Consider the following 131,497-nt stretch of genomic DNA (forward strand, 5'->3'; position numbering starts at 1 on the left):
GCTGGGAGCTAACTGAAAACCTCCCCCAGGTGTCAGAAGAGGGGCAGTGGCCAGGGTCAAATGCTTATGTGGACAATAATATAGCGGCTGATGTAGAGAATATAAAGTGGCTGCTTTAAAAGAGGCATTCTTTTTGTTCTGTATTATCTTGATACTAAGGAAACTTTGGGGGCAAGAGAAGACCTGCTTTGGAAGCAGACAAGTTCAAACCCCTGCTTCCCATCTTAACCCACAGAGGCTGTATGTCTGAGTTACAGCAGTCGCACAGGAAATATGAACACAAGAGCCTAGAGAAAAGCCACACCTGTGTTAAAGATTCTGAAAGGTTGATTGATTGATTGATTGATTGATTGATTGATTGACTGACTGACTGACTGATTAGGAGTTTAGTGATTATTCAGAGTTGGAATGTTGCAGGTCTGGAGCCAAATTAACTTGGGCTGGCTTCAGCTCTTTTAATAGCCATCTATTGCCAGCTTTGTATTTGAGCTAACATCCTCATGACCATTAGGTAAATCTTTTTGTAATGTGCTAGCAGACAGCTTCTGCTAACCTGAAAACTGAGAATATCACCAGACAGTCAGCATCTGAGTCCTGTAGCAAAAACGTCCCCGTTTTGCTATAATGGGTATACGTGATAGTTCCACCAACATATTTTAAAAGTACCTCGATTCATGACTTTCTTCTTATTCTTGTACTATAAAACTTCATGAAACTTTTACCACTTGGAACATGGTGTTTAGCTAGCCTGAATCTGTGCTGCTAGATCATGGTGCTAGGAACAGAGGACCATGAGGGACAGTTTATGTTTAGACAACATGGTGCTAATATGGGCACGTTCCATATGACCTAGCACAAGATGGCTGCCACCAGATGTCCTGGGATGTACCAAGGCAAATAGGGATTTGATCTGTTACATAACTAGTTTTTTGGCTAAAAGTCGCTTTTGTGTGAGTCTATATAAATATGGCTATGAGGTCAAAGACCCAAGCCTTTGCCTGAGCCTTAGAGAGAGTCTGAGGCTTTTCCTGTCATTGGCCTGTGTGGGTTTGCCTGTAGGCCTTTGTGATGGCCCATGTGTGTCCATGTGTGCCTGGGTTCCTGCGAGGCAATGGACAGTGGCAGGAAACTTGGTAAGGTTGAACAGGTTTAAAGCCCCAGAACCTCTGAGAGAATGGTAGGAGCTTCACCTGCTTCCAACTAGGTCCCTGTCACATGATCTCACTCCCTACATAAGAACACAACCTCTGGTCACGTAGATCAGAACCAAGTGATTCATGGGCCATGAGAGCTTAGCCAATAAGCTTCCCGGACATTCCTTCTTGCAAAAGTTATCTTATCTCTAGTCCACTCTGAGGAGGTGGTAGACACCCATTTGTCATGATGAACAATCCACGAACAGTTTGGAACCAAGGAATGTCTCATCAAGAGCCACTGCAGTCCATCAAGCATGAAGGAAGCCTTCATCTACAGAGTTGCGAAGTTTCCTGCAGAAGGGCCCTCCATGATATTTAAGCTAAGGACAATTCATGATGAGGTAAGTTGGAGTTCTCTCCGCCCGCACCCCCACCTCCAGCCCCAGGCTCGTCATTCTCAGCCCACGGGCCCCCTTCTTTTTGGACTCCCATGTGGTTTCCAGCAGCGACTGGATGCCTGTGAGCTTGGGAACCCCAGCTTTGGACTCAGTCTGTGTCATTTCTCACTCAGGTTGAGTTCCCAGCGCCATCTGCATTCTCCCACCACCTGAGCTGTGCATTGATGCTTCCGGCTAGCCTATCACCTGATAGCAGGCAGAGGGTAAATGCAGTCTAGTGTCTCCCATTGCACCTGCCCGAGTGACTTTCCCACACCCCAGTGGGCAGAGTTCCTACAGAGAGGCAGAACATGGGAACACAGGTACCAGTTGGTATCTGTCAACCTAGTGCCTTTACTAAGAGTGAATTCGTGAGTCTTCTAAATCTCTTCAGCTTCCGGGCCTCCTGCACCCTGGTTTCCTGACACCGGAACATGGGCCTCATACGTGCTCACGCATATTTGGCTCCAGAATATATCATCCCTTCTTCTCTGTTAAGATGATAGCTGGATTTACATGTCAACAGGAACTGCTAAAGTTGTGAAGCACCTTGACCACGGTGTAGGACCTGTAGACAGACAAACACCCAGATCGCTGGAGAATTGGTTTTCATGGGCAAGCACCCATCTTCTAACACTGTCTGTTGGGAGCTCTCAATCCTGAGCAGCCTGAAGACCCAGCCCTGATTCCTGGAGGACCTCTGAGCAGCCATTGACAAGTCAGTCTCATTTTGCTGTCCCTTCCCAGAGCTCCATCAATCCATCTCCATCTCCCAGAGCTCAACCGGAGAAGGGGTAGGGTTCTTTCTGCCTGGGAAGGGTTTGTATTGTCTTCCGTTGATGTTTGCCCTGACCCAAACTATTCCGCAGCTCAGAACACATCTTCTCTAGGTCCTTCCTTACACCTGTTCTCTCTGCCTCCCCCTCTCCCTCCCTCCCTCCCTCCCTCCCTCCTCTCCCTCCCTCCCTCCTTTCCTCCCTGTTTCTTCACTCTTCTTCCTCCCTTCTTCCCTCTCTTTTCTTTGCTGTGCCCCTTCCCTATCCTTTTGAAAACAAAGTTTCACTATGGAGTTCAGGTTGACCTTGAATCAGTGTTCCTGCCCCAGCCTCCCAAATTCTGGGATCACAGGTGTGCACTACTACACCCAGCTAATAACCTATCTTTCAAACCAGCCACTCCTACCCATTGATACAAGTCTCAGGAAGATACCCCATGGGCTCAGATCCTTTCTATCCCTGTGCAGGTCTCTCCTTCCTACCTATGCTGTTTCTCATTCTTAAAATCCCTTTTTCTTCTAATTCATTTAAAAGGGGTGGGAATGGGGATGGAGCAGGAACATTTAACCCTAAAAGGGACCTGATACCCTTTTTGATTTGATGTCCAAGAGGTAGTAGGTGTGCATTGCTGGCTTGGGAAATTTGAACTAACACCATCAGATTCGTTTGCCTTCAAGTGGAAGTAGGTAGGATATATTCCCCTAAAATACAAGCTGACTTCTGACCAGAGGCAAATAATGTTCCCAGCCTGTGGTAGTTTGAATATGCTTGGCCCAGGGAGTGACACTATTAGGAATTGTGGCCTTGTTGGAGTAGGTATGTCACTGTGGGTGTAGGCTTTAAGACCCTCATTCTAGCTGCCTGGAAGTCAGTATTCTGCTAGCAGCATTCAGATGAAGATGTAGAACTCTCAGTTCCTCCTGCAGCATGCCTGTCTGGATGCTGCCATGCTCCCACCTTGAGGATATTGAACTGACCCTCTGAACCTATAAGCAAGCCCCAATTAAATGTGGTCCTTATAGGAGTTGCCTTGGTCATGGTGTCTATTCACTGCAATAAAACCCTAAGACACAGCCCTTTCTCATGAGCCATCATATCCCAGGCATGATGTGGCTTTGTTCAGCCACCTGTTCCCACCACCATGGCCTGTAGACTCTATCAGCTCAAAGCAGTGGGGCCAATATAGATCAAGGATCACCAGTTCTGAAACCGTAAGCTAAGGGAGCCTTGCAGCTTTGTGAGCTGATTATATTGGATTTGTTGTATTAGTGGAGGCTGGGTAGACGGTCAACGTGATAAGAAAACATGGAAACAAAAGCAATGGAAGCAAAACTAGGTAACGTCCATGAACCAGGAGTGGTGTCAACACATGTAAACACAGAACTCAGAAGGAGGAAGGAGGAGGAGCGCAAGTTCAAGAGCAATTTGGGTCATATAACAAGAGCCTCAAGACAAAGAAAAGGAAGCCCTCTTCAAACAGACACACAGATCTTCCCCCCACCCTCTATGTCTGTCCCTGTCTCTTCTTTTTCTCCCTCTCCCTCTCCCTCCCTCTCTCTTCCTCTCTCTCCCTCTCTCTCCCTCTCTCTCCCTCTCCCTCCCTCTTTCTCCCTCTCTCTCCCTCTCTCTCCTCTCTCTCCCTCTCTCTCCCTCTCTCTCCCTCTCTCTCCCTCTCCCTTTCTGTGTGCATTTATTTAGTGTATGCACCGGTGCATGTGTGTGTGCATATGCATATGAAGTGGTCAGAGGTCAACATCTAGTGTGTCTTGCTCTATCATTCTCTGCCTTATTTTCCAAGACAAGGTCCCCCTCTAAACCTAGAATTCACCAGTTCGGCTAATCTGGTTTGCTAATTCCCCACTGTGCCTGGCCCTAGCACTGGGGTTGCCTGTGCACGCTGCCATGCCTGGCTCTTTGTCTGGGTGCTGAGGATAAGTGCAGATCCTCAAGCTTGCACAGTGAGCCCTTTGCCTATTGAGCCATATCCCCAGCCCCTCCCACTGCAACCCTCCCCCCAACAAATGGATTCCTAATGGGCCACTCTGGAAGCTGTCTGGGAGTTACCTTGTATACATTTACATAAATTAACGTAAATTTACATGTATATAAATGCTTCCTGCTACTTATTTCCTTTGAGGGCAAGGATTTTCTCTCCTTTAGTTCTCAGTGGGCTTTACACCTGGTGGGTTCTCCATAAGTATCCACAGGCCCTCTGATGCCCTTGGTGCCTTTGCCATCCTAGGTCTAAAGTAGTTTCAAATCCCTTCATTCTTCCACAGAAAGCCTGACATACGTTTTTTTTTTTTTTTTAATGTCCAATCCGAGTCCAGGGAAGCAAATGAAATATTTCAGTTGTGACCTGACCAATCCAGACCCTGGACTATCAGGCTAAAAGTGTTTTATAAAGATTAATGCTACTCTATGGTCACTTAGCACTTATAAAGTTACCCAGTTTTCCTTGGCTTTACCCCTTATTTCTTTATTTTAAACACACAGATATAAGAGTTTTTGTTAGACACTTCTTGTCTGAGAGTTTCTGTCATGGGCTGGAGAGATAGATGGCTTAGTGGTTAAGAGCACTGGCTGTTCTTCTAGAGGACCTGGGTTCAATTCCCAGCTCCTACATGGTAGTGTACAACTACCTATAACTCTGGGGATGTAACACCTTCACAAAGACATACAAGAAAACAAAATACACACCAATGAACAAGAGAGAGAGAGAGAGAGAGAGAGAGAGAGAGAGAGAGAGAGAGAGAGAGAGAGAATGAGAGAGAGAGAGAGAGTTAGTTTTCAGTCTGGAAGTTTCTGTCAATTCTATTTCCTGAGCATAGAATGTGCTCTTTGATGAGTTAAAACTCTGCCTACATAGCTTTAGTGAGGTAGATGGAAGTTGGTTCTTTCCTTGAACAGAAGTTTAAGAGAAGTCTAAGTTTGTAGCTGGCATTGGCCCAAGAATTATAAAGGCACACACTTCTGTTGTTGATCAACACCCAAGAATTGGCCTCAGCTGCCAGGTTCCAAAGACTCATGGTTCCACTTCTCCAAGACAGCAATCGCTTCCTCTAAGAACAGGACTAAGAAGGGAAGTAGTTATGCCATTATCGAGATGCTCCAGGGCAAGGGTGTGCTTGGAAACACAGAACAGTGAGAATCCACTTGAGTTAGCAAGCTCTGTGCATACTTGTGGAAGGAGAAAGAAGTGCCCTAGACTGCTGTGGTAGCAAAGAGGTCAGCTCAGAGCTTTGGAATTTTCCAAAATTCCACTGGACTCCTCCGCTCCTGGAAGAGACAGGTAGAGAGCACGGAGACCAGAAGGGAGAGGCTGAGTAAGCCCCTACTTCCTCATTCCCTAAAGACCAATCAGTTTAAAGGGCGCACTGTTCCACCAAATCATATTGTGATATGCTGATGCTCTATTCCGCCCCTGGAAAACAAATAAAAACTCTCCAAACAGGCCTCTGGGGGTGGCAGCCTTTCCTTAGGGCCTGGGATAACCCCAGTGCACTAGAACAATAAATTCCTCTTGCTTTTTGCATCGATTCTGCATGGTTAATTCAGGGGGTCCCCGGTAAGCTTTACAGTAGTTTGAATGTGGTTGACTCAATGGAAGTGGCACTATTAGGAGGTGTGGCGTTATTGGAGTGGCTTTTGCGTAGTAAGTGTGTCACTGTGTGAGTGAGGGGTCTTTGAGATCTCTATGCTCAAGTTCTATCCAGTATGGAAAGAGAGGTTCCTCCTGGCTGTCTGTAGAAGAGAGTTTCCTTCTGGCTGCCTTTGCATCAAGATGTAGAACACTCAGCTCCTTCTCCAGCACCATGTCTGCCTGGACACTGCCATGCTTTCTGCCATAATGATAATGGACTGAACCTCTGAAGCTGTAAGCCAGCCCAATTAAAGGTTCTCCCCTATGAAAGTTGCCTTGCTCATGGTGTCTCTTCACAGCAATAAAGCCCAAACTAAGACAACTACCTACCTATGATGCTTTCAACAAACATGGTTCTTGGCTCCACAGTGCAATCAACCAATGAGCAGGTGTCCCTGCAGAGTGTAGAGGTTGCAGGTGCAAGTTTGTACCTCTGTCTAATCTTTGGGACTATTTCTTTCTTCTTCCATTCTTCCTTTCAGGATAGACACCGTGGTTTTATTTTTATCCTGACAGCTTTCAGAGCTCACATCCACCTCCAGAGCTTAGTCACATATGTCAAGTCTAGCTGCAAGTGAGGCTGAAAAATTCTTTTTTTTTTTTTTTATGGTGGACATAGTAGGACTCCACAAAGATGTTCATTATCTTGTCCCTGAAGGTCATGACAAAGATACTTTCCAGATGAGGTTAAATTAGGTATTTCAAGAGAAGGGATTTACCCTGCTTTATCTGGGGGGGGGGGGCAATGCATGTGTGAGGGTCCTTCAGAAAGGGATAAAGGAGAGAGGTGAGAGAATGGCTGAAGATGCTTTGTTACTGGTTTTGAAGATGGGGGAGAGGGTAGTAGCCAAAGAGGAAGGTGGCCTCTAGACAAAGCAAGAACACAGAGGGTCTCCTCTAGCCTCCAGAAGACCCTTGTTTATTTCCAGCTTCTCAAAGTATAAAGCAGTAAATTGTGTTGATTTAAGACACTAACTTTGTGTGGTTTGTCACAGCAGCAGCAGGTAACAAATGCATTTATTCTGATTTGTTATTGCTTTTGTTATTCTGCTGCTATGAAAAACTGAACACAATAGACATGAGGAGATAACTAGCATTCCCTATGTTTTAAAATTATTATTGCTGCTATTAATTATTAAATATGTATAGATGTTCTGCCTGAATATGTGTCTGTGTACCATGTCCATGCCTCGGGCCCACAGAGGCCAGAAGACAATGTGAGATGATTTCCCAGAGCTATAGATTGTTGTGAGTCACCATGTGAGTGCTGAGACTTGAACCCAGGTCCTCTGAAGGTGCAGCCAGTGCTTTTAACACCTGAGTCATTCTTCAGCATCTGACACATTTCATTAATTTACTTTGATAGTGGTTTTTATTAATACTTCTAAAGATCACCTCTGCTTTTTCAAATTGCCTGCAAACATTGAACTGAACCCACTGCCGTGGTCTATCTGAATTGAGTTCACCACCCAACTCGATACCTGTAATTATAAGTATCCCTTTCGTTTTTCGTTAAGGGCTTCTATGATTGTCCCTTATATATCAGATATAACAAGATAGCCTTCATCCGTCTGACCTGAGAATTCTTGCTGTGGTGGTTTGAATAAGAATGGCTCCTACAGGCTCATGTATTTGAACGCTTAGTCATCAGGAAGTGGCACTACTTGAGAAGGTTTAGGAGGTGTGGCCTTGTTGGAGGAAGTATGTTTCTAGGGTTGGCTTTTGAGGTTTCAAAACTCAAGCAAGGCCTAGTGTGTGTCTCTCTTCCTGTTTCCTGTCTCTCTCTTCCTGTTTTCCATCTCTCTCTTCCTGTTTCCTGTGGGTCCAGAAGTAAAATTTTCAACTGCATCTGCAGCACCATGTCTACCTGCATGCCTCCATGCTCCCCATCGTGACAACAATGGACTAAACTTCTGAAACTGTTAGCCAGCCTTCATTAAATGCTTTCTTTTGTAAGAGCTGCCATGGTCATGGTGTCTCTTTACAGTAATAGAACACTGACTAAGACGCTCGTGGTACCCAGGATTCGGCATATCACAGTCCCTTCACCTATCTTGGAATTGCTATAATCACCTATGCATGAACATTCACCCTGTTCAATGGGAAGCCCATTCTCCCTGAGCCAGAACTCTGAAACAACAGAGAGGCTGAGAAGTCCCATTTTCCTTAGGTCATACCCCTCAGCGGTAGTCTGTCAGCCTCCAGCAACAAAGCTCAAAGGCTCTGACTTAAGCTAACCTTGGTAATAATGATCACCTCCACCAGGGCTCACAGCTTCAAAAGCCATAGCTGTTCTCTTCAGAAAGCTTTGAGATTCCAGTTTCTCCACAGGCTTCATAGCAATGGCCTAATTGCCTTTCAGGAAAAATAAAATGCCCACATTTCTGAGCCTCCACCCCAAGGCCCCTAGGCCTTTGCTGTTCACTCCAGCAATGTTTGGGATTGCTAGTTACCAGATCTGATATATCTTCTCCAAGCTGTTTGCTTCCAGAGAAACAGCCCAAGGGACGACAGCCAGGGTAATGGGGAAATGAAACCATCCTAAAGCTTTCAAGTTTCCGAAAGATGAGCACATTTTCTTCTATGTTGTTCCCCTCACCTGCTCCTTGTCCTCACTGCCAACACTCCCTCTGGCCCAGATTTGTTGGCAGTCCAGGCAGGAGCCGACTGCCTACCAGGCATCCTCATTAAAATGCACTGTTCTTGCTAATTACGAGCCAAGATTCTCCCACGGTGGGCCTGGTCTGGGCACTGCCATTATCTTCATAAATAGGCTCTTTACTTTGCAAACGCTGCTGTCACAGTCAGGCATTCTCAACCTGGCAAGGGCTCTGTGCATTCTTGAGTGGTGGAGGGAATGTGTCAGCAAGAGAAGGCAGAGGTATTCATGCCAAAGCAAGGCTCTGTCCTGAGTTCACCCCACTCAGTCTGGGCAGCAGGCAGCCAACACAATGGTTGAATCCGAGACTCCAGCCATGGCGGGCAGCAGCATATGGACCAGATCTTCTGGAAAAATTTATTTCCCATCATTTTCATCTTTACAGCAAAGGCAACCTAGTCAATGTAAAAAAAAAAAAATGTTTTTGAGAGCTCTGTTTTTTTTTTTAAAAAGAATGTTCCCACCCTACCCTCCCCCCCAAATTCACAAACTGGATGGCGGTGTAGGGGTGTGTTTGTGTGTGTGTGTGTGTGTGTGTGTGTGTGTGTGTGTGTGTAGGGGGGACAGATGAGTGCTTGGTCTCCCAAATATGCCATATGCAAGCTTGTCTATGAGAATTTGTTTATGTATTTAACTTCCTTTGCCTACAAAGCTCTGTGTACAGTTTTCTGTTTAGTGCTCAGCCGCCTTTTCCAGTGCTAGCTCTGTCTGAATACAGTCTGCTCTGATCCCTTCACATATGCCACCCCTTTTCTGCACCATCAGGGTGGTTCTATGTCATTTCTTAAGTAGTGCCTACTGTATAATTCTGGCTTTGTCCCCATAGCACACCTGTCACATGTAGCACACCTATGGTCTCTAATCCTTAACAATGGACCTTCAATCTCATTTTGTAATGAGAACACTGAAGCTCAGGGATGCCCCTCCCCCATCCTTCTTCTTAGCCAGGAGCAAAGTGAGGCTTGAAACCTTTAGCTGGTTGTTCATGGTAAGCCTTCGACCCTTCGACCCTATACTAGGTTACAGAGTGCTGGGGGGAGATTCTGCTCTTAGGTGCTCAGTAGAAATGAGTCAAAGAACCAGCCCCACACCATAGCCTAATTAGCTCCCTAAGACATGCTGTCAAGAAGAGCTGTATGAGAAGATAGCTCAAAGTGTCAGGGCAGAGAACATGCCTTTTTGCAAATTCACAGCTCATGAAATTTACTATTAAAAGGGCCACAGGGCCGGGAAGGTTACCGGCCTTCCCTCTAACATTGGTGCAATAATGAAGCACTCCTCAGACTCTGAGGTGCAGAGGCACTGTGGCAGGATCCTGTTAAAGTGCAGGGGGGGTGTAATGCAGGGCTGGGGCTACTCTGAGCAGCCAGACAAGAAGAGACTGCTGACAGACCATGTAAGAGCACGTGGGATCCATAGAAGCAGGAGGCTGTGAGGGTGTGAAGCCAGGTAGGGCTGGGAGTGAGAGAAAAGAGGGAAAATGTCACTGTGTGTCTATCACTCGTTGACCTATGTCTCCCCTTATCTCAGACCCTTTGCCTGGAAACCCCTTCCAATTTCTTTGCCTCGGCCCCACCCCCAAACTTTCATTTGTCCTTGAAAACAACTTAGAGGTCATTTCTAGTAAGCTTTGCCACTCATTGAGACTCAGCTGAGTTTCTTCTCTCACCTCTGGATAATGGTTGGCTCACATCTTAGGTTCTGTCTGCCTCCACCCCCACCCCCAACCAGGACTGTGCATCCCTTGAGGTCAGAGACTACAAATTAATGAAGTGGTACGAAATGGGTGTTTTTGAATACGCGGAGCTTACCACAGGGACTGAAAGGGATCATGTAGAGGAAGCCAAGCTTTCCTCTCCCCACCCCTAGGGCTCAGAATTAACTTGAATAAAATGGATGCCCAGGAGAAAGGCATACAAATGTTATTAGCACAAGTCAGGCGTGACACAGAGTCTTCATAAAGAAAAGAAGACTCCCAAAGACCTGGGGTGGAAATCTTACAGACGGATGGGACAAGGAGGGGAAAAACCAACAACATAGCAACAGACAAGAAGAGGCATCAGTAGCAGCACTAGAGACAGGGCAGGAAGAGGGGACAGGGAAGAAGGGATGGACTGATACCCAGACTGGGAAAATGCCATTTCAGATATATCCATGAAGCACAGCATCAGAAAACAGCATGCATTGAGGTATGGAATAGATAGACATCTAGTCTCTCTCATACATCTGACCTTATGACAGGTCAAGTAAAACGGCTCGGTCAAATGTCTAGAGCATCAGGCCCTAATGGGTCAGCCCCGGCCCAAAGCAGGAGAGAGGGAGAGAGGGAGAGAGGGAGAGAGGGAGAGAGGGAGAGAGGGAGAGAGGGAGAGAGGGAGAGAGGGAGAGAGGGAGAGAGGGAGAGAGGGAGAATCACCATTATTCATCTGATTGGCTAGATCTAGTTCACAGTCCCACCCAGAGTCAAGAGGTGGAGAAACAGGTCTATGCCTTGGTGAGAGAAGGACCACAAGCCAAAGGAGAGAAGACAGTTACAAAGTGTGGCTACAGGGATCAGGGACTGTGAAATCAACTTCATCAACTTACATTGCAAGGGACTGTGGCAGGCACTAGGTTCCTCTCAGGATAGATCTGACTGGAGGGCTGTCATTCTCAGGAGGTGCCTGGGCTGCAAAGTGTGACCACTCCTCATTCTTGGCTCACCAGCCACCTCAGGCAGATGTCTCCCCAGACAGGCTTCCCAGCTGTTTGCTCCAGCTGTGCAACTGATGTGTGTCCTTGCAATTCAGACCATACCTAAAAATAGGGTGAGTGAGTTATGACCAGAGAGAGAAATCTGTTAATAAAAGATAACTAAACGAATAAAAAATAAGTTTGAGTTTAGCTTTGTTCAGACTACCAAGTTTTCCCTCAGTCTGTCTAAACCCTTGAGTTGTTCATGAATGTAATATTTTCTTTTTGTCTTCCTTCTTTTAACTTTTATTTTCTGAAATAGGGCCTTGTGCAGCCCAAGGTAATAACTCCTGCTCCCCCAGTCTATCACAGATGTGAGCCACTGCCCCCAGTTTGTATTTTCCATCTAATGGTTTGAATAGGTTATTCATTAAATTCAGCTTAAAAGACTATCTGTAAATCTTTCCTCTTCCCCAGTGAGTTAGTCCATCTCAGAGGCAAATGTTATTTTAAATCAGTCTTCCAAAAATGAAGAGAAGATTTGATATAAACAAATACATATGCTTTGTCATTGACAGTATATTTTGATTTTACTTTTTCAATTACCATTATTTCAATAAAACATTTTCCAAACTAAAGCATAAAAACTGTTCTCATTCTAGTTTAGGGCATCATGATTTTCCATTGTGTGAGTGCATGAAAGTGCCTGTGGTCACTCCCTGCTGGCAGCCATGGAGTGTATGTCCCTTCTCTTGGTGATATATATATATATATATATATATATATAAAATTAGATCCAACGAGATCTGCAGGAAGACACTTTCAGAATCCAAGTTTGGAATTGATGAATGGTTTGATGGCAGTGACTGCTCTATTTGTCTTCTGATTGGAGTCTTTGTCTTAGTTGTACTTGTGAAGCACACACACACACACACACACACACACACACACAAAAGATAGCCAATAAGACAGCTCAGAAAATAAAGGGACTTGCATCCAAGAATGATAGTCCTAGTTAAATTCCCAGGTCCCATGTGGTGGAAGAAGAGAATGGGCTCTGGAGTTTTGTTCTCAGACTTCTACAAGAGCACTGTGGTATGAATGCACACATACACAAACACACACACACAAAGTAAAAATGCAATTAAAAAAGAGAGAGAGAGAGAGAGACACCACAGAAAATTTCATGAGATACTTGGCATGTGCCTGGTATTTGGGAACTATATGTTTTAACCTGTAGAGGAAGCCATATGAGAGAGCAGGGTCCTGGGAGGAAACAGATGGCCAAGATTCAAAATAGAAGCCAGTCTGGGAATGCAGCCCAGGGCTGGAGTGTGTGTTTAGCATGCACAAGGCCTTCTCCACAAACCCCCAGCACCCACCCTGAGTTTACAAGGCTGGTGAGCACCATTTGGGCAAGCCAGCTCATTGTAGCGTCTCCTCATGCATGGCTGCGGTTCCACACTAGGTGCCTCTGCTCTGCTCTCTGCACTCTTCAGATCCAGAGGCTGAATTCAAGGCGCACAGAACTAGTCACTTGGAAAAATAGTGTCTTGGCCATGATCATTGGATTCATATGGATCTCAGGCCAACTCAGACAAGCCAAAATGACAGTCACCACTGAGAATTCAGGGAGGATGTTAACTTATCCACAGTCACATTGTACACTGATTGTTTCTGAATGGTAGCATATGTACCTGCTGCCTCAGAATTACTAAGAAACAGGTTAGGCCTCGCATATCAGACCCACAGAGCCAGTTTGTCTGGAGTCTATAATAAGCTCCCTTCAGGCCCCGTCATGTCTGGGAACTCTACCAAGACAACAGCATAAGTAAACATGACTGCGTTCAGAAACTAGGAAGCTCAGCCCTTCCAGAGTTTATATAAGGGACACACCAAATGTTCTGTGCTCTGGTGGCCTGATGCTAAGTCATGGGAGGACTGAGCTTTCTCTCTGACTTGAAAGGGCTCAGCTGCTGACAGGGGTCCCTGCATGGATGGGACTCTGAAGTGGTAATAATACAGAGAAGCATGTAGTAGGGCAATACTAGTCAGGAGACTGATCTACATCTCCTTCTGCCTACTCCACAAGTCCTTCCGGGTGTGCAGTAAATGATGCAGGTGGAATGTTTGGTTATGACATTGGGATAGGTTGAAGTGACAAGGAAGTTAGTCTGGGGGATGAGGGGCAGGGGGACTAGATCCCAGTGGGCACAGATGACTCCTAGGAGGTGCCTCTACAGTAGCACCAGCTGCTTTCTCTGGAAGGTGGATGGGTTTAGACTAGTGGATAAGCAGTAAGGAGCTGGGGGGAATATTGTTTAGATTTAAAGTCTAGAGTCAATGTGGAGAGCTCTGATTTCTCATTGGGGAACAAGGTATTCTCATTCAAGGTCCTGGTGATTGAGCTAGACCTGGGTTCTAACTGTAAAGGATCTGTTGGCCCTGGAGTTGGGTCATCAAGGACTGCCACTCTTAGGCTTAATCCAACCTTTGACAGTTTTCATATCCTCTGTAATTGCACTGCAGATTCAAGCTCTGAACTCCAACCAGGATTCCAGAGCTGTGGGCTATGACATTTTGCCATTCCAGGGTGTAGCTCAGCAAATCCACCCTTTTTTAGATACCATAGGCAGCTTCTCAAGGCCTTAACCACATCCTGCACAGAGTTGGCGTTCAATGAACGCCAATGTGTGGTGAGCCCAAGGCAGTAAGGCAGCGATTATCCTGAAAGGAAGTAGTGCCTAGAGATAGATGGCCTCTCCTACTGCATAGCGACGGTGATGGTCTTGTGTTTTCCAGAACTTGTACTGGTGCTCTGAGTCTGCTCTAGGGTGTCTATACTGAGTGGCATACAGTAACCCTCTGTGATCTAAAAGTATGCCATTCTCATGAATGACATCAATCAATCAATCACAGGTAGAGGTAGAAGGTGGAGTATCTTTCCTCCTTGTCATCAGGGTCATAATTGACACTCCAATAACCAAAGATGCATTAACGAGAAAGTGTAAGATGTTGACTAATGTTTTATGTGACATGGGAGATTTCAAAAGTGAAGATTCCGACTGGGGATGGAGCTCAGTGGATAGAGTACTTGCCTAGTATTTTAGCTTACTTAGACTTCCGACTTCACAGCTACAGTCATCTGAGAGAGAAACTGCCTACATGAGACTAACCTGTGGGCATGTCTACGGAGGAGTATCTTGGCTGTTCACGGTTGTAAGAGGGCCCTGCTGTGGGTAGAACTAGTTCCTGGTTAATTGGTCCTGAGCTGTATAAGACCGCTAGCTAGCACAGGTTTTTAAGTTAGCCAGCAAGCAGTATTTGCTCATGGTTCATGCTCTGCTTCCTCATCGGCGAATGAGCTCCAGAGGCAAGGCTCTGTGGGATAGCAAGCTTGCCTTGAATTCCTGCTTTCTTTCTTTCTTTTTTTCTTTCTTTTTTTTTTTTTCACTCAGTGATGGACTCTGAACTACAAGCTAAAATAAACTCTTTCCTCCCTGAAGTTGCTTTTGGTCAAGTTATTTGTCACAGCAACAAAATGAAACTAGAACACTTAGCAGGCAAAAGACCCTGGATTTGATCGCCAAAACTACATAATCAGGTGTGGTGGTGCAGATCTGAAATCCCAACACTAGGAAGAGAAGCAGGAGAAGCAGATGTTCAAGGTCATTTACAGCTCCTTAGCAAGTCTGAAGCTTATCTGGGAGGTGTGAGACTCAAAACAAGTAAAGACCCAGAGAAATGCCAACTTCATATATATTTACATACATATATACTTTAAAAAATTTTTTTGAGAACCTCATACATGCACACATGCTCTTTAATTCCTCCAAGATCTACCCCTCACCTCCACATTCTTCCAACTTTCTCTTTCTCTCTCTCTCTCTCTCTTTTTCTCTCCCTCTCTCTCTTTCTCTCTCTCCCCAATAATTAATTAATTCCAATTTGTGCTGCCCACGTAGTCATGTGCGTGTGGTCATCCATTAGAGTATAGTCTACCTACTAGGGTATATACATTACAATAAATGAAAACAATCCTCAATTTTTATGCTTAGGTTTGATAAAGAATAAGCAGTCATGTCAAAATGCCATTGTGTGGAAAAGGTATGGATTATGCTACAGTTCCTAGACTGTAGGAAGGGGAGCCCAGCAGGGCATGCCTGTCCAGTTCTTTCTGTTTCCTTTGCAGCATTCTCAAAAGCTCTGGCTAAGAAAGGACTCTTTCTAAAATCAAGGTTTCATAGTCTATAAGAAAGGTAAAACCACTTCTTTATGATCATCTCTTGCCCAGAAGGTGAAGGGAAGATTAGAATTATATTTCTAGGTTTGGGGCTTTGGGAAAGAGTGTGTGTGGGGGGGTCCAGTTTCTACAGTCTTGTTGTGGATAGCCTGAGGCTAATTATATCTGATGTTAATTCCGTTCTCCTGTGAGTGGCTGTGAACAAGTAATGAGTCAGTACTCAGGTGATTTCCTGTAAAACTGCTCCCCACCTTAATCTGTAAAATAGAGGAGAGCTGATGATTGGGCATATAAAAGAGAAGGTGGAGTGGAAGGTGAGGAGAGAGAAGAAGGAGAAAATGGAAGAGGGAGAGGACACAGAGGAGGAGGAAGAAGAAAAGAGGAGCAGAAGCACATGGCCTGGAAAAACTGCAAGTTCTAAGGGGTCTCATAGATGAAGTAGATGGTAGTGTAGCGGCAGATCTCCCCAATCTAGGCACACAGCATGTATTCATATTAATTGAGTTGTGTTTTCATTGCTGGGACATATTTGGGTTGGAGATTTACTGCAACACAGTCTCTGTGGCCTACTGGAAGGAAGAGGTGTTCTAGAGAGGATGGTTGCCTTGTGGAGGAAAAGGGAGCAGGAGGAAGATCAGAAAGAAGCTGATTTGAGGCCTTTCTTACACCTGCAGTTCAAAGCATTCAGCATGACAAAGGACTGTCCTTTAGGGAGCCACATTTCTCTGAGCTACAGAACCGTGTCCTCATAAAGTAATGACTTTTAGATGATTGCTTGAGTGAGATTTCCTCTCACACGAATCCTCTTGAAGTATCCACCCATGGTGACCCCAAGCTCCAAAGCCCAGCTCCATCCTAGGGCTTCTTTAGTTTGCATTGAGGAGGAAGTGAGGTGCCCAAGCAGGGTCTGGAAGGCCAGGGACAAGCTGTTGCATGAGTGAGAACTTGGAATGATCAGGATATATGGAGAAGAAGGAAGGAGAGAAGATAAAGGCAGGCCAGAGGGAACTGACACCTACATATAGGGAGAGGAAAAGAGGGACACACGGTGACTGTTTCTGCCAGGGTGGAAGGAAGAGGAGAAAACGGCAGTGGTAGAGGATGGGGACAGGGAGAGGGTTAGGGAGAGAGAGAAGGAGGGAGAGAGAGAGACAGAGACACAGAGAGAGACAGAGACACAGAAAGAGTTTGGACACTGTAATTGAACGTCTTGTACTTGTGATCACCCTGCGGTCACTTCCTTAGTGCCAGGATCACCGTGCTATAAAGTAAACCAGAACTATATAAACTTAGTTCTAGGGATCAAACCCAGAGCCTCCTGTCTGCTAGGCCAGCATCCTACCAAGCAATTTACATGCTCTGCTCAAAAGGGAGATTTTTTTTTTAAGGAAGTTTTCCCTGAATTTAATAATCTTCTCTGTCTCTGTTCTAAACCATAGGACTACCCTCTACCTTCCACCATGGCTACAGGGATGGGCCTGTGCTTTCCCCATGAGAACTGGAGAATTCCTCTGACAGAAGATCTCTAGATAAACACAGGAGAAGCAAAGACCAGCCTAAGAGTATGTAAGACTTCACAAAGGACACAAAAAAGGAAAAGTTTATTTCTTACGGGAAGTCAAACATGCTTCGTTTCTTCGCTCTTAAAAGATAAATAGAGGAGTTGGCTCAGAGAATTGAGGGCTCGAATGCAAGCATGAAGACTGGAGTTTGAATACCCACAATCCATGTAAACGCTAGTTGGGTTCAGCAGCAAGCCAGCATTCGAAGGTGGAAGGACACAATAAATCCCAGGAGCGAAGGGCTAGTTAGACTAGCCAGTTCAGCAAACTCTGGGTTCTAGTGAGCCTGGATGAATATTGTGGAAGTGTAATTGGGGAAGATTCCTGATGTCAACCTTGGGGCTCCACTTTTACAGGCAAGTGAAATCAAAGACAGAGGTCGTGTGCTCTGCATTAGGCATCACTACCTATTGAGAAAGCATCTGGGAAGCCTCCTGGAGCTTGGAGGGCAACATAAGATACCTGTCCTTAGAGCTATAGCTCTAGAAAACAAGGGTGTAGCCTGGTATGAGTGACTGTCCTCTGTGCCAACCAACTGCCATCTGAGGGAGTTTAGCTATGTCCCCTTTCAAGACGATGATCCGAACTGGGTCTGTTAACTTGCTTAGACCCCTTCATGGGAGGTGCGGTAGATCACGAGCCCCTCTCCTGAATAGCCATCTACGCCCTATCACCTGCTAAGCAACTCTGCTTTAATTGCAGGTGTCCTCAAGGAAGGACTAGAGTATATAGGCAGGGGAAGACTAGGGAGAGGCTCCTCTATGTGGCTAGTACCATGCTGGGTGCAGGCTTTCCAGATATTGTCAGTTGGGAAGGAGGAGCACCCACACGGCTGTAAGAAACCTCTTACTGATGCTCTATAAGGAAGCTCAATAAACTCCATTGTTCCTCTGGGTAAATGTAGGCCAAACTACCTGAGTTTGTAGTTGGGACCTTACTGCGAAGGGGTAGACATTGCTTACGTCTTTCCCTGGGAAGACACTTAGGAACATGGTCTCTCATACATACCTCAGACTTAACTGCAATTTACAGAAAGCCCCTAATGGTTCCTCTTTCATGAAGCTTGTCAAAAATGCATAGTGAGTTGCCAAGACCAGGGTGTTCTTCATCAAGGACTCCGGAGAAGATAACACTTAATTTGCTCTTCTGTCAGCCTTGTGATGCGGATGAATTCCAGGAAGCGATGTATGCTTTTTTTTTTTTTTTTTTTTTTTTTTTGTAAAGTCAGCAAGCCATTGTTGAGCAGAATTTCTGCAGATATTGTCAGAGGGAACATAATCTGGGTCAATGAATCATAAATTCTATTTTGGTAGTTTGCCGAAGACAACATTGAAGACAGAGCTGTCCTGAAGGGGAAAACTTGAAAAAGACACGAAACGAGGCAGCAATGCAGCAGGGGAGGAGAGAAGGAGATTCTGCCCAACAGATTGTAGGCTTCCCTTCCACTGTTTGCCTAGGCATCAAGCAGGTTGGTCTTTCTCTTTCTCTCTGGGTCCCGGGGGGGGGGGGGGACAGCATAGCATTGAATACAACAGACGGCACAATCACACGCAAACAGGAACAGGACACGGGCAAAAGTTCCCTGGGGTCTTCAAATGACTGCCACTGCTCAGTTTATCAACCTGTAAAGAATCACTTTGTCCCCGAGAACAATTCCACAGACATTAAATGGCAGCAGCTTGGCATGACTCCCATTGTCCTTGTTTGTATAGGTTACAGAAAACAGCAAGGTTATACGTGAACTTATCTCTCTTTCTGGTTAATGACATTCGGGTGCTGCTATTGTTGGTGGGGGCTGGGAGGGGAAGAAAGTGAGGATGTGTTCATTAGATGCAGGCTTCTCCCCCTATAACTTTATCTGACTTTATAAATAAAAAAACACGGAAGATAAACAGCGATGAACAAGCTATTCCTCATACAGCAATGACGTCTGAGCTCTTGAAATGAAATGTCCCTCTGGGTAGCTCACCACGACCCCGGAGGTAGAGAAATTACCTAGGGGTTTACTCACAACCGAGGTCCACAGTTTTGCCACTGATCCTCAGGGCTTCCCACAAGTGAGAACAACTCTCCTTTGTTTCTGATAAGGACACCAAGAAAAATGAAGCTTAGTAGCAACAGGGGCGATTTGGAAGAGATACAGAAAAGAGTCACTGTGCTCATAGTGTGGGACCCAGGAATGAGTTACAATGAATGAGTGGCAGAAAAGACAGGAGAATCAATCACAGACACCCACCCTGAAGTGGGCCATTTCAGTACTCATCCTTCTGGCTAATTCAGGGTTCTGCTGGTCCCCTCATGAGGTCTGTCAGCCATGACTGCTGAGGCAGATGGTGTTTGCCTCCACTGGAGAGTGTCTGCTCTCGTGAGACTCCAGTCCACAGGGATTCTCTGGTTGGAGTTGGGAAATGAGAGATAAATGACCTCTTTCAAAATGAGCAATTATCATTTCTCATGGAGGGAAAAGGGCTTTTTTCCTTCATCGGGATAGGACAGCAAAACATCTTGTAAAGGTTAGGAGGAGGTCTTCACAGCAGACCCACAAGGGTATCCTAAAGCTGGGTCCTTGGACCTCTTTGCCTGCTAGAATTACCAGGGATATTGAACCCCATAGTCCAATTAATCAGTTTGAATAATGCTGGCAGTTTTTAAACGGATTCCTAAGTGATTTATATGAAATAAATGTATGAAGCAGGCTGTGGATTAGGTCACAAATGTCCCTTAAAACTAAAGACTTGGTCCCTCAGGTAGTACCAACTGAGAGACAGTAGGATCTTTAGGGACTTAGGTCTAGCAGAAAGTGTTGGCATCGGGAACCAGCTTTATGGTTGCCAGTCACTTACAAATCCAGCAATGACGTCACCCCTAGGCCAGCCCTTACCTGCGAGCCCCCTGACCTTCGTTCTCTCTTTCCTTCTTCTTTCTCGCCCCCCTTCATTCTTTTCTCCCCCAGTAAACTTCTCCCGTGGAACTGTGCTGGCCTGGTGTGATCTGTCTGATGAGCCGCCATTCTACCTCAACAGAAAGCCTTTAGGCTGCTGTGAAACCCGGGCCCCTCTTCACTTTGTTTGCTCCCTGGCTCATGATGACATAAGAGATTTTGTTCTACCACGCCCTCTCTTGCCAGACATTCCCTCCTTTCTTCACATACTCCCTTGTCAAGGGCTCAAAAATGATGAAGCCACCCCACTAAGGCATTAAAAACTCCAAAAACATAAGCCAAAATAAATCTTTTCCCTTCCTAAGCTGATTGTCCTGAATACTTGCAATAGTAACGTGAAGTTGACTGTCTTAGTCATTGTCCTATTCCTGTGAAGAGATACCATGATCACAGCAACTCTTATAAAGGACATTTAATTGGGGTGGCTAACAGTTAAGAGGTTTGGCCCATCGTCATCATGCCAGGAAGTATCCCAGCATGCCTGCAGATGTGTGCTGAAGTAGAAGCTGAGAGTTCTACATCTGGATAGGCAGGCAGCAAGAAGTTAAGTGCTTTGAGCTTCTGAGACCCCAAAACTGAGCCCCTAGTAACACATTCCCTCCGACAAAGCCACACCTCCTCCGACAAGGCCAGACCTCCTCTAACAAGGCCACACCTCTTCCAACAAGGCCACACCTCCTCCGACAAGGCCACACCTCCTCCGACAAGGCCACACCTCCTCCGACAAGGCCACACCTCCTCCGACAAGGCCACACCTCCTAATAGGGCCACTCCCTTTTGGCCTATGGGGGCCATTATTTATTCAAACCACCACACTAACTTTCATGGGAGTACACTGGTTGGGCTAAGCTCTGTAGGAGGCCCAACAGATTGAATCAAGCAGGCGCTACACTGGAGCTGAAATGCAGGCTGCTGAAGCGAAACCAGTTTGTTTATCTGACCTTCTGACTAATCAGGTGGGGCTGGGCTGATATTCAAATACCCAAATAAGCAAGTGAAGGGCTAATAAGCAGGCCTCCTCTGCTTCATTCTTACAAAGAAGAGCCCAGCCCGATGTCCGCCAATCAGCTTTCCCGTTCTATCCCAGCTCCTAAATGCTTCCTTATTAACCCTCGGCCTTTCTGTTGTCCGAAGGGCGCACACAGCCAATTTTGCAGCATAGAGGATTCCTTAAGTCACAAATCACAGATAAAAGACAACTAGATCTATAACTAAATTTGCTGTCATTTTGTCTTTTGACCTTCAAGAGGGCACTCGGGAACTGAGGGCACAGCCGTGGAAGCAGGACCCATGGGGGAATGCGGTTTGCAGCTCTCTCACCAGAAAGCTTAGTTAGCTTTCTTATCCAGCCCAGGACCTAATGGCTCGGGAAACTGGCCCGCCCACCATGGGCTGGGCCCTCCTAAATTAATAAAGAAAACCAGGGCAACCTTTCACGGAGATCAACTTGATAAAGGAATTCATCACTTGAAATTCTGCTTCAAGTGGCTCTAGGATGTGCCAAGTTAATGGGTCAAGGCTAACTAGGACAGATGGAAAGACTGAGCTGAGGGGCATCCAAAGGTGCTCATTCTGTCTTTACCAGAATGATTACACTGGGTATCAAGGAAGTATGGTGGGGGTGGAGATGTCCAGAGCACCAGAGCACCGGCTGGAACTCACAGGTTTCTTTCAAAGTCAAAGATGCCTATTGGCTGGTCTTCCTGGCCCCAGCTCTTGGTAGAGAAAGGCTTCCCAAGGCTGCCTAACCTTTAACTGTTATTGGTTCACTTCTCCTCCGCCCCCTTGGCGGGATGCCAAGGACTTTTTTTTTTTTCTTCCTCCAGGAGTTCTCCAGATGATCTAGCTGCCAAGCAGGTTTGGCAACTATGGCACATCAGGCCAAGATAATTAAAGGGGGTCATGCAAAGGTCTCCACCTGAGCCTGCTCACTCACTCTGCCTTCCACCTCCCGGGTGTCCCCAAGCCAGTGATTCCATGAGCAGACTTTTTGTGTGGCTTCCCGAGAATCCTCATTTAAAAGGTTCCCAGCTGTGAACTCACGGAGTCTTCACACTTAAACTTAAGCCCAATAAGCATACAGAGTTGAGGGAGAAGAGGGCAAGGGATGACCAGGGGACAGGGATTGAGGTGGAAACCGTGGACTAGGTAGCATCTGAGGGACCTTTTAGCAGTGTGACAGGCAGAGGAGTCCACCAGGTGATAGGAGAAAGGCCCGGAATGAAAGAAGCAAAAATTCCAAGGACAAAATACCATTATAGCTAGGCACAGCCCTTAAACTGATGTCCAGAAATGCCCTCCAGAATGACAGACGTCTTGCCAAATATTTCACCACCAATCTGATTTCCCTAGCAGAACCACACAATGGTCCCTTGATTCCTGTCTTATAGAGGAAGGACTCCTATTACCTTGTTCAATGAGGCAGACAGGTGGTACAGTATCCCCAAGTCCTACTGAGCAGAGGTGAGCAGGGCAGGAGGTTATAAAGATGGTCCAGTGCTTAGAGCGTTTAACATAAGAGTGAGAATGAGAGTCTGGATCCTAGACCCTGCATAAACCTGCTGGGTGTATTGGCCCGTTTGAGTCCACATCCCCAAAGCCAGAGATAGGATTTCCAACCTAGGTAGCTAGACTAATCTGGTTTCACTGGAGAGATTCTATCTCAGTAAATAAGGTAGAGAATTATCAAGAAAGAACCCCAGTGCTAACCTTGGGCCTCTACGTGCACACATATATACCATCCACAAACATGTGAGCACATGTATAATGTATGCACACACAGAGCCACATGCATACATCATACACACATACAAATGCCAAAAAAAAAAAAAAGGAGAAAGAAAACGAAAAACTTCAATCATGTTTGGAAGGAGCTCTGGCTGGTCATGCTGGTTGGTGATAGACTCTCCTGTCATCTTTAGTACCTAATTTTTCCAGACTCATCCAACAGCAAGCAGGTTCAACCCTCCTATGTCTCAGTACATGGTGGAGGCGAGAATTGCCCCTGATGCACTGCCCTCTCCTAAGTCTGGCAGCTAACTACCTCTTGCAATCCTAGCTCTGAGGCTGCAGACAGCAAGAACAAGTGGAGGGCGCATAGAACACGCTCAATGGATGCTTTCTACACTGAACTGAGAGTTACCAGTGGGCCAGCCTTGGCTGTCTGCTGACAGTCGCTGTCCTAGCATTCTTCTCTGAGGCTTTGGTGCCTGGATTAGCTGGGGCTATGTCTGTGCTGCTGGAGCCTGGGAAGGCAGCAATATTCAAGACTCTCCCACAGGAAAGAATACCCCTGAGCATCTTTATGTCTGTTACTCAACGTCTTCTCTGGACATGGTGGAGAATCTTGACGCTAAAACCTTCTGTATTTCCTGCCTCATCAGAAAGAACTTTGTGGGTCATTGGTTTCCATGGTTCTATTTCACAGAAATGGAACTTACCATCTAATTTGTTTTTTCTCCAAGAAAGGAAGGTCTGGGGTTTCAAATAATCAGTTTCCTGTGAGGTTCTTGGATCTAACTTGTGTCTAAGAAAATCTGGGCAAAGGCTGTGTTAGGCCCATCAGTCTGCTCCATGCTACCACTTCAATAAAGGACCAGAGGAAATTCCAGCTGCTCTTACCAGCTTTTGCCAGGTTCCAGCATGAAGACTCACCCTGTAACTTGTGGGCTTCTGTAGGCATTAGGATACTCTCAGCACACTGCTTCCCACACACCGCACCCCCTGCACCCCCCCCCCCCAGCCCGCCATCCCTTCCTGAGAGATGGTGCTCAGCAGGGGGAGTGAAGCCACTCAGATTCTCAGTCTGACTCCTACAACAGCCTCCCTTCCTACAACAGCCTCCCCTCCTATAACAGCCTCTCTTCCTACACAGCCTCCCTTCCTACAACAGCCTCCCCTCCTACAACAGCCTCCCCCTCCTATAACAGCCTCCCCCTCCTATAACAGTCTCCCCTCCTACAACAGCCTCCCCTCCTACAACAGCCTCCCCCTCCTATAACAGCCTCCCCCTCCTATAACAGTCTCCCCTCCTACAACAGCCTCCCCTCCTACAACAGCCTCCCCCTCCTATAACAGCCTCCCCCTCCTATAACAGTCTCCCCTCCTACAACAGCCTCCCCTCCTACAACAGCCTCCCCCTCCTATAACAGCCTCCCCCTCCTACAACAGCCTACCCCTCCTACAACAGCCTACCCCTCCTACAACAGTCTCCCCTCCTACAACAGCCTCCCCCTCCTATAACAGCCTCTCTTCCTAAAACAGCCTCCCTTCCTACAACAGCCTCCCCTCCTACAACAGTCTCCCCCCTACAACAGCCTACCCCTCCTATAACAGCCTACCCCTCCTACAACAGCCTACCCTCCTACAACAGCCTCCCCCTCCTATAACAGCCTACCCTCCTACAACAGCCTCTCCCTCCTAAAACGGCCTCCCCCTCCTACAATGGCCTCCCCCTCCTACAATGGCCTCCCCCTCCTACAACGGCCTCCCCCTCCTACAACAGCCTCCCCTCCTACAACAGCCTCTCTTCCTACAACAGCCTCCCTTTATACAACAGCCTCCCCTCCTACAACAGCCTCCCCCTCCTACAACAGCCTCCCCCTCCTACAACAGCCTACCCTCCTACAACAGCCTACCCTCCTACAACAGCCTACCCTCCTACAACAGCCTACCCTCCTACAACAGCCTACCCTCCTACAACAGCCTACCCCCTACAACAGCCTACCCTCCTACAACAGCCTCCCCCTCCTATAACAGCCTACCCTCCTACAACAGCCTCTCCCTCCTAAAACGGCCTCCCCCTCCTACAATGGCCTCCCCCTCCTACAATGGCCTCCCCCTCCTACAACGGCCTCCCCCTCCTACAACAGCCTCCCCTCCTACAACAGCCTCTCTTCCTACAACAGCCTCCCCCTCCTACAACAGCCTCCCTTCCTACAACAGCCTCCCCCTCCTACAACAGCCTCTCTTCCTACAACAGCCTCCCTTCCTACAACAGCCTCCCCCTCCTACAACGGCCTCCCCTCCTACAACAGCCTCCCCTCCTACAACAGCTTCTCTTCCTACAACAGCCTCCCCTCCTACAACAGCCTCCCCCTCTGTGATTCTCCAGCCTAGGAACCCACGTTCCAGGCGAACACATACTGACCCTTCTACAGTCACAGCTGAAATCCACACCCTCCTAGCCTCCTTTTTTCATGTTTAACTTTTAGATACACATAAAAAGAAAAAGAAAAGAAAAAAACAACTCAATTTACTTCTGTTAGAACTCCAGCACTTATCAATCTTTCTGAATGAAGTATATTATCCTTACTTTAAGGACAGAGAAGGCAGTCCTTCAACATTACTGTTATTTTTTAAAGATGTATTTTATTTATTTTTATTTTATGTATACAACTGTTTTATAGTCATGCATGTGTGTATACTGCATGCATGCTTAGTGTCTATAGCAGACAGGAGGGCACTGGTCTCCCTGGAATCAGAGTTAAGGATGGTTGTAAGCTGCCATGTATGTACTGGCAACTAGACTCAGGGCCTCTGTAATGAGGAGCCATCTCTCCAGCCCCAAACTTCCTGTTCTTAACTATCATGTTACTCTGTATTTCTTAAGGACAATCTCTGCAGTATGGCAGAAATAAAAAGGACTTGAGATTAGGAATACCCTGCCTTGACTGGTGTAACTTACGTGAATGTGAGCGGGTCATGTTGCTTCCCTCAGCCTCAGTTCTGCTAACTCTAAGAAGGGTGATTTCTACCACAGGGGAATGAGTGAGTAGACGTCTCCTTGACTCATGAGTCACAGACACTTGGCCCTAAGTAACTTGTCTCTATCTTTTTATTCTGCACCTTCCCTATGCCTCTCCACACCCCAAAGGACTCTCAGTCTTCAAAAGTCATGATTTCAAGTTCCCAAGAGCTTCCGCAGGGCAGCTGGGGCTTCGGGACATCTGCCAAAGTGCCCATGCTGGTCTGCATCCCCTAAGAAGAAGGGCCAACATGTGTCAGGACTTCATGAAGGAAACTGCAGGAAGGACAGCATGCTGGTCAGACTCGGACATGAGTCTGACCAGAGGAAGGAAGTTGGAGAACATGGTAGAGATCTATGGGAGCTGCAGAAAGCTTGCAAAGGCCGTCGGGGAGTCCTTGAGCTAACATTGCCAGAGGACTGCCTGCATCTCCCAGGAGAAGATCTCTCTTATTATCCACGCTCTGCTTAATGTTAGCTGGAAGCAGCTCATGGGAGGCACTGACGGGCTTTAGAAAAAACCAGTTACAGCATTGCTCAGCCATGCTCGCAGTCCCCACCATAGTCGAGCAAAGAGGTGACATAAGAAATGAAAGATATGATATATCTCTTAATTCCACAGCTCATAGCCAGTAAACCTTCTTAATATCAAACAGTGTGACTTCTTTGGCTTTATGTTTGAGCAAACCTATCTCTAGTCTTAGTGACATGGTAATGTAAAGGTGATTCGGTGGTAGGATTATGGCTCAGCTGGCTTCACCCTTTCTGGGAATGAAGAGATGGGGATATGATTTCATCAGATCTAGTCCAATCTGGTTTGGTCTGGTCCATTCTGATCTGGCCTTAAGTTCTGGACAGTGACTTTGATTCTCCTCTTACCTGAGACAACTGTGTCCTTCCCTCTGAGGAGCTGGAGAAATGGCTTAGGTTCTGGTCTCACATGGGGTTCTGCATCTGCCTCTCTAAGGGACTGGTTACCACCGCCATATCTGTTGTCTGTATGGTTATCAGCCAGTCCCCACCTAGCAGAGCTGCACCAGCGAGCCATCAAGGAGAGAGACTTGTCATGATGCAGCCTCTCAGACCTGTTGAATTGGCATCCATGAAAGTAGGACCCATTCTGCACTTTCAGAAATATCTTCAAATAATTGTTATGATCAACCAAGCATGGAAGCCAAAACTTTTGCTAAGAAACCACATAGCTGAGAGAAAAGAACTTACCATTGTCCATGGATCCCAAACAATATTCTGTACCTACCCTGTGAACTGCCTATATCTTGGTAACTATTCCTCGTGTACCTCTCCCTCTATCCCATGTGCCTTTCTCACCTCAGATTTACTTGTACGCAATATTTCCCTGAACATAGTTAAGGGTTTGCATGGGTCTTCTGCACAGGCCTTGGTGTCCTCAGAAAGATCCAATCTGTATATATCTCTTGTATGCTTTCTGGGGAATTTCCCTAAAGGTCTATGTTCCCTGAAGGTTTGTCAATCTCCCTTAACAGATGAACAAGAGATTGGTTGATATGACAGTAGAATGTAAAACCCAAACAGGAGAACACAGTAGAATATCACACACACACACACACACACACACACAAGCATGAAAGCATGAATGCAAATACACATTTACGAAGCACAATCAGCAACCTCTGCAAGGTGCCACCCTGTGCTTACACTTCGGTGACTTGTGTGTGACAACCGAATCCAGCCTTCTGAGAGCTGTTCTTTGTGTCAGATGCCTAACTGTGCCCACTGAGAGTGCTTCCCATGGGAGGGTGTGGCCAACTGTCCAAGTTCCTGGCAATGGCATCTGGAAAATCTTCATCAAGGATCATGGAACAAAGAAGAAGGGCTTCTTGTTCTTGGCTATGGCTGCTGCTAATGTATCGAGGCTGCTCGGAGCCAATACTAATTTGCTCTTGCAAATAAAGGAAATAGTGATATTAAAAATTTACTGCCAGGCCTGCCTGGTACAAAGTGCTTTTCATGAATCATCTAACTTAATCCTCCCAACAGCTGTAGGAGGAAGACATTTAATGGACAAAGAAATCCAAGGTTAGAGAGATGATGGCCTTGCTAAACCTGAAAGCTCTGCATGGAAGAGTTTATACTTAAGCATCAAGACTAGGCGGCTTCAGGCTCTTCCTGGTCTCCCTCTTTACTTCTGAGATGCTGGTTTAATCTGGATAAACCCACTCCCCATGAAGTTCTCCAGACCTGTCTCCTTGCCTGAACTATTTTATTTGCTGGCTCTTTGCCCTGGTCTCCCCTAACTTTGTACAAAGTCCTTCAAGACCACCAGAGTCATCAAATAATATATAATTATTGTTCATCTTAAAACCAACTCTCCCGCTCATCTCCTTGGAGTCCTCCCCTGACTCCGGCACTCTCGACACTCTCTTCTTCTGATTAAGCATAGAGGTTCTCTCTATTCCTTGAGCATGTCAGGTGGGTTTAAACACAGGTTTTTATCTTATGCCGATCCTTAGTTGCTCTCAACTGTAACGATAAAGAGCACCAGTGCCCACACAAAGACTGATTTGCAGGACTGTCGCTCCTAAAGCCGAAGTCAGGACTGGGTCATGAACTGAACTGTGTAGGACAATGTAAATGCTGTGCCAAGAGGAATCAATAGCTGTCAACAGACATAGAGAACAACAGTATGCGTCCGGACAGGTTTAGATGGCTTGTTAGTGTCATCAAGATGTGGATATTCGGTCTTGTGCTGCCTTTGACATGTGATAATTCAGTCACTTAGACAGGTAGTCAGTGTCTAGTGGATGTCTTGTGTCTGCCTTGGGGGACAGCATCATGGAGCAGAGGCACAGAGTCCTGGTCTTCAGAGAGCCAAGAATCCATGGATATAGACAGCATCTGTGCGACCCTTCCTTCTAGATAATGTTGCTAGATGATAAAAAGCACAAAGAGGGATTGTTCTAAGTGTTCTGGATATCTGAGGATGAGCTTTCATCCAGAATTTCTGGTTATTTCTGCCCAGCACTCTCTCCAGGTTGAGACAGCGCAGTAACAAGATGGAGAGAGGAGTGTGAGGAAAGGGATGAACAGATAGATAGAAAGTAGAGCCTGCTTATCCTAGACACGTTCAATGGTGATTGTTGCTATAGACCCCTTATATTACATGCATCAACTTTTGCTTTTAGTCATTCATACATTCAGTTATTCAATTATCAAACATTTTTTCCTGTGTCTATTATCTGGCCAGCGTTGTGCTAAGTGCTACAAGCTCCATGTCAGTTAAGACATGCATCTAAATCCCCGCCATGGAAATAAGCAATTGCAGAGACTGAATTACAGGGCAGAGCAGAGTGGGAAACAAAAGAGGGATTGGCTGGCTTTGCCAGAAGATGTAACGTGTCTTGACTGGTTGTGAAACATAGGTATGGCTTCCAAGGCAGACAAGAAGGAAGCACAGGGAAGAGTAGAGCGAACGACCAGGCAAGATAAAATGAGTATTGGTATGACACTGAAGTGCTTTGGTGTAGAGTGGTGATGTTTTGCTGTGGCCATTAAAACTAATAATAGGGAAACTGTAATCAGATTATATGAGATTGGGACAGAATCCTGGCCATCTACTGACTCACTGATGGTTCTTAGACAAAGAATGAGTAACTATATTTGCATTGTTAAGCTGTGATCTATTCTCTGCGGTTCACTCCTTGAGTGTCAAGGAGATCTGACTGAAGGAAGTAAGAGAAAGGCAACAAGAAAACTGTATTCCATAAAATAGCAGAGGGAAAGTCCAGCATGGTGCACTCGGCTTTAATCACAGTACTCTGGAGGCAGAGGCAGGAGCATCTCTGTGAGTTCCAGACCAGCCTAGGCTACATAGTCAGACCTTGTCTCAAGAAAGAAAGAGAGAAAGGAAGAGAGAAAGGAGGAAAGAGAGAGGGAGGGAGGGAGGAAGGGAGAGGGAGGGAGGGAGAGAGGGAGGGAGAAAGAAAGAGAGAAAGAGAGAAAGGAGGAGAGAAAGAAAGAAGAAAGAAAGAAAGAAAGAAAGAAAGAAAGAAAGAAAGAAAGAAAGAAAGAAAGGAAGGAAGGAAGGAAGGAAGGAGGAAGGAAGGAAGGAAGGAAGGAAGGAAGGAAGGGAGAAAGAGAGGGAGGGAGATTGTGTGAGAAAGGAAGAAAGGAAGAAAGAAGGAAGGAAGAAAGAAAGAAAGAAAGAAAGAAAGAAAGAAAGAAAGAAAGAAAGAAAGAAAGAAAGAAAGAAAGAAAGAAAGGAAGGAAGGAAGGAAGGAAGGGAGAAAGGAAGGAAGGAAGGAAGAAAAGAAAGAGAGAAAGAGAGGAAAGAAAGGGAGGAAAGAAAGGGAGGAAAGAAAGGGAGGAAAGGAGGGAGGGAGGGCCAAAAGGCAGAGGTAGTGGGGGGGGAAAGAGAGGTAGCTGGGAAAGGAGGGGATGTGGAGACGGGGAGAAAAAGACAGAGGAAGCTAGGGACACTTGAGGCACATCTGGCTCTTCATGGAAAATACTGTCCTGAACACAGAGAGTTTTGCACAGGACTTACACACCCTCCTGCAGGATTCTGATAACCTCCTGACCACCCTTAGTCCCTAGAATAAAGTAGATACCATGGAAGTCAGTGTTCTGCTATAGTGCAGAGGAGGGCTGGCACGTGCTACGTATAGTTACACAGACAGTCAGGAAGATATGCACTGAAATAATGTTAGCAAAGATCTTCTCTGTGTTATGAAATTTTGTGTATGTGTGTGTGGGTGTGTGTGACCTTTGGTTTGTTTTCTTTATTCTTGCTTCCTAATCTTTTTTTGATGAATATCTATTACTTATATGATGATAGAAATACTAAAAATAAAGATAGCAGAAACTCAAATTATCTCCCCATCCTATGCCCTTTGCAGCAGTCAACACAGGCCTGAGGGAAATGAACAAACCTGAGCGGTTTCCCTGGTCTCTCGGTCTCGCCCTTGGTCATTCTGTTGTGTGCAGCTTGTCTAACAGGATGGAATCCAAAAGTGTCTGCATCTCAAAGAGACTGTTCTTTAAGTCTGCCCCTGTAAGAGATACCAAAGTATGACTCCCCAAAGTTCAACTGAAAGAGACCAATGAGTTCAGTTGAGCTTTCTTACAAAGCGTATGTGAGGGATTACGTGCAGGAGTAGGTGTAGAACTTGAGAATTCTACTGGTGCAGAAGTTGAGAAACATGACAGTTTTTTTTATGCATGCATGTTTGCATGTGAGTCCCCATGCTCATGTGTACATATGTGTTCGGAGTCTAGTGTTTGACACTAAGTATCTTCTTCACTCTCCATTTTATTTATTGGAGCAGGATCCCTCCTTGAACCTCACAAACTTGGTCAGCTACCTAGCCAGCTTTCCCCAGGATACTCTGCCTTCCCCTCCTAAGAACCGGGATTGCAGGTAGGCTGCTATGCCCAGTTCAGGGGATCCAAACTGTGCTGTTTAAACCTGCAAGGTAAGCACTTTATTCAATGAGCTTTCTCCCTAGGCCCTTAAGAAAAATGTTTGCTGGCTATGTGTTGTATGGTACCTTTTCCCAAGGACCATAATGCTATCTTGGGCTTTGCCCCTGGTAGCTATGAAAACAGATCAATATAACACTAGCCAGGTCTGTGGTAATGGCCATGGAGCTATAGACGCTTGCTATGTGGTGGAAGGGAGGGTTTGGGACCATCACCGGAGAGCCCTCCTTCTCCAGCTGCTACTGAGCCTGGGAGATGCTAACATATATATATACATACACACACACATATATACATATATATATATACACACACATATGGTTAACTGCAATGGATTGGAACTCGGTGGTCCTGAAGGTGTTCTGGTGTCACCATGCTCCTGTAACCCCTCACATGGCTCTATAAGAAAGCTCATTGGTCTCACTCAGTTGGCCTTGGGTAAGTCACACTTTGATTTATTGCTCACATCCATCTATGGTGACTGGACATTCATTGTGCCTTCCCAGGAAAACGTAACACAAAACCACACTGGCTAACTGGGATTTTTTTATATTGTGTTATCTGCAAACAACTCGCATTAGAGCAGATTCTTCTACTCAAATGACGCAAGGCTTTTTTCCACTTGTTTTTCTTTCTAATTTGGACAGATCTCTGCTGTATTCCCTGTCCACCCCCTTAACCCCCACTGCAGGATCATAAACCCCAGCCCAAACTTGAGTCCTTGAGGTTTTTGGAGTCTGTCACATTGGAAGTGTGAGATACAGCCATCTGGCAGGCTACAAGGCAAGAGGTTTTGAAATATTTATGTTTGTGAAGCATGAGCCATGATTTTTAACTGTGTGTTAGAAGCTGAGCAGGCACACACTTGGGGCCTAGGCAATGCAGCCAGCAGCTCTCAGCTGACTTCTCCCTGTAGGAGGAAGCAGGCATGAAGCCTGCTCCATAAAGAAAGAGAACACAGAGTGGCTCTCTTTCCCCTTGCTTGGCCTTCGGTGTGCTTTCTAAAGGAGTATTGGTTGAGAGAGAATGAGCTGATGCTGAGATTAATAACTGAGGATGCTCTCGGAGGCCCTATAAGCTTTAAAAATGCTTTACAGAGCTGGGCACTGAAGAGTAGACGAGAAGAGCCCATCTTAATCAGCAGTGTGAGTTTAAATTTGGGGCTCTCTGGCAAAGTATCTGCAAGGGCCATTAGCTTTCATTAATTATACCATAAACAGAATTCTAGTGGAAAGAGCCACTGGTTACAGGAGGCAGGATTGGGAAGGTGGCTCAGGGGTCTTCGGGTGACAGTGGCACCCTGGATCTGAGTACACAGCTTTCCTCTGAGTACAGAACAGCCACACGGACCAGCTGCATTTCCAGGGATGGAGAAGGACCCACAGTCCACATCCCAGGAGATCATCATCTGCGATTTCATCAACTCTGTTGTCAAGCACAAGGGAAAGAATAAAGACCCGTTTCTGTTCTTTCTTTTTCTCTTTTACAATTTCAGCTGAACTGGTGGGTATCTGCTCACTCTTGTGGATGGTGGTCTCGGGACACTTTCAGGTTATTTTTAAAAAGGTGGGCACTCACTGAAAATGAGCAGTCTGCTTTTGTATTAATTTTGAAGACCATCTGTGATTGATTTACTAGAATGCTAATAATATTTTGCTTTCCTATATTTTCCTTCAAGAGCCTCCTAAATGTCTTCCCTAGCCTTATGCAATATGTATATGTATGTATATATGTATGTATATGTTTATGTGTATATGTGTGTATGTATGTATATATGTGTATATGTGTGTATATGCATGTGTGTTTATGTGTGTATGTATATACATATGTGTGTATGTTTATGTGTATATATGTGTCTGTATAGGTGTGTATATGTGCATGTGCATCTATATGTATATATGGCTATATTTGGATATGTAACTGTATATGCATATGTATGTGTGTATGTGTATATATGTTTATGTGTATATGTGTATATACATGTATATGTGGCTATATGTTTATATGTAACTGTATGTGTATGTGTGTGTATATGTTTATGTGCATATATGTGCATATGTATATATATGTCTCCATAGCTTGTCTGTAGAGGTCATTGTCACAGGTGGTACATGATGATAGGACTTCATGGTGGCTCCAGTTACAGGGAGCCAACCTTAGAAGCAAATGTTCTTCTTAAACCTAGTGTTGATGTGAGGGGTATCTTCTTCTAAACACGACTGTGCGTCAGCTTTGGGGATTTGTGTTCTGGGGTACCCTCTCTACCTCAGAAAGTAGAGTCAGAGAAGAAATGAATGACTGGGCTTCAGGGAAGCCATTAGGCAGCTACCGGTGAGTGTGGAGCCAGACACTGTGCTGAGGTCTCATTTTCTCCATGTCAGTGACTGTTGCACTGCTGTGACTGTGATACTGGACAGAAACTGCCCAAGGAAGGCAAGGTTTGCTTGAGCTCAGGATTCCTGAGAGTTTTAGCGCCCCACAGTGGGGAAGCCAAGGAAGAAACGCTCAGTCTGTGTCGGTGGGAGCATGTGGTGGGGCTCTCCACATCCGGGAGGATTAGAAGGCAGAACTCATGGTAGAACAAGCCAGGCCTAACCTTCAAAGGCCCACTCCAAGTGACTCACTTCCTGAAGTTTGGCTCCACCCTCTAAGGTTCCACAGTCTTCCACAATAGTTCTGCTGCTTAGAGAAGTGGGCCTGGGGAAGACATTGCACATGCGAATCATAGCATACTACATAGCAGTTCTGTGGGGAGGTGAGCATTAGAGCCCATCACAGATAAGAAAGCTATGGGTTAGAAAGGTAAACAACCTCTCGTTAGTATGAGGCCAGGATCTGAATGCAGATCATTTTATATAATAAATTGAATGCTTATACTAGGTACTGTAGTTTCTAGAAAGACATAGTTAGGAAGCATTTGGAAATTAATCTACCCCTGGAAGCAATCATCTTTTGAGTCAGAAGAACCATTTCCTGTCTCTAACCCACCTTCAGCTCCAGTCATAGGGCCCAGTTAGGGGCTCTTCTTGACACATTTTCAGTGAGCACTGAGGCTGAGAGGTTTTGTTGACTTAACTAGATCTAGAATCACCATGGAAACACACTTCTAGGTGTGTCGGGGGAGGGGGGGATTGTAATAGATTAGGTTGAGGTAGCAAGTTTCCCCGTAGATGCAGGCAGTTCCATTTCCTGGAGTCCTATAGAAGTGGGGAGCTAGCTAGCTGCTCATCAGCGTTCACCTGTCTCTGCTTCCACACTGGATCTACAATCTGGTCACCATGACCACCAGGTTCCTCCAGCATGATAGACAGCGTGATAGACCTGCCTGAAACTGTTATTCAGAAGAAACCCTTCACCTTGCTTTTTCGGTAACTTTGTTGCAGCAACAAGAAAACTTACCAATATGGTAGCTCTTGGTGTTAGCAGGAGCCTAACTGCTTAAAAGACTGAGAGGTTTGCCCAAATAAAGAACTTATCCCAAGGGCCTGAGCAGCCAGGAGGGTGATTCTAAGTAAACAGGTCTCTTAGCTCTGGGACTTTGTCATCTCACCGAACGAGAACATGGAATGAGTCACTTTGTGGTATCTTTCCACTCCTCTCTTGGCACCCCTGTCACATCCATGTGGTTCATTCAAGCAGCTTGTGAAAGTACCATTCTAGAACCATAGTTGAATGAACCACATACTTGGCGCTGTTTGTTTGGCTGGCCCACTTTCCCTTACACTACCACTTACAGCCATATCTCTGCATGGCCACCCACTACTGGCCTCCCTTCACCCTCCTATACCTACTGCCGAAGAGCAAGATGGGATCAGAGTCCCTTCTCAGGGAACAGAGCCTGACGGCTGGACCACTAACGTGTGAATTTGTGAGCCAGTTACAGATCAGGTCTTCAGATAGAAAAGAGGCGAGTTACAAAGATAGACACAGAGATGAGTCAGAAGCAGACTCTCTCCTTCTGCTTCTACTCTCCTGCCTCCGGCCCTTGTTTCCAGACGCATCCTGTTTGCCACTTTATAATGAAATTCTTTTGTTTTTCTGTAGACCTGCCTCTGGTTTCTGCACTAGCAACAGAGGATTTGGACTTTGTCTGAGCTTTGTGAGTTAGTGGCCTACCTTAACTTGTTCTTTGAAGTCCTGGTGTTAGGTCCATTTTCCCTGTAGGCAAATTAATTTTGCTCAGTCCAGAAGCAACAGTTTATCTCTGTATCTATTTTCACAAGGTGAGAGAGAGGCATGGATCAGCAGTGCTGGGAGATAAACAGCCGAAAAGCAAATGTACTGTAGAGAGCGAGCATCCATTATCCTGGATAGTGATCGATGGCTTGTTAGCTGACTGGTTTGGTTTTTTTTTTTTCTTTCTTTCTTTCTGCTTCCTGTCTGTGCAGCCTATAAACCTGAAGATGGGAGGAGAACAAATCTTGTACATAGAAGTAGTTGCTTTTCTTTATGTCTCCAGAAAGATGTTAGCTAAGAAGACAGAAAGTCTCTGCTGGTGTCAAATCAAATGGGAAGGAGAGTGAGCTGGAGTGAGAGAGAGCAGCTCAGAAGTGGGGGTGGGGGTGGGGGGTGAGATAACGTAGCTGCAGGCTCTTGGGGCCTGCATGCTGTATCAATATTTCAGAGCACAGTAGGGCTGTGGTCCCCAGCCTCCTCCTTTGGATTTCCTAAATGTAATGCACGGCAGGGAAGCAGCCATGTGGCACATGTATGCCTTTCCTAGGCAGCTATAACAAAACACCACCAGCTAGGTGGTGGCTTTGTTTTTAACATTTATTATTTTATGAATGGGAGTACACTGTCTTTCAGACACACCAGAGAGGGCATCAGACCCCCCATGACAGATGGTTGTGAGCCACCGTGTGGTTGCTGGGAATTGAACTCAGGGCCTCTGGAAGAGTAGTCAGTGCTCTTAACCATTGTCTCACTGTCTGCCTTCACATCCTCCCCACTGTTTATCTGGCTCGTGTCCACCTCTCCCCCTTCTTGGAGTAACATCAGTTTTACTGGATGAAGGACTTGCTGTGCTGGCCTATGACTTCACCTTAACTAATTATACCTGTACTGAGCATATCTCCAAATGAGGTCACATTTTGAGATACTGTAGATTTGGTTTAGGAATCCAACACATCTTCTGGGGCTGGGGAGTTATAATCATTTGAGCTTAACTCGAAGTAATGTGGGTATCGCAAGGAGTTCAGGCGAATGCAGTGGCGCTGATGACCTTCAGAGAAACACTTGTTTTCAAGACAGGATTTCCCACAACAGACTGAGCTGGCCTGGAATTAACGTGTAGGCCCGAATGACCTCACCCATGTCCCTCTAGCCTCACAGCCTACCAAGGTCTGGGATGACAGGCATTTGATTTTGCTTTCTGTTGCTGTGATGAAACATTCTCACCAAAAGCCCATCACGGACGAAAGTCAAGGCAGGAACTCAACATAGGAACCTAAAGTAAAAACCACGGAGAATGTTGCACTAGCTTGATTCCCCCAGGCTCATGATTAGTTAGGTTTCGTATACAGCCCAAGACCATTCCGTGCAAGTGTAGCACGACCTATAGAGTAGGCTGGGACCTACATCAATTATCAACCAAAGAAAAGCCGTAGAGGATCCCAGCAACCATGTGGGGTCTTGTGAGGAGCTTCGGCCTGTGGCATCTACTACAGGTGGGTGGCCAGGGATGTTTGGCAGGAGCTAGATGGGACTAGTTACTGAAGTTTAGGGAAGATGGGAGGTATGGAGCAAAGAGTACTGATAAGGGCATGCTTTTCCAGGCGAGAGATAGTAGCACCCAGCAACTGTGCCAAGAAGGCAAGTTGAAAAGGAACAACTCTGTGTGTGTGTGTGTGTTTTATCTGTGGAGTTAACTTGACAATAAAAACTAACCTGTTTAACAGGTATGCACACCAGGCTTCCTTAGAAATTTTGGTAAATTGATTGAGTAGCTAGTAAAGACCATTCTGATGAGGAGCCACCGTTGAGAATCTCTCCCTAAGGAAAGAATAGCCAGAAATCAGCATGGGGGTGTGTGGAGGTCTAGAGAGGATAAGGGATGCTCTTAGCTCCATCTTATTATAGCCACGAGACTAGAATGGGAGTGGTTAGTAGGGCTTCAACAAAGGGACATGGGGCTGAAGGAGGTCTGCAATCCCAGGGCTGAGGCCAAAGAACCATTGAGAAATGGAGGAATCAGTCCCACTGAATGGCTTGAGTCTGTGTGGTTAGGGTTATGGCACAGTGGATATAAAAAAGAATAAAGAATCAGACCCTGAGTTTATAAATGCCACTCAATTGCTAGGATCCCGTTTGACTCTCTGGCTGAGGACGAGCTACAATCTTCCCATTTCTAGTTCTGTTGCAGAGCCCAGGTTTAAAATAAAGGACTCAACAAACAATGCCTGAGCAAGGGGACAAATGCCTACACCAATTAGTCAGGACTGGCTGCCCAGCAAACAGGACTGAGTGTGTATAATTAGATCCTACATGGGGCGAGGCAGAGGGACAGGGGCTGACATGTTCAATCGTAACATCTATGCTATCTGTGACTGACATGGAGTAAGGAGGAAAAAAACTCAAGATAGAGAGAAGGAGAGGGGAGTCTGGAGAGTGTTCTAACTACTGCTGAGCTAGCTTTTGCTAATTAAGTTTCATTTGTGGTTTATAATAAATCAATGGGTGTTCCATATTCAAATGTAAGAATGTATTATCTCCTCAATCAAAAGATGAACTTGAATTATCTTTGTCATTGTCCGTGCCCCCCCCCCCATTCTATAATTGGTTATATTGATTTCTTCTGTCTGGGAAGAATATCAGAACCAATGCATAATTACCACGAAGTTGTACTCCTGTTAAAGTAATAGAAATATTAGTGGGACAGTCAAGTATTAAGTATTTCTGGGTACTACAAGATACTACCACTCAGTTCAGTACCTGGACTCATATTGCTGCTTCAGTCCATTAACAGCAAACACAAAGAATTCAAGGAAAAAATTCTAACTTCTATTCATAAACCAGAAACAGTTTTAGAAGTCATACTAGAGAGGGTTTTTAAAAAAAAAATCATTATGATAATTCAAACTGGCTACCAACAAAGGATTCTCTATTGACTTTGCAGAAATCTGGTCACCCAGCCAGTACAAAAATGTTTCCAGGGATGAAGAGCTCATCTGTTTGCCAGGAAGTCAGTTTTGTTATTGGACAACAGCTGGAGAACACTGGGATGAGACCCAAGAACCTGTATTGTAGTATCAATGATGTTCTGTCATATTATCTGTCAAGTCAAATCAATGCCTAAATGTGTTTCAGAATCCCCGATTAGTGTTTTCCAAAGTTATTTCAGCAAAGTAGTCTATAGATGAGAATATGATCTTACACAGAAGCAGGACATTCAGGAGAGAATAGAGAGCTGAAAAGACATTAGGCTGAGACTCTGAATTCAAGGAGTTCTCAAAGTGGCCAGCTGCCCAGTGATCAGGGTGAGTCCTGATCATAACTGGTAACTATAATTGTAGCTTACCACCTCAAATGATCACCTCCAAAGACTAGGAGAGCAAGGGACTTTATCAGCTTTAAATGGTCCAGACCTGAGGCTATACATTCTGAGCTTAATAGAGAGAAGCAAGAAGTAACGGTGTGAGATGGATCTCCAAGACCTGCTCTCTGTCCTCCAGCCTTCTTATGTGCACAGTAGCAAAGCACTTCCTGGTGCAGGTGGTTTGCATACTAGAGAAATACTGATGTAGGGCCAGCAAGATGACCAGCAGGAAAGACACTTGGCTTCAAGCCTGATGACCAATAAAGAAAGACATGTGGGCATTGTAAGGACTCAAGAAATGTTGCTGATTGTATTTGCTTTGACTTATATAAAACCACAATAATTTGGGGGTGACAACTGCATCTAGTTTTGGAAGTATCCACATCCAGCTGTTTACTAAGCAATTCTGGAATTTTGATGGGGGATTTGTCTTTTCCTATTTTCAGTCACTATAACAAAATACTTGAGACTGTAATTTGTAAAGAATTGAGATTTATGTGGCTCCAATTTCTAGGAAACCCAAGAGTGTGCTGCTGTTATCTGCTTGTTGCCTGTCAAGGGCCTACTTGCCACATCATAATGTGACTGAAAGTATCACATGGCAAGATAGTACCAGGATACCAGATTGGCTTCTCTTCTTCTCAGCTACCGGTTTCATCATGTGATCTCCACCATTATGACTTCATCTACTCCTAACTGACTCCTAAGAGCCTCACCTTAGAACACCATTAACCTCTGGGCTTTGCAGGGGGGTCACATGTCCAATACACAAATGTTTATAGTTTCCATAGCAGGGCTGGGGTTCCTTTTTAGGGCATGGTTTCACAAAGCCATTCTTTTTTCCATTCTAGAAATTGGGACAGGATCTCTCAATGTCTTGTCTTCCTTTCCATGATTTTTCAAAAGTTTACCCAGGTTGATCCTGAGCCTAGGCCCAAGGGTTCCCACAGTGCTCGAGGGAGTCATCCAAATAGGCTAGAGACGCAGACAATGGGTACATTCTTTCTCCCACAGTGTCCATATCTTTACCTTCATTTCTCATTGGATGATATTTGTGTTATTCTTTTCACTTGGAAGATCTCACCTTGGCAAAGATGTACGGTAGCAACAGACTGGATCCTTATGCTGGCCAGAACCCTAATTTGAATACTCCAAAAATACAGCTCAACTGATTTAATAAGAAAAGAAGGAAGGAAGGAAGGAGAGAGAGAGAGAGAGAGAGAGAGAGAGAGAGAGAGAGGGAGAGAGAGAGAGAGAGAGAGAGAGAGAAAGAGAGAGAGAGGGAGAGAGAGAGAGAGAGAGAGAGAGAGAGAGAGAGAGAGAGGAAGGAAGGAAGGAAGGAAGGAAGGAAGGAAGGAAGGAAGGAAGGAAGGAAGGAAGGAAGGAAGAAAGGGGTGGCCCATATGACTTAGACAGTCACTGGTTGCAAGCAGAGAAAGTTCTGAGTTCTTACAGATGCTAAGAGGATTCTGTCTCTCTGACTTTGCTCAGTGTTGTAACTTGTTTTCACATTTCAAAGTCTCTCTGCCTTAGTCACACCATTTAATAAGAGGAGACATTTTTTTAATTTTAAATTTTAAATAAATTATATTTATTTATTGAATATGTGTGTGGGGTATTCATGTGCCACCATAAGTGTGTGAAGGTCAGAGGACAAGTTGCAAGAGTCTGTTCTCTCCTTCCAACATGTCAGACCTGGGTAGCATCATCAGACCATCGGGACTGAAACCATGGCACCCACTCTAAGATTCTCCTTGCTGAAGATATTAGCAAAGTCTTCTGGAATCGTTCTGTTGACCAGGCTCAGGGCACATCCTACTCTAAGTCAGTCCTTAGGAGATATGTGATTGTCATTGGTCAACTTGGAAGTTTGTGCCTCACTCAAGCCACCAGGCCTATGAATGTGTATAGTTGTTCCTCATAAGAGGATAATCCAGAGTTCTCTTAGGAGAAGAAGGAGATTGCATACTAATCATTATAACATACCTAGTGAACCCTGCTTTCTTGTTCTTAAGTGTCATTGTGTTAGCTGTGTTCTTCCCCTATTCTCTGCTTCCACTGCAGCTGTAGCTGAATATTATATTTGAATTTTGTCTGGGTTGTTTATAAGAGGCTTCCAAGTAGTCTCCCACACCCTGTTTTCTTTAACGCAATCCACAGGACATGACTTAGATGAAAGTCCATATTTAGCCAAGCTTGCATACAGGAGCATTCCTATAAACCCCAGCACCCAGGAGGCTAAGGCAAGAGGATCCTGAGTTTGAGGCCAGTCTAGGCATCCCCATCCCAAGTCTATATGAAGACTCGGAACAGTCCTGTGGACATGACTTTCTGCTCCTATCCCCGCAGGTGACTCCCCTAGAATAATCTAGCATGTTTTTTTCTAGTGTGCTGCCTTCTGTAGAGGCCATCAGAGCAGGAAGAGAATCAGAGGAACATCATTCAGAGGAGGCATAGAAGCACCCTGTTTAATGGGTGGGAACTAAATTAAGTAGAACAATGAGAAAAAATAACTAAGATGTGCTGAGTGTCCCATTTGGGGTTTCTATTGCTGTGAAGAGATGCCATGACCACAGAAACTCTCTATCTGTACAATTTTTAAAGTGATTTAAATTTCCTTTCTTTATCCTGACTAGCTCTCAAATAAATGAAGCAGAGACTATAAGATTTATTCAGTCAAGCTTTACAGCACAATAGCTGAGCAGTTATTGATCTATTCTAATCCTCTAAGCTAATCTGGCCACCTCCCAGACAAAATCTCTGAGATATTTGCATTTTAGTATTGATCTGGCCTCTCTCTGCTCCAGGTGTGTTCTCATGGATCCTTTTCTCATGGCCGCATCCTCTCTCCTATCTGATCCCTGGCTGGGATCAAAAGTCGAGCCCTATTCTCTCCTCTGCTCAGCCATTGGCTGATCAGCTTTTATTAACAAATCAGAGAACACATGGTGAGCAACGTTTACACAACACTGAGACTGAAGATCCTTAGTATAAGCACTACAAATACCATGTCTGGATTGCAACCAGATGTGGGAGTGGAGAAATCAGCATTTAAATAATACATGGGTAATCTTTACACAATGTCCAATAACATTATCCCTTCAACTCACATAAAGGACAACATTTATTTGGGGCTGGCTTACAATTTCAGAGGTTTAGTCCACTATCATCATGGCAAGCAGCATGGCACTATGCAGGTAGATATGGTGCTGGAGAAGGAGCTGAGAATTCTACAATTTGATCAGAAGGCTGCAGGAGACTGTGCTATGCTGGGTGTGGCTTAAAGCCCACCTCCAGTTACACATTTCCTCCAACAAGACCATGCCCACTCCATCTAGGTCACATCTCCTAATAGTGCCATTCCCTATGGGCCAAGAACTCAAACAGATGAGTCTATGGGGGCTATTCCTAGGCAAACCACCACACTGATGGGAGCAATACAAAGTGGTAGCAAAACAAGACCACAAACACAAGGAATTTGCAATATTAAAAGAGAGAGAACAATGCGTGTACCATTTATACTAGGATGTAGGAGCTATATCAGGGTGACCGTTCATCCATTTTATAGATAGCTTGTGGCTGGACCCCAGAATGATAGTAGCATGCTGGAGATATTTGATCTGGCTCTTGAAGGATGGGCGAGATGCCTCTGGCTAAGAGGAAACAGGGATATGGGTGGGTCTGGGAAAGTGAACAGCTCAGAGCCAAGGCTAGCAGGACAGGAGGCCAGAGAACAGTGAGTGATTTAGTAACCTCTATGTGCAGGATGGTTGGAAATAGACAACGATCTGAGTTTAGGCTGAATTCTGCGGTGGGGGTGTTGATCAGTGTGGGAAGCTGAAGATGGTGGCGATGATGTATTCATCTAAAAGAGAAGTGTAGCCTAAGGCCAACCAACCATTTTCTGTAGTCTGAAGGGTTTCTAGGAGAACAAAGTCTTCAGACTAACATGGCAAGCCTCCTCCCCATTCCTCACCCCCACCCGCTCAGAGCGAGGCTGGGCTTTTTGTTCTCAGTAACAGAGAGTAGACTGGCATTGTTGTAACTAGGACTTGTAATCCAGAACAGAGTTCAGCCCTTGGGTGTCAAAGAAATTTCGCGATTTCCTCCTACCTGGCCCCCAGCCACGCTGGATTCATCTGCTGTTTTCTTGTGCAACAGCAATAGCTCCAGGAGGCTGTGCACGGCCTTAGAGCAGTCAGTGGATGGATTGGCGGTGGAAGCATGGCCTGTCTGCGTGCCCTGTGTGTGGTGCGATTCCCCAGCTGGCCGGAAGGTCAGCCAAGGGAACATGTTTGTGGAACTGGACAGCAGCCTATGTCCTGATGACTGCTCCTTTTCTTTGTTCTTTCTCCCTCTTCAAAGCTGGGACTGGGAGTCCAGTTTTCCATCTGGCCAGGAGCTTTCTTTCCTTTTCAAGAGCCCGCCTCCCTTTCTACCCCTTTGAAAAGGAAGGAATGGGTTTCTTGGTTGTGTTTCTGATGGTTTCCGGAAGACCCTCGAGTCTCAGCAGGAAGCAGCAGCTTCAATGTTTTGTGCAACATGAGACAGTGTGGAGGACAGGACTTTGTTCTGAGGGGCCCTGGGAAACAAACACACCCTGCAGGCAGCAGTCCCAGCCATCCCAGGAGTCCCAGGTAAGGGGACATAACAGGTGATGGTGAGCCATGCTTGTGCAAGGTGGACAGTCTAGGAAGCATCCCATTTCCATGAGCCCTGTCTATTAGGGTGAGGTCACAGATGCCTTGCCCAGCTTCAGACTAGATTATAAGGTGCAGGATGATGAATAGAAGTTCTAGGGGGAGTACTCCATTTTGGAAGACTGTGTCCTATTGCTTGCCACTATATCGATCAAAGCCTGCCTCCTTGGTCCCTGTGTTCTGTTGCTAGTGGTACACAGTTAGGGCTGGAGTTTCATGGCTACTCCAAACTGCAGATGGCTCTAACTCAGCCACCAGAAGAGCTGATGCTAGTCTGTGAACATCAAAGCCTCTTGTGAAGGTGGTCCACCCCAACTCTTCAAGTATACTCTGAAAAGCAAGAGAGTACCTGTTAAAATCAGACAGCTCTAGATCAAAATTCCAGTGTTCTCCAGGACTAGCAAGCCTGTCATCAGAGCACCAGTGCCTGTCACTGTTACATAGGAGACACCCCATACTCATTTTGAAGTGATGTTTAGTGGACCAGACAAGGTGATGTCTGGGCTAGTTTAGCTCAGAGCTTAGTGCAAGCCACTCAATGGGATGCTATGAAGTTGGTGATGATGTTGCCATGACTGTCTGCCACTGACTAATCAGTTGTGGGAAATGGTCCCAAGGTGGAACCCTAAATGTTCCCTGCTGCAGTTGCTCCCACAAACACTCCAGGCAAGCTGTTAAATAACAGCATTTACACAGTGGCTAATTTAACACAGTATTAATTCTAGGGTGCAGCTGGGCCATCACCCCATCTGGGTGACTTTCCACTTTTAACTGGCACACTGGCCTGCAGAGGCAGCCTTCTCGGTGACTTCCAGATTGACCTCGGGAGGGCGGTTGCGGCTCAGCTATCAAAGGGTTGTTAATTTTACGCACATACCACATTAACACACGAGTTAACTGGTCTCATTAGCTTTTCTGCTGATAGCTAGCTTTAAAATTATCACTCTGTCTACAGATCCCCTGCAGACAGGAGCTCTCATTATTTGGGGTGGGTTGGGACGGGATAACAACCCCACTCACCCATTAATCTAGAACAGCTGCTATTTGGATGTTTGTTTGTGGTTCACTTGGCCAGTTAGATTGGACAAGTGGTATGTCAGAGCCCAGCACTTGCCTGAGCCAGCTGGGACGAGTGCAGAGCAGGAAGAAAATAAAAAGAAGAAACCTGGGTACGCGATTGAAAAGAACGGGGTGCTGTGCTCACAAGAAGGCAGCGATGCACTCAGTCCAAGGGACTGCTGCTGCTAAGTGTGGGGACATCTGTGCCTTACTCATCCAGCTGTGCTCCCCCCCCCCCCCGCAAAAGGAGGTTTCGACAGAAAAAGGGACTAGCACTGCTTATAAAAATGCCAAGGTCATATATTAAAGTCTAGCCTTGGGTATGGCTCAATCATAGCGCCAGAAGGTTGAGCTTTGTTGATGTTGTTGTTGTTGTTGTTGCTGCTGCTATTATTGCTGTTGTTGTTTGGCTTTCTTAATCTCTCTACAAGACTCAGAAGTTGAGTCTTTAGGAATATTTTTTGAAATAGAAATGACCTCCACTGTTTTGATGACTGATAGGGGTACTGATCGAGTTTCAAAGAGAACACAAAGAGAACACGGGCCCCAGGAGCTCTCCTGTTGCCTTTGCCAGCAGAGGTGATGAGCAGAGGGTTCTGCTTAGCACTGTCTCTCTGGTCCATACTGCTGTCTTCTCCAGGGACTGCGGCTGGGCTGCCTGAGTGTTCTTGTCCCTTTCCTTTTGGGCTGATGCTCTGTGAGAAGGGACCATCTCCTGCTGATAGGACAACTTTGCAGGGGACGGAGGACACAGATCGTTTGTCACAATCAGGCTTCCTGTCAGAAATCGAGGCGATAGAATATCATTGTGCAACATCCTTACAGTGTCCTTGACAGCCATCATCCATAAAAAGGAAACCCCTGGCTGATCATCAGGCCACCGTGTGAGTAGGTAACTGTGCGAACTGTGTGAGTCTCACCAGAAACCATGAACAGAAAGTCTCAGCAGGGAAGCCTCCAAGTGCCTCTCAGAGGGAAGCCTCCAAGTGCCTCAGGATTGCAGAGGATTGCAGTGTCCAACACAGGGTGTCATGCAGTGCACCCATCTCCCGCATTAGGCTGGGTTGTAGGCTCCATGTGTTCAGGTCTGCCCATCACTCGGGGGCAAGCTGAAGATACCATGGGTACCAGTGAGGGTTTGTCAATGAAAGAAGTGGTGGAGTTACACATGGCCGCAGGGAAGAGCTTTGATCTGAACCATCCTATTGTGTCTTTGTGCATAAGAATGAAAATCAATTTTTACGTATGACTAAACCATACAAATGAGCACTGGGGTATTATGTACTAAGGACACCATTTTTCAGAGAGAGAAAGAAGATGCTGAGTGAGACTCAGGAAAATGGAAAGACCCAAACACCAACCCCTAAGCAGATTGTCATCGGTTGGTTTTCCTTTTCGTATTTGTCTGTATTCTTAAAAAAAACCAACAACAACTTTATAACACACATAAATTAGAAACGATCTTTATTAAAGGCATCAACAGAGCTTAAATACTTTGAAACCCCCACATCGTTATTGCAACAGCTCAGCAAACAAATGTCACCTCCTTTGTAGATTCCCTTTCATCAACCACAGCCACCTTATTTACGTGACCTCCTTTCTTCTCTGGGGTATAATTTGTATTTCAGTTTGAAGAACCAGATGACAAAGGAGGAAGAAAAACTCAACAAAGCTCCCAGCTTTCTGGAGGCTGATTTGTCTCCCAGCAAGCGCTTCCTCGAGGGGAGGGGTTGAGAGGCTGTGCTGAATGGGTGGTTGGCTAAGGTCAGCATTAAATAAATGTGTCACTTTTCCCAGAGTCGCCACAAGGATCGAGCAATGTCCTCTACTGAGAAGATACCGTTCTGTGGCTAACCAAGTTTCCTCAAGGCTTCGACACTCCATCCATTACTGCCTTCTCTCCAGGGAGGAACCCCATGGCTGAGGGTGGGGATGCTGAGAACCAGGAAGAAGTAAACAAAGATGAGAGTGTGAGGAAAGGAGAGAAGAATATCCCAAGGAAGGCTGGTAGACATTTGTTTGATGTGTTCTCCTCAATTGCTTACCATTTTATTTTTGAGGTAAGGTCTCTCAGTGAACCTGGAGCTCACGGAATTGGCTACTCTGGATGTCTAGAAAGCCCCTGAGGACCCTTCTGTCTCTGCCTCTCTGCATTTGGAATGCACATATTTATTTATTTATTTATTTATTTATTTATTTATTTATTTATTTATTTTACACAGGTTCTGGGATATCAAACTTGGATCCCCATATTTGCATGGCAAACCCTTTGCCAAAATAAGCCACTTTCCCAGTAGTACTGGGTAGTTCAGTGTCAACTTGAGGCAAGCTAGCTAGAGTCATCTCCAAAGAGGGAACCTCAGTTAAGAAAATGCCTCCCTAAGATCAGACTGTAGACAGGCCTGTAGGGACATTTTCTTAATTAGCAATTGATATGGAAGGACCAAGTCAATGTGGGTAGTACATTCCTGGACTGACAGTATTGGGTTCTATAAGGAAGCAGGCTGAGCAAGCCATGAGGAACAAGCCAATGAGCAGCACTCCTCTATGGCCTCTGTCTCAGATCCTGCCTCCAGGTTGCTGCCTGTTTGAGTTCCTGCTCTGATTGCCTTCAATGGTGAAGAGTGATAGGGATAAGTAAGCAAAAGTATCCCCTTCCTCCTCAAGTGTCTTAGTTAGGGTCTTACTGCTGTGAACAGACACTATGTCCAAAGCAACTCTTATAAGGACAACATTTAATTGGGCTGCCTAACAGGTTCAAAGGTTCAGTCTATTATCATCAAGGAGGAATCATCTAGGCAGGCATGATGCAAGCAGAGCTGAGAGTTCTACATCTTCACCTGTAGGCTGCTAGAAAAATACTGGCTTCCAGGAAGCTAGGATGAAGGTAACATCTACTCTAATAAGGCCACATCTACTCTAACAAGTGCCACTCCCTGGGCCGAGTATATACCATCACACCAAGTATCACACCAACAATAACTCTAAAATATCAGTTCTCATGGATAATTATTTTACTGTTCAAAAACCCTCTCTCCACTGAAGCATCCAGCACAGGTACTACATGGGTCTATACCAGGTCCTCTCTGTATAGCTTTCAGGGTTTTTTATGGGACTCCTGAATATATGAATGAATGGGCCTCTAATTCTTATGCTTTTTCTTAGGGCTCTTTTTCTTTAATTGATTTATCTTGTCCAACTTCAGTGTGATAGTCCTTGTTTATCTTATTAGGCTTTATTTTCTTATATTTTGTTGTTATCTATTAGAAGCTTGTTCTCTTCTAATGAGAAATGAAAAGAGAGGATTTGAATGGGGGAGAAGCTGGGGAGGAACCAGGAGGAGTAGAGGGAGAGGAAACTGTAATCAAGATTTAGTGTATGAGAAAAGAATTCATTTTTAATAAAAGGGAACAATTAAAATAAAGAGAGAAAGGAAGGAAGAAAGGAAGAAAGAAAGGAAGGAAGAAGGAAGGAAGGGAAAAGGGAGGGAAGGAAATCCTCTCTTACCCCCAGAGATTGGGTAAATCTATAGCTATAGTACCAATCCTAGGAAAGACCTAGCTTGAAATCAGACAGACAAAGGTGACTAATGATGCTTCCTATGAGGCTTGCCAGCTCTCTAGCCCCAGATACTTCTTCACATGGTCTTGCTTGTTTGTCAATGGCTTATTTGGTCTTTCTCCTTGTTACTCTCCATTTGATTCTACTTTGGCAATGGTGGTCATATTCACCTCAATGCTCTCAGTTAAAGAATTTATTTAATTTTTAATTATGTGTATATATGTGTGTTGGTGGGTATGTGCACAGGAGTGTAGTGTCCACAGAGGCCAGAAAAGGACTTCAGATTTCCCAATGTTGGAGTTACACATGGTTGTGAGCTGCCTAATGTAGGTGCTGGGAACCATACTTGAGTATGTGCTCTGAATTGCTGAGTCATCACCCCCCCCCCAATTTAGTATTCTCTTGAGCAATCCAAACTTGTCTACTCAGTCATTTCTCATCTAGGGTAAGGTCAAGTCTAAGCTGCCATAACAAAAAAGTAGTCCTTTAATTACCCACATACATGCCCATTCCCAGTGTAGGCAAGGGCTCCGCCCTTCATGCTCCCTTGGGAAGCCATGTTCCTAAGTTTTGTTTCCCTCCTATATCATAGGCTGATGTCACTATTCCATTCATTGTGGCCTATGAGTGTGTCTATGAGAAAGCATAGCAGAAAATTTAGGATGCACTGCTATCCTTTATTAACATTAAGGGACTTTAACTTTTAGAGTATCTTTAGGTTTACAACATTCAGTGGTGTGGTGGTTTGAATACACTTGGCTCAGGGAATGGCACTATTAGGAGGTTTGGCCTTTTTAGAGTAGGTGTGATCTTGTTGGAGGAAGTGTGTCACTTTGGGGTTGGGTTCTGAGACCCTCCTCCCAGCTGCCTGGGGGATGTCGAGTCTTCTCCTGTCTGCCTTCAGAACAAGATGTAGAACTCTCAGCTCCTCCTGCATCATGCCTGCCTGGACACTGCCATGTTTCTGCCATGATGATAATGGACTGAACCTCTGAAACTGTAAGCCAGCCTCGATTAAATGTTGTCCTTTATAAGAGTTGCCTTACAGTCATGGGGTCTCTTCACAGCAATGGAAATCCTAACTAAGACACGTGGGAAGTCCAGAACGGTGTGAGCTGACCACATGCTGTCCTCTTCCACGTGCAAATGGCTACACTATTGATACCTCACACCACAGTGGGATGTCAACTGCAATCCATGATCCCTTATGGAGACATTGCCATCATTGGAAGTAGTTTCCTCTTGCCCTCCCTCTCAGTGTTATATGTTCTGTGGTTTTGACAAGAGTATGGCATGTATCGACCATCATAGCATTATACAAATGGCTTTATCATCCCCCAAATCTCTGTGCTCTACTCCTTTATGCCCCACCTCTCCCTTCCCCTCCCCACTAGCCCAGTTCACCTCTGATTTTTTAATTAGTTTATTTCTTCACTTTTCATCACAGTGTAAGTCCCCCTCACCTTCCAGTACTCCTTCACACAGATCCTCCCCCCATTCCTCCCTTCCCTTCTCGTCTGAGAAGGGGGAGCCCTACCCATGCCCCACACCACCAACTCCAGCACATCAAGTCACTGCAGGACTAGGCACAAACTCTACCACTGAGGCCAAACAAGGGAGTCCAGTTAGGGGAATGGGATTCTCAGGCAGATAGGCAATAGATTCAGGGACAGTCCCCACTCTTGATGTTGGAGGGCCTACATGAAGATCAAATACAGATTTGCTACTTGATTGCAGAAGGTCTAGGTCAGCCTGTGCTTGCTTTTTGGTTGATGTCTCAGTCCCTGGGAGCCCTCAAGGGTTCAGGTTAGTTGTCTCTGTTGGTCTTCGTGTGGAGTCCCTGGAACCCAGACCCATAAAGACATACATGGTATGTACTAACTTATAAGTGGACATTAGCCATATAGCACAGGATAACCAGGCTATAACCCACAAACCCAAAGAAGCCAAATAACAAGGAGGCCTCAAGGGAGGATGGTTGAATCTTTGTCAGAAGGGGAAATAAAATGGATATCAGAAATGGATGGAGGGAACTGGGTGGGAGAAGGGAAGGGAGGTGATGGGGTAGGGGTGGGATGGGGTGGGGAGAGCAGGGGAAAGAATGGAAATCTCAAGGTGGGTGGTGCAATCTCTGTGATACCCAAAGTAGTGGGATGGGTAGAGGCCCTAGGGTTTCTATGGGGACAACTATAGCTGAGACTCCTAGCAGTGGAAGATATGGATCCTGAAGTGGCCACTTCCTGTAGGTAGGCAAGACTCTCAGTAGAAGGATAAGGACAACAACCCACCCATGAAACCTTCCACCTAAAATGTGTCCTGCCTAAAAGATGTGCAGGGTCAAAGAAAGAGCAGAGACAGAGAGAATGGCCAACCAATGAATGGCCCAAACTGAGACCCATTACATGGGCAAGAGCCAATCCCTGACACTATCAATGATACACTGTTATGCTTGCAGACAGGAACCAAGTATAACTGTCCTCTGAGAGGCTGCACCCAGAAGCCACTGGAAAGAAATGTAGAGACCCACAGAGGTAGAGCCAAACATTAGATGGAGCTCAGGGGGTCTTATGAAAGAGTTGGGGGAAGGATTGAGACACCTATGATCTTTTTGCAGTGTCCTTACTTTAGCTTTTCCCCAAAATGCTATACAGTTGGACTCACACAGTAGCCTCTGTGCTTCTTCTATTGGCCATAGGATAGCTCATTTATCCTTAGCATTGACTATTTCCTTGTGTGTACACACCACGGCTTATGTGTTCACCGCTGAAAGGCACTGGGATTGTTCCTAAACTTCTGCCAATTGTGAATAAAGCTGCTATGAATATCCATGGACAGGTTTCTATGGGGATGCAAGTTTTCAGCTCATTTAGATACATGACCTGGATCATACGCCTACCAAGGCTGTGTCATTTCAAATCCCCTGCAGCATCTAATGAAAGGCCCCACTCCTCTCCACTCAACACCCCTTGCCATGTTGGTGGCTGCTTGTTTGGATTTTGACCATTGTAATAGCATCCTAGTGCTAACCTGCTTTCCTTTCCTGTTTACACTCCCTCCCATTGATGTTTCCCTGGGCGGAGGGATCTGCCTATCTTCTCCCTCTATTCCCCATGATGAGATGAGTTATGATCAGAAAGTCTGAGATGTGTCCTTCCTGACAGAAGGGAGCTGTGGACAGGAACTAGATGTTCATCTCTTTCTCTGGTCCACAATGAGGGAGCAAACAGCCTCCATCTGCAGATGGGAGAGTCTCCTGCAGAATTGACTTATCGGTAGCAAGGTTGGGATGGAGACATCACATGAGCTCTCCTTGCCTTGTTGCTTAACAGAATCACAACTCTACAAGGGAGAAAAGGTTCTCTGACCCTCAGAAGACATCAACATAAAGGGGAAAGCCAGGCCGAGGAGGGCCTTAGGCTGGAAGGCTGTGCAGGGGCCCTTCTGAATCTGCTGTTAAGCTTCTGAGTTGGGTTCTAGACTACTTTATACTGTTGCTTGGGTATACTTTGAGGTTGTCTAGGGGCTCACCTGTTGTTAGAGATGTGATTATCATTGTGGGACCCATTGTGGTAGAACATTGAAGAGGTAGAGCCTTGGGGCAGACTCTTAGCTCCCACAGAACTCCTGTGTTCTCACAAGAAAAAGGCATATATATATATGAACTGGACCCCTGACTTATTCTATGGCTTCTTGTCCAGTGACATGATGTCTTTTTCCCATTTGTCCTTGTCATTAGACATTAGACTCTTAACAGAAGCTGAACCAATGGGTTGCTAATCCTGTATCTGATCACCTCAAAATCTGTGAGCTAAATAAACCTCTTTTCTTTGTAATGTCCACCTGTGTCAGCTATTTTGTTACAGTATCAAGTTGGTAATAGGAATTCTTTTGTTAGAGTATCAAATCAGCGATACAAATTAACACATTTCTCTGGCAATAGTGTAGGATATAGATATGGGACAAAGAGAGGGATGCAAATAAGGGGCCAGTCAAGAAAGGAACACAGTGAATTCTACAAGGAAGCTAAGGCCTGCACTACTTCAAAGGAGAAAGCTTAGAGAGTAGAGCTTGAGCCAAAGATTGTGGCTAGGAAATTATAGAAATGAGGTTCCATGGCCAACTCTGACTGGTTAACTAGAAGTCATAATTCCTAAGGAGCACTGGAGAGATGGGTCAGCAGGTAAAGTATTAGGATTTGAGTTTGGATCCCTGGCACTCAACATACAAGTTGGATGTGGTGGGTGTCTGGAAACCCAGTGCTGTGGAAGCAAAGACAAATGAATCCCTAGAGCTCATCACTCACAGGCCAGTCATCCTATCTAAATGAATAAGTTCCAGGCTTAGTGAGCAATCCTGTCTCAAAAATATGGTATAGACAGGCTTGGGAGATTGCTCAGTAGGCAGAGGCTCCTGTTGTAACAGTGAGATGACCTGAGTTCAAATTCGCAACTCCACTGTAAATCCAGGCATGGCCAGATGTACAGATGACCTCAGCATTGGAAGGCAGAGACAGAGGACTCCTGGGAGCTCCCTGGCCAGCCAGCAAGCCTAGCTGTAACAGAAATCTCCAGGCTCAGGACAAAACTCTGTATCAAATGATAAGGTGGGAAAGGGAGTTAGAGAAAGGCTCCGACTAATGTACTACTCTGGTTTGCACCTGTGCACATACATGTAACTACAGCTACCTATATACACTACCTATATACACATGGTGTGTGTGTGTGTGTGTGTGTGTGTGTGTGTGTGTGTGCACTCACACTCAGCACACATACAAACAACAACCTTTTGGGGTGAGTACTGGTGTTCTAACCCATGGTAACTGAAGCCATTAACAAGAGAAAACAAAGGAAACATATTCAAAATCAGAGTACATGAAATAATTATGCCTTGAGCCATGCTGACTTCCCTCTGCAGCTCTGGGGGTAGGGTGGGGTGGGGTGGTGCTGAGCAGACTACCAATGAGCAGGGGTCCAAAGTCCAGCAGAAATGCCAGTCTCAGAGAATGAGGGCCAGAGCCTTCAGCATAGGAGGTGAGCACTGCCATTGTGTTAGATGCCATGGGAAACTGAAGTCAGCTGGCCGAAAAGAAACCCTAGGCAGATGTGGATGCTTGCTTAAGAACCTGGCAAAAGAGGCAATGCTGTAGGCAAGGAAACATGGCAGTAGCCAGAGATGAAGGAGAGAGATGCCACAGACTAAGAAGAGAGCAAATGTCAAGCTCAGACTGAAGGCACTCACTGGCTCTCACCAATGGGAGATCTTGCTTTTGATTTGAGTTGTAGGGTCAGAAGGCAGGTAGGAGTCCACAAGTGGGTTTAAGAGAGGGGAGGTCATGGCCCCACGTACGGTGCTATATTTAAGGCTCTTGGCTGAGAGGTAAAGGAGAGGTCAGGAGAGATTTACATTTGTACAGCAGAGGCTGGATGTATTTATAGACCCAGGGTGATGAGCCAATTGGAAGCTTGGGAACAATCTATTGAAGAGGGGATCATGAATGGAGCAAGATTCCAACAATGGAAGTAGATAAGGAATGAGAAGCTGGCATAGGGAGAAGGTGGTATGTGTCAGAGTAGGGTGAGGAGGCACACTGAACGGGGGAGGTCTCCAATAAGACGGAATGACATTAATAATTGAGACAGAACTTTCTAGATTATTGATGCTGATTTTAATGGAGGCAGAAGTTTGTGCCAGTGACCTCAATTTTTTGGCAAAATGGGAGACCAGGGCATATGTCGAGAGAAGACTAGAGCTAATGATGACATATCCCAATGATTAAGCAGAACTGAAGATGTCAATCAAAAAGTGATGATGGTCTGGGACTGCAGAAGACACAGGTCCAGTTCCCAGTATCCACATGATGGCTCATGACAACCATAACTCCAGGTTCAGGGTACTGGATGTCTTCTTCTGACCTCCGTGGGTACCAGCCATGTATGTGATGGACACAGACAAAACCCTCACATACATACATTTAAAAAAAAAAGGCTTTCAAAAAGAAGTGTGTCTGTCTGTACTCTATGTAAAGAGCAGGAATCCAGAAGGGTGCTACAGCCTGTGTAGAAAGTGGGGAGAGTGGGGAAGGGGTGTGCTATGAAGCTCTCCCCACAGCAAGCAGGGTCCCAGAGCAGCGGCGACACCAGCAGAGACGGCGACCAGGCAAGCTCCCAAACAGTTTTCATTGGGCGCATTTAAACAGTCAAGCCGCTCTTGGACAGTTAGGGAATGTTTCCACGGACATATCTCATTCCGTCTTCGTAGTGATGTTGTGAGGCATGGGTAATTCTTCCCTCTCTCTGCAGATAGACACACTGCGGCTACAGGTCAGACAAGTCACAGGGGCGAGATGGATCTCTTAGGTCGCGGGCTTCTCACAGATAGCATTTGATATTTAAAGACAATGAGGACGGAAACTGAAAATTAAGTGTGCTGTGGGGGATGAATTTTCCTGGGACAGTGGGATGAGTCCACCATTTCTACCAGTGCCCATAAACACAGTGCAGCCTCTGAGATGCGTTCACCGTCATGCCCTGGCTTTCCTCTTCGGATCCACCCACACAGCCCTTGCAGGCAGGCCCCTCACACCCCATGCTCCATCACACCTCAATGCTTCTGCACCTTCTGTCCTTCTGCCCGGAGAAGCCTCTCCCTTCCTGTCCCCTGGCAAGCTGACACTTTCAGATCTCACTAGCCACCTTCCTGCAGGCTGAGCCCATTGCCCTACTTTCTCTTTTGCTCCCTGCCCCAGGGTCACCATCGGTTCTAGCATAATGGTACTGCTGTTCTTACCCCTGTCTCTCTCGCCAGACCAAGAGCTCCTTGTGGGCAGGAACCGAGCCTTGTGTCTTTTTATATCTCTTGGTGAGCAGACCGGCACAGTGCTCTATGGGTCTTCACCGGTAAATGTGGGAGGGGATGCTGCTCCTGTCTCTCAGTGGAAAGCAGCCAAAAGCATCAGCCAGTTCTCTTCCAGCCATGCCTCACCTCAGCTTCATCGTTCTTTAACCGAGATGACAAGCTGTGACAGAAGCATTGAGAGACAGATAATTAGCAAAAGCTTTCTTCCTTTCCAGAGCCTTGCCTCCCTGTTCGCCTTTTAACATGTAGCATTTTAAGACACACAGAATGTGACTGCTTGCCCTCCGTCCAATAGTACTTCAGACCTGGGTGATTATAGGGACCCTGGTTCCCCTGCTTTCCTCTCCAGGGTACAGGGTAGTCCCTCTACTCAGATCTTGAGTCACAGTGACCCCATTACAGTGCCCGTCAGATCACAAGCTCCATCTTATTCCATCTGAACACCACAAATCCTCTGTCCAGGGCTCTTCACAGCTGGCTTCTATTGCCTCCAACCCCACCCTATACAATCAAGAAGTGGTAGTCTGGGGCTGTAGAAGACACAGGTTCACATCCCAGCATCTGCATGATGGTTCATGACCAACCATAACTCCAGGTCTAACATGGCCTTGGTTCATAAGGCACCAGCCAGGTCACACCCACCTTTGCCACTCCCTCACTGGGTTCTCTGCCCGGTTTCCTGATGCTCTCTGCCTCTCTCAGCTCTCACTCAGTAGCTCCTTCTTGGTGGGCAGCCCTGATTATCCTCTCAAACTTTACTGCTTCCTACAACAGCTGCGGACACAGCCTATCCATTTTTGGCTTTGCTTCTTACTTGGTACAGGAGTGGCACACATTCCCCTTGGTGTCTTGCCTGTCTATTGCTTGCTGCAGGGGTGGGGGTGGGGGTGCGGGGTGGGGTGGGGGTGGGTAGGGATTCAGATCCCTTTGGCTTCTTTCCATGCCCCTGATACCTAGAACAGCATATGGGGCTCAGAGCAGACACCCAGTGAACTCTTGTTGACTGGGCCCCGAGTTCAAGCTGAGCCTCTTATTTCCTGGTTACAATGCATGCATCTCAATTTCCTTCATCTGTATCTGTTCTGGTTAATCAGACTATAACGTGTATACAGTATACATTCTAATACACACAAAAGTGCGGAGAGCTTACAGCATAGGCCTGTTGGTTAACAGAGCGATGGTCCTCGTAGCTCAGCGGCATCTGCACCCTGACTTGCCCCCATCTCCCCGACTGCTGTGCATCCTCCCCCACCCTCTCCTCCCCTTATTGCTTTGTCTTAGCACAACATGATCACTCCTGGAGAAGGCCTTCCTTCCTACTGCTAATTTAATCCTCGATTTTTATTCAGCTGTGAGGGGTGGGGTGGATGTGGGGAATGTAGTCAGGCCACCATACATCATCTTAGGGAAGAAAAGGCTTGACATTTTCATTGGCAAATCAATCCCGAAGCTCTGGGACTGGAGAAGACCCCAGAGGTCAGCCCATCCATCTTCGCACCTCTAAGCAGTTCTCTTCTGAAAATCATCCCCCAAACCGACTGTCTGGCTTTTTCTCTGGCTGTTCTCTAAGGGAGCCACCCTCTTAACCTCTCTTGATGGGCCGCTTTAGTGTTTTAGTGGAAAATGTAAAATTCTTATTAAGGCAGTGAGCGGCGTGCTGTAGGGCGGAGAATTGGAGCACAGATGATCAGACTGCAGCCTTAGGCAGAAGCCACAGCCTGAAGCCGAGGCTACGCTGACGACTGGCTACCTAACGCAACAACCCTTTGTAAATAAATTAGCCTTCAAAACAATCCTCAAGGTAAGAAAAAAATACAAAGTAAATCATAAGTACTTAATTAAAAAATTATTCCCATTTAAAATTTTAGGTGTGTGTGTGTGTGTGTGTGTGTGTGTGTGTGTGTGTGTGTGTGTCATAGGACAACCTTTAGGAGTTGATCCAATGTAGTCTTCCATGATGTGGAGACTGGAGAATCGAACTCTGACTGAAAGGCAGGTGTGCACCTTTACCCACGGGGCCATTTCTTTGGCTCCTTAAAGTCTTTATCAACACACGGATACATACATGTGTACATATATGAGGTATTAAGTACATTGACTCAATAAGCACACAAATACATAATCAATCAATGTTTCCTCTTCTCTTCCTTTTTTATTGCTCTTTTTTTCCCACCCAGATGTGTTTCCTACTCAATAGGCTCCAAGTCTGTGGTATTCAACCTTCCTAATGCCTTGACCCTTTAATACAGTTCCTCATGTTCTGGTGATCCCCAACCATAAAACCATTTTTGTTGCTACTTCGTAACTGTAACTTTGCTACTGTTATGAATTATAATGTAAGTATTTGTGTTTTCCAATGGTCTTAGGTGACCCTTGTGAAACGGTTCTTCAACCCACAGAGGGGCTGGAACCCACAAGTTGAGAACCCCTGCTCTAAGCCTTCATGATAGAACTTTCAAGTTCAAGAAAATCTGCCAGCTTCATGATCTCTTAAACCCTGCACAGGTTACCCTCAACCTGGAGATCATTACAGTCAACTTAGAAAACAGGCATGCATTATGAAGACTGTACTCCAATAACAACCACAAATGTATAACGTATGTGGATATGTGCACCTGAGTTTTTGGAATCTTCATGCCTTCATCTATAAAATGGATTGATAATATCTCCTCTATAGGGCATCTTGCATTGATTAAATGAACTTATGTATAGAAAGGACTTGGCATATAGTCTGGGAACGGTGTGTGTGTGTGTGTGTGTGTGTGTGTGTGTGTGTGTGTGTGTGTGTGTGTGTGTGTGTAATACATGATGAATACACTAACAGTTGACATGCATTGGCTATTCTGTCTATGTCCAGCAGTAAGAGGTGCCTTCTCTATTAACTCATTCCTGGTAAATGCTTATCACATTCATTCATGGTTATTGCTTCCATTGTTGTTACTATTATTACATTTTAAAGACCCAGGAAGGAAGGTGACAATGAGTTCTTTCCTCTCAAGTCTCTATACTTTGGTTGTTAAAGTCGGTAGGTTGCACCCAAGTGAAAGTGACTGGTGCCAACTCGAGGAGAAAAGGCAAGGCAGAGCTCAGAGAGGAGCAACTGGAAAGAGGAGTCAGTCTGTTGCCCTTGGGTGTCATGGCTGTTCCCACCTGCATGGTGGCTGGATGCCCAGGCTCCTTTCTCAAGCAAGAGGAAGCTACCTCTCACTAGTGTATAGGTGGTAACTGGACCAAGAGATGGGCAACAGGGAGAGGGCAGAAAGCTTCCACGGCAGTGCTACTTGGTGTCTGTGGCTGAGCCTACATCTTTTCAGAACTGTGAGGGAGAGAGGGGGAGAGCATGTTTTTATCATGGGAGGAAGAAAAAGCTAACCCAACAAAAACCATTATCAAGTAGAATTGACCTAACCGGTTAAGATGCTTGGCTTGAGCAGAGCATTGAAGACAGAGCAGCCTGCTCAATCTCATGTTGGCCAAGACACAAAGATAGAGGAGGAGACTGGACTGCCAGAGTGCACTGAAAAGCAATCCTCCAATGACTTAACTTCCTCTTTTCTCCAACCAGTTTTCCTAATTCACACATGTCAGAGGCTGGAGACCAAGCTGGGGTTGGGGGCTGGGGGCTGGGGGCTGGGACATAGGCAACATTTATCCAAACAACAATGGTGTTGCAAAGGTGCTCTGAAATGGTTTTCCATTATGATTTTAAAACTAGAAACAAGTGACAATCGTTTAACTTCAAAACAAAGTGGAACAAAGGGAATTTTTGAAAACTATATGATTTGCCATGAAAAGCAAAAGCTGCTACATATTATCAGTGCCTCTGCTCACTGAGCATCCAGATGGTTTGTAATGCAAAGGGATCTGAGGTGTGGCATTTTCTCTACCCAAAATGGTTAGGGACCATTTAGAAAGAACAGAGTGAATCAAATGACCAGCTCAGTGTACCAAATTGAAATGTCCTTCCAAATGGCTGCACTCCCAATTTAATTTGATAACATATTAGTTTGTAATTTGTTAAGTGGGCAGGTTGGAGCTTACTCTGAGCATATTTGAAAGGGTTTCTGAAGTACCCTGGAAGGCTAGCAGGAGGAATAGGGTCATGTTTCTTAGGAAGAGCCTCCTACTCTGTCCAAGCACCCCATAATTTTTCTCTTTGACTCCTTCCACCCTCTGAGTGCCCCCACATGTTTGTGTGTGTTCAGAAACTTGTGTGCACTTGTGGAGAATAGCAGTCAACATTGGGTGTCATTTGAGTGTGTGTGTGTGTGTGAGTGTGTGTGTGTGTGTGTGTGTGTGTGTGTGTGTGTGTGTGTGTGTGTGTGTGTGTGTGTGTAGGTAGGTGGGTAGCATACACTTATGTGAACCTGTGGAGGACAGTGGTCAACATTGGATGTCATTCCTCAGGATGAAGTCCATCTTGTTTTTTGAGACAGGCTCTATCCTCTTTACTTGGCACGTTACATATTCTGATTTGACTGGGCTGGCCGGACAGCAAGCTCCAGGATTCTCCTTGTCTCTGCCTCTGCAGCACTGGGATTACAAACATGTGCTAACATGTCCAACTGGGAATGAAACTCTGGTCCTCATGCTCACATGGCTAGCCCTTTACTCACTGAGCCACTTGCCCAACCCCGGAGTCTCTGCCTTTCTATGGCGATTTCTCCCCTCTACTTCCCTGTACTGTTAACTTCTTTTCCTCCTTCTTTCCTTCTTTTCCATCTCCCAAAGGAGGATTTTCCTGAACACTAACTCCATGTAGTAAGTTCTCCCACAACTATTCTTGCTGCTCTGAACTAGTCTAAGCAACTTGTAGGAAAATCTTGCAGAACTCACACATGCCTCATTTCTCACAACAGCTTCAGTATCTAGCTGAGACCTAGTCAGAGGTTTAATACATATTGGTTTGCTAAATTTGCCCTAAGATACCTCTGCTTCCATTTCCATTTATCTCAAAGGTGTTGCCTTAGTCAGGGTTTCTATTGCTGGGACTAAACATTATGACCAAAAAGCAAGTTGTCGAAAAGGGGTTTTGGGCTTCCTTCAATAAAGGAAGCCAGGGCAGAAACTCAAACAGGGCAGGAATCTGGAGGTAGGAATGGGTGCAGAGGCCATGGAAGAGTGCTGCTTACTGGCTCGATCTATAGAGTTTGCTCAGCCAGCTTTCTTATAGAACCCAAGACACCAGCCCAGGGATGGTAGGTATCACCCACAATGGTCTGGTCCCTCCTCATCTATCTCTAATTAAGAAAATGCTTTACAGGTGGAATCTTAAGGGGGCACTTTATCAATTGGGGTTCCTTCCTTTCCGATATCTCTAGCTTTGTCAAGTAGACATAAAGCCACTAGCACAGATGTCTTTGTATACAGTGAACTATAACCTAACTTGAGGTGTTAGCAAGACGATAACCTAGCCTTGTAACGAATAACTGAGTTTTAGCCAATAACAAGCAGTCAATTGTTCAAATTGCCTTCAGACAAGACAAAAAGGAGCTGCAAGCAATTAGCCTATCTCTATACCATTTTCTTAACCTCTGATTTTTATTATAACTTGCCCCACTTTTGGTCCACACTGATGTCTGGTTCTAGAAGTGCAAATAACACTCTATAAAGCTAGATTATTTTTTTAATAATTTCATCTGCAGAGGCTCAATTATTTTGTTTGTAAGAAAAGTAAAATTTCCATATTTCCTTTCATTTATGACGCACTTAGGAAATGTACAAATGCCCAGAATGTTAATCTCCTTTCGGCCATATTTAGTTCTAGGTGGGAGATTTGTGTGACTGATTTAACCGTGAAGATGGATGACATATGACTCTGGGCTATTCAAGACTCAAAAAACGACTGTCATAAACATTAACTGGAGCAAACATCATTTGATTGAGCTCTTCTCTGGCTGGATAGCTGGACGCAAGTTCTCCTTGCCATCTAAATAAGAGATGAAATGCTTGTCTCCTCTGAGCATCAGTATCTGCAAAGGAAACACACAGAGTGGGGGCAAAAACCATCCATGGTCCTTCCATGACAACAATAGGAAAACATCACATCTCAGACTCTTGCTAACAGCTACACTAAGGACTCACCCTCTGCCACGCATTGAATCTGCACAATAATGGGTGGCCCGCCCATTATTTGGGTACGTTTTCTGGATAGCTGGAGAAAGAACTGGAAGTACATGAGGCACAATTCCTGTCTCTCTTGTGCAAAGGTACTCTGAACCCTTGATGCAGGTAATTGGCTAAGACTCGGCTACTCCTTACAAAGGTAGGTTGCCATCTTGTTTCTATATCAAGTTAAGTTACAGTCAGTCCACTGTGACCTTAGTACTCTCACCTTACTAATGGTGAAATGAGATCTACAGGAATGTGGCAACTTTCTCACCTCTTCAAAGCCAGTAAGTGGCAAGAAGTGAGATCCAAAGCCAGGACTGTCAGTGAAAAATTGATATCCTCCTCCCCCTAAAGGCCAGCCTGTCCTAAAGCAGCGCTCTCTGAAGCTGTATACCAAAGAGACAAGAATGGGCAGGGAAGCCTAGGAGAGTCTTCCCTCGGAGTACATCCTCAGACAATTGCAAGAGTAGCATCCCTAGCATGCACCAGGCACGGATGGGTGTGTCATTTCTGGTCGATTAAATACGTGGGGGAGGGAAAACAAAACAGGAACAATGCTCAGGACTCACAAGGAAGCCCTCAGAAAGAGCAATCAGCTAGATTGTCACAAGAGAATGAGAAACTGGGAAGGTCACTGGTCATGATGAGGGCAACCATCTTGGTCATCACTGTTGAGTCCTCCAACAATATCTAACATCAGCTACCCAACCTCTGGGTCTTGGCTTGAAGCATCCCTTAGAGGAATGGTCAGAGTATTCGGGTCTTCGGATAGTCAGGATTAGCCTATAGGATTCAGGGTACTCGTGAAGTGCTGGAAGAGATAGGCATTTCTGTCTCGATTGTGGTAATATATCCATTCATCTAAGTGTGCATATTAAATATGTGCAGAGGTCTGTATGTCAGCGAAACCATAACTAAGCAGCCTAAAAGAAGCAAACCAATAAACAAATACACAAAGTTAATATGGTTTTTAAAAAGAGAACAGAAAAGGGAGAGGCCATGGTGGCATGTGTTTGTAGTTCCAGACACCAGAGAGACTGAGGTAGAGACACACTTGAGCCCAGGAACCAGAGGCCATGCTGGGCTACACAGTAATAGAATCACATCTCCTTTTATCCCATTGTGTGTGTGTGTGTGTGGTATATGCATGTGTATGTGTGTATATGTATATGTGTGTGTGGTATATACACGTGTATGTGTGTGTATATGTGTGTGTGGTATATGCATGTATATGTGTGTGTATATGTGTATGTGTGTGTGGTATATGCATGTGTATGTGTGTGTATGTGTGTTTATGTATATGTGTGTGTGGTATATACATGTGTATGTGTGTGTATATGTGTGTGTGTGGTATATGAATGTGTATGTGTCCATGTATATCCATGATGAATATGGACACATCAGTAGGAGTTCTTGGTATATGCTGCCAAACTCAGCCCCTTCTTTTCCTCTTCTTTTCTTCTTTAACATGGGTGCCGGGGATTCAAATTCAGCTCCCCCTAGTTTTTGTACAGCAAGCACATACCACTTGGGCATCCTCTAGCCCCCATACTCCAGTCTTGAAGAGAGTGATGCTCAGTAGCTCCGTGGAGGAGTGTGTGCACAGGATGGTGCGATTCAAGCCCCAGCACAATAAGAAAGAGGGTGAGAGGGAGTGGAGGATGGGGGTCAGGGAGCTCCAGGAAGGGAGGGGAGGAAGCGGTAAGGAAGCTCCTTCATTCATAAGCATTCCAAAATGTCAAGTTCACCTGAACACAGAACAACTGCTGGGAGGGAAATTCTGCAGAGACAATGGCAATGGAGTGGAGAACACACAGGCACACGCATACACACGTACAGTGTGAGCTGTTGTGAGCAGAACTCTAGCTCCTGCCTTGGAGGAGGCTTCCTGGTGCGTTAGGGGCCCTTCTTCAGGGGACAAGGGCTCCTCCTCTCTGAAGCAATTCCACAGGAGAGGATGCTGCTGCCTGCATCATTAGTTCTGCAGGTTTCACTGGATCCTGCGCTGAGGCTGAGACTGGAGAAAGGGCGTGCTTGCCAGTGTCCTCCCCTCCCCCACCATAGGCTCCACATGAATTCTGCGTGATTTATTTATCTTGCTCCATTTCTCTAAACGTCATTAGCTCTATTTGTGTCTGTCCTTATTGAACCACGCTGTGATGTTTAGTATACACTTAAAGTGGGTTCCGAGGAAAGCCATGTCGCTTATTGCCAGCATTTAATACAAGTATCTAATTAAGTTCAGGTTATTGTGTTAATTATCATCCGGATCTATAAAGTTTATTGGGCTTTCTGATTTTCATATCATTCCTCTGCAATTAGTGGTTATGTTCAAGTGTTCAGATTTTTTTTTTTAGAAAAAAAAATAGGTCTTGTTTCAATTCACCTCACCATTAGGTTTGATCATAAAATGTTTATTAGAGTAAGATGTGCAGTTTCACTTGAACTCTTACCTTTAACACACTCGCCATCATCTGTCAGGAGTGGATCTTTCACAGTGAGAGGTATACAATTATATCATCCTGCCGAAACCACGAATTCAGTTTGCCAAGATTGGTTTCAAAAGTATAACATTTGGGGGGAGTGGGTGTGTTGGAGAAAAGAAAAAGAAAGGGGGTAACCGATGTAATTATATTTGAATTTCAAAAACTGAGTATCATTTTCGGAATTTTCTAGTCCTCACACTACAGCATATATACTATTTAAAATAACCCACTTCAATAAGGGTTTCAAGCTGTCCCTCGACTAATGCAGAGAAGGCTCCGCCCAGAACCTGTGATGCTCACACAGAAAATGAAAGTTACCATGGGCTGGCTCTCAGACCCTTGCTGGTGTAGACACACATGGCCACACTTCTCTCCCAGCCTCCCCTGGCATCAGAAAGCCACTTCTCCTCTCTTCCACAGCCAACGCCTTCTTCAGAGATTGCTCTCAGTCTTCAGCTGACAAGATGTCTCAGGCCGAGTCTCTGAGCTGTTCTCCCCAGCCCACCATCAGGGCACTAACATCCTCTGAGGTTCTCCCACCACATCCTGTCTGAACCTAATCCCTACTAACACTCGGCTCTGTATCCCGCTGTCTCCTCACATCTCTGACTACATCTTGGCATCATTCACCATAGAGTCTTCTTCTGCTTGGCCCTTAGGGACTGCTGGAGATGCTGGCCCTGGCCTTAGGGACTGCTGAAGATGCTGGCCCTGGCCTTAGGGACTGCTGAAGATGCTGGCCCTGGCCCTGTCCCCCAGCTCTGCTCACTACCTGGGTTATGGCCACATATTGCTACTCTCAAATCTGTATCCCCAGCCTCATATCTTCATCTAGTCTGATCACCTGCCCAGATACCCTTTTCAGTGTCTTCCCATGATCCTTTTCTACGATAAAACTACCTCTTTCCAGAGCCCACCAAGTCCTTTGGAATCCAGCCTCACCTTGTTCTCCAGCCTCCCTTCCTTTCCAGCCTTCCAAAACTTGGCCACTCAGCCAAGCTGAATCACCCTCAGTATCTTCAGGGTTCTATACTCACTTCAAACTCCGACCTTCCCTCTGTCTTGCTCCCTCTCTGCTGATGACCCCTCTTGCCTGCCACCTTCATTCCCTTAGTATTAGCTGTGTGAGCCTTGGGGAGAGCATTCTACGGGCTGTGTTAGATCCTGCTGACCTATGACCCAACAGCACTTCGGTATATCACTTACTAAAATATTGAATATGCTTTTAATGTAGTCTTTACTGCTTGATTCCATCTTCTAGCTCAGCACTTGATAAATATTTAGGTTGGCAAAATGATTTCAGCTAAAGAATGAATCTAACTGACAGTCTCTTATCCTGGCTTAAGTGTTTGAGACCTGTGTGGGGGTGGACCTGGGCTCTCCTATCTGCTAATTAACTATTGTTTCCAAACTGACCTGTTCCTTCACTGCTGTTAGGCAAATTTATAAGATCCTGGAGGAAGAAGCTGCAACTCACAAAGACAGCTGTGCTGAGACACTGCAGTAAGACTCAGGATGAGCAATTAACCAACCAACCAACCAAACGAGCAAACAAACCAAATCACATATCTACCATCTGATTCAGGCAACTCCTAGATATTTTGTTTTCCTTCAGGTTTCCTGGGAAGCCACATGCATACTCTAAAGCCTGAATTAAGGTTGATAGGTGATCATGAAAAGAGTTTCCCGTCATCCAAAAAGATGTTTACTGTATTTCTAAATATGGCATCATTAATTCTTAGATTTAGCACTTGCCTAACATATGTGAGTCCCTGGGTTCTGTCCCTAGAGCCACAAGGAAAGAAAGAGCAAAGTAAGTTAATTTGTATTGGAAAATCAAAATTAGATATGGAGACATTTAACCTTCTAGAATTGAGACCAGTTTTTCTGCAAACCTCCTGGGTCTCTCTGAAGCTCTTGAAGACATTTTCTTAATCTCTCACTCCTGGCTCTTAATCCTGCTGTTTAGAATGTTACTTGCCCGGTGGAGTCCATGTTCCCTGCCTCTGCCCAGAGCTCATCGGGAAGACTCCATCTCAGATAAACAGAATTTTCCTTGCCAAGCAAAGACATCCTTCACTCAACCATGACTATGGAGAAAGCCATTCTGGTGTCCTACAGCCCCACTGGTGCAATCTTGTCCCCACGAAATGTGCGCACACATGCATGTTGGATTTTATTTGGGGATTTGTTGTTCTGTGGGTTTGCCTGTTGTCAATGAGCCAAGCATGGAACAGGGGAGCTTTAACAGCCTTTGAAAGGATCGCAGCAGAGAGCTGATTTAGGAGTCGGGTTTTCTAAAGACAAGAGAGGGAGTAGATGACCTTTCCGGAACCCTCCAGTCTGAAGGTTTTATGATTCCATTCACGTCCTCTGTCTAGACATGAAATGTGGACGCGCTTGCTTTTATGGCTGCAACCTGAGAAAAGTCTAACTGCGCCACCTACAGTCTCATCCTAGAAACTGCTCTGCTTCAGCCAGGAACAGTACCAAACCTACCCCCGATACGACCCCCAAAAAAGAGAGGGAGAAAAACCCACTGGAAAGAACACATTTCAGAGACTATCCCCCAAGAATAAACTTGTGTTCTTGACCTAACCTTTAAACAAAGCTGTATAATAACTCTCTGTAATTATTTATTCATATAGACAATAGAAAATTTCGCTCTTCCTTTGACAAGCAGAGACAAAGACTTGGAGCGGCAGGTTAGCCACCCATGATTACACAGGAACCATGCTCAGACCACATGCTTTGACTATGAACTGATACTGGCATTGTGCCTCTCCCACAGTGTAGTGCCAGCATCAAGCTGTGCTGGCACTGTTTCTCCCCTCACACACAGGTCTTACATGCACTGTTCTACATCCCAGGCAGCCTGAACCTATCGTGCACCTTCTGATCTTATCTTTGTCCTTATAAATGTCTCCCTCCCATTTCTGTAACTTACCAGCTCCAGAAGAGCTCATGGCAGGGCAGCATCTTTTTCAAACATGCCAAAACCCTGACCTGGATACACTCTAATTGTCTCCACCTCACCTCACGGAGCCTCTCTGTTCCTCCCAAGAATCAGGTTCAACATTACAGCCTCAGAGAGGGCATCCTTTGATGTCATGGTGGAAGCAGTATCCCTAACTCTGTCTTACTCATTTCCTTTAAATTTCAGGTAAGTGTATCTTAAAGATCCTTATTTATCTGGGGATGGAACATGAAGCCCAAAGCTCTGATCAGTATGTTGGGGGCTCTGGTTCCCACACCAGGCTCTTACTAACACTGTTGTCTTTCTGCCATGGTCCTAATTGATGGCTTCAAGACTGAGTGATTGGGAAAGAAGACAAGAGGAAGAAGGAACACTTCCAAACCACATGAAGTTGTCTTTCCTAGCTCCCACCTCAAAGAGAATAAGAAAGAACTTATTTTGGACCTAAATGTAAGTGACTACAGTCCAAGAACACAGATTCATGTTGCCACAAATACTGTGCCCCGATGTGGTAACAGTTTTATCAAATTCCTATTGCAACAGAACAAAGAAAGTTATAAATCAAGAACTTTTAGAATACATTGGTGGGAGCATCAGACAGGTGGGTCTTACCAAATGTGGGAAGCTGTTATAGGTTACTTGTGTAATCTCATGGCACTCCTATCCTAAGCCAGTAGTTTGTTTCCATACTACATAAATAATGAATGACATTAAAGATGCTAAAGATAACCCAAGATAGTTTGGTTTGGACTGGTTACCTTCCAGCTCTCCACATTACAGAACGTCTCATTGATCAGTGATCCGATAGGGTTACCTCGCTAGCATTGCTGTGGCTTTTCCCCCTTGAAACTCCAGTTCACACTCTCCAAGCTCCACACCTGGGCCCACCATAGGCCCTTTCCTGCCCCCACATACCTGCCCTCTAATTACTATTCGTCTTAGTTAGGGTTTCCATTGCTGTGAACAGACACCATGACCCAGGCAATTCTTATAAGGACAACATTTAACTGGGGCTGGCTTACAGGTTCAGAGGTTCAGTCTATTATCGTCAAGTGCTACTCCCTCGGCTAAGCATGTACAAATCACCACATTCCACTCCCTGGTGCCCATAGGCTTGTTCAAACACAGGAGTCTATGGAGGCCATACTCAAACACAGCACAAGGCAAAGAACATTTAGTTCAACCTCAAAAGTCCCTATAATCTATAATCTATAAGCAGTGCTAAAAGCTCAGTCCTTTCTGAGAGTCACTGAATCACTTAAGTGTAATCAACTCTAACGTCAAAATCAAAAAGCAGATCACATATCTTAAACATCACAGGATATACATTACCATTCCAAAACGTCATCGTGAGGAAATATAAACCAAACAAGACCCAAATCTAGCTGGGCAAACTCAAACCCCTGCATCTCCATGTCTGATGTCAAAGCATTCTTCAGATATTCAACTCCTTTCAACTTCGCTGACTACAACAAACTTCTTTTACTGGACTGCTTTCACTAGCATCTTTTCTCAGCAGAGATCTCATGGCTGTAGTATCTCTAGCATCTTGGAGTCTCCAAAGTCCCTTCAACTTTACAGCTTCTTGCTCCAATATGTTCCATCCACACACAATCTTCTGGGCGTCTCAAAGGGGCTTGGGTCACTTCTCCAGCTCTGCCCTCTGAAGCACTCTAGGCTCTGGCTGACTCCACTCCAATGCTGCTGCTGTTCCTGGTGGTCCTCCCATGATACTGGCATCTTCAATAGGCTGGGGTTTTTCACTGCAACTAGGTTGCCTCTCATAGGTTCCCTTTATGGTACCAAGCCTCAGCTTCTTTGCATGACCCCTTCAGTCCTTGACCTTCAACTGCAACTGAGGCTGCTTCTCCAATGACCTTTCCATGGCCTCTCACAGTACCAAGCCTCAGCTGCTCTCCATGACACCTTCATGCCGTCAAAGCCAGTACCACCTGGGTGATTCTTATACATTATCAAGTCCAGCTGCAACACGAGGTACAACCTTGGCTATCTCTGGAACACAGCTTTTTAGGGCTCTCAGAAAACACTTCCTAGATTTCACTCTAGGGATTCTGTTCTCTTCTTAATCATTGCTAAGTTCTTAGTTCCAGCTAACAAGCATCACTTGGCCCAGTAGTCCCTTCTATTCTTGACTTTAAAGCCAGAGCCACATTGTCTACACTGCTGAGTTCTGTTGCTTACTGGAGCTGGAACATGGCCTCTTTGTTCTATTACATTATCACCAGCTTGCTCTCTTCCAACTTCCTCACTGCCTAAGCTTGGCTGTCCTGGAACTTACTCTGTAGATTGACTTTAAACTCAGAGATCTGCATGCCTTTGTTCTGGGATTCGTGCCTTGAGTTCTGGGATTAAAGGAGTATACCATCACGATTGGACCTAAGCTTTTATCTACTTTGAACTTGCTCTCTACCAGGCTGACCTTGAACTCAAAGATTCGCTTGCCTTTCTCTATAGGGATCAAAAATGTGTACCACCATGCCAAGCCCTAAGATTTTCATGGCCACTATTCCTCAAGATCTGGATCACAGCTGTGCTCTCCATTTCTGGATTGTAGTTCATTTCAGATTAAAAGTCCAAATGAAGCTGGGCATGGTGGAGCACATCTTTAATCCCAGCACTCGGGGGCAGAGGCAGGCAGATTTCTGAGTTCGAGGCCAGCCTGATCTACAAAGTGAGCTCCAGGACAGCCAGGGCTACACAGAGAAACCCTGTCTTAAAAAACAAAACAAAACAAAAAAACAAAAAACAAAAAGCAAAAAAATCCAAATGAAAACAATAACCAAGTTCCTTGTTCAACTGCAAAAGCATAAACAATAAGCTTAGCAGGGTGTGATCTTGCCCTGAGGTCACCACTCTCCTAATCTGTTTATCTCTTTGAACATAGGACTCGGCTTCATTCCATTTCCGGGTGCCTCTTCATTCTCTGAACGGTACAGTTCGTGTTTTTCTTTTCTATGCTGGTTATGCTTCATCAGAAAGCTCTTTATGAGAGTAAACCCAGAGGACAAAGTCTATGTTGGGCTTTTCTGAGGCTTCTTTTGTCAATGCAATTCATTGAAATCTCTTTACCGTAACTTCAGGTAGACACTTCAGACAAGCAGTCACATTCTTCACCAAAATACTCAGAGTTTCTAGGCCATATACTGCAATCCTTCTCCACTTGGGCCAGGTCTGCACAGTTCAAATCACCCTCAGCACCAATGTCTTCCATATTCCTACTAGGATTGCCCATAAAGTCCCATGTGAAGCATTCCATTGCTTTCCAAAGTCCCCAAATCCACAATCTTCCAAACAAAAGCATGGTTAGGCCCATCACAGCAATACTCCACTCCTGGTTCCAACTTCTGTTTTGGTTTTCCATTGCTGTGAAAGACATCATGACCATGAACTCTTATAAAGGACAACATTTAATTGGGGCTGGCTTACAGGTTCCAAGGTTCAGTCCATGGCAGCATCCAGGCAGATGTGGGGTTAGAGGAGTCAAAAGTTCTACATCTTGATCCAGAGGCAGACAGGAGAAGACTGGCTCCCACGTGGCTAGGAGGAGGGTCTCAGAGCCCATCCCCAGAGTGACACACTTTCTCCAATAAGACCACATCTACTCTAATAAGACCACACCTCCTAATAGTGCCACTCTCTGGCCAAGCATATACAAACCACCATACTATTCAAGTATGTGAATGCTAGACTTTCTATAAGTAGTGGGAACGTCTCAGCCAGATAGGTACTAACCCAGGAGCCTGGGAGACTCCTTAGCTTCCTATAGCAAAGAACTTGGAATAGAATCATCAAAGGATTGTCATAGCCACTCAGTGAGCTTACTCAGTAGGGATTGCTTTGCCCACAGCCACAGCACTGCAGGCCAAGCTCACAACAGGAGCACAGCTATTAGTCACAGTCATTTCACTGGCACAGTCATTGTATTCCGTGACTTGTACCACTGCTGTAACCAAGTAGCAACTGAAGAGAAGAATATTTTATTCTGCCTTCAGTTCAAGGAGCTCATTCCATCATGGCTGGGGAGACTTGGTAGTAGTCAGATATGGATGCATGAACGGGATGCTGGCTGGTCACATGATATCCACAGTCAGGAAGCAGAGAGCCATGAATGCTATGCTTGGATCATTTTCTACCTATTTGCCCCAGACCCCAGGCTATGGAATGGCATAGCCAACTTAGGTGAGTCTTTCTACCTCAGCCAACGTAATCTAGACACTCCCTCACAGGCATGCTCAGCAGCTTGCGCCCTAGGTGGTTTTAGAGCCCATAGGGTTGATGATAGCTATGGACCATCATAGTTTCTCTAACAGGAACTGAGCCTCCCAGCATCTCCCATTCTGACTCCTGAACTCAGCATGTCAGACCGAGGAACAGACTTGCTCTCTTCACATTATTCATGCCTCTGCCAACAGAAGATCAGCCTTGCAACACCAGTGTCCCACATGGATTTCCCGGGATGGGGCTCCATAAAAGACCTTTAAAGAGGGATGGAGATGCTAGAAATCCACCCCCAGGCCTGAGTCACAGGGATTTTCACACGAAGAAGAGAGGCTTGGAGTTGAACAGAGTTTGAAGACTAGCATTCCCTAAGACGAGTTTAACTTAACTTTTAAAAGGCACAATCATCTTGGTTAGCAGATTAAATATGGAGCACAAGGGCAGCTGCTTACTGGGGCTGACATCAGAAGACATGGGTGCTTCCTCTTTTCATTAAGTCCATGTGTCCTGATATACCATCACACAAAAAGGGCATTTGATAGGGGAGTTATAAGCAGTGTTGAAGATGCTCAGTCCCTAACCATGAGCGGAACCAATATCATGTCAACTTTATGCTATGTCTCCTATGGCTAAACAGTGTTATCTCCAAACACTGTTCCTTTAGTGGAACCTTCTCGGTGCTGGAAAGGAGTGAGCAACATCCCCAGTTTTGTATACATTTGTCTGATTATGTTATCCAGTTAAAAAAATTTTACCCTTCCAAACCGTTTTAGTCAGGGTTTCTATTGCTATAGTAAAACACTGTGACCAAGGCAACTTATAAGCGGGTTTATTTGAGGCTTACAGCTCCAGAAGGGACAATCAACTAAGTCTGTCTCTTTGTTTCCATTAAACTATAATATACAATATGTGTTTGTTCCTCTAAAGGCTTTTCTATAGGCACTTTAAAGTCATCTATAGGTGATCTTAAAAACTGTGTGCATATGTGTATATATCTCTGTGTGCGTGTGTGTACGTATATATGTATGTGTGTGCATGTATACATATATATGCGTGCCACTCATTATGGATCACCCACGGTGCAGGCCTAGAATTTGTAGAAGCTGAAGAGGATCAGACAGGAAATGCAGGTGCTGTGAGCCAGCGGCTGCCTTGGGCCAGCCAAGTTATGAGGCAACAGCTGAACAGTTTTCTCTTCCCCAGGTCTAAAGAAGGCCACTGTCACACTTCCTTCTAAGCCTCACAGGACACCACCAAGCCTGAAACTAACCAGGAAAGCTGTTGTGGGAGCCATAGCTGTGGCTCAGAAACCCCACTGAGATGGGAAGTTCTCACATCAGTAACAAGTCAGGAGCTACAGCCACAGCAGTCCCCGGAGGGAACTTCATTGCATCAGATGGCTATATTTACCAAGGCAAAAGATTAAAATCTAGGATCTGAGCCTCCCATTTTAAGCAGCAATGAGGGAAAGGAGCAACTGAAGGGTAAAATAATCGGGGGTGGGGGTGGGGGTGGGGGAGAACATTGATGAGGCCAATGGCAAGCCACTAAGAAAAGTCAGTGAGTCCTGAAGTTGGGACCGTAGTCCATTGTGTCCCTGCCGTACTGTATATGGAATGTTAGCTGGTTTTGGTGTCTTAATTTGAGACAGGATCTCACATCTATCAGGGAAACCCTAAACTCCTTATGTAACCAAGGATGACTTAGACTTCTGATTTTCCTGCCTCTACTGCCCAAGTTCCAAGATCCTGGACACTTGTTAAAGTCTGATAGTGGGAGTTTTCTTTCTCAGTGCGGCAGCAGAGGGCCTGGTCTGGCCTCCTGAACAGGATCTTGAATGTTTTACTCCAGAGATGAGTGTGGGTTCTCAGAAGGATTGGGAATTGCCGGGGGCTGGAGGAGGTGGGGGCATTGCAGATCTCTGGAAATTTCTTGATAGTGTTTAGAGCATTGACTTCACTTTAGGATGGGAACTAAGTCAGGACCTCTTACGCTTCTCAGCTTGTAGCCTCTTTCCACCACAGAAATTCTTATGTGGCCTAGAGTGTACAGGTATAAAAAACAGACAGGAAAACCAAGTATCGAATGACAATAAATGATACAGAAATTCACTTAAGACAATAGTTGGTTTAGAACAATTGGCTTAGAATTTTATTATTTATTGAAGAAGAAATCAAGTGTTTATACTAATGACACAAATGCACTTATTTGTCCATGAATAATTAAATCCAGGCTAAAAATTTGATCCTGGGAGCATCTTTGATGCTTTCCCAAGCTGACTGATACTTCGCTTTTATGTACAGGGTTTATTTATGTGCAATAGTGTGTGTCTGTGGGAGTGTCTGCTACATATGTGCAGGTGCTTGTGGAGGTCTGAAGACAGTGTCAGAGTCCCTGAAGCTGGAGTTACAGGTAGGTGTGAGCCATCCAGCCTGGATGCTGCGAGACAAACCTGTGTTCTCTGGAAGAGCAGTAAGCACGCCACCATTGAGCCTTTTCTCCAGCCCTGAGTTTGATGTTATACTCATCAACTCTGAGAGCGCTGCTTTGCATAAATACATGTTACAAGTATATTTAGGACTATTTCAGAAATTGTTAGCAATTCTGTTCTAATCCCAAGACCAAATTTTTTTTTCACAATTTTTATGACACTGAGATCATCATACTAAACAGCAAGTTTTGAAATCAAGCATTTTGGCACACTCCAACTGGAAGATGTACTAGTTTGATATTCACATGCTGAGTAGTGACAGCAGCAAAACAACCAAAGTTCTCGCTATCCATAGACCATCATACGTAGAGGAGACTTCGCATGCACTGTAAGCAATGTGGTTCTAAGACACAGTGGGCTAGAAGCTGAACTGAGGTGTTCAGGCGTGTTTGCAGGTGCTCGCAGCATGGACATGCACTGTGCAAAGTGCCCGTTTGGAGCACCCAGACCCAAGGCTGCAGTCAAATAGCACAATGTAACATGGGTTAAGCAATGCCAGAAACACCCACTCAGACTGTGCAAGAAAAGTGGAAGATACAATTCAGTATTATACTACGCTAAGGAACTACAACTGCACATCTTATATGTGACGAGGGGACTGTTTAAACAATTCGTGGCAAAAAAGTCTATACATTAAACAAAAAGAAAACAAACCAAACCGCAAAAGGAACAAAATCTTTGAAAAAGAATGCATTGAATCTGAAGAAAACAATCGACAACTTAAAAAGTTTCCTCTTAGCCGGGCGGTGGTGGTACACCCCTTTAAACCCAGCACTTGGGAGGCAGAGGCAGACGGATTTCTGGGTTCGAGGCCAGCCTGGTCTACAAAGTGAGTTTCAGGACAGCCAGGACTACACAGAGAAACCCTGTCTCAAAAACCAACCAACCAACCAACCAAAAAAAAAAAAAAAAAAAAAAATTCCTCTCTTAAAAGACTAACTTGGCTCTATGCTTTTAGGCCAGTGTGAGGGGAGTGGTTTTGCCCCACATAGGCTCCTGGCTGATCTTTCCCCCTGACCACACCCAGAAAGAGCCTTGTGATCGTGGACTGAAAGGTCTGGGACCGAACCATTACAAGTCAGTCACACCCAAACACAGAGGACACACCTCGCCTTAGTCATAGCTGTCAGACCTGGTGAACTTTGAACCACATGGGAAAGGAAAGAAGAAAAGAAAGGGGGAGCTACACAGTGAGATCCTGTCCAAAAGGTGAACACCCCGCCCCCCACACCACCAGAACAACAACAAAACCACAGCTCACAGGCTGGGGATGGTGAAGATGCGTTAAAAAGACAGGAAATGCAGTCCCGAGAGACAGAAGTGTTCTGTTGCTATTAACCTCAATTCAAGATTTTTCCTTAAGACACATTATCAAGGCAATGAAAAGACAAGCCACCTTGGAGTAGATCTTTTAACAGGTACATAGAAACGTTTGTGTCACTACATACAGAACTCTGTAAATCAAGAAAGCAAAACCGGGTGTGGGTGGTGGGTTGGCTAGATTTCTGTCAATTTGACACAAGCTAGGATACTTTTGGGACACGGGGCACCAGTTGAGGAAATGCCCCCATTAGACTGGTCTGTGATGCATTTTCTTGACGATTGATGGGCGAGGGGGCCAGCTCACTGTGGGGGGGTGCTGCCCCTGGGCTGGTGGTCCTGGGTTCTAGAAGGCAGTTTTTGAATAAGCTGGGAGGAGCAAGCCAGCAAGCAGTGGTCCTCCACCGCCTCTGCAGCAGTTCCTGTCTCCAGGTTCCAGCCCTGACCTCCCTCGGTGATGTTTGGGTCTTTATTCACAGCAATAGAAGGCCTGGCTAGAACACAGATGTAATTCCAGCACTCAGGAGGCAGAACTGACACAAGTTCAAGGTCAGCCTGGTCTACACTGAGAATCCAGAACATTTGGGGAGATTTAGATAAGACTCTAGCAACTACTACTACAATTACCACCACCACTAACAATTTGGTTTTTAAAAGGCCAAAAGACTTGAACATATAGGAAAAGATGTAGTAATCTGTTTTTTTTTTGAGGTGTTTACCTGTATTAGTCGTTGAAAAATGTAAATTGATCCACACTAATGCCTTGAGAATAAAGATTGGCAATATTGTTAGTAAGACTGTGGGGAAAGCAGAATTCTCACATTGGTAGTGGGACTATAGGATGATACAACTGCTCAGGAATCCAGTTGACAGTTTCTTATAAAAACTGGACATAGGGGCTGGAGAGAACTCAGCATTTAAGAGCACTGGTTGTCCTTGCAGTGGACACAGTTAATTCCCAGCACTCATAGAGGCTCACAACTGTCTGAAACTACAGATGCAGGGGTCATGATGCCTGTTTGGCATCCTTGAGCACTGCATGTGCACGGTGTGCAGACAGACACACAGGCAAGACATCTGTGCACATAAAAAAAAACAATTAAAAAATTGTAGACAGGTATCTCCCCTACCAGCACTGAGGTAACCAAGGATTGAAACCCAATCTTGGACTACAGCTGTCTCCTGAGAGGCAGACTCTATCTCTGCATAGTTTCCCATCTTAGAAGTGTGAGGCTGTGCTGAGTCTATCAGGCGTAAGACACCAGGATATACCCTGCCCCGAACCCAATGTCTACACTTGTGAAGGGTCTGAATTCTCAAAAGAGCTGACATTATGCCACTGTACTGTGCTTTTAACATCGTCCCCTTCTTGTGAGTATAGGTGGAATATGTATAACATCTATTTATATATAAAATACATAACAAACAAATAAACAAAAACTAAAAGGGAGAAAAAGGGTTACCTTGCCCCATGAATATGCTATCCCTTCATGAATAGTCATTAAACATTGCCTAAAATCACCAGGCAGTGGTGGAGCATGCGTCTAATCCCTCCTTTTGGGAGGCAGAGGCTGGAGGATCTCTGAGGAGGAGGTCAGCCTGGTCTACAGAGCGAGTTCCAGAAAAGCCAGGCCACACAGAAAAACCCTGTCTCGAAAAAAACAAAACAAAAACAAATTTTAAAACTTCCTAAAATCTACAACACAGAACTGACTGGACCGTTCCTGGCCATGGGGAAGGTCTCTCCAGTCTTTTCTTAGCTTTAGCTAAGCAAACTTCTGCGCTAACTGTCCCTACCGTTCAACTGAATTCTTCAAGGCAATAATAACCGAAAGACACCAAGAACATCACGATGCCATGATTCCAATAGATATTCATCAGTAAGAAATGGAAACATGCTGGGTGGCAGCGGCACATACCTTTAGTTCTAGCACTCAGGAGGCAGGCCTTTGTGAGTTCAAGGCCAGCCTGGCCTATAGAGCAAGTTCCAGGATGGCCAGAGCTACTCCTAAAAACACTGACTTGAAAAACCCAAACACTAAACCAAATCAACAACAACAAATGAAATGAAAACACAGGTCCACACAATGATTTGCTCACAAATATCCATAATAGCTTTATTCAAAATATTCCCACACTGGAAATATCCCGAGTATCTATCAACAGATACACAGATTGGCCAATAGTAGTATATTACTTAGTATAAGAAGTATACTATAATAGGAATACTATTCACCAATAAAAAGAAACAATCTATTGATAAATACAACAGCACACATGTCAAAACATGTTAAGCTAAAAATAAAACTTCAACACAAAAGTATAACTCATCTGATTCAACTTAAATGAAATAATAGAACAGACAAGATTAATTCCCAGGGACAGAGTAGAGGAGTGACTACCTGGGTTGCACAGGGGGGTGGGGGGGTGACCCACTGACTGCAGAGGGAGCCAGTGCATGCGCTATGCACTGGTTAAGGATCTGTCTGTCTTGACCAGGAGTGGTGTTGGCACTGGTATAGAAATGTCAAGACAGAATTGTACTGCCGGGTCAGAAGACGAGAGCCACAGACTCAGTGCCTGACTTAATAGATGGACGTGCACTAAGTTTCTATTTGTTTCTTTAGCAGCATGTTAAGGGTCAAATTTTCATCCAATGAATGGCTGAGTAAAATTATAATATTCAAAGAGTCAGCCATAAACGCTGGAGATTAACAAACGCTCTGAGATAAGCTGGCTTCATGAGAGGGCACACACAGCTTCAAGCCAAATGACTCATTTCTGATAGCATCATCCTATGTCAGGTTTTAACTCCCAGGGATGGAACGCTGTCCAGGTCCTCAAAAAACAAGTCTGACCAGGGAGCTGAGTCAAATGCTAAATCTCTTACCAAATTTAAGAAAATCTCATTATAAAAAGACGAATGGTTACAGGTTCATTACAAGGATTTGATAGGTTTGACTTAGGAGTTCACTGCTGAAAAAACTGGAATATAACTTATTTTTAAACTCTATTACACGTAGAATTAATAAAAGCTTTCAACTTGACTTTAGAGATTAGGAAGAAAACCTTTTTGTCAGGCTAGGGATAACTGAGGGCCTTAAATATGCCATGCACGCACTCTATTAGGCTACATCCTGGCCCTGAACAATTATCTTCACCGTGTCTTCACAAAGCAAATATTTATGAAAACAAGTTTTTCTTCCTCTACCAAACCCTGGTAAAGCCTTCCTGCCCTTCTTAGGAAGTTTATTCTATTTCAGGGTAAAGACAGGCTTCTATTTTTGTCTCTCAATTTTACTATAGACTGTTTATGGCACATTTTTAAAAAGAATGCTACAGCAACAAAAATACTAGCAATTTTATCCCATTCAAGATAATTCACAGTGATCAGTGTCTTGTTTTCGATTTTACTTACATATTTCTGTAACTCATCTTCATGTCTTTCACCCTCCAGCATGAAGGGAGGGCAGGCTCCTCCACCGAACTCCTACTGAGGGCCTAGCAGAAGACCGACCTCAACCATCACAGAACCCAGAAAACAGGAGCCACCGTCTTTGTGCTTGATCCTACTGGGCGGCAGCGACTCAGCCCCCGTGGGTGGGAGAGAGCAAGGGTGCGAAGGGCAACTGCTCTGACTCACATGTCCTAACTCTTGGGGACTCCTGAGGTGAAACTGAAGGCTAAACGCTCAGGTGCCTCTGAAATTTTATTTAGCTATTCTTTATTATACACACACACACATACACACCCCTCGCATTTCGATCATATCCACTCTACCTTTCTCATACCCAAACTTCCCCAGACCCCTCCTCATCCCTCTCCAATTTTCCTATCTTCTTTTACTTTATAAGCCAGAGTCCAATCAGAACAGGCCTTGGCCTGGGAGGTAACCCAGTGGTGCAAAAGCAACTTAGAGATTGCACCACTGCAAACGGACTCTCCCTTCTCAAGCAATCATCAACTGTCAAAAGCTCCCAGCTGGAGGTGGGACCCTCTCAACCCCCACACCCCATCCATGACCCCAACCACTCTGGAATGCTGACTGGCTGGTTCATATATCGACAGCCACAGCTATAGTGAGCTTACGAGCACAAAGGCCCCCTCATGTCTAGAGACTTGCAGCATCTTCCCTGGTCTCTGCTCTCAATCTCTCTGCCTCCTCTTCCTTCGGGGGTTAGGGATGATGGAGATGTCCCATTTGGTGGTGGTGGTGGGATGGGGTTTACCGTTCCTTGATGTAGTACCAAACAGTGTATCTTAAGGATCCTTTTGTATGCACAGCACACTGCTAAGAGCTAGGTGCCAGATTCATCCAACATCCTAATCAGTCCATGTCTTAGTGATGCTGATGTATTCAAACCCCAGGGTTCTAGTGGGTTGTACCCAAGAAATGGGAAGCCTAGATCCTAACACAGAGCTTCGTTCCTTCTGGTTTCCACTTCCTTAGAGCACTTGGTAAAGTCAACTAACAAATGAGAAAGAGACGGTTGCAATGAGTGATGTTTGCACACAGTGCAGTGTGACTCTGAGCATCTGGGATGCTGTCAGATTTTATAACCCACATCACCTCTACGCCTTCAAAGTGACCCCAATGCACAAAGGACGTTTTGTGCTATAACATTTAAGTGGATAATAGCAGTTATGATCAACTTTTATTGGTGTTTTTTTTTTTTGCACAAATAGCCATTAGAATAACTTTATAAAAACATATCTTCTCCCTCCACAAATATACTTAGCTTACAACAACCACCTTTATGTTTTGTTTTGTTCATTTGCAGAAGAGAGGGAAGAAATAGAAGATGAGGTTTAAAAGTGTACCTCAGGTAGATTTAAGTACTTGGCAATTATTCCCTTCATTAAAAAAAAGTCAGCTTTGTAACTGAGAAATACATCAAAAGTGTGTCCACTTGATTAAAAAAAGATGTCACTGGGTGCCACAAGTTTATACCTAGCATTATCCAGATTCATGTCTGTAGGGTTATTAAACAGTGGTTTTAAATGACACACTTCAAGCTGGGCAGTGGTGGTGCACACCTCTGATCCCAGCAAGGGCAGGCAGATCTCTGAGTTCGAGGCCAGCCCAGTCTACAGAGTTCCAGGACAGCCAGGGCTACACAGAGAAACCCTGTCTTGAAAAACCAAAAAAAGAAAAAAGAAAAAAAAATGACACTCACCAAGATCTTCAGTTAAATAATCTCCTATCTAGACTGAATTATGGAAGAGCTGACATTTAAAAAAAATACCATTTATTTATTCATTTATTAAAATCTGATAATGCCCCAGAGAGTAAGGTGCCTCTGTATAGGAAGTACAATCTTATTACATCAGCCATTAAGCAAATCCTATCCACTGCCACTCACGTATCAGCTTGCTTGGACTGATATTCCTATTTGAATGAAGTCCTGCAACTCCCCAGCACTTCGGTGGAGCCAGCCGCTCCCGGGACAGGACCATCTTCATCGTTAGGGTTTCCTGGTTAGTCTCAGTAGCGTTTAGCACAATGGTACTTTTTTTCCTTAATGAGTATGCATGGACTAAGGCAAAAGGACACAGACCAGCTTCTTGAGTAGCTTATTTTCTATCGTATTTAAAGATGCTTCAGAGCTGTACAGGCTGCAGGTCAGCCGGCTGAAAAGACAAGTTGTTCCTGGACCAATGTCGGACAATTAACCAAGCGATTACAATGCTCCCGGTGTCTTCCCGCTGTTTACTGTCAGGACCATCCCTCAGCATGACACTCAAGCAATGCTGACATTCCAATGGCACCACTTATTTGCTAGGTATCTTGACTGTGTAGATTATTTTCTTATTTAAAATAGTTAATAACTGGGCAATAATCTACTTATTCTTTGTAAACTCTCCATTGCCTACTTTTTTGCCTTTACAGCCGTTTTCTGCAAAGCTGTTAGATTCTTTTTCTGTCATGTTCTTCACGTAACTATGTGGTCCTTTCCCTTCAAAAGAGGAAGGATGTTTAAAAGAGCCTCCAATTCTATCCCACAATGTGAAATACTGTCCATAGTTATAGTCAAAGAACATGTGGTGGTCTGTGTGGTGAGCTGACCCGTTAATAAATGGCCTTAAGATCTGGGGAACCCGAAAATCACCATCATGAATAGAAATTGTCCAGACATTAACCAAGACATATAAACCTAAGTAGACCACCTTGTGCAGTGGAAAGACAAAGGGGTATATATGGTAAGGCAGACTCTGAAGGAAGCCGTCCACAGGGTGAAAAGCATGACTTGCAAACGGCGTGGGGATCTTCCAAATATGATGTGGTTTATGTATGCGCTGAGGGAGAAAGGGATACGGTTAGACCCATCTGATCTGCCTGAGGCAAGGGCAAACTTAGCTTCCACTCCTGGTACACACAGGGATCGGCAAAGCCACTCCTTCACCCGAAAGACTGAAACTGTAAGACAGTCCAGACCCACAAAGAAGAAATATAAATAAAATGTGCGTGGGACCTGTAATGGCTGGCGGCTAGAGGAGCCTGGGCATTTATATAGGCAAGGGGAGCCCCTAGAATCCAGAGTACAACGGGATAATACTGAAATGTGGGACATCACCCCCTCTTCTCCCCTCTGAATGACTCTCTACCTTGTAGACCAGTCTGTGGTGCAGGCCCCTATGAATCCAGTAGATCAACATGTCTGTGAAAAAGAGGAAGGATACGACGCTAACCATGAGATGAATCCAGCCTAAAAGAGAGCACACAGAACAAGAGTCAGAGCTGGCCCCCAGGGTTGCTGTTCCTTTTCCACAGGTCCACAAAGTGCAGAAGGGGATACTAAACTCAAACATGAACACCTTACAGGCTCAGCTCCCTTTGCTACCTACAACTGCTTACTTTCCTCCTCTCGTTTTGTCGCCTCTTCCCATTTCTCTTCTCCTTCTTCTCCCTCCTCCTCCTCGTCAAACAATTTGAAATGTTCTACCTTTCATTCATTGTATAATATTTAATTTAAATTCTTACCTGCTATGTAAAACCATACAAATTGCCCATACAGTATTTTTTCATTTTATGATTTAACTTTATTATTATTGTTGTTGTTGTTTTGTTTTGTTGTTTTCTGAGACAGGATTTCTCTGTGTAGCCCCGGCTGTCCTAAAACTCACTCTATAGACCAGTGTAGACTCGAACTCAGAGACCCACCTGTCTCTGCCTCCCAATTAAAGGGGTGAAGGGCCACCAAACCCTGGTATCAACTTTATTATGTTCAATTATGTGAATGTGTTTGCATGTGAATGCCAGAGACTGGAGTCACTGGCAGTTGTGATCCACCAATGTGGGTGCTGGGATCTGAACTTGGGTCCTCTTAACTGCCGAGCCATCTTTCTAGCACAGGTATTTCTTAACTAAACTACAAAGATGCCCATGGGACAGGACAGCCTCACTGTTTTCCTTCCTATCAGCTTTCCTAAGTTCTACCTTAGGAAAGTGCACTACCTCCTTGCCTGGAGCTTAACTCCCACTAAACACCTTAGCTCCGGAAACTCACTCCATAATGAGCCGCTTTCTGGGATTTCCAGCCTTCACCTCCTGAGACTTTGTCCACCAGGCCAATGCATTCAACCTCCCGCCAGGGTCTGTGGCATCTTACCCCTGCCTCTGGCCCATGCTGTCCTCAGTGTCTAGAATTCCCTCTCCTTGATTTTGCTCCTTCTCTCACGCATTGTCAAAGCCCCTTCTAATCAGCTACCTCCTACTTTGAGAGCATAATATCAGCATACCTGGGCTCAAGCCTCTGACCCACCATCTGTTTGCTGGGCTTACAGGCAGGTTCTTGACTCTCTGTTCCCTACTGTGCTGTGCCCCTTTGTAAGAGCAGCCTAGCAGCAAGCCCAGCTCTGCAGAGCTGCTGAGGAAAAGCAGTATGCTGGCACAGGGCAGAGCTGAGGACTGCTGCTGGGCTGCCAGCCTCAGCGAATGCCTTTCTTCCTGCCTGTGCTCTGGGTGTCAGGAATGTGTTTTGAGGTGTAACTTCAGAATGGTACAGAAGTCACTGCCAGATTGCTTTTAAGAAAAATAAAAATCTAAAGCTCTACATGCTAAGGGTCAATTTCTAAATTCTGGACAGAGTCTAATGCACTCTATGACGGTTCTTACAGAGAGGATATAAGGATCACATTTATTAAAGCCATCGGAATGCAAAGCGCATGCGCAGTATTGCATTTCTGCAATGTTAATCAAGCAGCTGGGCGGGCACAGATGGAAGGGAGGTCATGGCAGCCAGGGAGAAGAACACACGGACAGGTGATTTCCAGTAATGCTCACATCCTACCAGGATTCCTTTCCCAGCACGTTGAACAATCACAGGGAATAAACACGGGGACCCATCCCTGATTAGCACCCTCTTAGGCAGACAATGGCATCCAGAACTGACTTTAGAAATGACAGTGAAGTTAAGGAAGTACACTTGTGTGGTGAGACGTGAAGGGAAGACAGCAGGTAGTCAAAACAACCGGACAGTTGGAAAGAAAAGAGAAAAAGGCAGGTTTGGCACTTTAAAGAAAGTAACTGTATGGAGGCATCCTCTACACATTTAAGCCTGGCAAGACCCTGTCAAGAAAGAAGGAAGACAAAGGAAAAGAAGGGGAGGTTGGGGAGGAAGGGAGAAAGGAGGGGAAGAAAGGAAAGGGGAGGAGAAGGGAGGAAAGTAGGCAGGCCGATCCTTAGAAACAACCACAACAATAAAAAGCCAAGTGTGGTAATATAGATTGGAGTCTCAGCACTGGTGAGGGAGAAACAGCCAGCCAGACTGCACATATTGGTAAATTCTAAGCCAATTAGAGACTCAGTCTAGACTTGGCCAGGTGGTACTGCCCTAAATCCCAGCACTTGGGGAGGCACACGTGGATGGATCTCTGTGTGTTTGGGGCCAGCCTGCTTCTCCTTAAGTGAGTTCCAGGCCCAGGGCCACTTATCAAGGCAAACAAACAAACAAAAAAACAGAAGGTAAAGAGTAATCCTGAAGATGACATTTGAGTGCCCTTGGCCTTTTGTGCACATGAACACTCACATGTGTGTTGTCCCACTAACTTTCACGTGGGGTCTCCTGGTATCTGCTCACCATTTGGAAAGTCTCCGATGTCATCGTAGAGTTTGCTGTAACCCCTCAGCTCCAGCAGGAACAGTGAGACGGTGGGGATGCTGATCCAAGGCAAAGACTTGACAGTGAACACGATCTCACGCGAGACTTGGTTCTGAAAGACGAAAGGTCACAAAAAGCTGTTCGACAAAACTGTCATAAAGTTGACGGGGGGTGGATTTTTTAAAATGTTCTGTCTGTTCTTGGAATCTAACTCACATCAGGCAAGAACTCTACCACTGAACTACATCCCTACCCCTCAATTCTTTCTCTTTCCCTCAGACTTTATTTTAAAGTGTGTGTGTGTGTGTGTGTGTGTGTGACATTTCAGGCAGCTGTGAGCTGTTAACAATGGCTGCTATAGACCAAACCTGGGTCCTCTGCAGAAGCAAAATGCACTCTTAGCTGTTAAGCTCACTTTTCAGGTCCACTAAGTTCTCTTTTACACTAAAAGGCTTACTTCTAAAACTTCTCCCGTGAAGACTCCAGTGTGTGGGAAAGTGGAAGGCAAGCACCCCCTGACACCAACCAAAAGCAGCAAGTACCTTCCCTTCTGAAGTCTTTTCTCTTCCTCACCAAATCTGTACGCTGAGTTTCTGCTTGTGGAATAATCCTTAAATGAGCTGTGTCCCCAGCTCCTTGCAGCACAGGGGCTATCTGACAAATACCAGGGGCAGTCCCAGAGAACTGCTCCAAGCTAATTAGGAACAAGTCTCAAGCGCTGAACTTGGATCCCCGGCTCAGCCAGAGAAAAACATACATGATAAAAACACCTGTCAGCATGCAAAAGCTAGAGAGTAAAATATTCACATGAACACAATAACCACAGCCTACATTCACGCATCAAGGGTAGGATCGGTAGTTCTCGTCTATGTACCAGGTGAAGTAAGATCCCAGGCTAACGGAAAACAACAAGATCCCCATATTAGTTAGAATACAAGAAGGAAAGAGGTGATTAACCCTTATAAAAACATCCAACCCCCTCAGGGGCTTGATTTCAGAAGTTAAATTACGTATTACTCAAAGATTCACAAATACAACATTATTTTTATGGTAACAGAAGCTGGAAAAAAAATCTCTTACCTTTAAAAACTGTGGGTGTTTCATTAAGGAATGATCATAGACAAAATAATAGCTGAGGGTTGCACAGAAGAAGTAGAGAATGTAAGCACCCAGGTTTGTGACAATCAGGAGGCTAATAGTTTGTCGGATGATGTTGTCCTCGGGCCACGTGGCTGGATATACATACGGAGTGAAGAAGTAGTAATCGGCGGCACTGAGAACCAGGTCCATCGCAGCCCCTGCAAGACAAAGGGGTGGCATTTCACTCCTCGCCTCTCTACGTTTCTGCAAAGCAGTCTACACAGTTTCTAGACTAAGAACAACCTTATGTAGTATAGATGTGGCCACCAGCCTCCCCAGGTGCTCTTTGGTAGCACAGCCAGTATCAATGTACCATCCCTAATCTGACCTCCTCCTATTTTAAACATGGTTGCAATTAGACATTGATCACACGGCAGGGTCAGGATTCCCAAATGATGGCTCAGCATAGTGCAAGATCCCGTTAAATGGATTTCTTCTCCATTTATTTATCATCCTAAGTTTTAGCTTAAACTCTAGTTATTACCAGATGCCTTTAGTGATTTTCCCATGAGTTCACAACGTAGCTACCCATTCTTATCATACTATCCTCACCCACACAAACTTAGTAACTTTCCGGCAGTTTCTCAATCATGCCACTAGAAGCAACATGATCAATGTTTAGCATTTCTTCAAGAGTAGCCTCCCTGAGTTATTATTCGGGGCCTGATGGAGTTAAGTATCAATGTCTTTTTAGTGTTAGAAAATCCTTCAGTTGGGCTGGGGAGATGGCTCAGTCAACCAAGTGCTTGCCTTGCAAATCCGAGGACCTTGAGTTTGGATCCCCAGAATGCAGTGAAGAGCAGGGCATGGTGGCTTGTGGCTAAATAATCCCACCAAAGGCAAGATCGGAAGGGGAGACAGGAGGGCCTGGAACTTCCTGGTCAGCTAGCTCAGCTCACCTAGGAGAGCTTTAGGCCAATGAAAGACACTATCTCACATAAAAGACAAAGGGCACTCAGGGACCTTTGACCTTCATGTGTGTGTACAAGCAGGCGTGCACGTGTATACACACACACACACACACACACACACACGTAAAAATCTTCCAACTATTGGCTGGCTTATCCCTGCCTGCTCACATGATAGACATTTTTTAAGATTTATTTTTCTTTTATGTATATATGTTTGCCTGTCTACTGATTGCATGAGTGCAGGTGGCTGCGAGGAGAGGAGAATGTTGACTCCCCTGGAGCTGGTGGTTGTATGATGCCTGATGTGAACAACAGGAGCGGGACTTGGGTCCTCTGCAAGGGTTTCAACTGCACAGGGGTCTCGCTGGCCCTGCTGAATGTTTACTCATGCTCATCTGCCAGCACTGCCTTGTGCAGGAGGTGATTTTGAGAAGAGGTCTTTTCAGATGAATTATTCTAGGAAATTATGATTGCCTGGCCTATGTTAACTATGTAAACAGTATATAAACACCTGCTTTTCGAAGCACAACACTGCTTGGTAAGAAAGGTTGTCTTGGAGTTACAGTGGAGGAAAAGAAAATGCCATAAACATCCTTTTTAAAAAAAATTTAAAAAGGATTTATTTATTTTATGTATATGAGTACATAGGTTGCTCTCTCCGCACATACCAGAAGAAGGCATCAGATCCCATTACAGATGGTTGTGAGCCACCATGTGGTTGCTGGGATTTGAACTCAGGACCTTTGGAAGAGCAGCTGGTGCTCTTAACCACAGAGCCATCTCTCCAGCTCTATAAACATTCTTTTTAGCATGAAGTTAAGGAGAAGAATGCACAGAAGACTTGTCTGGGTATAAGGAAAGTTCCGGACCTTTCCCTACCTAGACTAGACTTTTAGATATTGTCTGTGCCACTTCCTTTCATTCTAACCCCTCCCTTCTTGATGCTGCTACGAGTACACACTGGTCTATTCACACTTTCACAATTCTGCTTTACACCATCTGGTTTCAAGATCAACGCAGCCTCCGGTGATATCTGTGGACCTTTTTATTGTCAAGCCTACTTGATCAAACATGGCTAGCTTTCATTTTCCTCTCCTAGGCCATATTTTGGTAGGCACTTCCAGTTAAACGGCAACCATTTGTCTTGCCCATCCGTAAGTCAAGTACGGTGTTAGATCCCAGGCTCTCAGTAGGATGCCTCAGAGACGCAGCATACGCCAGCATCCCCCCTCAATACTGTCCTGTGCAGTAGTGACAGCAGCTACACCTTCACTGCCACCCACAGGCTGCCTTCAGACACTTCTGACCTTTTCACTTGGAAGTAAACCAAAAGTTGACAAAACAAAAGAACAAACAAACAAACAACAAAACATATCCAGAAGGCACAGGCAGGAATACCTGGTATGTGACCCAATAAACAATGGTTGTGTCTGTCACTTGGAGGCAGGATCTACCATCAGATAAGGGCGAGGACTGAACCTATGAGGAAAGAAAAAACTGTTTGGATCTCAGGGCTTCCAGGCTTTGACACAACGACTGCTCCTGACACAACGACTGCTCCTGTACTAAGTAAACTTTTACAGGCACGAAGTGGTAACCTAGTGCAGGTTGTTCAACTGCCCCCACAGGTACCAAACTGCTTCGTGCATCCTCAAACAATGGAAGACAGTGTCAATCTCTCCACAACCCCTGGAGTACCTTCAACGCATCAGGGAAGAAAAGGTTATCTTGGTGCTGACTCCATAGTCAGCTTGAGTGCTACTGAGCACAGCTTCATATATTTGTACCACATGACACGACACTTTTCCCGTGAAGGCTCTGCGTCTCCATCCTTTGGTCGCTTTCCCCTGGGATTTTTCAGTTTCTTCATTAAAAACCTTTCCTACCCCTGCCCTTCTCCCTGAAGCTCATTACTCAGGCCACACTCCCTCTACAGCTTCCCAAACAGCCGAAACCAGAGGTTTGCAGCATCGGCCACAGCTGGGAGGTGTTTGCTAAGGAACTTAGCCTGTTGCTTATGGAATGAGCCACACATGTTTTCTCTCATCCTGAAAAACTTAAATTACATTAAATGTCAGGTGCTCATTTCCCCATCATATATGCCACTCACAATTCAAAAAAAGCAATTCAACCAGCATCAAGTGCTAGACAGTGAGAAACACCCACATGGCCATACCAAATTGTATGTAAATTGTAAAGGTGCAACCCCTTAAAGTCAAAGACAGCTCATGGACTCTAAGATAATTAGGCATTATTGCTTGAAATGTAAGTTTACGTTAAATAGTATACTGCTTTGGCAGAAAAAAAACCCACAATTTTTGACTTTAAAACATGGTTATCAATTAAATGGGCCTGGGGTATAATTCAGGGATATTCCTTTGGTGTAGTATGTCCAAAGCCTTGGTTCCTATCCCAGCATCAGATAAATAAGTAAACATATATAAATCCACTATTATACTTAAATGACTTAAAACTATTATATTTTTCTTAACTGAAAAAAGTACAGGAACAATAACTAGCCATTTATATATTTAAAAAATACTACATATTATTTTAAGCACTCCACCCCTCCCCCCTTTGGCTATGTGGCCTGGAACTTGCATTCTCCTGCTTCAGTCTCCAAAGCTCTTGGATGCTCTGCAGTACCTCTCATCCGGCCTTTACACATCTGGAGGAGTGATGGAGAGATTCTCCCATCTAATTCTCACAAGTCTATAACGTGTGTCCGCGTATAATCTTAATAAACAGGACAGTGAAGGCGCAATGCCTTAAACAGCTTTGTTCTGTAAGGAGCAGTCGATGTGTAAAGCCTACACAAAAAGTTCTACACAGCATTACTTCCCTAGAGTCACAAATACAGATGGGGAATTCTGAGTTCTCCACGTTCATTATATTACAGGATGAATGCAAAAGTCCGTAAGACAGTAAGGGTCAGAAGGTAAGCACTTTAACACAACTAATGAAAATGCAAACTCAACTAACACAAAATAGTCAAATAACTTCGCTGCCGCCGAGATATTGTTTCCACTTGTACCACCTCCCAATTTACTCGGCAATAAGAAGGGATGCCAGTATGAGTGACTTCTTAACGATGCTTAAAGTGTGCACGCTACAGCGTATGGTCTTCAGAAAGGCAGGGAGTGACGGCCCACCACCCTCCCTAGGCCTCAATCGGACGCTGGTTCGCAACCTGGTACCTTCTCCAGGAAGTGCCGGTGGCAAAGCAAATCACCAGCTTTTCCCACCTCACCCTGGATGTGGGGTTCACAGTAGGCAGGCAACCTCTAGCACTGGCAGGGACCCAGCTTTACCGGGCCAGGGTCCTTCCCCGCTCCCATATAACCTTATCCCCATCGCAGGCCCCGGGGACCAAGGTGTCCGCCAGGCCAGACCCCCACCCCCACCCCCACCCCCCCATGCCACCTGCGCTTTAGCAGGGACGGCCACACGGGTGCGGCGGATGCCGTACCGGCGCCGGGCACCCGGGGATCCTCGCGACCGCCCGCGGGTCCTCCCACTCGCGGCTGTCCAGCTGCCAGCGCACGGAACCTACCTGCCAGGCCCAGCAGCTCCGTCAGCCGCGGCTTTACAGCCAGCGGAGAGTACGAGCCAGAGCGCCCGAGACACCGCCCGCTCAGCAGAGCCCCGCCCATGTGCAGGCAGCCGGCCAATCAGCAGCCGGCGCAATAAGCTGATGTGACGGCGGATCGCGCGACCTGGACCGGCGCGGTCGCGGCGGTCACGTGGTCGCCGCGTAGGCGTCCCGCGCTCCCCACGCCTCCCCGCACCCCCGAACCAGGTCCAGCACTCTGCCGGGACTATCCAGGCGCTTCATGATGCTGCTACGGGGCGGACGAAGCTTGCTTTCCTTCCCACTTTCTTCCCGCCCAGAAAGTTGACTAGAATCGTGCAAAGGACCCGGGATGAATGCAAAATGACAGCCTGAAGTAGGATTAATGACGCTTCCTTTGATGTTAATGGTGGAGTCTTTTGTCCCATTTTTGTGACTCAAACGTTCATCAATCCGCAGTTATTTGTCACTTCCCTGCAAGTCCTCTTATGCAGCGTTAAAATATGTAAATCGAAAGTTATGTGTAGCAGAGTAAATTTAAAAAGCAATTATTAATAGCGATAAAAATAGAGAAAGAGGTTATGATCTGGCCCAACTGGTTTACATAGGTAAAGATAGGGGTGGGGGAGGTGAACTTAAAGATCAAATTGGCTAATTATGACTCGGGAATGTAGACAGCAGCCCATTCTATAAAATACAAGAGCTCCCTAAGGTGAGCAGTAGGGATCAGCAGTATTGGCCAAAATGAAAAGAACCTAAGAAGAAGAAAGGCCCAAAAGACTAGTACTTCAGAGTTACTTCAGAGAGGATTGACCTGTCGTCTGTTTCTGGTATCAGGGTCCTACCAATTGATTAGTTTTGTTTTGTTTTTTTGTTTTGGTTAGAAGGAGCCAGGCATTTCAAAAGCCAGTTTGATTAAGTGATATATTGAGCATGAGAGACAGTTCTGGCCAGATCTGATCTTCCAGAGCTCTGAGGCAAAAGCCTAGTCCAAAATGACTCTATAAATTACACTTAACAAAGTGTGTTTGCCAGTGTTCTCTGGAGGAACAGAACTGATAAGATGAATACATACATAAAAAATTTATGAAACTAGCTTAAAGTAATAACAGTTGTCTCACCCCAGAAGAACTAAACCCCTAGTAGCTGTTCCATCCACGAGGCTGGTTACCTTGCCAGCCAGAGTAGTCCTATAATGGCTGTCTCACATTGGAAAAATGAACAGCCTGGTAGAGCGTCTGTCTACCAGGCTCAGTGCCACAGCAGTTCCTGTATACCTGGAGAGTCCCTGGCCTTCAGCCAACAATGGAAGTTTGGAAATAATAGTTTGGGTTTCACCAAAGACAGCAGCAGCAAGCAAGCTCAGCTGCCAGGGGAAGATGGAAGACCAAGCAAGCTAAAGGGATATCATACTCTCTCTACTCTGCTCCTGGGCCTATTGGCAGAAATGCTGCACGCGCTTAAGGTAGCTTCTTTGATATCAACAGAGACGATGAGGACCATGCGGCTCTCTGGTCAGTCGTTGCTGATTTGTGGCAAGTTGTGGTGAAAACCAGCCACCACACTAAGAGAAACTAGACAGGAGTATGTGTGAGTTCCACAGGTGAGCTCTGGAGTGAGAGCCTAGGCTTTGCACTGCTTTAGTGGGTCTGGTCATCAGCTTTCTCCTGGGGCTTCCACTGTAGTACTTCCCAAGGTCTCCTCTCCCATCCCCAAAATTGACACCATCTGGGCAATTTCTAGAAGTGTAGATGTAAAGGAGAAGCAACCGGGTGACTCCACTCTGATTCCTTCTATAAGCAAGTTGTTCCTCGACAGCCAGGAGCCTCCTCTCTGTTTATAAAATAAAGTATGGTCCAATACTAGAATACAGATGAAAGCCAACTCAGTTTCTGAGCACGTCTCATCATTTTCTGACACTTCATCTTCTGATATTCCTGGGATGGTTGTCATTCTATTGAATTAATAAACAAGACGGGGCTAGAGAGATGGCTCAGTGATGAAGAACACTGACTGCTCTTCCAGAGGACCTGGTTAGATTTCCCAGCATCCACATGGCAACTCACAAACATCTCTAACTCCAGATCCAGGAAATCGGCTGCCCTTTTCTGGCTGCTGCAGGCACCAGGCACACCCACAGTGCACAGAAATATGTATAGGCGAAACACACCACCACTACCCCCAACACCAAAAATTTTAAAAATTAAACACCTAACAGATTAGTAAAGCATACTGCATAGTGTAGCTATGAGGGCATTTTTATCAAATCATAGGATCTGACTTAATAGTATCGCCCATTTATGGATTCAAAACTTAAGGACTGAAAGAAAGGTGAAATTTCAAGACCTGTAAGTCATATAAAGTACTCAGAAATTGCTGGTTGTTTGTGAGCCTAGAGGCTGCCTGCGGCTGAGAAAAAAGACAAACAAACCCAAGTATGCCCCATAGTTAAAACATTCCTGGGAACAGCTTAACCTTAAAGATAAAGAGGAATGTGAGGACATAACAGGGCTATCTGAACTGAGTCAACAACTCACAGAACTCTGACACCCTGCATGTACATGCAATTTTTCTGCTGATGTTTGAATAAGCCAATAGTGTGTCGCTATACTGAATTCCACACCCCTAAGCCCCTTACCCCATAAAACCCCCTAACTTTCGAGCCTCGAGGCTGACATCTGTTATCTCCTGTGTGAGATGCATGTCGGTCCGGAGCTCCGTCATTAAACGACCTCGTGTAATTACATCAGGGCAGTCTATTCATGATTCTTTGGGTGCGCGCCGGATTGGGAATTGAGTGGGGGTTTCCCCACTGGGTTCTATCAAGACTACTGGGAGACAGTAAAAGAGTGGAATGAAGGGACTGGTTAGGGATAGGTCACTGGTAAGGGAAGCCCTGCCCTGACTCTCTGGATCTCTTTCTATGCTTCTTGACCACACTATCTTCATCATGGTGGGCTAACACCTCTGAAACAATGAGCAGAGAAAAAAAAAAAAAAGAAAGAGAGTAAAAGAAAAAAAAATCCCCTCTGAGCTAACTATGTAAACTATTGTGTCCCAGTGATTCAAAGTCTGACTAATGTAATTAATTGCCTTTGGTTGACTGCGTTTCACATTTTAAAAAAATGTATACTATCCATAAACAACTGGGAAATGTGACTGGAGTTTCCTTGTGTGAATAATTAGGTACAGTCACACTGGCCGCTTCCTTTAGGTGGCACTTGACCTTCCAGTTTTGAGAGGCACACTCTTACCTACCGACTTCCCAGCCTAGCTATGTTCTACATTTCCCTTGTAACAGCAGCCACTGGGCTGTGTACCTTCTGACCTAGCATCTTGGTAATAGGAAAAGAGAATGTTTTCCATATGAAATTTAAAATAAACAAGAGTAAAGAGTGAAGTGTGTGTGTGTGTGTGTGTGTGCGCTCGCGCATATAGTGTATGTGGTGTGTATATGTATATGATGTGTGTGTGAGTGTGTGTGCATATGGAGGTCAGAAGACAACTTTAAGGAGTTAGTTTTCACCTTTCACCTTCTTCTGAGGCAGGCTTTCTCTGGTTCTGGCTCCCTCAATGCTGCAAACTCCAGGATAGCTGGCTGGTGCAGTTTTTAGGGAGGATCAATCCTCAACACCCACATAAAAAGCTAAACAGGCTGGTGCACAATTATAATTCCATCCCTAGGAAAATGGAGACAAGGAAGCTCGCTGGGGGTTTCTGTTTAGCCACCTCCACCTATTTAGAGAGTCTTCAGTTTAGTGAGACCCTGCCTCACAAAACAAGGTGGGTGGTTATAGAAGGATGACATCTGATGTTGACCACTAACCTCATGCATCTGCACACACACACAGACATACACAGAGACACATACACAGACACATACACACACATAAACAGACACAGACCTATACAAACACACTCACAGATACACACAGAGAGACACACACACAGAGACACACACATAAACAGACACACACCTATACACACATACACACACACAGATACACACACACACACAGAGACACACAAATACACACATAAACAGACACATACCTATACACACACATACACAGACACACACACTTGCACATAATCACACAGAGACATACACACATATGCACATACATATGCAAACATACATACACACATTCATACAAACATGCACACAGAGATACACACATGTACATATGATTAAAAATAAAAAACATCTTAACAAATAGATTTAGTAAAAAATGAATCCGCGTGGGACAGTCTTGGTGACAGCACTGAAGAGCAGAATGCTGATAGCAACGTGGATAGTGAAAGTCACATGGGCAACATTTCAGATGGAAACAGGGATTGTTTGTGGAATTGGGGCAAAGGCTCTTTTAGCAGCACCATGGCAAAGACTTGGCCCTCACTGTGGCACTTATGAATGGCCAGGCTTAAAGTTGACAAACCGGTTTATCTGACAGGCATTGATATTTTTATCTGTTTTTTGCATTTTTATTAATTCTTTGATAATTTTTTACAACACATTTTGATCATACTCACCGCTGCCCAACTCCTCCTATATCTGTTTCCCCTTCCCAACCTGCCCAACTCAATCGTCTGCACCTCCCCTGAAAGCCATCAATCAGTTTGTGCTGCCCATATGGACTTGGATGTGTAGGTAGTGAGGGTGTTCTACCTACCAGGGCCTGCACCTTTAAAGATCTCTCTCTCTCTCTCTCTCTCTCTCTCTCTCTCTCTCTCTCTCTCTCAGAAACTATCAACTGCCCCAAGCTCCTTAGCTGCAGAGGGATTTCATGCCCACCTCTCCTCTCCACACTGGAATTCTGTCTGGCTTGAATGTGTGTAGGCTTTGTGCACGCAGTCTTACTGCCATGAATCCATATTGCAGCTCCATGCTGTGCCCAGGAAGCACTGTTTTCTCATACTCACCTTTGGCCCTTGAGATCTTTCCGCCTCCTCTTCTGTAATGATCCTGGAGCCTGGGGAGGAGGAGATGTGATATACACATCTCATTTAGGACTCAACATTACTCGGTCTCTTATTCTCTGCATCTTGACCAGTTGTGGTTTCTATGTTAATCGATGTCTATGGCAAAAGGACATTTATTTAAAGAGGGTTGACAGATTCTCAAATCTAGGTTCATGCCGTACATCTCACAGAGATGTTAGGACATCAAAGTGAAGGGATTACTGGCTGCTTTCAGCCACATTCACAGTGAGATTAGAAAGATTAGAAAGACCAGTAGTTCAGCCAATAAAAAGACAGAGAGAGAGAGAGAGAGAGAGAGAGAGAGAGAGAGAGAGAGAGAGAGAGAGAGAGAGAGAGAGAGAGAAGGGAGGGAGAGATTTGGGCAAGGAGGTTACAAGGTTCTGTATTTAAACTGGGACACTCACCGTGAGATCCCAACATGGACTGGACACCACTATCTTAGCCAGAGTAGCTAATTACTGGGCAGTGAGTATATCAGTGGCTTTGGTGGCAGTGCTTGGGTGGCTAATTTTCAGGTGATGTCCCTAGATACTATCTCAGAACACACACACACACACACACAGAGTTATGTGTGAGAGAGCGTCCATGTGTATGTACAAGCATGTGCCCATTAATTTCACAGCACATGTGTGGAGGACAAAGTACAACTTGCAAGACTTGGTTCTTTCCTTCCGTCATTTGGATTCCAGGGATAGAACTCAGGTCTTCAGACTTGGGCTGCAAGCACCTTTATCCACTGAGACACCTCAATGGCCATCTCTTGGTTTTAAAAATGTATTTCAATTCAGATGGCAGTGGGACAAATGAGTCCAGAACTCACGGACTGGCCTTAGAAAGCTATGGAGGCTCTCTCCTCAAAATATAACATGGCGATGAGCCAGAAGTAGAGAGAAACCAGTCACAGTGCATAAAGGATAAGCGGTGTAAGTGGACAGTTAGGGGACAGGGTCAGGGAAGGGGTCAGGTCAGCAGGGAGCTCAGAAGTGTTGGCCACATTTTATAGGCAGCATTAAAGCAAGAAAGGTAGTGAGCGAGTTAGGAAAGGGGGTGTCAAGTGTTTTGAGAAATCAGTTGTTACAAGGTTCCCCTGACCTAGCCCTGAAAATGATGCCATTGCAGTTCTTGCTCATAGAAATCCTGCGCCCTTGACCTTCAGTGTTGAGAACTCTTCCAAGGAATTAACCCGATAATTGTCTCTGCCTAATACATGACTCTCATTGAGCCTCACGTGTGTGGTGGTCTGTAAGTGTTCCACTTGGACTGTAACATCAGGCCTTTCAGTTTTAAGTCCTTTATCCATTTGAGTTCATCCTGTGTGTGGTATATACAGTAAGGGCCAGATTTCATCCTCTCTCATGCAGAGGTCTATGTTTCTCCTTATCATTTATTGAATTCCAACTGTGAAGGGAGGGGAAACATGAACTTGGGAGGGAGTAGATGGGAGAGAATTGGATTGGACTGGAAGGAATGCAGGGTGGACTTGAACTAAACACATTGTATGCATGTACAAAATTAGCACTGTCTCTTTGGGTGGTATGCCAGTTTGAGCCAGGTTAACACACTGGATACCAAACTTGAAAGAGTGCCTAATGAATTTGAGCAAGCGCCTTATCGATCTGGAAGATAGTGACCTGGGTGGTTTCCACAAAGATCTTTCTCATTTATGAGAGCACGTTCTTGGTCTCCTCAAGCACAATTTGATGAATAGCAGAGTGGCCCCTGAGTTACAAATCAGAAATAAATTCTTACTGGTCTTATAAAGGCTAGCTGAATGTATAAAAATGGCAAGGAAGTTTACATCAGTGTAGAGCCCGCTCTTGATTTTAAGAACCTGAATGTGGATTCTACCTGGTCAACTACATCAGAGCCTGTTTTAGTGGGGAGGATAAAAGAGACAGCCTGATGGGACCAGGGAATGTATAAAGGGCAAATACCTCAATTGGCTTGTCTGCCATCCAGTGTTCTGGAGCTGCTATGTATTCAGGACATGGGTTGTGGATGCTCTAGGTACAGCAAGCTGTGAGCAATGTGTTCTTTCAACAGGGGAGGTTGATTTTCTCTCTACCAGGCATTTATTTAGGCGAAGCCAGGGTGTGCTGGTTGGCCCACAAGCTAGAGTCATTTGGGAAGAGGTTATCTCAATTGAGAAATTGCCTCTGTCAGACTGACCAGTAGGCAAGTTGTTGGAGGAATTTTCTTGATTACAGAATGATGTAGGGGGCAACTCACTGTGGGCAGTGCCATCCCTGGGCAGGTGGTCCTGATAAGGAAACAGACTGAGTAAGCCATGGAGAATAAGCCTGTAGGCAGCACTCCACGGTGTTTGCTTAAGTTCCTGTCTCGACTTCCCTCAGTGATGGACTATGATCAGGTCATGTAAGGCCAAAAAACTTTCTCCCCCAGTTGATTTTTGGAATTCGTAACAGTGCAAGAAAACAAACTCGAACATAGGCCACAGCTCTTTTAAAGGGACAGCATAGCTTCCTGGTCATTGCCAGATTAATTTCTCAATGTTTCATAACTCAAGTATGTGCTGTCTTCAGCAGTAGGATCTTACAAACAAGCTCTGAAGGGCAACCAAGAACAACGGTAAGAATCTGTAAGACTGAGGCTCTATTGGGACCTCACTTCTTAATACCTCCAAAGCTGCTAATCCTTCCCTGGGGCGGGGCTATAATTAAGGAGAGATATTGTCACCCCCAACCCCCACTATTCGGTAATTCTATTTAAATTCTAAAACATTTAAGAATCATGTGGGAACCCACTACTGTAGAACCTTTCTAAAATATATACACATGCATATATAAAAGCATTTGTATGGAATCCACCCGACTTCTAGAAACTATGTCATTAGAAATAGCTTTTTTTGTGTGTTTATTTTGTTTTGTTTTGTTTTGAGACAGGGTTTCTCTGTGGAGCCCTGGCTGTCTTGGAACTCACTCTGTAGAAGAGGCTGGCCTCGAACTCAGAAATTCGCCTGCCTCTACCTCCCCAGTGCTGAGATTAAAGGCGTGTGCCACCACTGCCCGGCTAGAAATAGCTATGTCATTAGGGTTTATAACATATATCTCACTGGAGAAGACCTCAGATGATAAACTTGCCCATCTCCCTGTGTTAGTTCTTGTATATGTCATTGTGGCAGGACCCTTGACAGAAGCGATTTAAGAAGAAGAGAATAGTTTAGCTAATGGTTTAAGGGGATACGATGGTCCACTGGTTGGTGGGAAAAGTGGTTATGGTGCTGCCTATGGCAATGTGAATTTACAGTAGACAGTCTGTTCTGCCTAGACAGATCAAGAGGCACAGAGAGCTCAGGCTGAAACAATGGGTTAACTTTAAGTCCCACCTATCACCCCACCTCCACCCAACCCCCACCCTCTTGCTCACTTCCTCCTCCTCCTCCTCTCTCTCTCTCTCTCTCTCTCTCTCTCTCTCTCTCTCTCTCTCTCACACACACACACACACACACACACACACACACACACACATTTACTAAAGTATGGACACCACCACAATCTGACTTGATGAACCACTGGGCTTTAATGGGGTTAATAATGGATGAGGGGTTACTTACGGGACCGAAATGACTCAGAGACAACAGTATTAACAAACCACAACCAAGCAGCCTGTCAGAGCTGGGAACCTGAGCGCATTGCTCAGCTTGCAGGCAGCTCAACAGGTTGGAGAGTGTCCTTTCCAGATGTCTCAGTTGGCTTGAGCCTCTTCCAGATAGATAGCTCGACTAGCTCTTGTTTCCTCCAGGCAGTTTGGCTGGCCTCTTCTTCCAGGTGCCTGGGCTTGTTTGCAATTGACTCTCAGCAGTCTGAACTGTTTATACTCTTTAGGACAGAGGGACCTAGTCAATCTGGTCAGTTTCAAGGACCTCCTGAAGCTATTATGGGTTGTTTTCTTCCTGTCTTAACAGAGCCTCCCTGCAAGATGAAATGCTACCCTCCCAACATCCAGTTGTTTCACTTCACTGTCAGCATCCTGTCCTCACTACCATTTCTCTTTCCTTACAGTCTATGTCCTAAGAAATTTTCCTCCAAAGTAGTGGCCTTGCAGAAAACTGCTACACAACAGCCACATCATCATGAATCCTCAACAGGGAACCAGATGTTAGAACATTGAGGCCTATGGAAGATACCTTCTATTCAAGCTACAACATCCTCCTCAAATACTTGCCTCACCATGGGAGAAGACAATGGGAGACTCACAGAGCCACGGGAGGAATGATGAGAGAAGAGGAGACATCCTTGTGGGTGAACCAGAGGTAACAGTATGGAGTAAGGAGCAGAATAAAGCAATCCTTTGCTTGAATAACCACTCGAAGGGACCGGTATCAGCTCAAGACATCCCATAGACCAAGTTCTCAGGACCAAGGAGATATATTTGCCTCTGAGGGACAAAGGACAGGAAGAAGAGACAAAGATAGAGGACAAAGACTGGATGAAGGAAAGGGGAAAAAGAAACAAGGGAGAGGGGAAAAGCTATTTGGGGGGAGGAGAGGGGAAGGGGAAGGGACTAACTGGAGAAGGGTGCAGAGGATGAGAGGGCTTTGGGAACTTTGGAGAGTGAGAGAGTATGCAAATTGTGGTCAGGGAAAGGAAGAGAGGCAGGGCTGAGTAGGTCTTCAAGAATTTGGATAGGCATGGGCCCAATGGGCTTTTTTTTTTTTTTTCACATTTAAAGTAAGGGCCTAGTGGCTCCTTCTGACCTGAGCTTCCCCTCCTTTGGGCCATCCTAGCAGCAGGAGTCTTGGCCAAGAGTTGGAAATGGTGTTTTTGGTTACACTCATCGTGGTTGTGGAATACTTTCAATGCCAAGGTCAGACATTACCTAGTCGATATAGAGGCCAAGCGTGGGTACCAGTAGGTGACTTTCACAGATCTCATGTCTGAGAGTACATGAGGCTTGGAAAAAGACATCCGAGAGGTGAGTCAGTCGGAATGGAGAGGGCAGAACCCATCACACTTGGTGGTCATTGGGCCAAGGTCAAAAGACTGGGTGTACTGGCCGGTTTTGTGTGTCAACTTGACACAGGCTGGAGTTATCACAGAGAAAGGAGCTTCAGTTGGGGAAGTGCCTCCATGAGATCCAGCTGTGGGGCATTTTCTCAATTAGTGATCAAGGGGGAAGGGCCCCTTGTGGGTAGGGCCATCTCTGGGCTGGTAGTCTTGGGTTCTATAAGAGAGCAGGCTAAGCAAGCCAGGGAAGCAAGCCAGTAAAGAACATCCCTCCATGGCCTCTGTATCAGCTCCTGCTTTCTGACCTGCTTGAGTTCCAGTCCTGACTTCCTTTGGTGATGAACAGCAGTATAGAAGTGTAAGCTGAATAAACCCTTTCCTCCCCAACTTGCTTTTTGGTCATGATGTTTGTGCAGGAATAGAAACCTCGACTAAGACACTGGGCATCCCTATGTATCTCAAGAGATCAAAAAATGAGATCTCTGAGGCAGAGGAGTTGTCACCCAGTCTCTGTCACCAAGAGAGAGACACCGGTGGGTCCCATGTAAGAAAAAAAAACACATCAGAGAAAAATACATATAACTTGATGATTTTAATATGCTTTGCAAAATTTAGTCAAATTTCTCTCTCTCTCTCTCTCTCTCTCTCTCTCACACACACACACACACACACTTAGTCACTTATCACACTGCAAGCGATTTTTCAGAATAGCTGTTAATTTATAATTCATCATGGTTGTTGATCCATGTACAAAGGAAAGTAAGATGGGAGAGTGTCTCGTTGGTTTCAAGGATTTATTTGGCTATATTCTGTTCCTTAAGCTTGGAGATAGTTGTAAAAATGTTCTCAGTAGGAGAACATTTGCCAGGCATTTGGGAAACCTTGGCTTTGACCCCCAAAACAGTAAAAAAGACAAACAAACACCAACCCAAACCAACACCAAACACCAAAATCACCCCGCTTCAGAGATGGGGTTGTGGCTTAGTTGTAGAATGCTTGCTAAGCACACATAAACCTCTGAATCTGATCTCTAGCCCAGAGTAAACAGGCCATGTTGACTTAGCAGAAGCTCTAAGGTCAGAAGTCCAAGGTCATCCTTAGCCACATGAGTCTGAGGTCATCCCAGGATATATGAAACCCCAATCTAAAAAAGAAATAACCTGCAACAAACACCTCGCCTACGCGGGTATTTGTTTTCACTGACACTATGTAAGTATGTAGGTACGTTTATTCATTACTACGTGTAAGTGACTTTTTGACTACTTCAAAAATTCAAGGTTAAATATTATTTTAAAAATAAGTAATCTAAATCCCTGTCAGAAAGACTTCACTATGACAGTGGTTGCTTTTTCTTGGAAAACAACAACATATCAAATAGGTCCATCTGGTGGTGAGTTAGAGAATTTCCGGTGTGCCTGATGGAAGCCTTCTCCAAGGCTGTAGCTTCGATTCAGAAGCAACAATAACAATCCTACGTGCGTCAAGTGAATAACGGTTTTACAGAAGCATGGTTAAAACTCTTCACTCGATCCACAACCTGTTGAAAGATTTAAAATCAACTCCCTGAACCACCGAGAGCCTGGGAAGCCTTCGATTTCCGCTCTCCTCCCTCTTCCCTGAAGGGTTTTCCTCACCCTTCAGGTGCGCTTGCCTCCCGTGTGACATCTTCCGGATAGCTCCTACCCACACGTTCCTTCTTCTGTACTTGGATACTGTCGCCACCTCCACTGCCAATCCTGAGGTGTATCCACGCAGTTACACAAAGTTCAGGTCGCTGTATGAGCGTGTTATTGAATGAAAAAAAAAAAAAGGGGTCACAGAGTGCACGTGTTCCCACATTGAGCATAGTGGATTCCAACTTTCCATTGTTTCTTTGATGACCTCTTTCCATAATGAAGGCTCCTGCACCATAATTAGGAGCACAGGCTTGCAGTAGGGGACAGTTCACAGCTGTCACCTCAGCCTGTGGGCAGGAAAGGCAGGAATATCAGAAGTTCAAGGTCACCCTTGGCTAGATTAGAAAGTTTGAGCACAGCTAAGTTTCAGAGAAGAATCAAGCCACCAACAGACAAATCAACTGGGCTTTGGTACCAACTCCTGAGCCTCAATCCCATCTTCACACTTATTGACACTGTAACCTTGTGTCAATCAGCCCCATTCTTTTATTCCTCAGTTTCCTCATTTGTAAAATAAGGGTTCTGATTATATTAATCTCATATTGGTTATTGGGAAGAAGTGACCATTAGATATCACATAATTAGAAAAATGCCAAGAATATAATAAGCATGCAATGAAGGTTAGCTATTATTGTTGTTTGCAATTTCAAAAACATTCAAAGTATTATATTGTTTTAGTTTGAGGGGTTGGGGAGCCAGGTTTTTAATGTATTCAAAGGTTTAAAATCGACTTCCTGCAATTCTGTGAGCCTGGAAAGCCTTTGATTTCCACTATTGTCATCTCTCTTGGAAATAATGGTGTGTGCCATCGCACCAGACCCGTTTTGCTTTATTATGGGAGGGTGCAGGGGTGGGTGCTACCTTCACCCTCTTGTTAGTTCATCCGACCTTCTATAATCTGATTTTCATAGGTCGGCTTGCATTTCTGATGTTTGCCTAAGTTATCTGATATACTACATCACTTGACACACAAGCCCCAATCCCACAGTTCATTCTATCCTACTGAGCTTGGCTTGTCCTAAGAGGACTTCACAACATTTGCTATTTGCTTCTTCTATCCCACCTAACTCTTGATTCTGTATTTTCCTGCTGCTTCGGGACCACCCTTTAAATACACTAACTCTTTAACTTCAACCAGGAAACAGAACGTCTCTCTCTCTCTCTCTCTCTCTCTCTCTCTCTCTCTCTCCCTCTCTCTCTCTCTCTCTCTCTCTGTGTGTGTGTGTGTTTAAATAATATGTCTAATTTTAAAACTTATTTCTTGCCAATATTTGTTGTTTCCAAAATTGCATAGACTACCTCCATGTTCCACTTCTGAATTTTCTAGAAAGCCTGGCTGAGCTGAGCCTTCTTGGTTTTTTAGCCTTGTCCTTGCCTACAGGTCCTGACATGCACACAAAACTGCAGTTGCTTTATAATTTAGCAACCCAAATGATTCACACCCCTCTTCTCAAGAAAGAGATTTCTGCCCATGGCAAGAACCCTGTTTGCTTAGTTTGAGATCTCAGCCCACCTTGGCTGACATAAAAAGGAACTAGTGTTCTTGACAGTTCAGTGTCATTTGTACTCAAGCCAAGATGGTGGCTTTCAGCTCCCACTGAATTTCATCAGTGGCTGCTGCCTGCAAGGTCTCCACCTCCACACCTGACCAGGCTACTACATGCAGTTTGCAAGTTGTATACTAAATAGTCTTAAATGGTTTCATATCATATTCAGCACAGATTTGTATTTATTAAGATAAACCACGGAGGCAGAAGTCATTCAAACCATGGGATTGCATGGCTCACACAAAGACACAGCAGAAAGTGCCAATGTGTGAAGCACTTGTGACATGGGGACTGGGGGTAAGAAGTGTTAGATGGACTCCATAGGAAAAACAACATAGGCTGGCTGGACCACCCAGTGTGCTCCCAGAGACTAGACCACCCACCAAGAAGTGTACATGGAGGGGTCCATGGCTCCAGATACATATGTAGCAATGACAAGGGAGGCCCTTGGTCCCATGAAGGCTTGATGCCCCAATGTAGGGGGGATACTGGAGTGATGGTGCAGGAGAGGGTGGGGGGGCATCCTCATATAGGCAAAGGGGACAGGAGAGAAGGTAAATATGGCATGGGGAGCTGGTGGAGGGGTAACCGGGAAGTGTGGTATCATTTGAGATATAAACAAATGGAATGATTAATAAATAAAAAATTAAATTAAAAAAAGTGTTAGATGAGTATGTGGTACAAATTACAGTAGAAAGCTGTGCTGGAGAATTTAGCATAACTGAGAGGTCTATTGGACCCTTCCCCTCCTCTACTGTCGGCTCATCCAGGCACAGGGGAGATACTGGCGAGGAAGGCAGCTCCTGAGAGAAGTGTGCTCTCTCCCAAGCTCCAGCCAATCTACTGAGGGCACAGCCAAGAGATTAAACACCACAGATTCTTAGATCCAGGATGGTAGGGGGTATAGGACTCTATCTCTCCTGCCCGAGAAGCAGAACAGAAATGTGTGTGGGGGGGGTGCACTCCATCCCCCCTTTCTGTCTCCTTGATTATATTACATTCCTTGAAAGTTACTGAGTTAATTCCTTGAAAGTTAATGAGATAAAGAAGCAGATTTTTATTTCATCACTTGATAGGACAGAAATTTTATCTATAGGTGAGGATACCAAATGTTCTAGAGCAGAATTGTGATGCATCGTCTTTATGGTCAATCTGACTGGATTTATCACCACCTGGGGGCATTTCTGGAGAGAATTAGGAGGCGAGGAAATCCACCCACAAGGTGAATGTTACTGTCGTGCTCTGGGGTACCCAGGAAATAAAATGGGTAAAGGGGGAGCCCAGAGCACCACAACCCTTCCTCTGCTTCCTGATGCCCATGGACAGGCCGCACTGTTGGGCCTCGCCATCCTTGCCATGACGGACGGACACTTCTGAGACAACCCAAATCATGTCTTCCTCTCAAATTGTTCCGGTCCTGGTGCCAAGGAAGGCAATACAGAGATACATGGAAGATGTTTAAAGAAAAATATAAGTAGCCCTAAATATGCATAGCATTTAAAATATGTGATTAGCTGAGACTTCAAAGTCACTTAAAAAATATTCCTTCTTCCCTCTCCTTTTAAAAATCATGATACAAAAAGTCACTGTGGCACAAATCTTATAAAAAAGAAGGTATTTTTAGTTAACCAAAAACATGAAAAAAATGCTTAAAACTCTTAAAGACAGTTGAGACTCCACTGATGAACTAGCTGACAGTGTGTCTGGCTCCTGAAGGCTAATGATGAAACAGTAAGAAACAAAAATGAAGATTTCCTGGAGATCTATTGAACAAAAAAATGGAAAACAGGAACAAACTTCAAATATTTCACAATGAAGGCTCCGATTAGAGGAAAGCTCCTTTTCTTTATTTTTATTTATTTATGTATTTATTTATTTATGTATTTATTTATTTATTTATTTCATGTTTATGTGTTTGCCTACATGAATGTGGGCCAGGAGGAGGATTGCCGATCCCTGGAACCTACATGTGAGCCATCTTGTGGGTGCTGGAAATTGAATCCAGGTCCTCTGCAAGAGGAGCAGATGCTCTTAGCTGCTGACCCATCTCCCCAATCCTGAAAATTTCACTTTAAATTGAGTTAAGCATCCTGTGCTATTCCGAAATTAAGTAGAGTTTGAGATGTGTATCACCATTTATTGAGCACTTTCTATGAAGCAGATCTCTCTCTCTCTCTCTCTCTCTCTCTCTCTCTCTCTCTCTCTCTCTCTCTCTCTCTCTCACACACACACACACACACACACACCACACAATCTCAGAGTCTCATAATCACTATAAGGTCGGGATTCTCTGTTCTCCATGTCTAGATGTGAGGTCCATACCCTAAGGAAATGGCATTCCTCATGCAGGCAGCCCAGATTGTGAGAGATGGAGCCACCCCTGTGACCTACCTCACCCACAGCTGTACGAAAGGAGTGGACATTGCTCAGTTCCTGATGAAGTGACATCTTTGGCAGATTTACTGCCACGTATGATTTTGAAATCCTCAAACAAACTGACCTTCCTCATTACACAGCCTGACTCTAGCTCAGGAGCAGCCAATCCAACCTCGGGCTCATGACTTGTGTTATGGGCTGACATGCAAATCTTGGCCAGAGAAGGTTGAGAGCAACTGCCCACAATATCTCTATTGAATTGAATTTTTGAAATAGCCAATCAGGAAGTGGGTGAGGCAAACCTTGGAGACCATGAAACAAGTATTGAGGCTGTTGTTAAAAGGAATTAGGAGAAGCCATTGGTTGGAGCTGAATTTCTTCACAGAGTCCCAGCAGACCAGGCTAAAATCCAAAGTGGATTCACTCACTCTGGAGTTCCATCTCCCAAGAAATTGGGAGAAAGAAATGAGAGCCTTAAACTAAGTCAGTATGGAATATACCAGTGAGCCTGCTGACCTAATAATCACCAGAAAAATACTTCAATTTAACCAGCTAATTGCTTTTCAAGAGTTCTCCCTCTGTGTGTCCTTCCTTGAAGGAAAATAATTGAAATAACCAACTTTTTTTGTGTTCTTTGGTTTTTGTTTGGTTTGAACAGTGTTGAGAGTTGAACCTGGCACCTCATGCTTAATAGAGCTATATCCCTCCAGCCCTATGTCTTCCTATCCCCAATCTCCTCCATTTCTTCTGTCTATAAAGCCAGCCTTCGCTTGCTCAGCTCACGGAGTCAAGTTATTCTGCTTCATAGAATAAAATATTGCAGGATTCTAAAATCAGAAACCAATCCGATCCAGAGCACAACAACTGAATCTTTTTTTTAGTTTTGACAGAGCAGCCATGACTCAAAGGTGTCCCTGAAGTTTATGTGTTGGAAATTTAACCTGCAATCCAGTACTGTTATGAAGTGAGGCTTTTGAGAAGTGACTAGGTCTTGAGGACTCTGCTCTGGCAAATAGATTGAGGTCACTGTGGAAACAGCTTGCTGCTAATGCAATGGGTGTGGGTTTGTTATAAAAAGTAACCATAGCCCTGTCTTGCTCTCACACCTTCATCCAAGGAATAGACAATGAAAAACCCTTGCCTGTATCCCTGGATTTTGAACTTGCTGGCCCTAGATTGGATGAAATTAATCTTCAATAGAAAGCATCAGGTGTGTGGAGGTGTAATAGCAAGAGGAAAGGGGAGCAGACTGAGGGCAATTAACTTTGCTCTTAAGAATAGTTGCTAACTGAAATGGAGCTAGACTGTTGCACCACCAGCGGCAGAAAGACCAATGAAGAAAAGGAATGGGTAGAATTGATTAGGAAAAAATAAAAGTAAAGAATTTTGTGTGTTTGCTTGTTGACCATACCAAATTCTACAAACAGCCTAACGTACAGAATCAAACTCATAAGATGCAGTATTATCTCATTCTCATTACCTGTTGTGCATCAGGAAGTTCTAAAGGGAAGTTCATGAAGACTCAGGAAGTAAACTTACAAATTTCAGGAAGTCCCTGAAACTTACCAGGTGCATAGAGCTCCCCTCTCCCCAAGGTTATACATAAGAAGTAAGGACTGCTTAAAAGAGGAGACTTTCCCATCTGTCCAGTGGCCTCTAAGTTGTTCAGGGACATCCAGGGTTCTAGCTTCATAAGTCATGACCCATGCTAACATGAACTTTTGTTGATGCAACTGGATTTGTGTGATTTGGTTCTGTAAATAACCCCTCATCTGTACTCCTGTAAGTAGTCACAGTAAACTCACTTGTTTGTCAGGATGGATTGGGTAGTATTGTTGCTTCAGTCAGACATCAATTCCCTATTTGGGATTAGTAGACAGTTGTTCATATCTCCCAAGAAATACAAGTACACCGTGTCTGCTCATAACCAATTGCTCTCAGCTCCACATTTACTTTTTCTTGAGTATACCATATAAGTATACCATTGTTGGCCCAGCTCCTTCTGTTGTATCCTATAATATTGGCCCAAGACAAACTCCTCTAAGAAGTTTTCCAGAACCTTCTCATTCAGACTAAAGCTATCTGAGCAGAGATCCACTGTTCTTAGAGTTGCCTCAATCTCTCAATCTAGAAATTTATTATGAGATTTCTAAGTAATAAGCCTATGGTAAATAAACAAAATGTTAAAAGGAGGTCAAGTATCAGTTGTCACAAGTACTAAGTTAGGAACCTTTAAACTATCAACAACAATAACAACAACAAAAAACATACAGGAAGACAGTGTACCCTCTAGTTTGGGAGGTAGCACCTGAGTTACAGCCATTCACACATCTTTGTTTTATTTCATTTTCCAAGTTAAAGCAAGTGCATTCTGAAATATACACAATATGTATTTATATACACACAGGTATGCATAGTGTCTGTGTATGTGTGTATTATTGACTCTGAAGGATTAAACTGTTTTAATCCATCTGTAACTTATAACAAAACAGATCTGGTCCTAAGTTAATGGCAATGCCCCCCTGGAACAGCCCATGTGTTCTTGAGGCAATCCATCTGCACTATAACCAATAAATTGCCCCTAAAACTGTAAGGCAGTCCTCTGAGTCCTGCAGAGAAATTATGCAAATGCATCAGGCTCTCTGCCTTGGCTTTATCCATTTAGATTACCAGTTTGCAAGCAAATTTATGTATGAAATTTCCAAAGCTGGCACAGGACCCTAGAGTCAAGACAGGAGAGTGGTGGTGGCTTGTACTCATAGAAGTAGACTAAGTGTTCCGGATCATCACATCATTTCAAAATATTCATTCTCTCTCTCTCTCTCTCTCTCTCTCTCTCTCTCTCTCTCTCTCTCTCTCTCTCTCTCTCTCTCTCGTTCCTACTATAATACCAAAAGCCAGGGAGGAAGGACACATTTAAAAAGAATGATTCAGTAAGAACTCTTCCCCTGTGCCCATATCTTCAAGGCTTTTCCCCACTTTCTCCTCTATAAGTTTCAGTGTCTCTGGTTTTATGTGAAGTTCTTTGATCCATTTAGATTTGACCTTAGTACAAGGAGATAAGTATGGATCGATTCTCATTCTTCTACATGATAACAACCAGTTGTGCCAGCACCAATAATGGATGGATCACAGGGCTCCCAATGGAGGAGCTAGAGAAAGTACCCAAGGAGCTAAAGGGATCTGCAACCCTATAGGTGGATCAACATTATGAACTAACCAGTACCCCGGAGCTCTTGACTCTAGCTGCATATGTATCAAACGATGGCCTAGTCGGCCATCACTGGAAAGAGAGGCCCATTGGACACGCAAACTTTATATGCCCCAGAACAGGGGAACGCCAGGGCCAAAAAGGGGGAGTGGGCAGGTAGGGGAGTGGGGGTGGGTGGGTATGGGGGACTTTTGGTATAGCATTGGAAATGTAAATGAGCTAAATACCTAATAAAAAATGGGAAGAAAAAAAAAAGAAAAAGAAAAAAAAAAAAAGAACTCTTCCCATTCATCTTCAATGGTTCACACCGGATATGGGGGGGGGGGTGGTGCTGGTGGTTGTGATTTGAACATTCCCAGGAAATGGTTCTTTCAATCTAGAAACTTGGTTTTTCTCCAACTGACTGCCTGCCACTCATCAGTTCATTTACAATGTCTAAAGGTTCCCAAATGGGGAACTTGAAGGTAGAAACAAAATTGCAAGATACAAACTTTGTAACCCCAGACACTAACTAACAAATTCTTTACACCTCTTCTACAAATAAGACACTTATTTTCTGTTTTGATTTCAAAGTGTTTTACTGAAGACTATGCAGGCTAGTCATTTAAAAGCTGAAAACATTAGAGGTGAAAGGAATGTAATGGATGCACGTGTGTTCTCAGCGCTCAAGAAGAGCTGCTGTCAGCCATCTGGTATGTTTTTCTCTCAGTCTTTTAAAAGTGTTCATATTGATTCAGACCAATTTGACTTTTAAATGACACATTGCCTTTTCTACAGTGGATAAGGATCCCTCACCAACTCTGTTTTAATGACTACAACTATTACAAGTTATTTTCCACCCATGTCAGATCATACTTCTGCTACCGACATCAAAGAAGGAAGTTGTCATGACCTACCAGACTGTTCTTAAAATGTTCTCCCACCTCACCTTTTCCCTCTTTCCTTCCTCACATTCCAGACTTCAGTGGTACCCTGTGGGTTGCTGTGTATCATGCTGTCTCTGACATTCTACATCCTACATTCTACATGTTGATCCTTCTAAGACATCTTACTGTCTTCCCTTCTTCATTTCTTCCATTTTCCTATGTCTGTTTCCACTTTTGCTTTTCCCTAAGTAATTTCTGTTTATCCCTGATAACCAGGATCAAAGGTCTGGGGGTAGTACATGGATAGAAAAAAAAAAGATGTTTAGAATTTGGTCCTCAGTTTTTAAAAAGGATGTACAGAAAAGAAGATGAGAAGAGGCCCCCAGAAGAAAGCCAAGGACAATATGATATCATGGGAATTTTATGAGAAATTTATCAGAAAAATTTGTCAAAATTCATAGATCAGTGGCATACTCCTATAATCTCAGCACTCTTGGGGCTAAGACATAAAGATCCTGAGTTGGAGACTACCCTGATAAGCTTGGCTCATGGGAAATGGCACTATTAGGATGTTCGGCCTTGTTGGAGGAAGCGTGTCACTATGTAGGCAGGTTTTGAGGTCCTATGCTCAGGATCCACCCTGTGCAGAAGAGAGCCTCCTCCTAGCTACCTGTGGGACAGTCTTTCCTGGCTGCAGTCAGATCAAGAGGTAGAACTCTTAGCTCCTACTCCAGCACCATATCTGCCTGGATACTGCCATGTTTCTCACCTTGATGAACTGAATCTCCGAACCTGTAATCCAGCCCCAATTAAATAGTGTCCTTTATAAGAGTTGCCTTGGTCATAGCATCTTTTCATAGCAATGGAAACCCTAACTAAAACAGATGGTATAGTCATAACGTTTCTAGCGCTGTGGTAAAATACCATGGTCAATGGAATTCGTACAAGAGAGTTTATTTTGGCTCCTGGTTCCAGAGGGATAAGAGTGCATCATGATGGGGAGGCACCATGTGTATGGCGAGGGGTGTGGCAGCAAGTGTCAGGCATGCAGCAGGAACAAGAAGCTGAGAGATCACATCCAGAGAGAGAGAGAGAGAGAGAGAGAGAGAGAGAGAGAGAGAGAGAGAGAACTACAAGTGGGGCAAAGCTATGTATGCTCAAAACCCCTAGTGACATCATTCCTCCAGTGAGATCACATCTCCTAAATCTTCTCAAACAGCATCACCAACTGGAGATCAAGTGTTCAAATGACTCAGCCTTTGGGGGACATTTCTCATTCAAACCACCACACCTGAGCAAGACAATATGATCTGTCTTAACTAGGGGTTCTAATACTGTGAAGAGACACCATGACACCTATGGGCCTATGGGGGGCATTTTTATTCAAACCACCACATTTTACTCTCTGGCCCTCATATCATAGCCATATCACAATACAAAATGCATTTACTTCAACTTCAAAGGTCCCCATAATCTTTCTCTGTCTCAAAGTTGTTTAGAAGTCCAAAGTCCCTCTCAAGACTCATGGCTATCTCTTAATTATAACCCTAGTAAAATCAAAATGAAAAAGCAGATCACATATTTCCAGCACAAAAGGGCACAGGATGTACATTACCATTTCAAAAAGGAGATAAAGGGAACATAATTAGGAAATACTGGACCAAAGCAAGACTGAAAAGTAGCTGGGCAAACTCCAAACTCTACATCTCCTTGTCTGGTGTCCAAGCACTCTTCAGATCTCCAACTCCTTTCAGCTTTGTTGACTGTGGCACACTTCTTTCTCTTGGGCTGATAGCCACTCTCCTAGGCAGGTACCCCACAACTCTGGCATCTTCAAAATCTTGGGGTCTCCAAGTCAGTCCAGCTTTGCCTTCACAGCTTCACACAATGGCTCCTCTAGTCTTCTACACATGAACACCCCTGACATATGCCTGGTCTCCATGGTTTTCAATAGTTGCAAAGGAAGGTTTCATAACCCCTTTCTTCTATCCTTGACTCTAAAGCCAGAATCATATGGCCCAAGCTGCTAAGTACTGCTGCTTGCTAAGGCTGAAACATGAACCCTTCATTCAAATATATTTTCATCAGCTTCTGGTTTTGATGGTTTTCTTCACTCCTTAAGTTTCGCTGTCCTGGACTTGATCTCTAGACCAGATTGGCCTCGAACTTAGAGATCTGCAGGTCTACCTCCCGAGGGCTGGCATTAAAGATGTTCACCACCACACCTGGCTCTGAACTTTTCTTTAATTCCTTTCACAAGGTGGAAGCTTGGTTGGGTGGGATCTTGCTCCCTTCATCCCACTTAATATCAGAATTTTCTTTAATCTGTTTATCTCCTTGAACACAGGACTTAGCTACATTCTACTTCCTGGTGTCCCTTTTCCCTTTAATTGTCCATTTTAAAACTCTCCTTGCTCAGTTTGCTCCCTTTCATTCTGGATCTTTATTAGCATGGCTACTGATAGCTGCATAACACAGTCTGCAGGGAAATTTCCTCTGTTAATCCAATACTTTCCAATTTAGCCTCAGGCACATCTTTTCATTTTTTATAAAAACATTTTTTGGAAGATGGCAGAAAATAGTCATGTTTTTCACAAAAATATCTCAAGAACAGTCTCTAGGTCACATACTAAAATTTTTCTCCTCTGAAACCTCTTGAGCTGGGCCCCTACAGTTGAAACCACCCCAGCACCATTGTCTCCCATGCTCCAACTAGTATGACCCATTAAGCAGTGCTTAATACATTCCACTGTTTTCCTAACCCAAAGTTCCAAAGTCTACATCCTCCAAACCAAATCATGGTACGGCCTATTACAGCAATACCCAAGTGCCTGATACCAACTTTTGTCTTAATTAGGGTTTCTCTTTCTGTGAAGAGACATCATAACCATGACAACTCTCATAAAGGAAAATATTTAATTGAGGCTGTCTTACAGTTCAGAAGTTTAGTCCATTGTCACCATGGCAGGAAGAACGGCGGCACACAGGCAGATGTAGTACTGCAGGAGCCAAGAGTTCTACACCTGGATCAGCAGATAGCAAGAAGAAAGTGCCTGGCTTGAGCTTCTGAATCTCAAAGCCCCACTACCCAGTAACACACTTCCTCCAACGAGGCCACACCCACTCAACAAGGCCACACCCACTCCAATTTGGCCATACCTTCTAATAGTGCCACTCCCTATGGGCCAATGGGACCATTTTTATCCATACTCCACTTTTTTATTTAAAAGAGGAATTAACTACTGATATATTTAACATACTAAGTAACTAAGCAAAGAAATTGTGGTATACAATTCCAGTAATATGGATGCTAAAAATCTAAAATATACCTATAAAAAGTATATCTAGCATCAGGGTGAGTGTGGAGCTTGAGTGCATGGGGCTGTAGGGTAACTTTTGAAGTGTTGGGAATTTTCTGTATGTTGGTTATAGCTGTGGTTGCTTTAAAGATTTATACACTCGCCAGCAACTGTCAAATAGCCAATTCTGTATCACCACACTTATGTTTTAGGGAATTATACCCCAGGCTATTGAAAAGTTGCATAGGTCCTGGAGAGAGAAACTTTGGAAATGATATTTTTAGAAGCCATGACATTTGTGTTTGGCAGTGCTTCTACCCTGAGGCAAAATATCTAATTAAAAATGTTCAATGAGGAAAGATGTGGTTTTCTTGTATAGCAGGCTGAGTCTACCTCCTTGGGGCTGTGATGTGCCAGTACATTCTGGCAGAAGAGTGGAGATGCTCACACACACACACACACACACACACACACACACACACACACACACACACACACACAAACAGCTGGGAGTCAGAGAGACAGGAAGGGGCCAGAGATAATCTTACAAAGGCTCCTTCCAATCAATGCCAGCCCCCAACTATCTCCATCAGCATGAAGGCATCAGTGGATGAACCAGCTGATGGAATTGGTGTCCTTCTGACCCAATCATCTCTCAGTATCTGCACCACAGGCTATGTGACACACCTTCTCCTTCACCTCACTTTCTCAGTTCTAATCCCCCAGTCTCATTCCCAGATCTGCAGCAGAACCTCTGTGGCAGCCTCCTCTGCCTTCCCTGGTTCCTGTCTCCTGTGGGTCCTATAGATCTTCCCATTCTAACCTCCTTCTCCGCCCCGGTTGCCTCATCCCAGCTCCCAACCTCAGCAGGCACTCGCTGTTCATCCACAGACCATGCCCTTGAGGGAAACAGGTAACCTGTTTGTAGATTTCCCTTTCTTCTGTTCCTCTGCATCCAACCCATTAGTCCCATTCCCAGTGCTATTGCAGACCCTCGGTGGTGACCTTTCTTCACTGTCTCCCCACCCCCCCACCCCCAATCAAAGGAGAAAAAATAAACAGATCCTGGTTGAACACTCTGCTCTCCTCCCTCCTGTGAATCCTCTCAGACCCCATTCCTAAATATCAGCTTCCAATACCCAGAAACACACTTTACCTAGAACCCCCAGTGGCCAAAACTATCAAGTCCAAAGAAAATTTCATACCAGGCAACACACAGCCATCACAATCTCTAAAAATCCATACAGGAAACAGAAACCCAGGTCAAAAACACTCACCCAACAAAGACAACCCAGAATTCAGCACTTACACCTATACTATCCCAACCCCATTTTGTCTTCTTTGGGTTACTGTAATACTCAAGCCACATAAAAACCCAACAAAGGAGAATTACAGACCAATTTTCTTTATGAACATATATGCAAAAATCCTCAAACCAAATCCAAGAACACATCAAAAAGATCATCCACCATGATCAAGTAGCCTTCATCCCAGAGATTTAAGGATGGTTAAATATATAAAAAATCAATAAATGCAACCCATTATATAAACAAACAAAAACACAAACAAACAAAACAAAATAAAAACCCACATGATCAACTCATTAGATGCAGAAAAGGCTTTTGACAAAATCTAACGCCCCTTCAGGATATAATTCCCGGAGAGATTAGGGATCCAAGGAGCATACATAAACATAAACAGCAAGCCTATAGCTAACATCAATTTAAATGGAGAGAAATTCAAAGCAGTTCTACTAAAATGAGGAACAAGACAAGGTTGTCCACTCTATCCATATCTGTTCAATATAGTACTTGAAGTCTTAGCTAGAACAATAAGACAACTGAAGAAGATCAAGGGGGATACAATTTGGAAAGGAAGACGACGTCAAAGTATCTTTATTTGCAGGTGATAATGATGGTACACAAAAGAGAGCCTAAAAATATTTTACTGGGGAACTCCTACAGTTGATAAATACTTTCCTCAAAGTAGCTGGATACAAAGCTAACTTACAAAAATCAGTAACCCTCCATATATCATTTATCATTTGACTAATGGACTGAGAAAGATATCCAGGAAGCAGAAGTTTTCACGATAGCATCAAAGAGTATAAAATATTGAGGTAATTCTAAACCAAGCAAGTGAAAGACTTATATAATAAAACTTCAAGTCTTTGAAGAAATAAATTAAAGAATATATCAGCAGATGAAAAGATCTCTCACGCTCATGGATCAGTAGGATCAACGTAGTAAAAATGACCATCTTACCAAAAGCAATCTACAGATTCAATGTGATTCCCATCAAAATCCCAACATAATTCTTTACAGATATTAAAGGGGCAGTTTTCAACTTTCTGTGGAAAAACAAAAAATTCCATGATAGCTAAAATAATAAAAGAAATCCTAGAGGTCTCATTAGTCCCAATTTCAGGTTGTACTACAGAGCTATAGTAATAAAACCCACATAGTATTGGCATAAAAAACAGATGTGTTGATCCATGTACTCCAATCAAAAAGACGGACATACATTTACACACCCATGTGCACTAGATATTTTGATAAAGAACCCAGAAATGCACACTGGGAAAAAAAAAAGATAGTGTGTCTTCAACAAATGGTGCTGATCAAACTGGATGTCTGCATGTAGAAGAATGCAAATAAATCCATACTTATGACCCTGCACAAAACTCAAGTCTAAGTGGAACAAAGACCTCAACATAAAACCATATGCACTGAACCTAACAGAAGAGAAAGTTGACAACAGCCTTGGCATAGGAAAAGACTTCATGAACAGAACACAATTAGCACAGGCTCTAAGATCAACAATTACTCAATGGGGCCTCCTGAAACTACAAAGCTTCTGTAAGGCCAAGGACACTGTCATTCAGACTAAGCAGTAGCCTACGGAACGAGGAAAGATTTTTACTAACTCTACGTCCTATAGAGCACTAATATCCAAAATATAGAAAGAACTCAAGAAACTATGTATTAAAAATTCAAATAATTTAATTTTAAAAATGGAATACAGATTTAAACAGAATTCTCAGTAGGAGAAACTCAAGCAGCCAAGAAAGACTAAGAGATGTTTAATATCCTTAGTCATCAGGGAAAGACAAATCAAAATTATTTTGAGATTCCATCATTCTCATGTCAGAGTGGGTCTTTGATCTTGTGCCTGCTCTTGGGGTTCTTTTTCTTCTGTTGCATTACCTGGTCCAGATTTGGTGTAATGTGTTTTGTTTTATTGTACTGGCTGATTTTACATGTCAACTTGGCACAAGCTAGAGTTATTACAGAGAAAGGAGTCTCCCTTGAGAAAATGCCTCCAAGAGATCCAGCTGTAAGGAATTTTCTCAATTAGTGATCTAGGGTGGGAGGGCCCCATTGTGGGTGGTGCCATCCCTGGGCTGGTAGTCCCGGGTTCTATAAGAAAGCAGGCTGAGCAAGCCAGGAGAAGCAAGCCAGCAAGCGGCACCCCTCCATAGCTTCTGCATCAGTACCCGCCACCAAGTTCCTGTCCTGTATGAGTTCCTGTCCTGACTTCCTTTAGTAATGAACAGCAATATGGAAGTGTAAGCTGAATAAACCCTTTCCTCCCCAATTTGCATCTTGGTCATAATGTTTTGTGTAGAAATAGAAACCCTGACTAAGAAAGATTGGTACCTGCATAGTGGGGTACTCTGTAACAACTTGACTGTGTTTTGGGGAGAACTTTGGAACTTTGAGCTAGAAGAGCCATTGGGATATTAAGAGCTTTGTGGGATGTTCTACAGGAGCTTGGAGGATAATGTTGAGAACAGTGCAGAAGATGGAGGCCTAACTTGTTCAATGGGAAGATTAAAGACTCTTATCAGGGCTGCTGCTATTTTGATTGTGAAGATTCTGTGGTTCTGGTTAGCTGGGGCTGAAAATTCAGCTGTGATTAACAAGATACTAGAACTAGTAAAGTGAAACCTTTGCATTATTGAGACTATTGATGCTGGTTAGCTAGAGGTGAGAAATTAGTGGTGACTAAGAAGAGACCAGCATCATTGAGGTGAAATCTTCTGGGAAGTGTTTTCTGAAAGCACAAAGAGGCTGTGTTCCAGAGATGGCCAAGGATGTACCTCATGCTGAAGCTTACTTGGTATTGTGTAAGAGTCACTCAGGTGGTACTGTTTTTGAAGGCATGAAGGGGTCATGAAGAGCAGCTGAGGCTCGGCATTGTTAGAGACCTCTGAAGGCCATTGGTGAAGGTATAGCCTCAGTTGCAATTGATGGCCCAGGACTGAAGGGGTCATGCAAAGGAGTTGAGGCTTGGCACCATGAAGAGAGCCTATGAGAAGCTATTAGTGAAGCCTAGTTACAGTGGAAGACAGCAGTGTTTTTGGAGATGCCAGTACCATGGGATGACCACCAAGAACAGCAGCAGCAGTGGAGTACAGGCAGCTGGAGCCTAGAAGATAAGGCGTGTGCTACACATGGCAGAGCTGGAGAAGTGGCCCAAGCCCTTGGAGGAGCCCAGAAGATCATGAGTCGATCCCAGACATTGAACAGTTAGAGTTTGATTTTGGTTTTGATTGTGACTGTGCCTTGATAATTTTCCCTCTTGAAGGAAGAAAGTATTTTAGTGGAGTCCACAGTTAAGAGACTTTGAATTGTAAGATTTTGAATTTTAAAAGATATTGGATATTTTAAAGGGATTGAAATTTTAATATGTAAGAATTTGTAAAGACTATGGGACTTCTAATGTTATTTAGATCTTGGGGATGAATAAGAAAGTAAGGGTTGAATCTTAACAGTGATGTGTTTGTGTGGTCATAATGTTTTGTGCAGGAATAGAAACCCTAACTAAGATACTTATATTTTATTTTGTCATGTTTGGTTGTTATCTCTTAGGAGCCTGTTCTTTTCTAATGAGAGACAGAAAGGGAGTAGATCTTGAAGGGAAGGGAAGTGGGGAAGAACTGGGAGGAATAAATGGAGGGAAAATTGTAATCAGGATATACTATATGAGAAAAACCTATTTTCAATAATAAGAAAAAGAACATCTTTGATGGAGTTATGAAAACCAAGGCCTGATACAAATGGGCTGAAGAGAGAAGGAAGCTTAGGGATTGTAAGCAGGTTTTTTTTTACATTCATTCATTCATTTATTCATTCATTTGCATGCCTCTGTGTGTGTGTGCATGCATGTGTGTGTGTGTGTACATGTGTATATTACTGTAGACATGTGAATGTTAGAAGACAAGTTCTGAGAGTTTATTCTCTCCTTCCACAATGTAGGTTCTAAGGATCAAACACACAATATAAGGCTTGCTTATAACAAGTCCTGTTACCTGTAAGCCATTTTGCTGCCCCTCAAAATACAGTTATAGTTTAAGAGCTTTTGCTTTCAACTAAAGCTAAGAAATGGGTGGTACTCCCAGAGCAAGTGGTAGTCAAGTGTGTTTCTTAACATTGGTATTATTTAAGGCATGACTGGATGCTGCTGTCCTCAGGAACAGGAGTGAGACTATTGGTACCAGAGGCATCGTGGTGAAGGCATTGTCCAGGATACAAATCTCAGAAAAAGCATTCTTCTCGGACCAGAGCTGAAAGTCTATCCTTCACATTAGGTGGTTAGGGGATTTGCCGAAAGGCAGCAGAGGAGTGGCTTTCTGTTTTGTTCTGTGTGAATTAAGAATAACTTGGGGAGATGACACTAAGGGATTAAGGAGAGACAGAAAACTGGGAAACAGGCTCTAGAAGAGAGAATTTACTAGAGGCATTGAGAGGTTGTTCGGCCATTTAAGCTTCTGGTCTAATTGACAGCTCATTCATCCTTACTCCTAACCACTGGCTCCGAGCTGCTAGCTCCTCTCTTAGCGTGGTTTAGACGGTAGAAGGGAGGAAGCAAAGCCAAACTAATTCCATCTGTGCTTTAATGTGTCCATTTTGTCTGCCTCTCCCTCTCTCCCTCCCTCTCCCCCTCCCTCCTTCCCTCCCTTCCCCGTCCCTCCCTATCTCCCCGCTGTGTCTTATTGATTTTCTACCTTGAATCATTTACTCGCGTTTTGCCGGATGAATAGTTTGGAGCCAGGCCTGCTGATGGGATTGGAGGTGTTTGGGAGGATTTCCTCCAGGGCTGCCTGACGCTAGCAGCTGTTGTAATGCTGGGAATGGAATTGCTACTGACAGGATGACTTTGCTGCACCTTGTTAACTGGTGCATACAGGGAGCCCACTGTTAGCTCCGGGTGTGATGCTAAGATCCCCCTTCCCCATCACCTGCATGGAGCAGACCTGCATCTCCAGCACACTACTTCTATGAGTAGTCTCCCTCAAATAAAAAACAAAGAGCACCATGTTACTAGTAAGCATAATCATAATAGTGACCTTTTATTTAATGCCCCTCCCCAAGTGTCAGGCACTGTACTAGTTATAAAAAAAATTAACATTCAGTTTTAAATTTTTTATTTTGGGATTACTTTCTTAGGAGGGTAGAGGCGCATAGCACAACACACTTATGGCAACTCATCAGAGTCTGTTCTGTCTACCACATGGGGTGTGGGAATTGGACTGACAAGTTGTTAGGCTTGGCTGCAGGCACCTTTGCTTGCTGGGCCAGCTTACCATCCCTCCTAGGGTTTTATTTTATCCTGGCATCTGTGCTTTGGTTGGGTAATCTGCTTTACTCTTCAACAGTGGCCTGAAAATTTCACATCTGTGATTAAAGAGATTACAGCTCAAAACTTCTTGAGCAAGATCCCCGTTGGATTCAAAGCCAGCTACAGGTGAGGATTCAAAGTTGGACTTGAATTGGACCTGTTTCTACTCTTGTGTTTGTTCTCACTGTGCCCTGAAATACGTGAAAAGATGAGCACTCTTTACCTCTTGACGGTAATTACCCTGTAGAGAAACGCAGACCCAAGGAGAAACTGGCACAAGAGATGCTCATGAGATGTAAGGGACGGATTTGAGAGACATTTAAAGAAGCCATACACCTGGATGGCAACTCCTCGTTGCTTAGTCACACCCAGGCCTACAGGTGGGGATCTCCTGTCGTCAGGTACCTCTTCCCCACCAGAGAGCCTGCTTCTGAAACATATGCTAAACACCACCTGCTCCCGTGTCTCTATCCTTGTGCACCTACATGTGTGCTTAGTGTTTTCATTGTTGAAGGTTTGCTTTCTGTGCCATGGGATTATTTGTCAGGCAAGTATGCTACCACCAGGATACAGCCCCAGCCCCCAGGACTGTGTGCTAAGCTTTCAACCTGTCTCTCTTCATGAAATCATGCCTAACTCTGGCTGTATCACTACAGCACATGGAGGAAGCCCTGTCTCAAACTGTGGCTCTTCCTGTAACTAATTGTTACCTTTCTGTGCACACAGCCATCTTTCTCAGACTGGCTTCCTTTGCATAGCTGGAAAGGGGCCACCAAGGGCTCTGCATTTGATAGTATGGCTCTCTCCCGCAAAGGGGACCTTACTTTCCTCCAGTCTTGATGCTGAAGGCCTGGGCTTTGATGGATCAGGTTGGGTACATGGGCCTGAGGAAGTGGGTGGCTGCCAATAGAGGCCAGAGCCAGGAACAAAATGTAATCATAATACAAGGAGTGTGGTACCCAAGCAGAGAGAGAGAGAGACAGAGAGAGAGAGAGAGAGAGAGAGAGAGAGAGAGAGAAGAATAGAGTGAGACTTTTTCTTTTAACATAAAATTTGGGGAAACTGGGTAAAAGGTTAATGCTCTATTTTTTTATACTTTTAAAAGTATAAATTAGGTCCAATTATTATCTGAAATGATGTCCAAATAAATGTCCAATCAAATTTTTACCAGTGTGTGTTTAGAACAATTTTTATGAGTAAAAGCAACGAGTGGGGCCTGGGTGTTCCAGTTCCCACAGGACACACATTGCCTTTACACACTCCGTCGTTGCCTTGAACTTGACCACACACAGGTATCATGCCTAGCAAAGCACCTCAGGGCAGTATGGACAGAGAAGGATGCTGAGTGGGAGGTATTTCATAATGTTAGTAAGAGGTCATTGGAGGCTTTGAGTGACAGTGTGATGCGACGTAGATGAAGCAGACTGTGGAGAAGATTGGAGGAGGAGAGAATGCCAGTGGGTGTCAAAATGGGAAAGAAAGGGAGAGACGGATGCTAGATTGTTAAAGGCAGAGCTGACAGAACCTGGCTCTTCCTGGTGATGCCATCAATAGAAGAGAAGACCCTGGACATTAGTAAAAGAAACAGGACTGGGGAGGAGGCAGGATAGTTTTGAAATCACCAACATAATTTTGGGTGCCCAGAAGGCCTCAGAGGGATCCCTAGGTAAGCACACTACTTGGGTGTGGAGCTAGAGGCAGTAGTATAGAAGGGACTGATGAATCAACCTGTGGGGTGCATGAGAGGACATCAGGAAGCTAAGCCCCTCGCTAGGGCTTGGGCCTTGAGCAGAAGTCACACACTGGAAGTGACAGGAAAGGAAGGAAGGCCAGCAAGGAGCAGAAAAGGCACGGAAGAGACACCTTGGCGCTGAGGATCCAGATTCAAGTGGGACAGTTTCAGCTATTAACCCAGATGTTCCGTTCCCATGACAACCTCTATGCTCTTGGTCCCTCCAGGCTGCAGCCACTGCTTTCCCAGTGTGCTGTTGTCTATCTGGATGGCCAAGGTCATGAAGCCAGCATCAATGAGGGTCTTTTTGTTGCATCCCAACATGGTAGAGGAGATGTGGAGAGACAGACAGCAACTGTGCTAGCTCAATTTTCTCTTCTGATAAAGTCACCAGTTCCATCTTGCCACTCCCTACCATATGGTGTTCTAAAATCCCAATTCCTTCCTGAAGAGCCCCACCTCTTTAGAAGGCTTTAGGGGCCACTCAAACCATGACCGATGCCATGTGGAAGGGATGATAAGGAAAAAGAAAAAAGGAAAATATTTGGTTTCTGAGTTTCAAGGTAGTTGGTCCAAAACCAAGCAAAATAAAAATGAGTATTTAAAAAGGACTAAAGTCTAGAGGATGTCTCACAGGATAAAAGTTGAATCGGATCCTTGGGACCCACATCACACTAAGAGAGAACTGACTTCCAACAGTGGTCTTCTAACTTCCATATACACACCATGGCATGGCGTGCCCCTACACATTTAACACACGAATAAATGTAGAAATTTTAAGTGGGCTAAATATCAAAACAGACATTTCATTAAAGTAGATATGCACATGACAAGAGTCACCTTGAGAGATAGGCAACTCTGAGTTCCTAGAGCATTGAAAATTTATAATACAGTGGGGCATTTCTCCATGCAACAAACTGTCAACAAATAGACAATAGCAAGTGCTGGTAAGAGGGTGGAGCAACAGGAAGTCTGACTCATCGCTGGTGGGAACACAAAATGGTGCAGCCATGTTGGAAGAGATTTTGACAGTTTCTTCTCTAGTTAAGTACAGTCTTCCCGTGGGTAGCATGTGGCTTTTAAGTTGGAAACAGACACGCAACTTGGAACGGGTTTGAGGAAACTTGTTCCGGATGTAGATCTCCTTGAAGTGGCGAAACAAATTGAAACAAAAGGGTAGCATAGGCCCAGCAGCACATGTGTGTCCAAATACCTGCGTGACCTACCAGCTTTGTATGCATATGACTGACAGCTCACAGTCCATGTGACTACAACGTCACACTGTGACAACGCCCTGGCGCTTGCCTCTGACCAACTCTATTTAGATCTGCTCAGAAGAAGGCACCTGCAGCAGACTGCTTGTCCAATCTTCAGGCCAACAGCAAGAAAACATAGGAGGAAACCAACAGAATGACCTCCTCGTGGATATGCATGTGCGTTCTTCCAGTAGGGAAGACTTTCCTAGATCAGTCACAGAGGGAGACAAAGTGAGGAAACAATTCTGGCTGTGTGTCAGGGATGTGTTCTTTGAAGCATCTTCACTCTGCAGCTCTTGTACACCCTCACCAGATTCTTCAGGTCAATTGGTGTTGCTGACCCCATGAGAAAACATTCTGACACAGAAGCATACTGAGAGAAGGTTTGCTAGTAATTAAAAGCATAACCACTCCGATCCAATCCAGAGGCAACCAAGGCGTCCTTCCGTAGGTGAATGTGGACTGAGAAGGTGGTACAGCCATGCAATGGACTACCATTCAGTGAGAAAAGAAAAAGCCTATAGAGTCACAATACAGCATGGATGAATGAATCCATAATGTATGTATTCTTTTTTTATTGGATATTTTCTTTATCTACATTTCAAATACCCCTTTCCAGGTCCCCTCCTCCCCCAGAAGCTCCCTAACTAATCCTCCCTCCCCCTGCTTCTATGAGGGTATTCCCCTACCCATCCACTCCCACCTTCCTGCCCTCGCATTCCCCTACACTGGGGCATCAAATCATCATAGGACCAAGGGTCTCTTCTCCCATTAATGTTCAACAAGGCTGTCCTCTGCTACATATGCGGCAGGAGCCATGTGTACTCCTTGGTTGGTGGCTTAGTCCCTGGGAGCTCTGGGGTGGGGGAGGGTCTGGTTGGTTGATATTGTTGTTCTTCCTATGGGGTGGCAAACCCCTTCAGCTTCTTCAGTCCTTTCTCTAATTTCTCCATTGGGGACCTCATGCTCCTTCCAATGGTTGGCTGAGAGCATCCACCTCTGTATTTGTCAGGCTCTGGCAGAGCCTCTCAGGAGATAGCTATATCAGGCTCCTGTCAGCATGCACTTCTTGCCATTCGCAATAGTGTCTGGGTTTGTGACTGTATATGGGATGGATCTCCAGATAGGGCAGTCTCTGGATGGCCTTTCCTTCAGTCTCTGCTCCACATTTTGTCTCTGTATTTGCTCCTGTGAGTATTTTGTTCCCCCTTCTAAGAAGGACCGAAGCACCCACACTTTGGTTTTCCTTCTTCTTGAGCTTCATGTGGTATATGAATTGTATCTTGGGTATTCTGAGCTTTTGGGATGATATAATGTAAGTATTCTAAGTGAAGTAGGCCACATCCTGTATCATATACCACCATTTTCTCCTTCAATCTACCACTATCTACAGTTAGCAACTTAAATGTCTCCCATTTGTTAAAGGTATACTGACCAGCTTGGGATGACTGGGATATGGTGGAAATGTCTATCACCAACAAAACAAAACAAAGCCAACCCCCCCCCCAAAAAAAACAAAACACACACAAAAAAGCTGGACTTATGTGGCTGGAGTGAAGGCTGTTCTTCTAGAGGTCCTGCGTTCAGTTTCCACAACCACATGTTGGCTCACAACCATCCGTAATGGAATCCAATACCCTCTTCTGGTGTGTCTAAAGACAGATACATTGTACATTTAAAATAAATAAATAAATAAATAAATAAATAAATAAATAAATAAATTTATTAATTATGCATAATGGGTTTCATCATGATATTCTCATACGTGTATATATTTTCATTCTGCTTGCCCCCATTACCCTCTCTTGCTCCTCCCCTGTTAATGCCGATCCTGTCCCCCTTCCTGCTCATCACCCTTCTACCACTATATCTTTCATTAAGTGCTCCACCAAGTTTCCTCAGGGTTGCTGACAGGAGATGGACATTACCAGCGGCTTCACCTCTGGAGAAAATGCTTCTTCTTCACCCAGCAACCACTCACCGCCTGAAGGTCTTTGGGAACAGGTAGTCTCTCCTGAGACTGTGACAGATCTTGTGGTTGTTGATGCTACGAGTATTGGAGCTCCAGAAGTCTCCGTTTTCCTCTTTTGCTACCTGGCCATCTTGATGTGAACAGCTTTGATCCACCACGTGTGTCCTACCAAGATATGATGCTTCTCTGCTGGTCAAAGGGCAACAGGGCCACGCAACCACTGAATGAAACCTCATATACTTTGAGATTAAGTAAAGCTTTCCTCTCTATAAGTTGTTTGGCATGGATTTTCTTCCCACCACAAAAATGTGAGTGTCCCACCCACTACATTCTCAAAAAGGCAACAAACAAACAAACAAACAAACAACAACAAAATGGTTATTGGCTTCTGGGGGCTGAGAGACAGAGGTCGGGATAAGAGTCACACAAGAGGATAGGACAGTAAGACTATTCTACATGATATCTTAATGGTGGATACATAAGACTATAGTCAAACCCTGTAGAATTTTACATAGAGTGAGTCTTAATGTGTGATAAAGATTTTCAGGAAGGTGATTCTCCAGGTGAAACTGAATGCAACGGAACAGTCTAACTGTACTGCGGACACAGGAAATGAGAGCTACCAACACTGTCTTTTTTCTAAGTGTGACCTAGAGGTAAAGTAAGAAAATGGACTCAGGTTCTGTGGTCCAGACTGTGGCTCAGGCCTTGACCCAGGCTGTAACTCAGGCTGTAACTCAGGCTGTGGCTTAGGCTGTGACCCAGGCTGTGGCTCAAGCTATCCCTACTGAAGTGGGAGGTAGCAGATAAAATTATCCATACTGAAGTCTTGTCTCCTTTGTAGAAGGGTCCCAGTGATTTTACTGAACCCCACCCAAATAATTACGGAAGATCTCCTCGTGTCCAGATCCTTAGCTGAGCCACTTGTGCAAAGTGCAGTTGTAATAGAAAGTACCACAGTCAAGGTTCTGAGGACATTTGCATCACTGTACACCAAACATGGGTGACTAGACAGCCACAGGCACGTATGTGTGGTTTAGCATCTATACTTATATTTTCTTAGTCTGTCAGCTGTGAAGGCTGAGAAGCCACCATAATAGCAACAAGCACACTTTACGCTAAACGCTGGGCTTCTGGAACACTCTTCTAACGAAAAGAACCAAGGGGCCCTTGGAGAAATGACAGGCGCTAGACCTAGGCACATTGCCATTCAAGAAGGTAAACCCAAAATCTCCTCTTACATCTCAGATCTGATGTATTTCACCCATGTGTGTGCTTCAAATATGTGTCCCTGGCTGGTAGCCCTGTGTGGTTGTTGTTTTAAAAACAAAATTTCCAGTTCTTCAAGTAACACAATGAACCTTGGGAGCCAGACACTGGGGTGAAAACATACTAGCTCAAAGGGGGCAGAGAAAGCACCCAGCTGCCCTTCCTACTGCACTAACATCTCAGAAGGAACAAGCTCTTTCTCCTTCCTCCACACTGTCTTAAATCCCCTTCAACTCAAAGACCCTCCTTTCTGTTTACTATGTTCACTCCCTGTCATCTTAGTTGCTTGCTCTGCCTCTTGATCTAGGGTTGACTTCATTTAGCTTCTGGATAAAAGGTGTGTGCAAGGAGTGAGTGATACTACAATCTTGGGGTTCACAGTGTGATCAAATATCTTTCAACAGGCCATTGTGAGGTTTGGGTACCATAAATGAGTCAGGAGGCATAGACCTTTGAAGGCCATCCCCAGACCCTGCCTCTACCACTGTCTCTGCTTTCTGATCCTCTGTGCTCTGTTCCTTTGTATACGTCTGCTGCCACGAACTTTCCTGCCAGGGTGGACTGAAACCTTTTGTGACCACAAGCCAAAGTAAGTCACTCCTCCATGTTGCTTTGTCAGGTGCTGGGGTTGCAGTGATGTAGAAGTGACTAACAAACATACTCGAAAATGATGGCCTTTCAGTGACAGTCAACAGCTATGGCTTCTATTCCCACCACAACCTGAGGACTTGTCCCCAGGTGGATGATTCCTGAAAGAAGACACTTAAGGAGACAGGGGTTGTTAGCAGAAGGCACTGAAGTACTAAATGACAGACGGACAGACTCTGCAGTCTGATGGAGAGATTCTCCCAGACTGACCCATCTTTGGCCAGAACAATATTTGATCTCTTCCTGGTTCAAAAGGCAGCCAACTCTTGCAGGGCAGCCTGTGAAACTGCTTCCCTCTCACCCTGTTCTTCCCACCTGTCTTTGAGACTGAGAAGTTGGGAATGGAGCCACGGCCACCTTTGCAATGACAGAAGATTGTCCATTGCCTGACATAGGGCTGTCAGGGGTGGGAGTGGGGGTGCCATTTCCTCTGTCTTCACTTGCTTTGAAGACTGAATGAGCTTTGTGTGAGCTCTTGTCATGGGAACAGTGGGAGATCCAATGCTGAAACCCCGATCATTTAGATTATTAAAAGAACTCTGTCAAATCCATCTCTCTAACTCTAACAGGATTCTCCCACAGTGTATCGTGGAGAGGCTCCAAGCAAGCTCCTGGGCTTTCTTGGCTCTTCTGACTCATGTCTTCTATTCTCAGAAAGCAACCAACAGCGACTTACTTGACGTACTCTGGCATTGACTGGCCAATTCTTCATTAAATGGCTCCCACCTGAGCAATGTCTACACGATCTCATGGTGGGTTAGGGATAGGTGCCAGTGGGAGGCAAGGATCTCTGCCCATGGTGGCTGCATGTTCTTGCTTTTAAAAGAATGAAGCTGTTGGGGGTAGAATATACCCACAAGATGAATCAGACAAAATGTGTTCCAGCTGCAGCATGAGGCACTGTTGCGCTCACCTCATCCAGCAAGAAAAAATGCAACATGGTCAGATTCTTCTCAACAGCCCTTTTTATTTCAGGAACACCTCGATGCTACGGGGACCCTGGGAACCCAGGGAGGACTGCTTATATATACCCCAGCACTGGGGAGAGCTATGTGTCCTCCTGGGATTGGTCAGTCTGCCGGCACTTTGATTTGTATGCACCGCTCGGGCTAGCGCCTACTCGGAGGCCGGCGCCATCTTTTAGGCGCCTGACTGCCTACAAGGCACCTCTGTGATTTCCTGATAGCTGAGAGGAGGAACCCACCAGCAGCTTCAACTGCAGGATAGGGACTGTGGAGGCTAGAGAAGCAGCTCATGTTCTTGGTCAGTAGATAGGTGTGCCTGTGTGTGTGTGTGTGTGTTGTACATGCACATGCATGTGTGTTCACATGCAGTGCTGACTTTTTGTACTTAAACATTTTGAATGATTCTGATGATTTTAGGGATTCTGAGATACTGTCTTGCTACATACTCCAGGCCAGCCTCAAATTCATCATGTATCCTAGGCTGGTTTCACACCTGCAATAATACTTCTGCTTCAGCCTTCCAAACGCAGAGACTACAGGGATGAGTCAACAGGTCTGGCTGGAAAAAAAAATTAAATAAATAATAGACTATCAACAGCAAAAGATCCATGGTCATGTTGGAAGAATTTGAAAAATAGGTTAAATAGGGTTAGATTACAACTCAAGATGTAAATAAACCCATGGGTGCTCAAACTGATATAAACAAATGAAGAAATGGGGAATAATGGTAAAATCTTTCAGGCAGAACTTTTGATGTGTGGATGCTGCCAACATGGTGGCACATGCCTTTAGTCCCAGCACTTGGTCAAACAGAGGCAGGCCTGCTGTGATTTGAGGCTAGCCTGGTCTACAGAGTGAGTTCCAGGACAGTAAGGGCCACACAGAGAAACCCTGTCTTGAAAAACTAAAACCCTAGCAAACGGAATGTGTGAGTGCTCTGCACTGTGAAGCTACAGCCCAGCATCCCATCTTTAAGCTTGGCCTGTGCACAGCATCTTCCTTCTAAAGGGTGTGATACTGGATGGAGGAAAAGAACAAATAATGCCTTCAAAATGGAGAAATCTAACATGACTTCCGACACCATGTTAACATCAACAGTACGAGTCACATCGATGTGCTCAGATGACAATGACACTTGGCCTCTGTGATCTTGCTCCTCCCAGCACACAGTCCTAGGAAAAGCATCAGGCAAGTCCTGGTGACCAGTATTCTGTAAGGTTTCTGCAGCAGTGCGCTAATGAACACCCCTGGCATCTGCTGGGGTCATAAAAGAACAAGAGAAATTTTAGAAAATGCCATAGCCAAGAGAAGTAACTCTAACGGGACATGTTGCCTGAATGTGTTATGACACCTAATGTTGCGGTAAATCTCCACCAAATATGCCCTGGCAATGAAAACACAGCACAGTTCATATGATTACATGCTATGCGCCTAGATAGGGCAGATCTACCACTACACTGCCATCTTCCGCAGCTTAAGAGACCCCTTAGAACTTGCCGTTTCTCCAGGCCATGTGATTCTGCTCTGCCTTTCTCCTTCTTCCTCCTCCTCTGCGTCCTCTCCCTCTTCCATTTTCTCCTTCTTCTCTCTCTCTCCCCTTCCACTCCACCTTCCCTTTTATCTGCCCAATCATCAGCTTGCCTTTATATTACAAATTAAGGTGACAAGCAGGTTTACAGGAAATCAGCTGAGTGCTGACTCAGTCCTTGTTCACAACCACTCACAGGAGAACGGAATGAACTTCAAATATAATTAGCCCCGGGCTATCCACAACAACCTAACATCAACCTGGACACAGAAGGACATCGGGAAGTGATCAGTCTGTTGCTGAATGCTCCAAGCATTTTTTAACTTGCAGCTGCTTGGCCCCAGGCTCAGCTAATGTCAGAGGACTTTCTCATTGTATAATCAGGCATCTGTTTCTAAATCTCTTACCTCCTCTCTCCTACATAGACCTCAGACACCATGTATAGAACTCATCCAATCCACTGCAATCTCACTTTAACTGGATCTACAGTGACAATCCTATTAAAGGATTCCCACTATCATTTGTTGAAGGATAAAAACCTCTTATTCTTTCCCACTGATTTCTTGGCTCTTACACTTAAAAGAAGTTGCGTACGTGTATTTCTATGTTTGTCTATTCTTATGGCCCAATACCATAGTCTTAATTAATGTAGCTTTGTGTTAAGTTGTGAAATCAGAATGCGAATCTCTTCCAAGCTTGTTCTGTTTTCCCCCAAGACATTTTTATATATCTAGGATCCTTATTTGTTCATATTTACTTTTCAATGTCTGGGATGAAATTGTATCTCGATTTTGTTGTAAACGGCATTGAGCCTATAGCTCAATTTAGGGAATATTGCTAAAGTATTGGCTCAAAGTTACATCGTGTCTTAAACCAGAGAACCTGTGATTGTAAGCCTGTTTAGAAAAGCTTTTCCCAGACATGGTTACATTTAACTTCCCTCAAATGAAATTATCCTGAGCCAGGCTTGGCAGCCTACCCTCAAGGCTGAGGCAGAAGGATTACAGATTCAAGGCCTGTCTGAACTACAGAAGTTCAAGTTGCATAATTCAAACCCTGATACCATTTTTTTTTAAAGAAGAGAGAGGGAGAGGAAGGAAGCCTGGCTATCGATGATGGTCCTGGCTATACAAATAGATGGGCCCTACATCCAATGAGAGCTGTTTTATAAAAGAAAGGTAGGAGGACGCTTGAAACTCAGACTTGCAGGACAGTAAAGATGAGAAAGACACTGGAGTCCCACAGTCCGGAGCCAAGCAATGCATATTCTCACCAGCAATTGCAAGCGGCAGGCAAATTATTTCTTTCTCTAAACCTTCTGGAGGGAGACGTTTATGTTGACAGCAGATTTCATATGACCGCCCTCGTCCTTGTTTGTTTTTTGACTTGAGCAATTTTTACGCTGATTTGAGAGCTTGCCTCTGTCCTTTCCTGGGGACTTCTTGCTTTCATGTTCCTGTGTGGAGGCGAGCCTCTCATTTCTTTGCACATCACATCATTTTTATGGTTGAAAACTGGACCCCTCAAATACTCGGGTCCCCCCAAAAGACTGAACCCCTCAAATAGAGCACATTGATTCTGCGTTCGCTCTACACATCAGGGTTAGCTGTCTCCAGACTGATGAATGACTTTCTGAGCTAATTGCTTAGCATCTGTCTTCCCTTCACCTATGGCCTCTGAACATTCAGCTCGGTTAAGTTAGTGGTGACGTAAATGATAAGACAGACATTACTTTTGATGCTAAGAATCATTATGACCCTCAGCCTTCTTGTCTAGCATGCCTGAAGTTCTCCATTCAAGTTCCAAGACTGTCTCCGCACCCCATTCCTTTAAAAAAAAGTCGCCGGGCGTGGTGGCACACACCTTTAATCCCAGCACTCGGGAGGCAGAGGCAGAGGAAGAGGCAGGTGGATTTCTGAGTTTGAGGCCAGCCTGGTCTTCAGAGTGAGTTCCAGGATCAGCAGGACTGTACAGAGAAACCCTGTTTCGAAAAACCAAAAATAAAAATAAAAATGAAATAAAATAAAATAAAATAAAAAGTCTCAATGTTCACTTGGCAGCTTGTCTTCAACTCCCAGTCAGCTAGTTCACTATTCTCCCTTTGCCTTCATTTTCTACATAAGAAAGACTTGGAGGTGAGACCATAAGATCCTTCTCAGGTCTTTCTTGGGAATGTGCACAGGCCTGGGCTTACACATAGCCCTGCTATGTATCTGCATGGCTTTTTAGAGCCCCATATAGAGCCTGTTATAGTTTTAAGGTTGACTATCCTCAAATATCCATGTATCCAAAACTTGGTTCACAGGGTTATACTGTTGGTCAGGTTAGTAGTGCTACAACAAACCTTAAGGACCATTGGACGCCAGAGGGATGATCTCCCAGGATCTCCAAATGCTCTCTGCCAGTCAAGCAGCAAGGGCATTGACCAAACCAGCCAGAATCAACTTTCACAGAGCTCCAGTAATTAACCAGAGGCGATACTATTGGGAGTGGGAGTGGTGGAAGCTTTCAGAGACAAGGACTGGTGGGTGAGAAGCTATACTGTTTAGCAACTCTGGAGGAATGGAGCTGATACCAGGAACATAAAGGAGCTTACTAGAAGGGCTTACAGAATAGGCTCAGAGCAGTCCAGAAAGGGCTGCCTCATGCCAACAAGCCTGAGAACCTCGTAGTTCTGGGCACAAGGCTGGGTGCCTCAACAGTGCCAGTCTGCTGCTGAAGACCTGAAATGTTCCTCAAGGAGCCACTGGTATTTAATCTACCTTGGAAACCAGAAGAACTTTGCTGGGGTCTGACGTCAGCGAAGGAATGCAGCAACAACAGCCACAGATAGATACATAGATGAACTTGCCAGTGAGGGTGAAGGCAAGCAGGCGAAAGCAAGTTTCTTTCTTCCAGCTCTCTTTCTCTGGTGGTGCCCATACTTCGGGTGGATCTCCCCACTTGAAGTAATCTGGCCAAGAGAATTTCCTCACAGGAGCATGCAGCAGCTTACCATGTAGTTGATTCCTGATGCTGTCAAGTTGAAACCTAAGATGAGCCTTGGAGAGGTCTTTAAACATTCGGGGGCTGCACGTCATCACGAGGTGCCAACAGGCCCTAAACAACCATGCCAGCCTGAATACAGACCGATGAGAAGAACTTTTTTCTCTTTATAAATTCATTATCTCAGCCGGGTGTGGTGGCACACACCTTTAATCCCAGCAGAGGCAGGTGGATTTCTGAGTTCGAGGCCAGCCTGGT

At 44.8% G+C, this 131,497-nt stretch overlaps 1 protein-coding gene and 4 long non-coding RNA genes across 6 annotated transcripts; 1 reads left to right on the forward strand and 4 right to left on the reverse strand.

Annotated features, from left to right (window-relative positions):
- Positions 1-7,349: 7,349 nt before the first annotated feature.
- Positions 7,350-34,343, reverse strand: 4930546K05Rik (RIKEN cDNA 4930546K05 gene). The gene is made up of 7 exons (NR_040754.1): positions 34,265-34,343; positions 30,727-30,846; positions 26,696-26,901; positions 19,366-19,520; positions 18,138-19,209; positions 11,238-11,447; positions 7,350-9,046 (listed from the first exon to the last, which is right to left on the reverse strand). It is a non-coding gene; the product is annotated as an RIKEN cDNA 4930546K05 gene (long non-coding RNA).
- Positions 17,007-20,371, forward strand: Gm36390. The gene is made up of 3 exons (XR_870672.2): positions 17,007-17,129; positions 18,443-18,597; positions 20,083-20,371. It is a non-coding gene; the product is annotated as a predicted gene, 36390 (long non-coding RNA).
- A 19,436-nt stretch (positions 34,344-53,779) lies between the features above and the next one.
- On the reverse strand, positions 53,780-66,740 carry Gm40515. The gene is made up of 2 exons (XR_870673.1): positions 66,533-66,740; positions 53,780-55,148 (listed from the first exon to the last, which is right to left on the reverse strand). It is a non-coding gene; the product is annotated as a predicted gene, 40515 (long non-coding RNA).
- Positions 66,741-76,703: 9,963 nt separating this feature from the next.
- Sc5d (sterol-C5-desaturase) lies at positions 76,704-89,412 on the reverse strand. 2 transcript variants are annotated; one of them, XM_006510253.2, is made up of 6 exons: positions 89,234-89,320; positions 87,163-87,243; positions 84,794-85,011; positions 83,693-83,825; positions 81,219-81,319; positions 76,704-80,909 (listed from the first exon to the last, which is right to left on the reverse strand). In XM_006510253.2, the coding sequence occupies exons 3-6, from the start codon at positions 85,001-85,003 to the stop codon at positions 80,454-80,456; spliced, it is 900 nt and encodes a 299-aa protein (XP_006510316.1). In that variant the 5' UTR covers positions 85,004-85,011; positions 87,163-87,243; positions 89,234-89,320; the 3' UTR covers positions 76,704-80,453. The 2 variants fall into 2 exon arrangements, with proteins under 2 accessions (XP_006510316.1, NP_766357.1); NM_172769.2 differs by having other exon boundaries at positions 79,289-80,909; positions 89,318-89,412.
- Positions 89,413-99,927: 10,515 nt separating this feature from the next.
- On the reverse strand, positions 99,928-104,983 carry Gm36435. The gene is made up of 3 exons (XR_379308.3): positions 104,900-104,983; positions 100,920-101,059; positions 99,928-100,822 (listed from the first exon to the last, which is right to left on the reverse strand). It is a non-coding gene; the product is annotated as a predicted gene, 36435 (long non-coding RNA).
- Between the last annotated feature and the right edge of the window lie 26,514 nt (positions 104,984-131,497).

Source organism: Mus musculus, chromosome 9 (assembly GCF_000001635.26).
Source record: "Mus musculus strain C57BL/6J chromosome 9, GRCm38.p6 C57BL/6J".
Taxonomy (NCBI): Eukaryota; Metazoa; Chordata; class Mammalia; order Rodentia; family Muridae; genus Mus; species Mus musculus.

Excerpts from the sequence above, each read along its gene's own strand:
- Sc5d (XM_006510253.2), bottom strand. The coding sequence starts at position 85,003 with ATGGACCTGGTTCTCAGTGCCGCCGATTACTACTTCTTCACTCCGTAT. Across the intron at positions 83,826-84,793 it reads AACACCCACAGTTTTTAAAG|AACCAAGTCTCGCGTGAGAT; the intron begins GTAAGAGATTTT and ends TTCGTCTTTCAG. Across the intron at positions 80,910-81,218 it reads ACCACAGACTGGTCTACAAG|CGCATACATAAACCACATCA; the intron begins GTAGAGAGTCAT and ends TTTCTCCCTCAG.